At 43.7% G+C, this 143,647-nt stretch overlaps 4 protein-coding genes across 7 annotated transcripts in view; 2 read left to right on the top strand and 2 right to left on the bottom strand.

Annotated features, from left to right (window-relative positions):
- Positions 1-22,403: 22,403 nt before the first annotated feature.
- On the top strand, positions 22,404-33,884 carry RBM15 (RNA binding motif protein 15). Of its 2 annotated transcripts, none has more exons than XM_057500548.1 (2): positions 22,404-29,557; positions 32,764-33,884. In XM_057500548.1, the coding sequence occupies exons 1-2, from the start codon at positions 26,689-26,691 to the stop codon at positions 32,880-32,882; spliced, it is 2,988 nt and encodes a 995-aa protein (XP_057356531.1). In that variant the 5' UTR covers positions 22,404-26,688; the 3' UTR covers positions 32,883-33,884. The 2 variants fall into 2 exon arrangements, with proteins under 2 accessions (XP_057356531.1, XP_036772618.1); XM_036916723.2 differs by having other exon boundaries at positions 31,140-33,884.
- A 19,620-nt stretch (positions 33,885-53,504) lies between these two features.
- Positions 53,505-75,444, bottom strand: SLC16A4 (solute carrier family 16 member 4). 2 transcript variants are annotated; one of them, XM_057500549.1, is made up of 9 exons: positions 75,055-75,442; positions 74,429-74,706; positions 68,283-68,415; positions 67,485-67,628; positions 67,169-67,330; positions 65,307-65,825; positions 63,226-63,437; positions 62,055-62,148; positions 53,505-53,638 (listed from the first exon to the last, which is right to left on the bottom strand). In XM_057500549.1, exons 2-9 carry the CDS (start codon positions 74,513-74,515, stop codon positions 53,514-53,516), a joined length of 1,476 nt encoding a protein of 491 aa, XP_057356532.1. In that variant the 5' UTR covers positions 74,516-74,706; positions 75,055-75,442; the 3' UTR covers positions 53,505-53,513. The 2 variants fall into 2 exon arrangements, with proteins under 2 accessions (XP_057356532.1, XP_057356533.1); XM_057500550.1 differs by lacking the exon at positions 53,505-53,638 and adding an exon at positions 60,219-60,743 and having other exon boundaries at positions 75,055-75,444.
- An 11,832-nt stretch (positions 75,445-87,276) lies between these two features.
- On the bottom strand, positions 87,277-91,575 carry LAMTOR5 (late endosomal/lysosomal adaptor, MAPK and MTOR activator 5). The gene is made up of 4 exons (XM_036916726.2): positions 91,424-91,575; positions 90,098-90,159; positions 88,093-88,210; positions 87,277-87,436 (listed from the first exon to the last, which is right to left on the bottom strand). The coding sequence occupies exons 1-4, from the start codon at positions 91,456-91,458 to the stop codon at positions 87,376-87,378; spliced, it is 276 nt and encodes a 91-aa protein (XP_036772621.1). The 5' UTR covers positions 91,459-91,575; the 3' UTR covers positions 87,277-87,375.
- Positions 91,576-141,225: 49,650 nt separating this feature from the next.
- Positions 141,226-143,647, top strand: part of LOC118927981 (chymosin-like) — a 15,827-nt gene continuing 13,405 nt past the window's right edge. For both annotated transcript variants that reach the window (XM_036916728.2, XM_036916727.2), the window contains exons 1-2: positions 141,226-141,327; positions 143,623-143,647. The exon at positions 143,623-143,647 is cut by the window's right edge and continues 126 nt beyond it. In XM_036916728.2, coding sequence (XP_036772623.2) covers positions 141,266-141,327; positions 143,623-143,647 — 87 coding nt within the window. In that variant the 5' untranslated portion in view covers positions 141,226-141,265. The remainder of the gene's footprint in view (positions 141,328-143,622) is intronic.

Genomic DNA, 143,647 nt, shown 5'->3' with positions numbered 1-143,647 from the left:
ATCCACATATAAATCAAGTATAAAAACCAAATGAGTATTCATATTTGAACTGACTGTTTAGAGTTCATAATGCATGAGCAAAACCGAAAGTTTCTGTAATGACTGCCCTTGTACTGTTCACCATGTAACTTATTCACTATGTAAGAATTTGTTCTACATGTAAGAACTTGTTTGTTATGCCTCAGAAGATTGGAGACTGATGAAAATTAGGCTTGGGGTGGATTAATGATTGTGCATTGAGCATTGACTCCCCTATACAGAATTTTATTGTCGTTAACAACCATTTGATCAATAAATATGAGAGATGCCCTCTCAAAAAAAAAAAAAAAAAAAAAAAAAGGACAGACTTCCAATGGTAAAATAAATAAGTAACCGGGATGTAATGTATAGCATAAGGAATATAGTCAAGATATTGTAACAGATTGGTAGGGTGATAGCTGGAACCTAGAATTATGTATATAAATGTTCTACCACTGTGTTGTACACTTGAAACTAATGTAATGTAATACTGTGCGTCAACTACCCTTCAATAAAAAATAATTATTTAAAAAAAAAAAAAAAAAGTTACTGATAACCCACATACTACTTCTCCTGGGCCAGAACTATGCCTGTGCCGTGCAATATGCAGTTGCTAGCCACGTGTGGCAATTTGAATGTGCATTTATTAAAGTGGAATACAATTTTAAATTCAGTTCCTCGGGGAACTAGCCACACTTCAAGTGCTCATGGCCGCACGTGACCAGTGGTTCCCATCATGGACAGTGCTGGAGGAGAGCGCTAGCCTCACTGCAAAAAGTTATCTCGGATAGCTCTGCAGCCCCCAAAGCTGCGGTATCAGCATGAGCAGCAAGGGCCACAGAGCCACACCTCTTCTACCCTGGAGCTGTCCAGTGCCCACTTCCCTGTCCTGTAGTGCCCTCTCTGCCCTCCCAGTGCCTCCTCCCCAGACTCTCCCATTTTGGCCTGACCTTCCTGAGCAGGGCTACCCCCTCTCACCTGCTGACCCCTGCCCAGGCTGCCCGGTCCTTCTAGGCCTTGGCTCCCTGGCTCCCTTTCCACAAAGATGGGGCACAGGGGACTTGCATGTGGGGAATGCAGTATAGGTAGGCGTCCTGGGCTTCTTTCCTATACTGGTGACCTGGACCAGACCTATGGCTTCCTGTATCTGCCTTGTCAGAGCCCAGAGCTCACCCTGGGCAACCAGGCCCTCACCCTCTCTGCAGAGCATTCTCTAGGCCTGGGCAGCACCCCTTCCCCCAGGACCAGAGCTTCCCAGTTCTTCCAGTGCTCCAAGTTGACCCATAGCTGACTCTCCCTACCACATGTCTTACCCTCAGAGTCCCCTGCTCCTAAGGCTAAGGAAGGGGGCAACTAGTAAGGCTACCCCAAGGTGGGCTGTTGTCCCAAGTCCTATTCTGTCTCTTCAATCTGTTTATCTCTCGTGTGCCTCCTCCCAACCTTCTATCACCAAATGTCCTGTGTGATCTGGGGCATGTGGCAGATTCCTGAGAGATCACCAAATCCATTACATCTCCTTCCTGGGCACACAGCTAGGCTTCATTTTGCAGCCTCCCTTGCAAATTCAGCTCTGTCCCTGGGAATGAGTTCCAGCTAATGGTCTGTGAAGGAATGAATGGGCACAACTTCCAGGCTTGCCTACAAAGATGTCTCAGGCACAGTTTCCGTCTTCTTTCCCCATCAGCTGGCTGTTGGAACACGGGGCAACCTTGGGCTGAAGATGGCAAAGCCAGGGCCACCTGGGTCCCTGAGTAACTGCATACTGCAGAGCCCCACCCCACCCCCCAACCTGCGCTGGAGCAAGAGGGGCCATCTGTCCCTGGGGTCCCTCACATCTGGCTGAAAGTGCTCCTCTGGGCTCCAGCTCCTGCCTGAGGCTCTGTGGATGAGGGAACTTTAGCTTCACAGCCACTTCCCTCCCCACGTCACCTTTCAAGTTAGTCTGCAAATTGCTTTGGACAATCTCACTCAGGTCCCAAGGCCAGGAAGACCATTTCTGCCCCTGTAGGCTGGTTAATGACTTGGCTCCTGCCACTTGGCAAGCTTCTTCCCTCTCGCTGTGGAGAATCGAGCTGAGTGATGGTCAGAGGAAAAAGCAAGGACTCCAGCTGAGAGCAGCCTCCGGTTTCTGAATTATGAAAAGGAGCTCCTATGTTTAGCCTTCCTCCCTACCCTGACTTGTTGCAGGTAGAAGACCCCGTGTCAGCAAATTTTGATTTAAATTGCAGAAAGCCCCTGAATGATCTAACAAAGAGACCCAGTGCACTGCCAACAGAGGCCTTCCTCACACTGTCTTTGGCAACTTTCTGCTCCCCTATCCAGAGCTGAGAGCAGGCAGCAGTCCCACAGATTGTGTCCATGGGTCTCAGGTCCCTCTGCTTCCATTGCTGTCTGCTCCCTTTTGGGTGGGGTCTTGTGTGAAGCGAGAGCTCTACCTGAAGACTTCTCAGTTCAAAGTGCATTAGAAATTTCTTAAACTAGCTGAAGAGGCTCAGTCAAGTGGCCATCAAGCCATAAATGAACAGCTCCTGGATTATTCATTCATTTTGGCTTTCTGAGACACCTTTTGGATCCAGAAACTGCTCCTTCCACAGCTACCTTAGTTTGTGATGTCCTCCTGGCCACCCCCTGCCCTTTTCTTATTTTGGTTGGGTGGGCATGTGTCTCTCTTCTCCAGGCTTCTTCCTCTGCCCTCGACAGTCTCTGGGATGCTGCTCTTGGCTTCCTCATGCCTGTACAAGTCTTTCCCCCCTTCCTCAGCACCTCACACTCATTTTGTTGGCTGCTTTCCATTTCACTGAACTTTCCTTAAAATATCTCCTTCCTTTTTATCTATCTCTAGTCCACTGAGCCCTAAGACACAAACACAAACAAGTGTGGTCGCTGGCAGCATCCGTGTTTCTGCACGTCCCCCCAGCCACCTCTTCCTTTCCTTGTCACCACCATCCACCTCGTCAGGTGTTATAGTACATATCACTTTCTGAGTGTGTAATTTGTGTGAGGCACCATGTAAATAATTTGCCTGTATTTTTTCATGTCATCTTCACAGCACCCCATGATGGTAGATACTACTATCTTATTTTAGAGGTGAGGAAACTGAGGGAGGCCCAGAGAGGTTGAGTAACTTGCTCAGGGTCACACAGTCAGGGCAAGTAGGGATTCCAAACCAGGTCAGTCATGCTCTCTACTCATTCTGCCTAACACATACCTCAAGTCAACAAATATTTATCAAAAGCCTACAGCATGCAAAGCTCTGTGAGCAATAGTTGGAGAGGAAACAGAGAAATAAAGCAAGATTCTGTCCATGTCCTCAAAGAGCATTGCCTAGTGCCAGAGACAGATGTGTTAATAGAACATGGAAAATGTAAAGAGTAAATACAACCCAGTGCTCTGAACACTTAGGAGAAGGAGTAATGATTAGTGTGATGGACATGAAGCCTCATTCAGGAGGGTCTTGCTTATCTAAACAAAAATCAAAAGATAGAATGAGTGTATTTCATGGAAGAATTGTCCAGTCACTGCAGGAAGGTGGCAATTGTTGTGGAGCATCTTAGGTGGTTAGGCTTGGGCTCTGGGTCAGATTCTTGATCACTGTGACTTCGGGCAAGTAACCTAATATCTTGGAGTCTCAGTTTCTTTATCTGCAAAATGGTGAGATATATACTACCTGCTTCATAAGCATGTTGGGAGGCTTAATGGAGATAATACGGCACAAATAAAGGCTCAAGCATAGTAACTGGCACATTTTATGTGCTCAGTGATTATCAGTCCCAGAACTTTTCTTCTTGCCACAAAGTTCCCCAGTTCTACCCCATGAAGAATAGAATTTACTGAGTATCTTCTTGAAGTGAGGTGGCCACATGGGCTAACTCTTTCAATTCTCAGAACCAAGCAGTAAGTTTTGTTTGGCACGGTTGTTTTCATTATTTTAATGGACGAGGGAGCTCAGGCTCAGAGGATTCTGTGACTTGCTCAAGGACATCTGGTTACGGAGAGGCCTTCACCAGGACTCCAGTAGGCTCTGTCTGGCTCTGCAGGTCCATGGGTTTTCTTCTGTACAAGTCACCAGGAAGTCCTGGAGTGGAGTTGCCAAGTGGATGTGGAGACATCAAAATCCAGGGAGACCTCAGTGGACAACAGGTCCCAAGCTGAAGTATCTGTGGAAGGAGGAGGTCACCGGGCATTCTCATGGTGACCCTGAAATACTGAGTTCTTTTCCCACTCACAGCGGCAATAGGCAACCAAAGCAGCTGATTTTCTCTGGAAAGTCTGCATTTCTGGCAAAATCTTCCCAGTCTGCATAGGATGGGAGTTAAGGGAGGTGTTACCTATCCTTGTTACAAGAAAAAAGAGGACAGTGGGAGCTGGCATCTTACTGGCATGGACATAGGGTTTGATAATATTTGGATGTGGATTCATCCCAGTTCTAAGCCTTGGAAGCTGGGTAACCTGGGTGAGGCACTTCTGACCAGTTTTCAGTGCGCTTGTCTGCAGACCAGGATGATCATAATCAACACCAGCCTCTAATGACTGCAGAGAGCAGTCATGAGGAGCAACGAGTCAATGCATGGAGCACGCTGTACAGAGTCAGCTGTTGCCAGTAGTAGTTGCTGAATGAATGAAGTGAGGTGGGTGGATAGCTGCGATGGTTCACTGCTGGAGGGAGGAGAATTCGATCTATTTCCAGCCTGACAGAGGAGAGCAGCCAGCTCCAGGCCACCTCCTGGGCGTCCTTGGCGGCCCCTGAGATTGAGTCCTTCCTCCTTCTACTCCTCACATGTTGTGGTCCACACCACATACATTTTTCATGGATCATAGTGTCCTCCATGCCAGCCCCATCTGGCCCCTCTGATGACACCCCCACACCTACCACAGTGCCACACACAGAGGATGTGCTGAATCACTGTTTACTGACTGATTGAGGCAGTGGTGGGGGACCTGCTTTGGCCCTGGCTTGTTCGCTTTTGCAGAGCCTCCTCCTACCAACACTTCTCCCCCCACATGGAATCCAGGCTTTCAAACAGGAAACTCCCCCTGGGCCCCTGGCCATTGTTTCCTTTCAGGTCCTCACCATCTCCCAGGTGGCTGAGGTTGTGGATTTCAAAACAAGGTCACAGAATGTGAGCTCCAGGCTTCTGCCAGCCCTGCTGCACTTCCTTTCCTTCCCTGAAAAGTTTTGGCTGGAACCAGATGTAAATAGGCCAGAGTTCCTGTTGTCTGATCCTTCAAGCATCCAAACCAGCAAACCAGGGGCTTCCCTGGGGCTGCTTCTTTAGCTGGTGCGGTTGTGTGAGGCCTGGGCTGCATCCCAAGGAATGAGGGCCCAGCTCAGCGGCTAGGAATCCCAGGGGCTGCAGGGCTGCAGGAACCTTACAGATCACCAAGCTCAACCTCTCCATTGTGCAGACAAGGATACAAAGAGCCAAAGTCACCACAACTAGGATATGGTCACACTGCAATCTGGAGGCAGATGGACTGGGCCACAGCCCTGTTCTCCAGCCCAGGGCTGTTTCTACCACCCAATAGCTCCAGTGCCTCCGACTGGAAGTTTCCAAAGTCTGCTTCTACACCTTTCCTTTTGGGTGCTGCTGTTTGGCTTTCCCCAGGAAAAAGAAGGCTGCTTAGTTTATTCGTGCTTCCAATTGCAGGTTAAGAGGGACTGGAAAGAATGGTATCTATAAGGAAAATAGGACTGTTGTGTCCATTTTATAGATGAGAATGCTGAAGCTCAGGATCTGAGGTATCATGCGCAAGACCTCACAGCAGGGTTTCCAGACAATTCCAGACAGACAATGCTGGGATTCCACCTCAGAGAACTGGCTCTGTCACATTGTGCTGCCCAGTCCTCCTCAACCTCAGAAGCTCTGGCTGATCCTTGGAGCCCTAAAGGCCAGGCTGGGGCTGGAAGAACTGTCTGTCTCACACCTGAGGTGAAGCAGTGGCCAAAGGTGAAGCAGAGCAGATGTGGGCAAAGAAAAATACCTAGGGAGAGAGGGACACTCCTAGGTTTGGGCAGCTTGCTGCAGGGATCTGGCTCCTTTCTCCTAACAGTTACAGATGAAGATTCTAGAAGCAACTGAAAAGGGCAGGCACTATCTTTTCCCTGGCCCCACTGTTCTCTGAGCTGCAGCTTTTGAGGCTTTTAAAGAAATCAGTAAAACTGGGGGTTCACGTAAGTTCTCCAAGATTCCTTCCTTATTAACAACCAACAAGCACTGAGCACTGCACTGAGCCTCATTCAGCAGTGCCAGAGCCCATGCCCCTCTACTGGATGGAGGGAGCTTGCTTCCAGGCTCTAGGTGAGTGGAGAAAATGCAGGAAGAATGCACAAACGGGTCCTTGACTTTCAGGTTCAAGTAGCCCTTTTAACCATCACAGAGTCCATGGAGGAATTGGAGTTTCAGGAGTGTCTCCTTTCCAATTCCATCCTCCAGGTCTCCTCTCATTGCAGGTCTGCCCCACCTGTCCGATTCCTCAGCCCCCAAGGACCTGAAGAGACCACAGCTTGAAGGGGACAGAGCATGCTTTTCCCAGGCCCTCAGATCTCTGCTGTGAGGTACAGAGGAGTGTGGGGGAAGGCCTCCCTGCGGGCTCTTCCCTGGACATCATCCCTGCAGGAGGAGCTCACCCTGCCAGGACCAACAGCAGAGTGGGCATCCCCTCCTCACTGCCAGGCTGGAAAGACCTCTCTTCCTTGTTATCCCAGGCAGATGGTGCCCACCAGGATGAGAGGAGGTGGGAGGAGAAAGAATACTCAGGCACACTCACATCAGTCTTCCACTTCGTCTTTGTAATAGTGCCACCACTTACGTAAAAGGAAACTGAGGTCTGAGAAGGACTTGTCCAAGGTCTTATGATACACAGATGGCAAAACCAGTACACAAAGCAAATCTGACCTCAAACCTGCTCATAACCACGGAGTGATCAGGTCCAGCACCCACGGACTACATCTGGCTTGTTAGCCCTTCCCCCACCTACAAATGGAGGTTGCAACCCAGCTCTAAAGGGAGCCTCAAACTCCTTAGTGAGGTCTCAGGTTCTCTCTGAAGCAAACCGCACCCATCCCGGCCTTAGCAGGCTCTTCGTGCCACCTCATCTTGTCTAACACAAGGCCTGCGGTGTGTTCAGCTACATGAAACCCTGTGCGTGGATGATCCCCTGCCCCCACCAACCCCCTCCACCCCTCCCCACACCCTCCACCCGCATACCCATCCAGTCCTGAGCCATCTCGTGTTACCAATCTCCTCCTTTCAATTCTGCAAGTCCAAGGCCTAAGAGCTCCAATGGCCCAGTCACATAGCATCTGGGCCCTCCCAGCAAAGCCTGGGAGGCCCCATGTGCCCACCCCTTTTAGGATGTTTGCCGCTTGGCAGGACCGAATGACCCAGTTTCCCCAGCGGGGAGGCTTAGCAGGCAGGCTGTGTGGACTTTGGCATCTGTGTGTCTCTCCTGCCCTCTGCTGGCTGGCAGGCGGGAGGCTCGAGGGCGCTGGCAATGCCACTTTTCAGGGTCCACTGCGGGAAAATTGACTCTCAGCCCTGTAAATATTTGCTGAATTAAGTAACGGTAAGTGGATTGTGCACAGTTCTAGGCCCTGGGACCAAAAGCAGCCAAAGAGATGGGGACCGCCCTCGGCAAAGCAGTGAATTCGGTGGAGCCGAGCTTGGGCTTCCATCAGCGCCCCCCTTGTCAGTCCTTCTCCGCTCCTGCATGCCCCTCCCGTTCCCTCCTTCATGGCACACCGCCTTCCTAGATAAACTACAATTCCCCAGCCCCAGATCAAGTAGCTTCTCCCCTCTGCCTCATTACCACCCCCTCTACCATATCCCCATTGAGAGGTCTGCTCAACTAACTGCCTCTGGGGATAGGGCAGTCACTATCAGAGCAGCTGTCTCCACTTTCTGAGTGATATAACCAAAAGAATGGTCTTCCTTTCTTCCTCACACTAAACCTGCCCCTGGCCACTTCCACTCAGAGACCCAGCTGTTGCCTCTTGGGTGAGTCATTCAGTCTGACCTGTCCACCCTGTGACAGTATGTCAGTTCCTCAAAGACAGCAGCCACATCCCTGAGACTTCTTACTTTCTGAGACTTCTTTAATAGGACAGTCTCAAAAACCAAAAAGCCTGGGAATCAGACAATAAAGCTCCAGTGGTGGAATTCTAAAAGGCAGAGGTGCTTGCAGTCTGAAGACCTTCTGAAAGGCAACTATCTACCTACTCCTAGGAGAAGCCCTGAGCAACACATGGGATAATTCTCTAATTACTACTTGCACAGTATTTTAGATTTAGAACTTACAAAGCTTTGCTACAGACACTATCTCAGAGGAGTAAAATTATTTTCATGCCCATTTTAGGGCTGAGAAAAGAGAAAAAGGGAGGCCTATGAGAGAAAAAATACTGGGTACATGATCACAGAATAGGTAAGATACCTGGCACTCAGATCCACTCTTCAGATTCCAAGTCTATCATCCTTTCTACAAAAGCATTCATTGCTGCCTCTGCCTCTTGAGAATGTAAAATGACCAAAAAAAAGGCAGAAGAGTAGTACTGAGCATTTAATATATGCCAGACACTGTTCAAAGATATTTTAAGTTAACATTTAAAACAACCACATAAGATTTGTACAATTATTATCATTCCCATTTACTTTTCAAGTTGAGTAAGCTCAAAATCCAGCGTGCTGACTAACCATGAAGCCCAGCTCCAGAGCCAGCGCCTACTCACAGCACCACACCTCTCCATGCCTCAGCTTGGGCACGTGCCTTTGTTTCTCTTCTTGCCTCTCATTTTCTTGACTAATGAGAAAGTTCAAGGAGAGCTCTCCAGAGATGGTGGAGAGGAGCCCTTCCATCAGGGGCTGTGTGGTGTGTGAGGGCCCAGAGGCCCATTCAGATCCTGGCTCTGAGCTTTCCAGCTGAGTGCCTTAGGCACGCCAGGCAGCCTTGCTTCCCCTCGGTTTCATCACCTGTAAGGAGAGCTGACACTAGCCTCTGCCCTACTGGGTTCTGTGGGTCACGATGAACATTTCTGTTAAGTGCTTAGAGCAGTGAATTTTTATTATTAAATTGGAAATTTTGGCCATTTGAGGTGACTGGGGCAGAATATGGAGGGTGGGTAAAGCATATGGGGCATACAGGGAAAGAGTCCTAGAGCTGCACCAGGGGGAGGGAATGCTGGAGAACTTGACTGATGTTCAGTGGAACCTGATCTTCTCATGGAGTCACGGGTTCTCTGAATTACAAGCATCTTTCTGAAGCATCTAATCCAACCAGGCAGTAGAGAAGGCAGAAGTCTCTAGACACAGCCAGAGGCCTTGGAAGATCAGGAATTCTGTTTCCTGAGACCATGGAACAACTGCAATAAAATATATGACTCTTGGGAGGCTGGGCTTGGGAGAGGTTCTCTCTGGCCTCTTAAGGAAACCTGACAGCAAGGATATAGGGTCCAGAGGCCTTTACACCTGACCTCAATTTGGTTTCATAGTTTATGAATTCTTAGGAATGATACAAATCTGCAGCATGCAAATCTGTGTGAGTTCTAAGCTGATAGCTATACTGAGAATAAAGCCAACATTTTTGGATTCCCATGTACCAGGTTCAAGTCTGAACACTCACTTGTGTTAACTCATTTAAGTTCTACATCACTGCTTTGACATTGGTATTCACCCCACTTTATAGAGGAAATAACCACCCTGAGAGATTAAAACACTTGCCCATCATTATGCAGTGAGTGGTGATCCAAGTCAGAGCATGAGAACCAGGCCCTCTGACTCCAGAACAAGCATTCTTAACCACAATAGGAGCCAGTTATTACTCTCATTTCAAAAAATGATTGAAATGGTAGATTGAAAATTTTCTATTTTCTATGAGAATTTAATTGGATCTTTAGAGGTTTCAGAGAAGTAGTTTTCTCTTACAGCTTGTGGCAGCATTTTCTCACCACCCATCCTGCCTTCCTTCAGCAGTATCCAAGTGCCTGTGCCACATCAGGCATTGTGCTGGGCCCTTGGGGTGCTGTGCAGAGCAACACCGACTCAGTTGCTAACCCATGGAGTTTGCAGTCTGGTGAGGCAGAGAGATCCTGGACAAATAGTTATGCCAAAACAGAGTCCCACACCATGACAAGCCGTCTGAAGGGAAAGTCCCAGATGCTTTGAGAGTACATGATGCAGGCAGGTGACCTAGGCCAGTGGAGCGGAGGGTATGCAACAGGAGAGATTTTGCTCTAGATGTGTAAATGAAAGTTTTTTTTAAATAAAAGAACATCTTTGAGGTTATTTCTGAGCCAGTGTAAACAATGGACACAGACTCAAATTTCACCCAGGGAAAGAGGTTCAATACTTACTTCCTACCAGGAAGGTGTCACCAAGAAGGTTTCTGAGACTGCACAGGCCCTGAGTGGATGAAGAGGGGGGAGAAATGCTGCTCTGGTGTCCAGAGTCAGCCAGCAGGAGAGTATCCTCATGATCCCTGGGTCTTACAGGGCCCTGGCTCTCCATTTTAAAAATGACAGTTCATATCCATTTACAGTGTGCCCGAGCCTTTGGTAGCATAGTGTTATTTTTAGAAGCCCTGGCTATGGTCTCAGATTGATACTTGGAGTAAGGTATTTAATTCCCATAAGCCTCAGTTTCTATTCTGTAAAATCAGTGAATAATAGTATCTACTTCCAGCATTAATGTGAGAAGTAAATGAGATACCTACGAAGCACCTTAGACTCATGCTGGACATGAGGCAAGTGGTTAGCCAGTGTTAAATAGTATTATCCCAAGGCTTAAACTATGCAAATTTAGGATATTGGGATGAACCTGTATTTATCTCCAGACATAAGATGGAATTGAGTTTCTTTCAAAATAAACATATTACTTAAGTTGTGTCCACACCTTTGTTCCCTTCTTTTCTTCCTTTCCTATTTACCTTTCTGTTTCTACAAACATAATTCTATAAACCTTCAGGGAGAAAGGTCACACGATCGAAATTTCTTGATGTTTCTTACATGAAAGAAAGAGAATCAATATGGAAACTGAGTTCTCCTCAGCATTCCCCATGGTATTTATAAAATCTACCAGGAAGGAGAAACAGAACTCTAAATATAAAAACCACATGGAAACTTCCATTTAGGGAGCCCCAAAGTGCTTTATTTTTAATTTATTATTATGATTGTGGAGGGTACTGTTAAATTTCAGACACTGTTATGTAGCAGGAAAATCCCATGTGAATTTTGCCCGCAATCTCTCTGGGGTCCAAAGGAGGAGGCATCTGTCACTGTGAGTGGCCTTCGAGCCTAAACACACACCCAGGCAAACTCAGTGGTGGTTTCTGGCAGTGCACTTAGGGAATGCCTTCCCCTCTCCCCAAAGCAGTAATGAATCTACTGAGAAAGAGGATCCTATGGGGGATTCTCACCCAGGTGTGCCCTGGGTGTGAGAAAGCTATATCCAGGTGCCTGATCCTCTGAGGGCAGGAAAACAGCTTTGTGTCCACAGACCCCCAGAGAACACACTATCATTTCTGTCCCTCCCTCAACAATGGCTGGAATGCAGCCTCCCCGGGCAATGATTGGTCGCCATAATTACACTTGGCACTTGGGCAACACTTTACAGATACTAATTAGTTAAATGCACACGGCACCCTGTGAGACCCAGCAGGATCCCTGGCTCTGCCCTGAGGCCAGGAACAAGGGAGTGGGAGTCGGATCTCAGGCTCTCACCTGAGCCAGAGTGGTGCTGTTCTTCATGTTTCGTCCCTGCTCCTGACTTGGCACAGCAAGTTCTGGATGATGATAAGGGTTTCACCTTTCTTCTCCCCAAGAAACACAATGAGGTGATGGTTTCCTAACCATTCATTCTGCTGTAGTCATTGAAATTGCAAAGAGTGCACTCTGAGCAATCTCTGCTTTTGCCAGAGGCTCTGGCTAACGGATCACCAAGCAACTCTTGAGCTCCCACTATAAATACATAGGTACTTACCTCTGTGCTGGACATCCTGGCATAATCCATGTCTCTACTCCTACTCTCAAAGAGTGCCTAACATAGCTGGGATGGGTTCTAGGAAATAATCAGAGGGCAAGCCAGAATGGAAAGTGATATGGAATGGGGATTGCTGAAGGTCAAATGAAAGAAGGACTTGTAGTTGAGCCTGGGAGCACTGAGGAAAAGCTGCGCCTGTGTGGTATGGTTGAAGATGCAAGGGTACTGGTGAATGGGGGGACTCTGGGACAGGCTGCACATGGGCCCCTTCAGTGAAGGACTTGTTGGTCCAGCTCTGGGAGCCCTGCGAGTGGATACCGGCTGCCATCAGCCACTTCAGGGGTTTCCTGAACTTCAGAGAGCTGCCTCACCCAAGTGCATGCTCCTTCCCATGTGGCCGATCTAGTGACTGAACAATGCAGAAATGCAAAAGCCTGGCCTTCTCAGCCCATCTCAGGACAACTCTGAAGGTCACTAATCAGTGAGACATTCTAACGCCAGAGCTCCCCAGGGGGCTGGCAGGGGCTGCTTCTGGGTCTTACCTCAGCTCCACTTTTTCTTCTTCCTGATCCTAGCCCTTACTCTTTCCTTTCACATACATCAAACTCAAAGTCACTCCAGAACAAACACCCTTCATGCTAAGCCCTGTCTCAGAGCTCACTTTCTGAGGAACCCATTCTCAGGCTAGATAGAGGACTTCCATTAGATACCCACCCCAGAATGCTGAGTTGGAAAGTGGAATGTGGGATTTGGGAAATACTAACCAGGCTAGGGTATGTAAAATGGGTACCAGCAAGGGAGCAGATGGTGGTGAGAAGAACAGCTAGGAGGCCAAGAGGGGAGGAAGAGCCGGGCAGGGTGGTGGCAGGGATGAAGAAAACTCAAGAGCCAAAATGAAGGAGGAAGAAAAGACAGGACATGGTAGCAGGTTATTTCAGACAAAGAAAAGTCAAAGATAAGGTTTAGGCTATGTTGTCTTTTTTAAGTAATCACATTATCCAAATAAGATTATTGGGACTGAAGGTGGTTGTGATACAAATCCTGTTTTAGACTTGAGTTTGGGGTACCGGCAAGACTTTTAAGTGGAGGGCAGGATAAGAGGTTAGTTTGGGAGTTACATCTTCCAAATACAACAGTATTTGCCATCTCACATGCCCTTCAACACTGTGACCTAGCCACTATCCCCATCCAGAAGTGGAGTTAAATTCCCTTCCCCTTGAATCTGGACAGGCTTGTGACTGCTTCAAGTAATTGAGTACGGTGGAAGTTATATTGTGTAACTTCTGAGGCTAGGTCAGAAAAGGCCATGCAGCTTCTGCCTGGTTGTCTTTTAATGAAGCCAGATGCCATGTAAGAAGTCAGACTGTCCTCAGACTACTCTACCCAACAAGCCATGTGTTGCAGATGACAGCCAATGTCAACTGCTGGCCATGTGAATGGCTCATCTTGGATGCCCAGCCCTGATGAGACAACTTGAACACCAGCCAATATCTGACTGCAACAAGGGTGACTTCAAGTTTGGAATGCCCAGTGGAGCCCTTCTCAGATTCCTGATCCACAACTGTGTTAAGCTGCTAAGCACTGGGGTAATTTGTTATGGAGCAATAGCAAGGGGCCGGGAGTTATTAGCATAGGGGAGAATAGGACCTCATCATTGGGTCCTGCATAATAAGCTCTCATCCTGCAATCTTGTTCTGCCCCGCTGCATTCTGCCCCACTTTCCCTACCCCCCCTCACCATTCACCTTCCACATAACAACTAGGGATCCTGCTTAAGTATTTTCCAGATAATTTAATCAAACCACTTCCCTTCTTGAAAACCTTCTTTGATTCCAAGTGGCCTCAAAGGTTCCTCAAATTTCAGTGTACACTATGCAGTAGTATGGTAGTTAACTGTATGACCGTAGGGTGCCCAGACATTTGGTCAAACATTGTTCTGGATGTATGTGAGGGTGTTTCTGGATGAGATTAACATTTGAATCAGTAGACTCAGTAAAGCAGGTTGTCCCCCTAATGGGGATGAGTCTTACCAATCAATTAAAGATTGAAAAGCACAAAAAGGTTGAGTATAAGACAACTCCTCCTACCTGACCTGTTGAAGCAAAATGTTGGTCTTTTCCTGTCCTTAGACTGAAACTGAGAAATCGGTGCTTCCTAGATCTCAAGCTTGGTGGCTTTTGGACCAGAACTTACACATGGCTTTCCTGGTGCTCAGGCCCTCAGACTCGGACTGAAATATATACCATCATCAGCTCTTCTGGGTCTCCTGCTTGCTGACAGCAGATCTTGGGATGTATCTATATCTGTATCTATACCTATGTCTATATCTATATCTATGTCTATATCTGTGTCTATGTCTGTATTTATATCTACATCATCTGTATTTATAACCTCTATATCTATGTCTATCTGTATCCTATTGGTTCTGTTTCTCTGGAGAACCCTGAGACAGGTAGAGCCCAGGAATTTGCTTTTTAAAAAGAGATCCTCAGGTGATTTTGATTCTGAGACTGGTTAACAAACCCTAAAGTACAGTTTATGGTCCTTCACAACCCAGTATTCTGCTCCCCCTTTTATTAAACTACAAATCTCACCAGTACCCCCAAGAAAGCAATGGATTTTCTGCAGTACCTCTGTTTTTTCTATATGTATGCACCAGCTTTCCTAGTTCATGCTTTAATTTCTGTAATTTGTATTATGAAAACAATGATTTCACTCTCATTCTTGATATATAAGTGTATAAAATTGAATCTGCAAATTAATAATTTATGCAATGTGGTTGTAAATATGCATGTGCATAAAATTTATAAGTTAAACAGTAACAGCAGGAAAATATCTCTTTCAGATGAAACCTTATCCCCAACACCACTGCTTCAGCCCCCAGAGAATCTAAAACTGTGCCCCACTGAGTTGAAAAACACTACTTTAGCTTGTAGGTTTCTCTTTGAAGATCATGCTGTTCTCTCTGCTGGGGAGGATTTTTGTTCCTTTGACAAATATTTATTGAAGATTTGGCAAATACCAGGCACTGTACTGTGCACTGTATCTCCCCCTGTCAGAGAGAAACAATCGATTCTTTCTCTGAGGGCAAAGCCCCTAAGTCTGTTTTTCTCTCACAGCTTCATCATTCCATGATATGTTAGTTGTCGCCTTCACTAGACTGTGCAGCTCCTTAGGTCAGGGATTGCATCTTGTTCATCTTTGTATTTCAGTCACTGGCACAGTGCCCAAGATCCAGTAGGAACTCAATTAATGTTGATGAATGAGTTAATAAACGAATGATGATAGTCCAGTGTCTGGCACATCACAGATGATCAATAAATATTGGTTAAAATGGAATTGCATGAAAGTGCAGGTCACAGAAACAAGGGCAGAGAGAAATTCAAGGACGGTTGCTGAACACTGTCAAAAAGATACCAAAAGATCAGGGAGGGTGAACACTGGGGGCAAAAGGGAAACACTGGATTTGACAAAAAGGAAGTTAATGTTAAATCCTAAAATAAATAGCAATTGACAAAATGTCACAAAACCAACAAGTGAAGATCAGTTTTTACTTACCCTCAGAGTGGTAGTTGTACCTCTTTAAATCCAGTTACTGGATAAAATCCTTTGAACCATGCGGTTTATTATGCTGCAGTCTTCACTAACAAGCTAGTTAAAATGCCCATACATTAGCCATCAAAGCTTAGAAATCTGCCGCTTACACTTGAATTTTCCAACTGCAATTCACAGAACTTGTTCATGCTTGAGGCTCCATTTTTGAAACTTAAATCCTAGACTTGCCTAGATTACCAGGGCTGCTTAACTCCTGGGTAATTCCTCTTAGGAAACATTTAGAACTCTTCTTGTCACTTGCTACTTCCAGAAACAACTTGAGCATGGGCATCCAGGATGTCTTCCTTGAGTAGAAATGTCATGCCTTGGGGTATGAAATGTATGTCAGAGTGTGTCCTGGGGAACCCTGATTTATATTCTATAGTCAAAATAAGTTGGGGACTTCTTTAATTCAGGATTTGCTGGGCTTTCATATGCGAGGATGAGTGGGTATAGGGGTAGAAGCTTGGGTAATATGGCATGAAGTGTTTTTTAAACTCATTTTATTTTTTTTCTTAGAACCATTATATGGGATAATGAGAAATACTGCCATAGATTATGTTCATTTATTAACTCAACGAAAATTTTATGTGCCTATTATGTGCCCATGAGTGTGCTGAAAACTGTAGATAAAATGGTGAGTAACCAGACACAAAGGCCTGTCCTTATGAAGACTTAGGGACAGATAGGCCTGAATCAAACACACTAAATTGTAAATAAAATAATACAACAAATGCAAAATTGTAACAGGTTACAGGTTACAATTTTATGTTATAGGAGTGGTGGAGGAGAGACACATTATGGGGACAGGTGAGAGCCTCTAACAGAGAACTTCATTCTGGTCAGGGATGACCGCCCTGAGGAGGTGACCTAAGCTGATGCCTGAAGTATGAGTACGAGTTCCCATAGTGATGAGGGTGAAGAGACTTCACTCTGGGATGGAAGGGAGTTAAGTAAGTGTGTAGGACAGGAGAAAGGCCAGTTGGGGGTGGGGACCAAGATGAGGCTAGAATGATATTAAAGACCCTTATTTAGGGTTTTATAGGCCATGTTAGGCATTTGTCCTTCTCTGAGGAGCAAGAAGCCATCAGATTTGTGTTTTGGAAAGATCACTCAAGTTGCTGAGTGGATCTAGCTGGGCTGTTTAGAAGGCTATTGAAGTGCAGGATGATGGTAATTTGACCCATGATAACAGTGGTAAAAGAGATGCTGAAAATAATTCATTCTCATGGATCTAAATCAAGTCCCTGTTTTCCTATAAAGCAGCTGAGCCCACAAAGAGCTGGTTTCATAATAATACATAGACACCCACCCACTTCACTAGAAATCTCTTTGCACCTGAGGGATTGGTGAAGGGGGCTGTCTGCTCTTACCTCAGTTCATTCAAGCAAAGCATTGTATAGAAACATCTGTCCTACAATTAGAAATGCTCTCTGGATCATCTGTCACTGGGCTCCAAAGATGCCCTAGGGCTCTCTTTCTAGTCTAGCCCCCAACTGTAACCATGTTCTTTGGGCTGTCTTTTACCCCATGTGATTATAGGATTTCCCAATCTGAGAATTTCCAAACTGGGAGGGATCATAGAGATAATCATCAACTGTATCCAAGAATTCTTTCTACTATCTAACAATATCTCAGACAATAATCAATTTGTTCTATCCCCAATTACACTAATTACTAAGATTCCAGCTATAGATCTCTCATCCTGCCCCCAAGACTTTAGGGTCATTAGAAGCTTAAACACCATCTCACAACTCACCCATAATAATTCCTCCCATTCTCATAATTTATATACTATATTATTTCCTCACAATAGCTTCAATTTACAGAGAGGTTAAGTAATATGTCCAAAGTTGCACAGTAAGGAAATTTAGGGTCAGCACCTTTTACAAAATGCTACTTGGAACTTAACCAGAATTCTACATTGTGCATTCCTTATTGTCTGAAATTTTACAAAGAACACATATAACACCCCTGTCTACCTCAGTCCACACAGAGCACTCCTATCACTAAACTTTTGTACTTAACTTAAAAATTTTTACACTTTAATATTTTACTGATTTTAAGTGCACCTGATTTTTGTCCCCATTCAAGCAAATTATATCATGTTATACAATTTCTCCCTGTATTTTCACTGTGCTAGGCACATAGAACATGTTTAAAAAAGATTAACTAATTACAAGAATTTATGATTTTTAAAAATGTCCTGTAAATAATGTTTATGCTCTTGCTATATATACACAAACATTTGCAGAAGTTCATTTTTTCCACTAAATGATTTACAGGTGTATTGAGGGACTGGGTTTCCTCAAAGCTGGTCTCTTCTGGATAGCAGCAAGCTCACAGAGATGGCTGTGAGATCTCAGAAATTAATTGCATTTGTGTGAGAAACTTTAAGTACTAAACAGCCCAGGAAATATCTGAATTCACAATTTTTTGTCCAGTTGGAATTTCTGTCCAATTTCTGACAGAAGCATTTACATTCTATTGACCTTATAACACTAGATTTTACAGGTGAGTGCAAAATGTGGAAGATAAGAAGATGATACAGAATACACTATCCAGAGCTCTTTAAATCTGAATCTCCACCTGACTCAGCAAGAGGATTTTGTCTAATACCCAATAAGGAGCAGGAGATTAAGCTTTTACTGCCTCTAACTTTAGAAGCTTTGTCCAGTAATTGAGAGTCCCTGAATCCTCGTCTCCTTTGCAAGACACCTAATTTTTTCCCCTAAACTTCCTACAGCTAAATGAAATACTCTCTTCCAGTAGCTATAAACTACTGAGGTTAAAGCACCATTCTTAAAATAGGCAGATACTATATATTTTCCCATTACATTAGTGGTCTATGAATTATCTATACCATGTATTACAAAATTTTCCCCATCAAAGTATTGTACTTATTCACAACAATGAAGAGGAGAATGGATATTGGTTAGGCAACCAGCTGTGTCACCCATAATGTATACAATGACTTCAAATCAAATGCTTTTCCCAGACTAGAAAAAAAAATCTCCCAGCATACACATATTATTCTACTTAAATATTTGTAAAATACACTGTGTCTCTAAGCACTATTTCCTTACCTAAGAAAAGGGGATATAAGCCTTCCTGCCTTCTGGGGTGGTTGTGAGGGTGACAGGAGTTAATGTAAGGAAAATTTTAGTAGAAGGCCTGGTATGTAGTATATGCTCAAAAAAGCTGGCTTTTGTTTTTAAAATATTATCTATTGATGACTGGATTAAGCAATATGTTTTCTTTGTTCATATTTCTATCTGTGGGGAGGAAAAGCTGCCGCTGGAGGGGCCATGTCATTTCCAAAAACCAGGAATACGTGGGAAACAGTGGAAAGCATCCCATGGTGGCTGCAGGGGGACCTGTGTTCTATCCCACACCTTGCAAATTGATGTGCCAGCCTGAGAAATTCACAGAAAGTGAATTACAGGACTTTATGGGGGGTAGATTCTGTGTGGAGAAGCTAGGACTCCAGAACTGTGCTACTGCTTCTTGTCCTTGACTTCATTGTCTTCTTTAAAACAAAACAAAAACTAACACAGCCAGCAACAGCTATAATTAGCCTCTCTGAGTCTTATTTGCCTAATCTGCAATTAAAATAATCATATTTGCCCTACTTTATATGCTTACTTTGAGGATCAAATTGGATAATATAAGTGGAATCATGGAGTGATATTTTAATTGAATCCTACTAAGTACCTCAAGCTTTATATGTTTTGTGTCCTGTAATTCCCTCCCCAGGTAGTTGTGCAGGAGACTGCTGGTTGACCCAATGTCTATGCTCCCCTTTTTCCTTAGAAATAAGACCCTGGTTTTTGGCTGGGCTAAAGTAAATAAAAAAATACATTTCCCAGCCTTCCTTGCCACATTTTGGCCAATGAGCTAGAGGTGGAATTTTAGTGAGCTGCTTCCGGGTAGTGTCTTAAAAGTAGGAGGACATGACATTGTTCCTCCCTTCTTCCCTGCTGGTTGACTGGAATGCTTATTTTATGGCTGGAACTTGAAAAGCCATATGAGATTATGAGGCTGCTTAAGAATTGCAGGGCAAGAAAATAGAATGAATTGATCTACACCTTGGAAGTTTTCTGAACCATTTAGAGTAAGTTGGAGATATCATTTCCCTTTACCCTTTACTATCTCAGCATGTGTTTCTGAGATTGAAGGCATTGTCTTAATAACCACCACATAATGATTAAAATCAGGAAGTATGACATTGATACATTACTGTTAACTAACTCACAATACATATTCAAATTTCCTTAGTTGTCTTAGTATTTTTCTTTATAGCTTCTGCCCCAATTTAAGATATAATGTGGCACCATGCATTGGTATTATTGCCTTGTCTCTTTATTATTTTTTACTTTGGGAGAAATTCAACATCTGTTCATGATAAAAAATTTTATCAAACTAAGACTAAAGCAGATTTCCTTAACATAAAGTTAACAAAAAGCAAACACACAAAACATGTAATAAATATCATTCTAAATGAAGAAACATTAGAAGTATTCCCTTTAAAGTAAGGAATAACATAGTAGTGCTATCTATCTAATGTTGTGTCAAATATTATAGTTAGCACAACAAAGCCAGATAAATGTAAAATGATGAGGATTAGAAAGAAATAAATACTTTCATAATTTGTAGATGATATGATTGTCTCATAGAAAACTCAGTGACTACATGCTAAATTAATATAAATAACAGGACAGTTTAGAAGTATCTATATTTCAAATCACTGACAACTAATAGCACAACTTTTTTTTAAAAAAAGACACCATTAACAATAGCAACAAACCATAATTAAAGACATGCAAGAGAACTCACAAAGTTATAAAAATTTTGCTAAAGAAAATTAAATAAGACCCAATTAAATGGAAAGATATCTCTATTCATTGAAAGGAAGACTTAATTTCATAAAGATGTCACTTTTCCCTGAATTAACTCATAGATATAAGGAAACCCCAATCATAGACAGCTGTTTATGGAAACTGCTGAACTGATTTCAAAATCTAGTAAGGAAGAACAAAACTTTAGTATAGGTGAAAATACTGGTGGCAGGGTTGGAGTTAATGAAGGTGATTTCTTAGACAAGATATCAAAAGTGTTAACCCTAAAAGGTTGTTAAACTCAACCTTATTTAAATTAAGAACTTTTAAAAAAAATTTCAATTAAGTGAAAAGATTGCTGTATAAGAGATCTTTGATAAACTGATAGAAACCAATTTAGAAAACAGTTGGGCATTATCTTTTAAAACTGACTATTCAATATACCCTTTAATCCAGTAATTCCATTCCTAGGTACCCCCTACCCACAACCTCCCTATCCTATCCCAGAGAAATTTTTGCAGGTGGGCCTCAGGAGACATAAAAAGAATCTTTATAGTAGTACTGTTCATAATAGCACAAAAACAGAAAATGATCCATTTGCACATCAAAAGAAGAATGGATAAATAAATGGTGGTATATTCAATACAATGGAATATTTTACAGCAATGGAAATAAACTATAGCTAAATATGACAACATGGAAGAATTATAGTAACATTATGAATGAAAAATGCAAGTCTCAAGAGATTACAAATACTATATTGTTCAAATATAAATTTGTATAGAGTTAAAGAACAAGCAAAAATAAAATAATGTATTTTAAGCTGCATGTGTACACATACACACACACATATGTATGTTTCTGTAAGTGCCTTTAAAAAATTATGGATTTAAAGTTCTTAATACACAAATAAGTGCCAGATTCAGGATAGTAGCTACCTATGAGGGTAGGCAGTGGATAAGGGAGGAACATTTAAGGTTAAGTATAAATTATCAGTAACTTTCTATTTCTTGGATTGAGTGGTAGGTTCCTGGGTATTCACTATGTTCTTGATAAGTAAATGCAAAGGTTAAAGCCCCATGGATGGACCACTGATAATTGTGCATCATGAACTAAGGATCATGGTTAATCTAATTCCATATGCATTAAATTCAAAGAGAAAATATATTAGTAATAACATTCATGTAGTACTTACCATGTACCAGGTAAGTACCATGTACCAGGATTTGATCCCATTTAATCCTCCCAGTGAAGAGATACTATGATTATTCTCATGAAAAGACAAAAAAAATCAAGGCCCAGAGAAATTGACAGTTATTTTTCTGAGGTCCACAGAAGAGCTGGAACTTAATCCAGGCTGACTGATTCCAGAGTCCATGCTTTAGCTACTGTGCTATGTCTAATAAATGAAAAATAATTATATTAGGCCTATTCATGCAGAAGTTATAGCAGAGTACTTTCTGTAACAATGTTAAAGGATGAACCACATGCACAGCTCTGTAAGTATACTAAAAACCATTGAGCTGTACACTTTAAATGGATGAACTTTATGGTATGTAAATTGTATCTTAATAGAGCTGTTAAAAAAACTCCACAAACCACAAATAAGGGACTTTAAAATGCAAACTGGGCCCTAGCTGATTGTTTGCTATTTTTGGGGATTTAATACATGCCTCTGGGTAAAATGCACACTTTTCTGAGACCAAACAAAACAAATTTCACTGTCAGGAGACCACCCACTTTATGAAAGAAGATGAAATAGGAAATTTTAATCCATTATTGTTGGTGAGAAAGAAAATTTCAATTCCCAGTTTCAGGCCTTTTTGCATCTGCCAGGAAATCAAATAGCTCTCAGCTTCCAAGATAAATTTCATATTGCAATTATAATTGCCTGTGTGTGTACTGAGGATACACAAACAATAAAACCTAAGAAAGAGGGTAAAAGAAGGCATTTGGTTGAAAACACACTGATTTATTTTAATTGTATGGTTTTCTTCCATGCACATAACTTTTATTTTGCTTTTTCATTTTACATCTGAAGCTGATTTTAAAGGAGAATGAAAAAACACTTTATACAGAAAGCTAGTTGTAAGGCCTTGGCTGCTGGGCTGTGTCCTCTAATGCCTTTGAGTTGTACAGTTTCAAGTAGCCAACACTAATGCCATGATGAGCTATGGCAGCTTTCCCTCGATGCTATTTCTTGGTTTTTGACAAGGCACTAAAAGGAGAGATCAGCATACTGCTACGATGCTCAGGAAAACTGTTGGGAGCTGACCTGAGTGGGTCAGGAAGTATGAATCCGCAACACGGAGTAATGAATTTTACACCCTTAAGCACAAATCACATGGTTTGTTTTGCACTTTCCTTTCACACAACACTCAAAGGGGGGATCAGATATCACAGATCAATACATCTCATACCAGTCAAGACGGATGGTTCGGGTATGGGCTGTCCTATCAGGGTCTAGTCTTTCCAAAGGGGAAGCCGGTGCAGTAGAGACAGTCCAGCGGAGTGACGAATCCATGAGAGAGCAGGAGCACAGGGGAAATGAGGAGCAAGCCTTGGAACTTTACGTCTGTTGTCTAGTGTCAGAGACCTCTGGGATGAACTTGCACAGGCACTCTATGTCCAGTTCTTTATATAGTCCAGTGCATCCATCCAGGGGTCAGAGATAAGAGGAAACAGTACACACCTGATTTGGGCATTCACTGGCATGCCCTTTAAGGTGGGGTATGTCTAAGCACATATGGTGTTATCTGATTTGGGCATTCACAAGCATGCCTTTTAGAGTGGGGTATGTTTACAGAGGCAGTAGGTGTGAAAGCAGGCAAAACCTGACATAAGTAACTCCATTTTGGAAGCCTGCCATAAGCAACTCCATATTGGATGCTTATATCAGTAGCTAAACTGTTTTCATGACCTCTGAAAGACCTTCCTAACCCAGAACAGCTGACCTCACAATCTGGCCATAGATCATAAAGGGACCAAATTAAAGCTTGGACTGGACCTTAACTCCATCAACACCAGAAAAAGGGTTTAAAGTCCTGGCCTTCTAAACTATAGGTCATTTTTATGCTCTCTCAGTCCTCTCTAAACACGGGTGAACACAGGCTAATGTGTTCTCAGTAAGCAGCTTCATACTTTAAATAACACAAAGGAAGTGAAAACCAGTCACATGACTACAGTATGCTCAGCATGTCATTATTCAGTTCTGTTGAGAATACACACACAGCACACCTCACAGGCTATATTTTGGCTGTTACTGATAATGGAATCCAGGCCTTTTCTGTCTACCCATTAAATATACTAATCCTTTTGACACCAGACAGTCTATCAGGTCTCCCCTTAGGCAAGCCTTCCTGCTGCAGCCAGCTGTGGGCAGTTGCTTCCCTGAAGCTCTCTGGTATTTCAAATGGCAAAAGCCACAAAGCCTAGTACAGCTTAGGTCCTGCCGTACATACTGGTGCCAACTCCCTAAATTCTTTCCCTCAACTTTTGTGCTTTCTCAATCCTTAAACTATACTGATTTGATCATCATTTTTTTCTTTGATCAGTGAGTCACCTAAGCAGGTCAGTTTAAGCCAAAAATAGTCACTCTGGAACCTGGTTTATTTGGATTAGCTATTACATTGAGTAATCAATTTATTTAACTTCGATTTTGTATTTCATTAACCTTACAACAGATTAAAACCCCCAGCTATGTAAAGTTTTTTTTTGTGGTGCTTTTACAAACAATGTGTTAGTTGTTTTTTTCTCCACTATCCCTATTTTTATCTTTAATTATCATTTCCCACTAAAGGGAATCAGAACTCCTTGGAGAAATGGCTGATTCCAGGTCCTGGGTAGGAAATGTACCAGATTAGCCTGGAACAAAATAATGAAGAGGGGTATGTGGGAGAAGACAGTGTAAATGAAACAAGATTGACACAAGTCAGTATTTGTTGAAATTGGGTGTTGGGTACAGAGGGGTTCTTTATAGTATTCTACTTATGTATATTTTTATTTTTTGCCATAAAAAGTTTTTAAGGAAAGCTAAAAATAACTGGTATTTAAAAAAAATGAAACAGTAATAGCATGCACATGGTAAAACAAGTTTTCTAATAACACATAAACTTACACAATGAATAACTGAGTATCCTACCCAGACCCTCCTCAGCATAATCTTAGTAACTATTTCCCAAGTATTTTCAATGATTTCCATGAATATATAAAATATATATGTACATACATTTATTTTTTAAAACCACAAATGGTAGCATGCTATACACATTGTCTTATGCCTTACAAAGTTTTTAGTAGTTTTAATTCAATGAGTATGTTTACACACTACAATACCGTGTATTTTTATGCTTTTATATGTTGGGCTTCTTTCAAGTTCTTTGATCTAATCAAGACATAAAAGGCCCACATTTTCACTTTCCTCAAGATTATTTAGAAAAGGAAAAACGGCTAAACAAGCTAAACAGGTTGCAGTCCCTAATCATAAAAGTTTTCAAGTTTAGGGTATTAATGTCACCTTGAAAAATGTCATGATTAAAAACACCTCACATTCTCTACTACACATTGGACCTGGAGAGATGTAGTTGAGAGAATCAATACAAAAATCGTCCTCTCTGCAAGGATACTCAGGAACACTGCAGAAAGCCTAACCGCTGTGACGAACTCAGCACTGCTTCCCTTCACCTGACAGTGAGCAGCACGACAAAGGCTGTACCTGTTCTTGTCTCGATACCCCAGCAACCGGGCACGGGTGCTTTATGATCTTACACAATAAAGGTCTGCGGAGAGAATGAAAATTGGGTTTTGAAGCGGATGATGCTCGAAGGAGCCGAGACGGATTTAGAGTGACAGCAACGTGGCTGTACTACTGGGTTCAAATATAAACTAACTTTGCGTGTCCGGAAATACAAGAAATTACAGGAAAAAACGACATATCTGCATGGAGCGTAGATGTCACTTGATTAACACGGAAGAGCATTACATATTAAAAAACAATACAAAACAGTATCTGGACTAAAATCCACGTGAATTCGCAACATAAACCAGGAAGCCCACAGACTCGTCCCCCGTGGCCCAGGAGTTCCGGCCACGCCCGCGGGTGGCGAAGCTGGGAGTGTCTGTCACTCCCCTGGATTGCCCGGAATACTTGGGCGGGTACCGGGAGCGCCAAGGAGAGCCGGGCTTCCGAGCGCGGGCTGCGTCTTGGCTGTGCGGATTCCTTGTTGCAGGACCCTGAAGGGCCCTCGCCGGACCTCAGCACCGCCCCGGGCCGTCAGTGTGACCCGGGACTTTGTGAACTATGAACTCCTGGCCCTGCCTGCCCTGTGGGCCCCAAGGACCGAGGGCGGCGCTCTTGCGCGCGGGGTGGGGGCTGGGAAAATGGGGCTTTTTCATGTTGGTCACGCAGAGGCCAGAGGGTAAGATGGTGTCCGCTGGGGACCCCGGGACGGCTTCCTGAGGGATTCGTGAGCCTTGACAGTCGGAGGGCCTACCCAGCTCCTAGTACCGCAAAGGTAGTTAGTGGGAATCCCAGAAGTTTCCAGCTCCGAGAACCAAAGTACAGCCAAAGCACGCAGCGAGACTGAACAACTGCCTAAAGCGCGAGGAGACGGACCCAGCTCACAGTCACCATCTCGCGACGTCTTTGTGACGTCGCACTGCAAAAGCGTTTTTTACTTTCACCTTCAGTCGGCTTCCTCAGTATATGGGTCTACCCCTTTAAGCGAGTGATCGACAGTTATTGCGGCCTATCAACGTCCTCGTCAACATCCAATCAGATTTAAACTCCTTTCAGCCGCCGGAGGAGTTGGAAGAAGGGGTCGAGAGGGAGCGCTCTTACGCTCGCTCGCTCGCTCGCTCTCTTTCTCGCGAGATCTCCATGAGCCGGCCTTTCAGAAAAAAAACCGCCAGACCAGATGGCCCGACTTTCCAAATAGTGGGTTAAGGGACCGCGTCACAAACCAATGAAAGGGATGAGGGGTGGGATCACTGCTTTTACCGCGCAAGAAGTACCGTTACAGGGAGACTTTTTGTCCAATCAACGCCTCCAGACTTTGGGTCAGGTGACCACAGAATATGAGGGGCGGAGCTATAGCCGGGCGCGAGGAACCGTTGAGATGGACAACGAATATAACCAATGAGGTATCTGACTACGGCGCCGTGAACCCAATTACAGTGGATGGGCGGGCGCCTTCCCGGAGCGCGGGGAGATGAGAAGATAGACAAATAGTTTTCCCAATGAGACTGTAGAAGACAGGAGCTAACTGACCAATGAGGACTGCGGGGCGGGATCCGTTGCCGCGGCGGAGTCCAAGATGGCGGCGTGCGGCTCCGCTGTGTGAAACGCTCGCGGGGCGGCGGGTCAATCTGCTCCACGGAGACGACCTCCGACGGCCCGCAACAATGAAAGGAAAAGAGCGCTCCCCGGTCAAGCCTAAACGCTCCCGTGGTGGTGAGGACTCGACTTCCCGCGGGGAGCGGAGCAAGAAGTTAGGGGGCTCTGGTGGCAGCAATGGGAGCAGCAGCGGAAAGACCGACAGCGGTGGCGGGTCGCGGCGCAGCCTTCATCTGGACAAGTCCAGCAGCCGAGGCGGCAGCCGCGAGTATGATACTGGAGGGGGCAGCTCCAGTAGCCGCTTGCATAGTTACAGCTCCCCAAGCACCAAAAATTCCTCGGGCGGGGGCGAGTCGCGCAGCAGCTCCCGGGGTGGAGGCGGGGAGTCACGTTCCTCTGGGGCCGCCTCCTCAGCTCCTAGCGGCGGGGACGGCGTGGAATACAAGACACTTAAGATTAGCGAGTTGGGGTCCCAACTGAGTGACGAAGCGGTGGAGGACGGACTGTTTCACGAGTTCAAACGTTTCGGTGATGTAAGTGTCAAAATCAGTCATCTCTCGGGTTCTGGCAGCGGGGATGAGAGAGTAGCCTTTGTGAACTTCCGGCGGCCAGAGGACGCGCGGGCGGCCAAGCATGCCAGAGGCCGCCTAGTGCTCTATGACCGGCCCCTGAAGATAGAAGCTGTGTATGTGAGCCGGCGCCGCAGCCGCTCCCCTTTAGACAAAGATTCTTACCCTCCCTCAGCCAGCGTGGTTGGGGCCTCTGTAGGTAGTCACCGGCACCCCCCTGGAGGAGGAGGTGGTAGCCAGAGATCGCTTTCCCCTGGTGGCGCAGCCTTGGGATACAGAGACTACCGGTTGCAGCAGTTGGCCCTTGGCCGCCTGCCTCCTCCCCCTCCACCACCATTGCCCCGAGACCTGGAAAGGGATCGGGACTACACGTTCTACGAGAGAGTGCGCCCAGCATATAGTCTTGAGCCAAGGGTGGGAGCTGGAGCAGGTGCTGCTCCTTTCAGAGAAGTAGATGAGATCTCACCCGAGGATGATCAGCGAGCGAACAGGACGCTTTTCTTGGGCAATCTAGACATCACTGTGACAGAGAGTGATTTAAGAAGGGCCTTTGACCGCTTTGGAGTCATTACAGAAGTAGACATTAAGAGGCCTTCTCGGGGTCAGACCAGTACTTACGGCTTTCTCAAATTTGAGAACCTAGACATGTCTCACCGAGCCAAAATAGCAATGTCTGGTAAAATTATAATTCGGAATCCTATCAAAATTGGTTATGGTAAAGCTACACCCACTACCCGCCTCTGGGTAGGTGGTCTGGGACCCTGGGTACCTCTTGCTGCCTTGGCAAGAGAGTTTGACCGATTTGGCACCATACGCACCATAGACTACCGCAAAGGTGATACTTGGGCATATATCCAGTATGAGAGCCTGGATGCAGCTCATGCTGCCTGGACCCATATGCGGGGCTTCCCACTTGGTGGCCCAGATCGTCGCCTTAGAGTAGACTTCGCAGACACAGAACATCGTTACCAGCAGCAGTATCTGCAGCCTTTGCCGTTAACCCATTATGAACTGGTGACAGATGCTTTTGGACATCGGGCACCTGACCCTTTGCGAGGTGCTCGGGATAGAACACCACCCTTGTTATACAGAGATCGTGATAGGGACCTTTATTCTGACTCTGATTGGGTGCCACCTCCGCCTCCAGTCCGTGAACGCAGCACTCGGACTGCAGCTACTGCTCTGCCTGCTTATGAGCCACTGGATAGCTTGGATCGTAGGCGGGATGGCTGGTCCTTGGACCGAGACAGAGGTGAGCGAGATCTGCCCAGCAGCAGAGACCAACCTAGGAAGCGAAGGCTGCCTGAGGAGAGTGGGGGACGGCATCTGGATAGGTCCCCCGAGAGCGAGCGTCCACGAAAACGCCACTGCGCTCCTTCTCCTGACCGCAGTCCAGAATTGAGCAGTAGCCGGGATCGCTACAACAGCGACAATGATCGATCTTCCCGTCTTCTTATCTTGGAAAGGCCCTCTCCAGTCAGAGACAGACGAGGTAGTTTGGAGAAGAGCCAGAGTGACAAGCGAGACCGTAAAAATTCTGCATCAGCTGAACGGGATAGGAAACACCGGACAACTGCTCCCACTGAGGGAAAAAGCCCTCTGAAAAAAGACGACCGGTCTGATGGGAATGCACCCAGTACCAGCACTGCTTCCTCAAAGTTGAAGTCTCCTTCCCAGAAGCAGGATGGTGCGACAGCCCCTGCATCGTCGGCCTCTCCCAAACTCTGTTTGGCCTGGCAAGGCATGCTTCTGTTGAAGAACAGCAATTTTCCTTCCAACATGCATCTGTTGCAGGGTGACCTGCAAGTGGCTAGTAGTCTCCTTGTGGAGGGCTCAACAGGAGGCAAGGTGGCCCAGCTCAAGATCACTCAGCGGCTTCGTTTGGACCAGCCCAAGTTGGATGAAGTAACTCGACGCATCAAAGTGGCAGGGCCCAATGGTTATGCTGTTCTTCTGGCGGTGCCTGGAAGTTCTGACAGCAGGTCCTCCTCTTCTTCAGTCACATCAGACACTGCCACCTCTACTCAGAGGCCACTTAGGAACCTTGTGTCCTATTTAAAGCAAAAGCAGGCTGCAGGGGTGATAAGCCTCCCTGTGGGGGGCAACAAAGACAAGGAAAACACCGGGGTCCTTCATGCCTTCCCACCCTGTGAGTTCTCCCAGCAGTTCCTGGATTCCCCTGCCAAGGCACTGGCCAAATCTGAAGAAGATTACCTGGTTATGATCATTGTCCGTGGTGCGTCCTAAAGTCCATGTGTAACTTGTATTTTGGTTCTTGTTTTATGATGTGTAATGGGATACAGCATCAGATGACATTTTCTTTAATTAAAGTGTTTAGTTGTAGCTTTTTTCTTTTTGTATTTTTATAAACCTCTTTAAAATAGAAGTCAGGACAGTTTAGCTATTATTTCAAGTGAAAGGGATGCCCTGAAGGTAGCAGGCAGATGGAGTTACTTTAATTCGGAGTACCCCCTCTTAGAAGTATTTTTTTCTTCAGAATTTTTCGTTTTTAACCTTGAGCTTAAAAAAAAATCCTCGAAGTTACAAAACCAAAATTTTGGAAATTTGGAGAAAAGAGCCCACTAGATTATATAAAGCTGATAATATGCAACTAAAAGTGGCTTGGTTGGTATGTAGGTAAATAATTCCTGTACCAGAAATGTTACTTTGTGTAGCTGAAAGTTGATCAGGAATCTCAAAGAAAAGTATAAGCTGGTAAATTATATGACTATTTTAATTAGGTATTTGAGTATTTCTCTTAAAACACATGGTTTATTCCCAGAATTTGCTTTAGCATACACATTTTTATGATTAGTTCTTGAGTTCTGTATCCCGTATATGCACTTTTGGTTTGTAGCTGTAACTGTTCAGTAAAAATTGAGGAGTATGTTACAAACCATTTATGTCTTATGCTAGTATGCAAGAAGTGAGTAGGCGCTTTTAAAATCAGAATTCTTTGGTCAGTTATTGGTGTGTGGTGGTGTTTTTACCGACTTTTTCAGAGAGGTGTAGCAGGTACAGTTCTAATTTAATTGTGTATATTTCAAAACTTAAGTGTTTTTCATCAGAGATGAGTTTCTGTATCCATTCAGATTTCTGGTTTCAATAATAGAAAGAAGAGTTGTCTGCAGGCTCCTAAGTCATCTTATTTTTCAGTGGGCATTAATCCAGCCAAATCTGGATTGAAGAATTTTTTAATGTCTTTGTGAAATGCCTTTGACATGCTTTTCAAAAATTTTGCTTATATTTTTATTTTCCTATCTAAACAGTAGCAGCGACTACATTGTTGAAAATGTTTTGAATGTCTTTGAACTTTCATGTTCAATATTTTCACTGGTGTCCGACCACAGAGAATTGAAATGTCAGTGTAGGAAAACCCTTTCTCATTGTTTTATTTTCCTGGACACCTGGAATTAACATAAAATAATTTAACCCACCTTCCCAGTTTTTTTTCAAAGCTGAAGATTAAGTTGACTTCTGATTTTTTTTCTGCTTAACAGTAATAGATGGGTTTTTTTCTTGATTTTTCCTCTACCCCTCCACCAGCACCTCTAGTTTCTCAGGTCATTAGTAAGTCTGTTTTCAACCCTTGATTTTAAGTGCTGAGGACTTCAGCTAATGCCCTTGATATTTAATTATGATTAGAAACTTTAGGACCTTTTGGATCATGGTCATGTTTCTATTCTGTGAAAGTGACTTATTGAAAGCCTGGCAGAACCCAACTGTTTTCTTTCTGTTATCAAAGCTGGTAGTTTTGAAATAGCACCAATAATAACCCAGGGAAATGTCATGTAATGTTTTCTTTTCCGTTATGACAGGTGTCTAATGCATGTCAGCATGAAGTCCTCATCACTGCTGTGTCATCTTTTTTGGTTTCTACTGTGTATTTATAAATTTTCTTTTTAAGTTTGGAGGTTTTCATGTGTTTTGTTTTTAAACTGAAAAAACTAGCCATTTTGAGAGAAGGAAGGAAGGTACTCCACTATGAGCACAAAGATCCTTGGTGTGCATGTAGGGAAAATGCCTGAAATCCTACGGTTAAGATTTTTGTGGTTTTGCTTTTAAAAATCCGTGCTTGGCATGCTAATAGGGAGTAGACATTTGTTCGGAAACTAATGGAAGTCTGTAGTCTACATACATGGGGTCAAAGTGTAATTGTGGCTAGATACATTTTTCCAGTTTAAATAATCTCACTAACCATTAACTTTTTGGATATCTTGATAAGATGGCTGGACAAATGATTTTGCTCTTTTAGAGAGTGAAGTCCATAACATCTAATTTTACTGTAATTCAAAGTGTGTGTGATTTCCCTTTCTCTTTTCTTCTTTTTTTTTTTCCTTAAGTTAATGTGACAGCTTAATGAAGAGTAGTATGGATTTTGTTCCATGTTTGAATCTTTATCTGATACCGCAACTTTTGTTAGATCTGGGCAATTTATGCTTTAGTGTTTTTGAAACAATGGCTTGATACCATTTCTAAGTGTATGTATTATAAATAACTATTTATGTTCAGTTTGGTACTTACCTAGAGAGTGCCATCATTCAGATGAATCTTATTTGTGTTGCCCATTCTATTGTATAGGTTCATAATATTGGTAAACTAAACCTTCAGAATGGAATGAAAACAAAAGTCTAAAATTATCTGGTTCTAATTCTCATTAGCCAGAATTTCATAATCTCAGCATTTTGTAACAACCATTGTTCTTTTTTTCTTTCACTTAAAAAAAAATATTTGATTGATTTTTCTGAAACTCAGTTCAAGTGAATGGAAAAAAAATTTCATCAGTGTATCATTTAATGACTTATTAAGTATTACTGGTGAAAAACATCAAGCTAATTAAGACTTAGATCACAACTTCAAAGTTTATGGAAAAAATAAGCAGTCATTCAGCTCCTAGCCATTTTTTAAATATTATTTTGTCATTTGTAAGTGGGATTTCTATAAAGAGTTTTCCTCACAAAAAATTAAATCCTGGTTGTATACTTTGACTCTCAAGTGAGAGTATATAGTTTTCTCTTTAAGGATTACACCTTGAAATGTCTATTCTCTGACTGGTACAAGCTTTTGTCACATTTTGAAGGTATTATATTCTGGCCCTTAACTCGAATTAGATCATTTGAGGTATAGTAGTAAAAAGTAAGGTGTGTATATGTTGCCATCAGAGTCGAACACTGTTTAAATTTATTTAAAAACTTGATGTGCAGTTTTTCACTTTTTTGTTTTGTTTTAAAAAATTTTTAATATACTTTCCTTAAACAGTGAAATTGCTCGTAATGCATACAGCTTGAACTACAGTTTGGGTCCATATAGGAGCCATTACCAAAAACCCTGTGGTAACAGAATTAGAAAATCCTCTTGAGACAAGAGGGCCTTACTGACCTTTTATGTGAAAAAAATTTTTGGAGAGAATTTCTGGACATTTTTTTTCTGCCTCTGCCACAGTGTTTGGTTTTGAAATAGGAGTGAGGTCTGAGAACAAGAAGAGGAGAGAAGTGAAGCTGACCCTGTTAACATTCTGGTTTGTAGTGATGTCCCTAAAGGGAAATAATGATTTCAGGTAGCCACAGTGAACTGTCTAGCTTAATGAAGAGTTTTATATGTGTGATTTAAATGGAAATGGAAGTAAGAGTCCTAAATTGTTTTTTGGCTCTTTACCAATTATTTGTAAGAAAATAATAGCTGCTGTCTTTGCTGTTTTTGGTAACACAGATAAAGGTGGATTTTTAAATGGCTTTGTATCCTGGCCCCTATCAAAGTAATGGAGTAGTTCTGCATTGCCCCATATAAATTATAGAATGAAAATGGGGTAAAAGTTTGACGAAACACCTTTTTATAGTTTCATTTTTCTTAAGTTATATTTAAAATATATTGATCATAACTTGCATCTTTCCTGAAAATTTTTGACATGTTTTACTCAGTTACCTGAGTATAAAGGATTATTTTCAGTCCTATATCCTCACTTAATTGCAGTCTTTAAAAAAATCACCCTATTGTTCTACTTGTTGTCTATTTGTACAGTAAATTCATTTCAAGATTTGTGCCAGTGGGTATTATTGGTGCTTTTTGAAGTCAAGGTGAACTATCCAGGAAGGTCTTACTAACATGTTCATCTATAATGGCATAGGGGAAATATATATATTTTTAATACTGTAAACATTTGTACTGAATAACCTTTTTTTCCCCCTGCAAACAAAACTGGTGAACAGCGGATGAAGATACAGAATTCAAAGCTCTAATGGACCTTTTTGAAGAGAAGTTGTGGCTTATGTGGAGTTTACATGGGCCTCTTGATGGAAGAAAGCTAATCTGTTTAGTATTTGTGCATTTTACTAAAATGGCAGCTTAAAGTTGTGTATCTGCTATTGTGATGCCAATGCCGGTGTTTTAAGTGGAAAAAAAATGACCTCTTGCTTTGTGCTGTGTACACAAGATTTCTGGAAAAGTAAAGAAAAACCCTTTTTATGGCTCACACAGCTTAAAAGTAGCTGTCACTCAAACGTGCGCTCACAGTTGAGCTGCTTTTGTTTTATTCTAAATAAATTGTTTCTTTTGAGGAAAATGTTTTTCTGCCTGGAAGTGAATTGACGGCAAACCTTTGACCCCTTTGTTTGCAGCTGAGGGGGTACTTGCTGCTGCTCAGATCTTGTATGTCTTGAGCAAGAAGCAGGGAGACCATCATTTTGACTATCACGGTGTGTCAATTCAGAAGGATCACTAGTGTTACTGTGACCCCCTTTGTTTGCAGTGAAGGGGATCATTTGCTTCTCAGTCCTCAACTTGATGAGGAAATGGTGCTGTTTGCTGGCACACAAGAAGCCGGGGCAAGCACCGTAAGCCTCACCACAGTGCACGAGTCTGGGGCTTTGCTGGTTTGAAGAGCCGGAGTTGCTGAAATTTAAGTTTTGATTTATTTTGTTCACCCGTCACGTTTGGCCTTAGTTTCATTTTTAATTTGAAGAAAAGTTTGAAATTGCTTTATCTTGCACTTAACGTTTGCACCAAATTGCCAAAAGAAGGAGAAATGCTCCGTTTGCTTTTTAAATGTTAATGATGATGTTAATAAAGCCTTTCCTGACACATTTGAGGAGCTCCTCCATCTCCAGGGGCTTCTTACCAGTTATGCAGTGATGGGTTTAGTTCTGAATGGATGAAGAGTTCCTGAGAGCTAGCATTTGTAATTAGAACCGTTACTTGGTATCTGTGCCTTATTTGACCTGTGGTTCCACATGCCTTGGATGTGCATGCACCGTGACGGTTTCATAGGTACGAACGCACACTCAGGCCCAGTCACTTCGGTTGGTAGTACAGATTGTGAGGAAAAAAAATGGAGGCATCCTTAAAGAGGAAAAAAGTGTTTGCCTTTAGTTCCTGCATTATCCTGTACAGGGGCTCCTGAGCTTTGGAAGCTTTTCCCAGTACAGGAGAACAACTCCCGTTTGCAGCAGGAGACTTCAGTGCACGGTGACAACGCTGGAGTTCAAGAGGAAGCTAGCAGTGCTGCACCATTGGCTTCAGACACCACTGTTGTTTGCCAGTTTTAAACTTACCTAGTTGCAGACGAAGACCACCTTGAAATGCAGGCTTGTTGGGCTTGTTTTGAATTTTAACCTCGGATGGAAGAGCTCTAGTGCTGTCTGTCTCCATGCGGGATGATGATTACTTAGGCAACAGGTGATTATCAACAAAGGATGCCATGGTTATACGCTGCAAGGTGGTGTTCCAGTGGCAAACAGCGGTATAAACTCTTGTAAACAGGTAAGAGGGTTTTTAGAGGTTGAAAATGCATTGTAATTAATAGGGTGAGGGATTTTATGTTTTGGGTCTGTTTCTCTGATTGGAAGGGTTTAGGTACTGGGCTGCTATTAGCTTCCTCACTGAAAAGTGTTTACTTACAAAATTGCAGGCCGGAACTTTTGTTCTATTGGGTATTTTTTAAAATTTACTTCAATATTTGAAAAAGTTCTTTGAATGTGGGAGCCAAAGTATTAAAATCCTGGTTATGGATTTGGGACCTATATCTTTCATGTCCTTTAAAATTTTGACATTTTCCAATAGCTATGGCCTTCACTCCTAGGGGTGATTTAATGATGCTTGAAGAACTTATTGCTATAAAATGTTGCTCATTACAAACACTGATTTCCAAACCTCCAGGTATTTTATAGAATATAGCAAAGAAAAGTATATTCCCATCAGACTGGGTTAGATAATTTATGGTTTGTTGTTTTTCTTGTCCTACAAAGAGATTATTAATTATAAAATTCAGCCACTACAACTTTAGGGAAGTGAATAGGTAGTGTTGAGAAAAATCTAGCTTTTGTCTGCTTTTAACTATTTTCATCATCCAGTTAGTCCTACCAGCCTTCTGAGTGCTTCCAGCCCTCCTACACCATCCCCATTAGTCAAGTGTGAAGCTTGGAAACCTTAACACAAGCCATGTTTTTTAATACATAATACAATTTAGGTTTCTTTTCTTTGTTTTAAGTGGGTTTGGAATTTTTGAGTAGAATTTTTCTTTTTCATGAAATTCATGTTTTTCATCCCTTTCCAAAGGGAAAAGTGAAGTACGGTGGTTTTTCAGGTTCTCAGTGTCATTTACAAGAGTTTTTAAAATATGAGTTGGCCATCTAAAGCTTTACTGAGTGATCTCTCATCTTTATTTCTTTAAACATTTCAGACCTTGGAAATGTCAATTTTCAGTATAATTTCTTTCCCTGCATAGCCCACACTAAAAGTTTTTCCAACTAGTAAACAAATATTTTAAACCATAATGATTTGAGAACAATTATGTTACACTCTACATATTTCTTCCTGTTCCCTCTCTAATGTCTTAGGCTTCATCTCAAAAACAAGAAAAAAAGTTGCAAACAGGGCATTTGTTTGTTGGTATAGGAAACTATGTCATGCAAGATAGGTACACAGCATGACAATTTTGGAAATTACCCATAAACCCATTTTATTTCTAACTATGCCATGAAGGAAAAAATTAATTGGGTTGTGTTCTGGTTTTATAAGCTGGGAATGCCCTTCTGCATTATTTGTGTGGTTTCTCTGTGTGTGTCATATGATCTAAATTTAGGGTTCTGTTATAAAGGAAAAGATTCCAAGAACAACTTGAATTATGCTCATTTTGAAAAGCCTACTTGTTAGTGTTAAAATTGAAAATAGGGATTACTCTGACTTTAGTAAAACAACCTAGATTGTCAGTTGCCACTTTTGTAGTTTAAGTAACATTATTTTCAAGCTGTCTGAGGCACTGAATTTAGTGCTTATGGCTTATGGCATCTATTTTTCTTTTGCAGTGGGAATCTGATTATGGCTCTTCTCAACACTATCTCATCTCCCATTACCAATTTGTTTCTTTAAACTTCCTGGTTAGAAGACCTCTTTCTTTAATAACTTGAATTATAAACTAGTTTTAAATTCTTAGCAGAGTAATTTATTGAACAAAATTCCCTCAAACCTCAGACAAGGTAGTTCTTAGCAACCAAGAAGAGGTTTGACACTGAGGTAAAATTACTAATCATCTACCCAAATGCTGTAACATTAAATTTTCAGATAGGGTTTCTGTGTAATCATGTGAATGCTGGCTGTATATTAATAACTAAGGTGCTGAGCATATATAGATGAAAATATCAAATAGTTTCCACCCCCATCAGGAACTTGTACTGTAATTGGGGAAACTAGATATAAACAGGTAAATAGTTCAATTTATCAGGGGAAAAGTTAACTGTTTTAGATAGCTATAGGAGAGATGTCACAGTCCAGTATTTTATTAATTGCTAATTAATTTTATAGGTGATATATGAGTGCATTCATATGGGTATATGAGCAGGTTAGTTTAAGCTAGGATGAACAAATAAAGCCTTCTCAAAATTATTTGTTAGAGAAGAATGTGGAATGATGGAGGGAGGCCGGAATTGAGACACCAGGCAGACAGGCATGAATGGTACGTAGTGCAGCAGCTTTTTGATCGATGGAAGAGATGCAGGCTGAAGCATGGAAAACCTGCTTCAGGTGAAATAGTTGGGTCAGCAAAAATAATCCTGAAGGGCAAGCCAGTTTGAGGAAGGTGGGGAGTGAGGATGAATAATCAGTTTAGGCATATTGATAGAAAGCAGTAGTACTAACAGGAATCATTTAATAAATACCTACTTCAGGTCGAGCACACTGCCAAGTCGTGTTCACACATTGTCTCATGTTAAGTCTCACCACAGACCATAATCTGACAGCTAGTAATTGATAGAGCCAGGGTCCTTAGATGGTCTTTGTTCCAGTGAAGGTTCTCGGTTGCTGTACTGTCATACCGCACTACTATTTTCTAGACGCTGGGATTGGATTAAAATTGCAAACTTGAGAAAATGCCTGGGCAGTGGATTTCAAACTGTTTAGAGTGCATCAACATTTGTGGTTCTGGGGAAACATTCAGGCTTCACCAAGACATTCTGAGATTTGTTAAGGCCAGCATGGCCTCGGAGTCTTTATTCTTTATTCTGTCTCTGAAACTGAGAGGAGGAGCTTCCAGAAGATGAATGCAAAGCTGTTGCAGAGACAAGCAGAATAAAACTGCAAATGCCATGGAATTTATCACTTAAAATTGTCACTTAAATAACAGTTTTATAGTCATGTAATTATTTCTTCAAGGAATTCAGTCTAGCTTAGTATTTAATTTTGCCTTATAACAGTGTGAATGAGGGCCTCTTTGTTTAGTTTATGAAATGTTGAAGGGATACCAGGAAAAGTTTTCTGAATTGGCTAAGTGATACACAGCTGTAACTGATTGAGGTATCATTGAGTGTTCAAGTGTTAATCTAAATATAGTGTGACTATTGTCTAAAAGTTGAAAGTGATTCTAGGATTGAGTGTGTATATGTGTATGTACACATGTATGTTGTTTTCTGTGACTGAACCATCACCTGTATCTACTACTACTAACTAGATTACTATTAGGATTGAGACAGTATGGATTTATAAGCAAAGTTCGGTGTATCTTTGACTTGTACATGGTTGACATGTTTCCTATTTTGAATTTTCTATGTAGGGTTTGTCGGTTTGTCCTTGATTATTATAGCTAAATAATTAATTCTTCAAATATTAGGTACCTGTTACATATCCAGAATTATTCTAGATCTTTGAAGTACATTAGTGAATAAAGCAAGTTTTATCTGTCCTCATGAAGCTTACATTATGATGGTAGAAGGGAGTTTGTAAACTGTTAAGTTTGAGTCCTGTTAACCAGGACAAACAGTTTGGATTATATTCTAAATGCTGAATGCAGTGGAAGCTACTGGATATTTTAAGTAGGGTAATGATATGATTTGATCAAGATTTGACTACTTGTCTGAGTAAAGTAATATTTCCATCAAACTTCATTCAGTTATTCCCAATGTCTATAGATGTCTGGTATATGATAGGTACCCAAATATTTGAACAGTCAGTTAAGTAGCTACATAATCAAACAAAATGTATTATAAGGAATTCAAAATGGAAACTTGTTTTAGCCATTTACAAGTCAAAGATAGTATTTCCTTCAAAGAAATTAGCATTTCAGATTCTCTGTAAGATTGTGAATGTGTTCTTTTTCAGAAATCAGCAGTATTCTTTTACTTAAATACTGTAATTGAGATTTTATTTCTTCTTCAGGCTCATTGGCCACCCTGAGGTTTCCAAGCAGTATTCCTCCTAGTAACTCCTCGTTTCTCAACATATCGTATCTTATTCTTTCTGCTTTCAGCCAGCTGTCACCACCATTTCCAGTGTAGCCATGTACTTCTGCTAGAACACTGACCATGCTTTCTGTATCTAGTAACTTGCAGTTCTTCTAGTCGTATCAAGCCAAACTTCCATACCGAAAATCAGTGCAGAGGGTCTTTTTGTGGAAAGGCTCTCATTCTGTGCAGACCAGATGTGTATATGTATACTGTCTTTAAGTGCTGAATTTGTATCTGACCTTTCTCAGGTGACCAACAGATTTCCCTTTAGCCAGAAAAAAGACTTAATGAAAAACTTATACACATAAGCATGTTATTACATCTAGAACTATCATTACAGGCAAAATTAACACAGGTGCTATATACATATATATTTTTTATTACATATTTAAGACATGTTTGGAAAACTGGTATTCCATAAAATTTATATTTTAGCATATAGAAATTGTCAATAGTTTAACTTGCTCCCAAGATAAGCATCTAGTTTGTATATATCTTTTATATATAGAAACACTTCAGTAAACTAGACTCCTTATTTATTAGAATTTTTCTGCATTCCATAACAGAGGTCTCAAACCTGGCTTACACTTTAGAATCACCTGAGAATCTTTTTAATACCAATAGCTGGAACTGTCTCAGAGATTCATTTAAATTAAGCTAGTGGGACTCTGCCAAGGTCCTGGTAGTATGTTTAAGTGCACCAGGTGACTGTGATGTATAGTCAGGGTTGAGAACCACTGCTCTAGAGACAAATCTTAAATATAGAAACACACACATAATCAACCTCTTCAGGACTGTATGAATATCTAAAATGAAGAACTTTCAGATCAGAGTATAATTTGGATTCAGTACAGTTTATATATTGCTTAGTGTTCTAGAGTCCTTACTATTGCAAGTGTGGTCTTCAGACCAGCAGCACTGGTTATCTCCTGGAAGGAAGCTTGTCAGAGATGTGGAACTGCAGGGACTCACCCAGAATCATGAATGGAATGAGATCCCGTAGTGATTTGTATGTACTTTGAAGTTTGAGAAGCACTGCTTAAGATGTAGATAGGTAAATATTCTGTGTAAAAAAAATGGATAATTAGAATCTTACCCCTCATGCATAAGATCTCAGATTTGTGCATTTATCAGTGACGTTTACTCTAAAGCATTTAAAAAATACTTTCAATAAGAAAAGTAGGAACAAAAGAGCTCTTAGTGAGCTTCTGGTGACCAGAAAATTATTAGAGCTTTCTGTCACCATGATAGAAGGGGTTGCTTATTGCCTTTCTTGGTTGGTTCTTGCTTATTTTCTTATGCTTATATATTTTTATTCTCTCCTTCCTAATCTGTTCCAGTCCGCTCTTTTCATTGTGAGGTGTGGAACACATTTTTTTTTTGTTTACAGATACAGGTGAGGATATTCGAGACACTGTTCTCTTTTCTTTCTTTTTTTTTTTTTTAAGATCCCTATAGCAGACAGGTTGTGACCAAAGATTTTCAGAGATAGAGTCCTGTGCCTCTTGTAGATTTTCAGTAGGCAGGCATGGGACTTGTAAGCACTAATTCTTTACATTATAAGACTTTTATTTTGAGACTTCTGTTAGCCCTCAGAGTGTCCAAAAACCTGAAATTGTGTGAAAATTTGATGATCATGTGTATTTTTTTCCTGGGGAGTTTGGCTATCTTTTTTTTTAAATTTTGTTATCATTAATCTACAATTACATGAAGAACATTATGTTTACTAGGCTCTCCCCTACTCCAAGTCCCCCCTGCAAACCCCATTACAGTCACTGTCCGTCAGTGTAGTAAGATGTTGTAGAATCACTACTTATCTTCTCTGTGTTGCACAGCCCTCCACTTTCCCCCACCCCCCACATTATATATGCTAATCATAATACCCCCTTTCTTCCTCCCTGCCCTTATCCCTCCCTACCCTCCCATTCTCCCCAGTCTCTTTCTCTTTGGTAACTGTTAGTCCATTCTTGGGTTCTGTGATTCTGCTGCTGTTTTGTTCCTTCAGTTTTTCCTTTGTTCTTATACTCCACATATGAGTGAAATCATTTGGTATTTGTCTTTCTCCGCTTGGCTTATTTCACTGAGCATAATACCCTCTAGCTCCATCCACGTTGTTGCAAATTGTAGGATTTGTTTTCTTCTTATGGCTGAATAATATTCCATTGTGTATATGTACCACATCTTTATTCATCTACTGATGGACACTTAGGTTGCTTCCATTTATTGGCTATTGTAAATAGTGCTGCTATAAACATAGGGGTGCATCTGTCTTTTTCAAACTGGAGTGCTGCATTCTTAGGGTAAATTCCTAGAAGTGGAATTCCTGGGTCAAATGGTAAGTCTATTTTGAGCATTTTGAGGAACCTCCATACTGCTTTCCACAATGGTTGAACTAATTTACATTCCCACCAGCGGTGTAGGAGGGTTCCCCTTTCTCCACAACCTTGCCAACATTTGTTGTTGTTTGTCTTTTGGATGGTAGCCATCCTTACTGGTGTGAGGTGATATCTCATTGTGGTTTTAATTTGCATTTCTCTGATGACAGGCAATGTGGAGCATCTTTTCATGTGTCTGTTGGCCACCTGAATTTCTTCTTTAGAGAACTGTCTATTCAGCTCCTCTGCCCATTTTTTAATTGGATTATTTGCTTTTTGTTTGTTGAGGTGCGTGCGCTCTTTATATATTTTGGATGTCAAGCCTTTATCGGATCTGTCATTTACGAATATATTCTCCCATACTGTAGGGTACCTTTCTGTTCTATTGATGGTGTCCTTTGCTGTACAGAAGCTTTTCAGCTTGATATAGTCCCACTTGTTCATTTTTGTTTTTGTTTTCCTTGCCCAGGGAGATATATTCATGAAGAAGTCGCTCATGTTTATGTCCAAGAGATTTTTGCCTATGTTTTTTTCTAAGAGTTTTATGGTTTCATGACTTACATTCAGGTCTTTGATCCATTTTGAATTTACTTTTGTGTATGGGGTTACACAGTGATCCAGTTTCATTCTCTTACATGTAGCTGTCCAGTTTTGCCAGCACCATCTGTTGAACAGACTGTCATTTCCCCATTGTATGTCCATGGCTCCTTTATCGAATATTAATTGACCATATATGTTTGGGTTAATGTCTGGAGTCTCTAATCCGTTCCACTGGTCTGTGGCTCTGTTCTTGTGCCAGTATCAAATTGTCTTGATTACTATGGCTTTGTAGTAGAGCTTGAAGTTGGGGAGTGAGAGCCCCCCCAGTTTGTTCTTCTTTCTCAGGATTGCTTTGGCTATTGGGGGTCTTTGGTGTTTCCATATGAATTTTTGAACGATTTGTTCCAGTTCGTTGAAGAATGTTGTTGGCAATTTGATAGGGATTGCATTAAATCTGTATATTGCTTTGGGCAGGATGGCCATTTTGACTATATTAATTCTTCCTAGCCACGAGCATGGGATGAGTTTCCATTTGTTAGTGTCCCCTTTAATTTCTCTTAAGAGTGTCTTAATAGTTTTCAGGGTATAGGTCTTTCACTTCTTTGGTTAGGTTTATTCCTAGGTATTTTATTCTTTTTGATGCAATTGTGAATGGAATTGTTTTCCTGATTTCTCTTTCTATTAGTTCATTGTTAGTGTATAGGAAAGCCACAGATTTCTGTGTGTTAATTTTGTATCCTGCAACTTTGCTGTATTCCGATATCAGTTCTAGTAGTTTTAGAGTGGGGTCTTTAGGGTTTTTTATGTACAATATCATGTCATCTGCAAATAGTGACAGTTTAACTTCTTCTTTACCAATCTGGATTCCTTGTATTTCTTTGTTTTGTCTAATTGCCATGGCTAGGACCTCCAGTACTATGTTAAATAACAGTTGGGAGAGTGGGCATCCCTGTCTTGTTCCTGATCTCAGAGGAAAAGGTTTCAGCTTCTCGCTGCTCAGTATGATGTTGGCTGTGGGTTAATCATATATGGCCTTTATTATGTTGAGGTACTTGCCCTCTATTCCCATTTTGCTGAGAGTTTTTATCATGAATGGATGTTGAATTTTGTTGAATGCTTTTTCAGCATCTATGGAGATGATCATGTGGTTTTTGTCTTTCTTTTTGTTGATGTGGTGGATTATGTTGATGAATTTTCGAATGTTGTACCATCCTTGCATCCCTGGGATGAATCCCACTTGGTCATGGTGTATGATCCTTTTGATATATTTTTGAATTTGGTTTGCTAATATTTTATTGAGTATTTTTGCATCTATGTTCATCAAGGATATTGGTCTGTAATTTTCTTTTTTGGTGGGGTCTTTGCCTGGTTTTGGCATTAGGGTGATGTTGGCTTCATAGAGTGAGTTTGGGAGTATTCCCTCCTCTTCTATTTTTTGGAAAACTTTAAGGAGAATGGGTATTATGTCTTCTCTGTATGTCTGATAAAATTCTGAGGTAAATCCATCTGGCCCGGGGTTTTTTTTCTTGGGTAGTTTTTTGATTAACACTTCAATTTCTTCGCTGGTAATTGGTTTGTTTAGATTTTGTGTTTCTAGCTTGGTCAGTCTTGGAAGGTTGTATTTTTCTAGGAAGTTGTCCATTTCTTCTAGGTTTTCCAGCTTCTTAGCACATAGGTTTTCATAGTAGTCTCTAATAATTCTTTGTATTTCTGTTGGGTCCTTCGTGATGTTTCCTTTCTCATTTCTGATTTTGTTGGTGTGTGTTGATTCTCTTTTTCTCTTAATAAGTCTGGCTAGAGGCTTATCTATTTTGTTTATTTTCTCGAAGAACCAGCTCTTGGTTTCATTGATTTTTTTCTATTGTTTTATTCTTCTCAATTTTGTTTATTTATTCTCTGATCTTTATTATGTCCCTCCTTCTGCTGACTTTAGGCCTCATTTTTTCTTCTTTTTCCAGTTTTGATAATTGTGATGTTAGACTATTCATTTGGGATTGTTCTTCCTTCTTAAAATATTCCTGGATTGCTATATACTTTCCTCTTAAAAGACTGCTTTCGCTGCGTCCCACAGAAGTTGTGGCTTTGTGTTGTTGTTGTCACTTATTTCCATATATTGCTGGATCTCTATTTTAATTTGGTCGTTGATCCATTGACTATTTAGAAGCGTGTTGTTAAGCCTCCATGTGTTTGTGAGACTTTTTGCTTTCTTTGTACAATTTATTTCTAGTTTTATACCTTTGTGGCTGAAAAGTTGGTTGGTAGAATTTCAATCTTTTGGAATTTACTGAGGCTCTTTTTGTGGCCTAGTATGTGGTCTTTTCTGGAGAATGTTCCATGTGCACTTGAGAAGAATGTGTATCCTGTTGCTTTTGGGTGTAGAGTTCTATAGATGTCTATTAGGTCCATCTGTTCTAGTGTGTTGTTCAGTGCCTCTGTGTCCTTACTTATTTTCTGCCTGGTGGATCTGTCCTTTGGAGTGAATGGTGTGTTGAAGTCTCCTAAAATGAATGCTTTGCATTCTATTTCCTCCTTTAGTTCTGTTAGTATTTGTTTCACATATGCTAGTGCTCCTGTGTTGGGTGCATATATATTTATAATGGTTATATCCTCTTGTTGGACTGAGCCCTTTATCATTATGTAATGTCCTTCTTTATCTCTTGTTACTTTCTTTGTTTTGAAGTCTATTTTGTCTGATACTAGTATTGCAACACCTGCTTTTTTCTCCCTATTGTTTGCATGAAATATCTTTTTCCATCCCTTGACTTTTAGTCTGTGCATGTGTTTGGGTTTGAGGTGAGTCTCTTGTAAGCAGCATATAGATGGGTCTTGTTTTTTTATCCATTCGTGACTCTAAGTCTTTTGATTGGTGCATTCAGTCCATTTACATTTAGGGTGATTATCGATAGGTATGTACTTGTTGCCATTTCAAGGCCTTAGATTCGTGGTTACCAAAGGTTCCAGGTTACTTTCCTTATTATCTAAGAGTCTAACTTAACTCACTTAGTATACTGTTACAAACACAATCTAAAGGTTCTTTTCTATTTCTCCTTTTTCTTCCTCCTTCATTCTTTATATATTAGGTATCAAATTCTGTACTTTTTGTCTATCCCTTGATTGACTTTGGGGATAGTCAATTTAATTTTGCATTTGCCTCTCAATCAGCTGCTCCACCCTCCCTACTGTGATTTTACTACCTCTGGTGACAGGTATCCAACCCTAGGAACACTTCCATCTATAGCAGTCCCTCCAAAATGGACTGCAGAGATGGTTTGTGTGAGGTCAACTCTCTCAGCTTTTGCTTATCTGGAAATTGTTTAATCCCTCCTTCAAATTTAAATGATAATCTTGCCGGATAAAGTAATCTTGGTTCCAGGCCCTTCTGCTTCATGGCATTAAATACATCATGCCACTCCCTTCTGGCCTGTAACATTTCTGCTGAGAAGTCTGATGTTAGCCTGATGGGCTTTCCTTTGTATGTGATCTTATTTCTGCCTTTGGCTGCTTTTAACAGTCTGTCCTTATCCTTGATCTTTCCCATTTTAATTACTATGTGTCTTGGTTTTGTCTTCCTTGGGTCCCTTGTGTTGGGAGATCTGTTGATCTCCATGGCCTGAGAGACTATGTCCTTCCCCAGATTGGGGAAGTTTTCAGCAGCTACCTCCTCAAAGACACTTTCTATCCCTTTTTCTCTTTTTTCTTCTTCTGGTATCCCTATAATGCGAATATTGTTCTGCTTGGATTGGTCACACAGTTCTCTCAATATTCTTTCATTCTTAGAGATCCTTTTTTCTCTCTGTACCTCAGCTTCTTGGTATTCCTCTTCTCTAGTTTCTGTTTCATTTATTATCTCCTCCACCGTATCCAACCTGCTTTTTTTTTTTTTAATACCCTCCATTGTGCTCTTCAATGATTGGATCTCCGACCTGAATTCATTCCTGAGTTCTTGGATTTCTTTCCATACCTCCATTAGAATGTTGATGATTTTTATTTTGAACTCCGTTTCAGGAAGAGTCACAAGGTCCATATCATTTAAATCTTTCCTGGGAGTTGTATTAATAATTTTACTCTGCACCAGGTTCCTTTGGCATTTCTTGTTTGTATATGGCGCCCTCTAGTGTCCAGAAGCTCTATTCTGGAGCTGCTTAGGCCCTGAAGCAATGTTGTGGGTTGCAGGGGAGCTATACTGGTGCCTTGGGGGAGGAAAGAGCTGTTTCCCGCCTCCCGGCCGCTGTGCCTGTGTCCACTGCCTGAGCCAGTGGGCCGGTCACACAGGTATGTTTTTGTCTCAGAGCAGCCGGATATGGATCCCTGCTTTCCACAAGCAGCCGGAATCCCAGTCTCCCCAGGAACTCTGCCTGTATTAACTTTCCAACCCGGTAGTCATGTGAGTCTCATGAAAACACCATGAAATGTAGGTTTGTGCTCCCAGAGCAGATCTCTGGAGCTAGGTATTCAGCAGTCCCAGGCCTCCACTCCCTCCCTGCTCCGTTTGTCTTCCTCCCCTCGGTGAGCTGGGGTGGGGGAGGGGCTCGGGTCCTGCGGAGCCACAGCTCTGGTACTTACTCCGTTTGGTGAGGTCTGCTCTTTTCTCCAGGTGTGTGCAGTCTGACGGTGTCGTCTTTCCTGGTGCTCTCTCAGGATCAGTTGGGCCAATTAAATTTTCTAATTGTATCCAGTTTTAGGAGGAAGCCTCTGTCTCTCCTCTCATGCCGCCATCTTTAATCCTCTCTCGAGACACTGTTTTCTGATAGGAGCCCCATAATTTAGAAAATTTGGTAGAGGTAGATTTAGGGTTTCTGACGGGGAGTTAGCTATGGACATGATTGAGGAGTGGATCCTAAATTGCTCTTGTTTTTTTAAGTGTAATATGATGGTAACTTCATCAGTAAACTGATTTTCTTCATGTAGCAATAAGAATCAAGAATCTAATTCATATTAGAATTCACAGTACAAGTAAAATAATAAAGATTAAGACTCATACATTAAAGGAAATTGTCCAATATGAATGTTTAGAAAAATGCTCTAAATTATAATATATCAATTTAGATACAGGAATGATACTTTTAATATCATTAAAACTTTTATTATGAAAAGATTCTAAAGTACACTCACCAAGTGACCGTGTCAATATCAAATGAAAAATTGCAGCCAGATTATTCTCACATTCCATAATTTTTAAATTCGCATATGTGTTTTGGAGGAATTTTTCATCAAGCACAGCAATGTCAGTGTCTCTAGAAAACTTTTCTAGGGTTCTTTTGGGATTTACACATTTCTCCTGAGACCCGAGAGGTTTGTTTTTAGTAGAGACTTAACTATATCATTTTATTTCTCCTGAAAAATTTCATTTGTGAAGATTACCCTCTGCAGTGTTATAACCTTACTGAAAATTCATTCCAGAAAAGGAAAGAATTATGTGAACTTTAAGATTAAGTGGCTGAAAATACTTTATTTCTCCGATATGTGAGTGGTTTTTTTCCTTTTATGTGTTGGTTTAAAGGTATTTTGAATTTTCAAAAACACCTTTTCTTTTTTCTGCACCTTAAGTTCAGAGATGTCTAAAGCCCTGATTTAAAAAAATTGTAACATATGGTGTTGTATCTACCTCCTCTACTTTTTTAATAGCCAGGTTTAAAGGGGGGAGTATTTCTAGTACAGCAATTGGTTAAATGTTTTTTTTCTTCCTGGGTTTCTTTTTAGGATCTACTGACAATCAAAAACTTATAGCTGACTTTGGGATATGGCTTTATTACTCAGCAACTAAAAGATGAGTTCTAATTGGCAGACTTCTGGCATTGACACTTGCTCTCCTGTTTCTGTAGTAACTGGGTTGGAAGTCAGAGCTGCACAAAGGGAAAGGGTAAGTTTCTTTTTAACTCCATATTTATGAACCCATGTCTTACTAACTGTAGCATGGTGTCAGTTTTCACATAAGGACATACATCAGTGAATTGAAACTCAGATATGAACCACTTGAGTGGAAACTGACATCAAGTCATTTAAATGTTATTGGAGGGTTTAAATATGGATTTTTTTTTCTTGTGACTCTGACTTCACATTCTTGATGCAATGTACCCAACATAATATTTCTCCCAGTTATTTCTAATTTGGGGGTCATAAAATTGGCTTTTATCCTCTTGAGTCTTACTCTATTGTACTTTTCTGGTAAGTGAAAATTATAATATAAAATAAGTACAGAGGACATTTTTAAAGTCTGCATGAATTGCAAGTCTTCTTTTGAGTAAAATCTGATTCTTTCCATTATAAAACAAGTACCCTACTACTGACAGGTTTTTTAGCCTCTCTCTTCTCTTAGCCAAGCAGAATGAGATCGTCTGTTGGATACATCTAGTCTGTTTGTTCTCATCTAGGCAGACACCCATTATTCATAGAACCTAAGACACCTGCCATTTGGTGAGTCATCTTACTGTTCTGGCTTCAGAGACCTGTTAAACAGCTGGGGCATTTAGGCTTGAAATTGTTGAAGTGTGATGTACAGGTTGGTGGTATATGTAAATAATTATACTAAACTCTGACGAGCTTTGAGATCCTGGAAGGAAGACAGTATTGGCTCTTGCTTGTTAAAACTGATCTATCTCATTTCCTTGATCCTGACATGCTGCTCTTAAAAAAGAGGCTCCTTTCCCTTCTAAAAGAACATTAATGTTGGTTGATACCAACCAGAGTGGAGCATCTTGGCTTTATTTCAGTTCGAATTGTCAGTTTTTGTAAAAATCGTAAAAGAAGTGCAAGTTTGAAGTTGTTCAGTAGAGAAAATGAATTCCTTTTTCTTAAATTTCACTTCCAAGTTTCTGGTCATTTAATGCCTGAAAGTGGATTCTCATTAACAATCTGTGCCTCCCTTCTGAACTACTAATATGTATCCTGTTAGTTTCTGTTTGCTGTCTGGGGCTTGAATGAGGTAAAATTAGAATTGCATTTGTGATTTTTTAAAAACTGAAAGCCACATGTCCCAGGAACTCCCTCATTTCCAGCCAAACCCAGACAGTTGGTCATCCTATTTTAGTTTATTCTCTGCATCCCTAAAAAGGCTTCATTACGTTGTTAATAATAATTATTTTGGATAGAAGGAGATTTCACAATATACTAGCTTCTGTCAGAATGTTACCAAGAATTAGGCTCTTTTTTTGAAAAATGATTGTCTTACTTGTCTCAGTGATCCTGGGTATTGCCAGCTTACCTCTCACAGAAATGAAACATGAATTTTAAACTAATTTATTTAAAAGTTGATTCCAAGGACTTTTATTATGTGTATGTTAAGACTATAGGTGATAAATGTGAGGCATTGGGTAGATACTTGTAGCAAATGAATAGCCAAGTGAGGCAAATATGTGGATAAAAAGCCTTATACAAGCTAGTTCTGGCTTAAGAGAAGCACTTAAGGTTTTTAAAAAATATTGGGCTTTGATTTATTTTGAGGTCTTTAGGTCTTTTATATTGAAGTCTCCCCTCTTTAGGTCTTTTATATTGAGGTTTTTTGTATTATGTGTCTCTTAAAAATAATTAAATATGAATGCATGGTGTATTTTTTCTCATGGAAAAAGCAGATTTTACAGTCAGGCAAGTTTATTTACTAAGGAGCTAGTTTTTTGCAAGTGTAGCATTATATAAATCTTCCTAGAAAATTTGAAAAAAATCACAATTATCATTTTTGTCCATTTAAGTGTAATTGTTGCTTTCATTAAATTTTAAACCTCTAGAGAATCATTACAGAAGAAAAGCCAGAGACCATGATCTAATCAACAGTAGTAATTAGGTTTCAGAATTGGCCCTATAGAGGACTACCTTAATAACTTTAGGCACAAATAACTTGGTCTTAATTTGTTCTGTTCCTTGTGTATAAAATTGGAATAACAGTACCTATCCACTTTCCTCACAGGGTTGACATGATGATAATGAGATAAGGGGAAAGAAGTTTAAGATAAACTTAGTATAAGAGTTTTAATACAGAAATAGTATTTAATTATCTATATAGAAGATGAGATTAGTGGGAAAGAAGTTTAAGAAGTTAAACTTACTATAAGAGTTTTAATATCAGAAATAGTATTTAATTTTCTATTTATAGAAAATTCCTTCTGTACAGTAATGTGTTGGCATTTTCTTAGAGTAAGAGCAGCAAGAAATGGTATCTTAACAGTTTTAAATATAACCCAATAAGTAGCTGAGAAGAAACTATACTGAACTTCTTTATTCAAATTATCATAGCTTTACTATTTAAATAAAAGATACGTATTTCAAGGCTTATAATTTATAAACATGTCAACTAGTATTTCAGTACTAAATAATTACAAGTGGCCTATGTTCAGGCATTACCTTCTTTGGTCAGGTTCAGTGAATATATAAAGACCTAAAAATGTTAAGTACCTTAACAACTATATTGTTACTGCATTGTAAAAGCAGATATGTTTTGTGGCTTTAATTTGTTCCTTTGTTCTGGCTCCTAGGTACTTTGTGTTCTCCTTTTAATTTCAATCTAGAAAGTAAGACTTTATGCCAATTTGAGTTAGAGCAAATTTATTGTAAGATGAGTGCTTTCAGTTAAATTAGCTTCATAATCTTGTGGTATTGCCAAGAAGCCAGGGTGATCTAGAATGAAAGTGTAGGTTTTATGTAAGTCTGTGTTTAAATTGTGACCCTTCTACTTAATGGGGTGTTTAATATATTTGACTTCAAGTTTATTCATTTGTAAAATGGGTATCATAGTATCTGCTTCTAAAGGTTGTGAAAATTAAATGCAGTAATATATAAAATGTGCCCACATCAGTGACTAGTGTATATTAGATGTTGAAATAAAGCTTTTCACCACCCTACTGCTCCAAACATACATGTTTGTATATGCTAAGTCTAATATTTGTTTCTTCTTGGTCCCATACGGATCTCTTTGAAGGAGAGAAAAATCAGTGCACTGTTTTCCTTTTCTTGAAACCCTATATATAATATCTGCAATAGTATTTCAAGACTATAGATTCTTAGAACTGTGTTAATATTATGTGATATTGTCCAAGAAAAGTAATAAATGAGCAGGATCATTAAGTAATTGTTAATACAGTGAGTACACCAGTTACAAACGTCTTTAGCTTCCTATAGTCTAAAGGGTACAGACTTTGTTCATCCACACCATCCAGGTCAGGAGGGCCTATTAACATTGAGTAGGATGAAGAACTGCTCTGTTGCATAAGATTCATAAAAACCTATCTAAAATCAAAATTCGACTGGGGAGTTCTTTAGCGGGTCCTATTTAAAATGTACAGTTTACTTTCATAGAAGGAAGGAATCTGGTTTCCAGAAGTAGTTAGAAAAAGTCTCTTTTGAAAACAGTTACTGCTCCAAAGGGAAAGGGGAATGGGTGAGAATGGTTCCTAGCAAATCATTGATTTCTTTTATCTTCTGTTTTGATATAGAAAGCAGAAGAAAGGAAATAGCAGCTACTGTGTATCAGGGCTATTTTGCTTGGTACAGTATATTTTTATTTAATCCTCAGTATATATCTTTGAGGTAGGTTGGGACTATTACTCTCATTTTACAGAGGGTAGGAAATTGGGACTCAGAAGTTGACTAACTTATGAGGTCATACAGTAACAAGTGGCACAACTGGGATTTATTAACTTTTTGCTGTTTGTGTGTGTGAGGAGGGTGGTATTTCTGTTTCTTTCATATTGTCATAGGTCTAAAATATAAAAATGTTAGACATTTACATCTAAATGTAAAACCTGTACATTTTAAATAGGACCAACTACTGTTTTCAAATAGCAGATTAGAACCCAGATTAATTTGGTTTCAGTGTTTATGCTGGGCCTCGTGGAATAATACAAAGATGAATAAAGATCTTTTTGATCTTGCTGACTAATGGGAAAGATGTACATTTAAGATCATGTAGTACTCTGTTGAGTTGGATGAAATTCCACATAAGAGAGTGACCTGCTGCTGGGGAAGGCTTTCCAAAAGAGATGGTTTTTGTGTAGATCAGACTGTGAAGGGTGAGACTGTCTCCTGGAGAGTAACAAGACTTTAGGATTGTAGCTGGTGGCAAAGTTTGCACAGAGGCATACTTAGGGAGTGATTCGGCAGTCTGAAGCTAAAACCAGGCTTTCAGTTTAAGATTTTTCTCTGCAGGGAACCAATGGATATTTGAAAGCAGAGAGCTTTTAAGGAGCATTCTTAAAGAGAGCCTAAGGGAGGTTGGCATAGCAGAGAACTCTAGGTATTTTTTTCCTCTTAAAATTACCTAAATACTGAAGGGCTCTCTATTCACATGTAATTGCTTAGTCTAAATGACATTATTAATTAGTTAACATTATTCCATATTTAAGGGACATCTTTTAGTTTATCTCCCATTAAAAGCCACCCATTTGACTTTTGAATAAAACTTGTTCTAAAGACATCTAGATATTTGGCCTGACTATTTTAGATAATCAGAAACATCGAAAAAATAGTTATTTGGATGGGCAGGAATGTTACTCAAATTATCTTAAAGTTTATTTTTAAGTAATTCTCTCTTTTTTTTTTAACATAGTATTACATGTTTATCAGAAAATTTAAGAAACAAAATAATGTATACAAAGTTTATCTCTAACCAGTAAGCAAAGATAAACTTTTTTGGGGGTATACCATTCCAGTTAGTAAACAAAGTTTAAATAGTCATTCAGATTTCGGAGTTCTAGTCAACCCGTGGCTGTATTTAATGCAAGCATACCTCATTTTATTGTACTTTGCTTTATTGTGCTTTGTGGATATCGCATTTTTTACAAACTCTGAAGGGTTGGGGCAACCCTGGGCCAAGCAAGTCTATTGGTGCCATTTTCCCAACAATATTGGCTCACTTTGTGTCTCTGTCACATTTTGGTAATTCTCACAATATTGCTTATTTTCCCATTATTTCTATACCTGTTAGGGTGATCTATGATCAGTGGTGATGACTTGTTGAAGCCTTAGATGTTAGCATTTTTAGCAATAAATTTTTTTAAATTAAGGTATATATATTATTTTTTTAGATATAATACTATTACACACTTCATAGGCTACAGTATATAGTGTAAACGTAACTTTTACTTGCACTGAGAAACCAAAAAGTTGATTAGACTCTTTATTGTGATACTCGCTTTATTGTGGTTGTCTGAAACTACACCTGAGATATCTCCAGGGTGTGCCTGTACTTCTTCTCTCAGTTAAGAATAATGTTTTTCCCATCTTCACATATTTTATTAACTGAATTACCATAGCACAATTGAAAGTTTGGTTATTTTTTATTACAGTACACTCTGATTTTCATTTAATATCTAAGGTAGCGGCTTCAGTTGATTGAAAATTTAGCCTGTTTAATAAAATATTAACGAACAGCTTAATTTAGGTTACTGCTACTCTTTTCTTACTACCCTTTAGACATCTCTCAGAATGTCAAAGCAAAAAAAGAACCTTAAAGTCTATCTGGTTGACCTTCTCATTTTACAAATGAGGAAATTTTTCCTTCAAGCTTTTGTTCCCAGTGACTTATTAGTTTAAATTTTCTTTTGTTAAGCTCTCACTTGATTGTAGTCCTCTTTCTTTCCAGTCAGACTCTGTTTTTCCATCTTTCAGCCAGTGGTACAAAGAAAAGGGACATTGAAGAGAGGAGATAACATGTGCCACAGAAGTAGAAGGAGCCAGTGTATGTCTGGGTACAATCATGTAACCAGCCTGGAGGGAAGGAATGATTTCAGTTAATGAAACAAACCTTTCCATTCATAATTCTCAGACATGAACTGTTCCTTGAAGGAGGAGCCTCCTGTACTTACCAGTATGTGTTGTGACCCATTAGAAAGTTAGTCAAGCTGATTGCCTGTCTTATTTTCTAGTGATGAAGTTAAGTCAGTTCCACCTGAATTAGGGACTTAAACCTGTGGGAAAAAGTGAGCATTGACCAGAACCCATCCCCAATCTTAAAATGGAAGTTGGAGAAAATCAGGGACACATAGCCATTTCATTTTATGATGAATCTTACTAGAAGGTCCAGTGTTCTTAAAAATAAAGTAATTGTGAATTACTACTGTTTTCCAAAGAAAAAAGTGAGAAAACTGATTATTTCTACCTTCAGTGAACAAACATTTAAGTACTTATTATGTTCCCAGCAGCATGCTCGGTGTTGAGGATACCTAATAAGCTAAAACAGACATGGTTCTTGCCCTCACACTATCAGTTCAGTAGGGAGTTAAGTAGTAGCCACATAAATTACACATGTGATAAAGGATGTAAAGGGAAGGTTCAGGAGGTGGAGAGCACATGGAAAGGAACAGACTACTTAGTCATGTGGGTTAAATGATGACTGTAATTTCCACAGAAACCAAAATGTTCTTTTTTTTTTTACCAAAATGTTCTTTTAAAGCAAGAATGGCAGGGTCCACAAAATCATTTGGCTAATGGCACATATTAGAACTTCTTAGATAAAATGCTTTTTTATAAACTGAGTGTGTGGTGGCAAAGAATATTTGTTCAAGGCACCAGCATTTAAACATTGTTGCAAAAGTGAACCCAGTGAAAAAGGCAAATAACATCTTAGTATTATTATGAAAATAGTTTTAACCTCATAAACTCCCTAAAACGGTAACTACTAGGGATCCACTGACCACATTTTGAGAACTTCTTTTCTAGAGGAGTGTATGCAAATTATGTTTGTAGATGCAAACTTAAATTATGGCTTTTAATTCTGAAAAACCTTAAAAAGTTAAAGCTGTTATCCTGATCATTTATTCAAAAAATTTTGATGCTGTATGCAAACACAGTTCTGGGTTATACCCATAAAGTGGGGATATACCCATAAATGAAATAGGTGAAAATGTCAGCCTTCATGGAGCTTACATTGTGTCTTTGGTTTTCATTTATGTCTGGAACATGATTTCTCACTGGCTATGGAATATACCCTTTTTTTTTTTTTTTGGTCTGTTTGTGTATGTCTTTATCTTTTGTCATCTTTGTTCTCTTATTGGCTCTGATGTTTAGTTTTTGTGTTTGTTTCATTAGCTGTATATTTCCTGTTCTTGATGTAATCAATGAGTGGAATGTTTTACAGCCTTTTAAACTCAGCTGACTTAGTTGACTTTTAAAAACTTACTGACTGCTTGTTGGATTAGTGACCTCAAAAATGTTTCTTACAGTTAGCAAAAGAGTGGAGTGAAACTGGTGAGGACAAGTCTTTGTATTATGTTGATTGTGACTGACCTTTAGATATCTAAGAAATGGGTGGCCAGTCTCTTAGGTCTTTTAGAAATTTCTAAAAAGGAGGGAACATGGAAAGCAGCAGCACCCCTCTGTATCTCCTGTCATCCCTGCCTTAATCCCACAAGTACAGCAAATGTAGCAGTATATACACAACCTGTGAATTACACGGCAGGAATAGTGAAATGAATACTCTCGGAAAAGACTAGTAGTTCTTGGACAAGGAGGTAGGTGGTGCTGCTAAAAGGTCAGAAGAGCACAGCTAAGAATAGTAAAAATGGGTTGTTGGTTTCTTTTTTAAATAAATCCCAGAGAGATTAAAACAGTTTAAGAGAAAACTGGTAATAAGCCTTTCATTTCATATACATATACACATTTAAAGTCATACTGTCATTTCTGAAACATCTAAGATTAAAATATACTTAAAAACTTTTTTTCACCAGGGCAGGAAATCATTTTGTATAATCTAGAACTGTTTGATGTATTTCCATGCAAAATATAATGAAATAATTTGTTTCAAATCTGTTTCTCCCATTCATACTTGATAATTAAGATATAGTATATTTTTAAATTATATTTCTAAGGTCCAGTTGCCATTCAGTAGGATAATGTGCAGTTGACTATTTAATTTTAGGATGCTATTTATAATAGCAAATATGAGGTGAAATGTAGGATGCAGGACTATATCGTTGTTCAGTGGAAGTATTAGCTGTCATAACCAAGCTTAGATTTAAGAGGCTGCCTGGTAAGTTAAATTCAGATCTTCATTGGTATTGAAACATCTACTCTATTTGGTTGGAATAATTAGCCTTTTCCCACCACTAAAGTAAAAAACAACAACAAAAAACCTGTATATTTGGTTTGATTCCTGTACTTTCTTTTGGTAACAGTATGAAAAAGCTGTATACAAATACACTTTCAACCCTAACCAGTTTATAAAGCTTTTAAATACATATTTTTAAAATAAATTATTCTTGGGTAGTTCAAAATCCACTGTAGTCCAACAGTTTTAAATAGAAATACACAGCTACATTGATATTGAAAAGACTGGGTTCCCTTTTGGTCACAGCAAAAGCAATGGCAGGCAGAGGAGACAACATACCAGCCACAATCCAGGAAGGTGTGTGTGCTTCTGAGTGTCCACTCCATGCTGAGTATATGTAGCCAGTACTCTGAGGAGTACAATGGCAACTGGTGTGGACTTCTAAGCTGAAGTCCCCTGTATTTCCTCAGCATGTTCAGACTGCCTGCATCAGACTCACCTAAGATGCATGTTAATTGTGCAAGTTCATTGGCTTCCCTCAAGCAGACTTCATTCAGCCTGGGTGGCACCCAGTTGATTCTTATGCCCAATAAAATTATTGTCCAAATTATTTCCTTATATCTATGGCTATAATTTTGTTTTGGGCAGGAATGTCTAGTAATGTTTCCTGTGATAATTTAAAGAAGATGGGGCTCAGCTTTTATAAACAGTTTAGCAAACCAGACAATCAACAAAAAAGGAGTTAGAATCATCTTTCAAGTTTGATACTTTAAAATACAGAACCCTAAATTGATTTTTTAATGTCAACATTAAACTATTCTACATCATTTTATGGGTTAAGCCATATATGTTTAAAAATAAGTTTAGCAATCTGTCTAAAAAGTGTTCATGCATCATAGCTCTAATATCTCAGGACTTGATTGTTGAATTATTAATCTTTTTTATTAGGATTATTACTATACATTTGCTGTTTGTCATTAAACTTGGTTATTAAAACTTGAAATATACCGAAAGGCCCTTAATTCCCAAGTTCCTTGATGCTAGTTCAAATTAGTGATTGAGATTTCTGTAGGTGACCAGCTGGTGTTGAACCAGAACTTCTAGCTGTAGGGCTGCAGCATAGCGGCAGACTTCCAGGGTGTACAGAGACAATGATCTCTCATCCATGGGGTTAACTGGGGCTGCTGGCTGGCTGTTAGCAGTCTTATCATATTACTTGGGGTGTGCTGTTACAGATATTGTCTATATGTGTCATGTTGGGAAAAATCTTGGGAAACATGGTTTAGGAGATTTAAGCCTCAGTGCCTTTTAAGACAGGAACTCCTCAAGGCCCCATATAGAAATTTACAGTAAGACTGGGAGTGCTTTAAGGTTGGCACTATGCTATGAGGTTAAAGGATTGTGGTCTGTGTTAAGTTTTAAAGATTGATTCCTTGCGCAAGAGAAGGACTGCCCCCTTCCCCTTTTTAAGCTGTTGTAGAGAGCTAATTGGAATTTATTTTTTATGTTTTTGAAGGGATTTGTTGATCTTAGGAATACTGAATCAACGTAAAATTCTATGCAGCTTTGTTGTTTATGAGAAAAATTTAAAAAACAATAAACCCAACTGGATGAATGAATGATTCACATTATTTTCTTCTGCCTCTTGGGAGTATACTATTTTCCTCAGGATTTAGAGAACAGAGAACTTTACCTTCTCACTTGTCCCCACTTAACACCAATCTCCAGAATGGATTTATAGCAGTTAAAAGGTTGAGTTGTTTTGTTTGTCTGCTTTCCAAATAAAATTTTAGGCCATAGAGAAATTCTCAACTGATAGGCCAAGATGACTGATAAAACTGTAGAGGGCATTGTTGATAAAAGGTAGAGTGAGGACTGGGTGGAATATTTAATATTGTGTCTGAAATGAGAATAGAACAGAGATAGAAAATGACATCATTTCATGAGGAGATGAACTTATCTATGTTAGCAGGACAGAGAAAAGCTCAGATGGATGGATTTCCGTTTTAGCCATTGTCTTTTCCTTATGAAACACAGATAAAGGAGTTAGTGCAAAATTACCAGTTGTACTCAATATAGAATACAGAAATACAGACATGGTATTTCTGATGAGGTGTGAGGTTGATAAATAATAGCAAGAAGATGTACTTCTCTTTTAAGGGACTAGTTAACTTTAACTTACTCTGAAGTGTAATCAACTTCAGATATTTGGCATTAGAAGTGACTTTCCTTGAGATTATTGAAAAAAATCACTTCTGTGAAATACCTGCTTGACTGAGTGGAGCTTCAGTATATTTTAAAGTCCTTTTTGTTACACCACAGCTCAGAATGTCTTTATTTAAAAAAAAAATAGAAACATAGGTTAGAGTGGCTTAAAGACATTTTCAATTAATGAATTAGAAGAAGAATGCATATTCTAGTACTTCTCTGTTTAGAGGTTCTAGACTGTTTGCCTTGGTGCTAAGTCATGGCCATGTATGTGGCAAGGGCGAGTGCTCTACCATAACCCAGTGAGAGCTGTGGAATTTCAGTAAGAGATTAGCTTGTGTCTTCTCTGTGTCCCATATAGCAGCTAGCAGAATGCTGTGCTAATAAGTTGCTTGGTAATTACTGAGTGAATACTGAGTTATAATCAAATAACTGCTGTGTTTTAAGGAATTTTTTTAGAAGATATTTGTGATTAATTTAAATATATAAAATATGTATTAGCATGACATATACATTCATCAGTTGGGAATGGAAGGGAATGTGGAGGAGAGGGGAATTGCATTCAGTTGTAATTTATAGGCAGCTTAATTGGCCGTTGGTGATTTTATTCTTAAATAAAACTGAATCTTTAGCATTTTGTGCTCTGTCAGATGCCTAGGATACAGATAAGGAGTTTCGTATAAGTAGTTCACATATTACTTGTATGTTAGAGAATATGAGTATATACTTGCTTTGTTTGTCCAAGGCACTATTTTTGTATTTATTTTGCTCTCTGCAGGTTCACTTTCATTAACGGGGGTCTACTAGAAATATAATGTTTTAAAATATCAGTACTTAACATTTTTTCACAACCTTCCAAAGCTTCTATCTCAGTATCAATGTATAGTTCTGGGTGCCATCTACCTGAAAAAAACAGCAGTTGGGTTTGGATGATTAATGACATTTGGCCCACACTTAGGCCCATTGACCACCCTAGGTCAGGAAACCTAGAACAGCTCTTAACACTGACATAAGCTGAAGCAGGCCATACTACTAACTAAACTGAATTTGTCACTGAGTATTGGAAAGAAATAGGACAGGCTGTGGGGTGGAGTGAGTAGGGTGGTGGTTTGTGGAGGAAGTGTGTATGTATATATGGGGGGTGTTGACTTTCACTCAATTCAAGCCCTGTCAGTTTCAGCAGGGATCTGATAAAATATTTTGTTGCTACTGTATTTCTTATCATATTCACTTGAAAAAAAGTTTATAATTTTCTTGCCCATATGCTCTATTTACATTTTTAAAAGAGAAAAGTGGCTTTTAAAAATTCAGTTTTACGTGATTTTTTATAAATCTTTGGGTTTCCTTTGATTTTTTTTTTTTCTTTCCTTGAATTATGAAAATATGCTGTATAGGACTAACTTGTTTTTCTTTTTCATTTCCATACAGGAAGGAGAGAAAAATTGTTCATGTAATCAATGTTACCATTATTAATTAGTGTTGGCTGAGGATTATTATGAAAAGTTTTACCTTTACTAGATTCCTAATTTAAAATGCTTGTAACCTTTTTTAGGAATTTCAGCTTTTGCAATTTGGTAACAACAGATCTAGGTAAGTAAAAAATGAGAATTCCATACAGTTCTGAAGATCTTGGTTTGGTTGAGAATTTAATACCTTATAATCAGTAAGCCTTTCGATTTAATTAAAGCTAAAGGCAACAGTATAACCGCCCAAACCTGTTGAGAACTGAGTGAATCTGTAAATCAACATTTCTGATGTTCCTTTGGTAGTTGCTGCTGGAGTCAGAAGTGAGGAACAAATCTGAGGCTTTTGTAAAATCCTCTTTTGTTTCCCAGAGAAATGACTTACAGGAGCAAGAGCTTCCCTGAAGCATTCCCCTTTCACAAGATGCTTAGGACAGTGTTACAGTCAGTGAGAGATCTTGGTGTAGAGAAGGAAATTTAGATGAACTTTGCATTAATTTATCATAATCTTGTTTATGATACTGTGAGTGACTCCCAGACTAAAAATCTATACATAAACCTTCAGCAAGAGCCTTATCATTTCCTTTGACTTTTTTGTAGAACTTAGAAAATTAATGACTGCCTAAATAATATTCTCAGAACTAGTGGGTAAAATTTCTTTAATGAGCTGTCTTTATCCTCACATATAATGCTAGGGTATTGTGAACATTGATTCATAAAAGCCTTGTAAATTTTCTTGACTCATTGACAGTAAGAAATGTATTTTTACATCACATATATTTTATATAACATAGGTGTGTGTATAAAGTAAAAATTTCACAATAAAGTGATGCACACTGTTTTCTAATCTGCTTTGTTGTAGTCTATTCTTTTTCATTAAAAAAAGTAAGATCATGATTCAAGAAGTGGTTTCAAGACCCACATACCCATCTGTAACGTTTCCTTTCAAGTGATAGTCCTCACAAAACTTGCCTTGTCTAATCTTTACTGAACTTTTTAAACATTTCAAGATGTATATAAAAACATATAAAACAGAATCTCTAAACATGTAGTTTTATTAGTTTTATAATTTGCATAAAATATTCTTTGCCCTGGTGTTTGTTACCTTTGTATTCTTTTGACCTGATAGGCTTGAAAAGTTCTGTCACTGGGTCAGCTGGTGAAAAAGAATCAAGATTGAAAAAATGCATCAGCAAACTGTTTGAGCTCTGTTTTCTGTATCTTTGGGCACTAGCTATAGAGTAGTTCTGCTAGGCATCTCTCGTATTTGGTTTCTTTTTACCAGTCCCTGTATAACAGTTCTGATATTGACTTTAAAACCTAGCCTGCTTTCCAGGTATGAAATATAGGCTGAGTTACACCACATGGGAAGATGTGTGTTCATAAATGCAAATAAGAAATTGGTTGTATATTTGTATAAATTTTTCCTTTAGAATAGTATACCTACACTGTATCTCAGATAGTATTACCCTTTTTCTTCCAGTAATAATTTTTGTTAGTAAGTTTTTATATGTTTGATATTTGCCTTTCCTAAGTCTTAAATTTATAGAAGTGCAAACCTAAATAACATCAGAAAAGTTAGTTTTTAAAAAATGATAATGGGGCAAGATCATATCATTTTTCTGTCTCACTTAAGGACTGAAGGAAGCAAAAGTTTAAGTTTTAGGGTGAATTCCTTTCTGTGGATGATTGGAAATGCTGTAATAATTTGTCTATTCAAATATATTGAGAACCTGTAGTGTATGTGAGACACTAAAGTTTATTCCATAGAAATATTTCTGTGAGAGTAGTCTTTTAATAGTCTTGGATTAAATGCTCAGCAAGCACAAAATTAGGTAAAAAGTGAACATAAAACAATGTTTCAGTCTTAAAGCCAACTTAACTACTGAGAACTCCCTAAATTTTTACTGTGCTTGTATGTAATGTTTGCCAGGGGCCCGACATACCTTCTCCACAGAGATTCTGGCCTGTAGGCCAAGTCTCCTCCCACCTTTGGGACAGATAGAATATGAACAGTCTCCCTCCCTCTTTGAAAATAAGACATGTTGGGAAGCCCTGGACAGCTGAATGGAAGATCTGAACAGCAAAGCGGTCTGGCTTGCAGCTTTCAAGCTCTATAATGACTCCTATTTAGATAAAAGGTGCTAATGATTTTTGTTTTAAAGCTACTGTAGGTCCTCAGGAATTCATAAAACTTTGGATTGTCTCCCCAGACAAGTAGATGTACATACAAGCCCTGCTCTAAATCTCCCATCAGAATATAAGAATCTGTCTAGTGCGTATCTGTTGAGTTAACCCTTAGATTCTGCTGGATTGGTGAGGGAGTGTGAAGAGTTGGTATAGGAACAGCTTCTTTGTCATCAGTTTCATTTATCCTGATATTGTCATTACATGTTACCATTAATCATTGATCAGCATTTTCTTGCATTGCTATTGAAATTTGTTCAGAATGTGGCGAAGCTGTTACCTGCTATAGGTGGTCCAGAAAGGACAGCCATCCCAGCAAAGAAACTAGCAAGTCCCAAAAACCTGTGTATGCTAGAATTCTCAGACAGATCAACCTGTAGGGATTAGAATTCAGTATTAGCCATAATGAGGGTGAAATTCTTTATAGAGACCTATGCCTACAAACAGACAAATAACTGTTTATGTCATCTCACACTGTAAACAGCTAATTTCTGAGGTGATTTGGATGTGCTTTTTGCCCTCATGAAAAAGCCAAGGCAAATAGGGAACAGTAATTGCACTAGGCAGGCAGTGTTTTCATTTTATTAGTAAGGAACATTGGATTTTCTTTCTGTTCTTTGTTTCTGTTTTCTGTTCAGGGTTACTTTTTTTTCCCTAAACCCTCACTGCTATTCTCTATTAGGAATGGTATTTACAGTCTGAGCTGGCAGTGGTATTTGTATCCTCTTATGTCTGAGCACCAGCCATTGATTGGTTCTTAAGAAATCAGATATTATATGATGAGTTGATTTCAGCCTTTGAAAGTTTGATTTTTGCCTAAGCCTCATATTATATCCTGCAGCACTTAACGCTAATTTTGATAATCAAGCCAGAAGTTTCCCAGGGGTTTTATTCCAAAACACTGGGGACCTATTTCTAACCACCCATGGAACACCTGGGGTCCCAAGAAGAACTCAGAAATATTTGTGTATGTATTTCAGTTCCATTTGGGTCTGGGACTTTAAGTCAATGTGGAGTAAAAGTGGAAAGGAGTTAAAAAAATGTTCCTATTAAGGTACACAAAACTTTTCTCAATAAGAGAGAAGCCACACTGATCAGGAAGCCCCCTTTTCCCTCAGGGAAATCTTCAAGATTGTGTCTTAGAAGGAACCAAAGAAATTTCTGGAGCTGAAGGGAAGAAGTGAACACAGCCTAATTTGAGAGACAGATATGCAAAATGGAAACCTGCTCATCCCTTTTTGCTTTCATTTCTTCCCTGTCCCATGTGGATGGTTCTCTCATCATCCTTGCCCAGCAAAGTAAGATGAGTAACTGGACAGGATATAGCTACAGGGTTTCTGAGGCCTTGGGTATGATTTTTTTAAATTATAAAATTAATATAAAATATGCATTCTCTTGGGGAGGTGATTACTAATATTTAATAGTTTAATAATGTTAATGTGTCTACTCACCAGTACAGGAAGTATCATTGCCAAATAACCACCAGAGAACATGGCAAAGAAGATGATGTAGGTCATGAGTAGTGGAAATGTGGTGGCTAAAGGAGCAAGCAGGTTAGTGAGGCCGCAGAGGATGAGGTAAGACTTGTGGTAATGATACTTCTTGATCCAGTTTTGATCAGCAACCCATCCACAGATAATCTGACTGGCTGTCTCAATGATACCTGGAATAATATTGAAAAATTTTTAGGAAATCCTGATTCCATTTTTCTAGCTCCTTTAAAAAATATAAATGTGTAAGGTATCCTTTCCTAAGAATTATGACTTCATCCTGAGGCTGAGACTTATAAGGAAAAAATGGTTTTGTTTGTCTATCAATAGATTCTAACATTTGCTTACCTATTCCCAACATAGCTAATAAAATACCAAAAAGCTTCCTCCGGAGTTGGGTTGGAGACTCATGAGGTATTTTCTGACTGTGTTTGGAAAACATACCACCAAACTAGACTCAAGAGGCTTTCCTTAAAGAGATCTTGCAGGTCAGGGAGTAGACCCTTATGGTCAGTGTCCTGGTTAAGTCCTGTAGTGGAATACTGGAGTATAAATAATAAAGTCTTATATTGGAAAAGAAAATAGGTATTGGAACTTTTTCTTATAATTGTACATGAAGTTTTGGTAACTTAAGTTCTACACAAGGTTGTTATGCTGAACTTGAAAATATGTAGGAAGTCTGGAAACGGGAGATCATTTTGAACATTGGAACTGTGGTGTAACTTGAATAAGATTTAAAGAACCACACTGGTCACTCAGTTTCAGAACAGAACATTTTTACCCTTTATCCCATTATAAGCTAATGGAGCCTTTAAATACTAAGTGATTTTCACCAATGGTGTATAGCATGAACTGCTGTTTTGTACTTAAGATGCTTTCTATGGTTCAACAAATTGCTCCACCCCCTCAAAAAAAAAATAAAAGCATACTACCATTCTATATATGCTTACAGCTATTTCCTAGGATACATACTGAATTTGTTACATTCTTTGGTCCTGTTCTGTAGCCCTAACCTGATCTAAATTGATGCTACCAGACATATTAATGAAAAGGTCAATTTAGCTATGTATCTTTTTCTTGTGTACACAGTTTTATTTGACTTTGCATTTGGAAATAGGGTACAGTTAGTTTTATAATGGCTTGACAAATAGTCTTTTCAAGAAATTAACAAGAGAAAAGTTAATATTGAGCTACTGAGAATTTCCAGATAATAAGAGCAACTGGTTTTATTTCATCCCTCTTTATTTTTTTAGGCTCCCTATTTCATCAGTTGGGAGAACCCATGTCTTTTTTTCCACACATTTTTAGAAATGCTCAACTAAAATTGTTTTTATTTTCAACTTATATTCTAATTTACTTTAAATATTAGCCAGTTCAATAGTGACTAGATTTAACAAGCATATCTGAATTTGAGTAGAAAAAATACCTAGCTACAAATATTGAACATTGAATATGTACGATGGCCAGACACTATTCTAAACTTTATGTGCATTACTTCTCTAATCCTGGCCTCATGAGGGTTGGTACTAACATCCCTACGTTACATATATAGAAATAGAGGCACAGAGAACATAAATAACTTGCTCCAGGTCACATAGCTAGGAAATGCAGAGCAAAAACTTGAACCTGAGAAGTCTAACTCCAGAACCAACCCTTTCAACCACTGCACTATGTTGTCTACCTGGGATTTTTCTGCTTCCTGGAGTGTTGCCACTGAGCACCAGCTTTTTAAACTTCAGTATTTATCCAACTGGTTAGTGTCCGCTGTGTCATACAGACACTGACATATGAAAATGAATAAGACTTGGTTTGGGGCCCACTGTCTGGTAGAAAACCTGTGTGCAAGGTGCAGTGACAGAGATCTGTGGAGGGAAATGCCTGGTGTTGCCACCAGCCTCAAAAACTTGATTTTTCTGAGCCTATCCACAACTCCTTTAAAAAAAAAAGTTTTTTCTGTTTTCTGATAAAATTTAATAAATTTTTGCAAAATTAAGTTCATTTTTTCTTTTGAGTGAGGGGGTGAAGTAAATAGGCTTTCTCACCAGCTACAGAAATGAGGTACGAGGCATCCATCATGTCAATCCCCAGTGTTTTGGCTCTGGCTACCAAGTGAAATGTGGGGATGAAATAGGCCAACTGACTAAGGAGAAAAGACCAGGTAAATATGTAGAAGAAGGGGTTCTTAAAAAGAGAAATATCAAAGAGTTCTTGTTTACAGCTCCACGAAATTGCCTTTTTCTTGTGACTTTCTTCATCAGTTACTAGGAACAGTCTGTTCCTGTTAGGCCCATTGTTGAACTCTTCGTTTTGATTTTGTGAGACTGCTAAACTTGTACCGGGTTGTCCAGCCTTCTGCATAACAGTGTCCCTGACGGTGGACTCTTGTATCTCATTGTAGTGTGATGTTTCTGTGACACACACTGCCTCTGGACCACCTGCAGACAAGCTGCTGCCTTTATCTTTAATACCCAAATTGCTCTTGCTTTTGATATGGATGGGTCTTAAGAGCATACTGGAGGGCACCAAATTCAATGTGATGGCTCCACATAATATAAAGGCACCTAAATAGGGAGAGAGAAATTGGGAAGTTAAGTTAAAAATTACCCTGCTCATTTCATAATGCTCTCTGTTCTTAGGCTCAGAAGAGGCTGCACCACTAAATATTTGGTCATAGTGCCATTAATTTCTGAAAACACTTAATTTGTCTTTGAATTTAATTGAAGGTATCTAAATCTGTTGACTTAATTTTTAGCTGTACATACTACCGTATCCTTGTGAAACAGGGTGTTTGGAGGTGAAAACCAGACATTGCACCAGTAGGTAGCTTGGAAGAAGAGAATGGTATTTGTGCTAAAGGAAAAAAGAATGTCTTTTGAGGGAAGATAAATACTTCAAATGTTAGAAAAATAGTGTGTTAAGGAGAGATTTTAAATACCTTAAGTGAGTTGAGATTTAGGTACAGAAAATACAGAATTAGATTATGGGAATCAACCAGAAACTTCCTTAAAAGAGGATAGCCTTTCCTCTCATGACATTTTTAATATTCTTGAAAGAAGACAGATGCCAGCGTCTGAAGCTGAGTATTTACTTGATTTCAACATGACCTGACCAAAGCTGTGACTTGGTTGTAGTGCTTCTATAGAAGATAGAATTGGCTAGAGGTGCTGCTATCCTGTTTTATAGTTGTCAGTTGGTCCTGTTCACCATGTGACTACTGGTAGTTTTTTCTTAAGAAAGAAAACATTCTCAGCAGAACTCCTCTGTAGATAGAAATAGGCTTATATGTTCATATATATATATGTACATATCCATGTATATACATGTATATTTTCAAGTAATTTAAGATTGTTTTAATCCAAGTGTTTTATCTCTGGTACAAAGAAAATTGTGGAGTGAATGGTTTTTCTTCATTTGTGAAAATTTATAGTAGACAGTGTAAAAGATTAAGGAACATAATTCTCTCCTCCCTTCCTCCACCACATCCCAATTTTTTTGCGTCTATTTTAATGAGTCTGATGGAGGAGGCATATTTTAAATGTGGATTTTTTTTAAGGGAAAATTTGTAAAGAGAATGCTTTGGTGATGGAAAAGGAGGAGGGGGAATCCTTGTTTCCCCATATTGTCTTCCCTGAAAAGTGTCTTCCTGTCCTCAGAATGCCCTCCGTCCCTTCAGACATGAACCCTGTTGTGAACTCTTGAGTTGCCTATGTGGGTTGGCAAATCCTGCACATAGTTCATGATCTCTTCTGCTATGTATTCTCCAAGGAGGAGGAGCATGTTTACTTTAGAAATCATGCTCCATTTCCTCCCTGGCTCAAAAAGTCTTTACTTCCATTCATCAAAGGGAGAGAGCTGAACGTAATATCCTGTAGAGTTGATAGTTCAGAAACTTAGAATGACTCACCTGTCCAGTCATAGAGGTCTATCAGGACTTTTGTAAAAGGTGCTAACAGAAATGTCAGCCCCATCCCAGAACGGGCAATAGCTGTAGAAAGAGCTAATCGTTTTTTGAAGTATTTGGTAGTCATCACAGCAGCTGATTGGTACAGTAAAGCAGAACCCAAGCCTAAAAAGAAAAACATTTTGGAGTCACTTAAATGAAGTGACTTGATACCGGATAACATATTCTCCTGGACCCCAAATAATACAACTAGGTCTTTTGGACCCATGGACAGTAAAAGGGAAGATGCCTTGTTCCATTTTTTTTACAGTGGACTTACCAGGTAAAAATCCCATAGTCACACAAAGAAAGGGAATGCTTGTAGCCCAGCTGCTGATCAGGTATCCACCAGTAACAAGGAAAGCTCCAAGAATGGAGGCCATTTTTTCACCAAGTAAGTCACAAATAATGGCAACCAGAGGACCTTGAGAAAAGAAAGGCCAATGCTAGGTAAATGTGGAGTATTTTGTATCTTTCAAAAAGGTGTATAGCATTTCTTAATACTCCTAGTCCCACATTAATTTGCCTTTTGGAAGAAAAGGTGTTTTTTTTTTTTTTTAAGAGAATTGTATATAAGCAGGTTTGGAGGAGAGGCTTACTGAAAATGCTTTTAGAATACCTCCACAAAATGCGATTGCATCTAGCGACCTATGACAAGAATGAGGTTTGGTCATTAATCTACTCCACCATGTTACATGCTCCAAATGGAAATACAGGAAGAGGATCTTGTTTTATATTTTATTTTGAGTATGCTTCAGATAACCTCGTGGTCTGATTTCCAAGTGAGAGATTGGCTGACTGAACCAATATTAGGTACTGTGGAAAGAAACAAGGCATGAAAAACTGAATCATGAATTAAATAGCTGGATTCTTCAACCTTGTGTGAACCCTAGTTTTTCCAATTTTACCATGTCAGGTGGAGGCTGAATACTGCAAGTCCTTCCTTTTCTCAGCTTTATGTATGAATAAATGAACCTGAGTTTTAGTAATGCTTCAGTCTTGAGTGACTGACAGTCTTCTTGGAATTGCCATTTGTGGTCCTTCTCTTTGGACAGTAAGCTTATTGCTGACCTCATACCTGCAAAAAAACGAAGTGATGACATAATAGATCCAATCCAACCAATTTGCTCTGAGGTGCCTTTAAATTCTTCTTGAAAAACCACGAAGAAAATTGCAAAAGTCTTGGTCATCCCCATCACAAACACATTTACCTAAATCAAAGCAGACCAGAGTCCAAGTCAGGTGGTGAGTGAGCCATTACAGAGGAGGTTATAGGTGCTCTCAACTACTATTCCCCCATCTCCCACTTTAGTGGTTCCTCCTTACACATTTTATGTTACGGGGCAGTCATCCTCTTAGAGCGACTAAGCAGTTTACATCAAATCATCCCATTTAATTATCATTACAAGACTATGGCGTAGGTGTGTCAATCTCTAGTACAAACTAGAGATCAGGAAATTGAGGTGTTACTGTGAGGTGTGGGGAAGCATGCTGTTAAAAAGAAAATGGGGGCAGGGAGCTGGATCAATCAGAATTTCTAGGGGCTTATCTTGGAGTGAGTCCTTTTATAATGTCTCAAGTGGGCTCTGGGACAGGACTGAAACCCACTGACCTTGGTCCAGAGCATGGGATGAAATAAAGTAATACAGCTTTATCTGCTTAAACAAAGTTGGGAGGTTACAAGTTAAGGGAAGGAGGCAGAAAAGATTCAAAGGGGATCTTGTCCTTGGCTTTTTTGATCTACACAGCATAAGACTCAGACCCAGTTATTAGGGACAAGTGATATATGCTTACTGCTGCTATGCCCAGACATCAAAGACAGACCAGAGAGGAAAGGTTCTGAGTTGGAAGGCCTATAGCTAGCCAAATTCAGGGGGCTAAGAATGCAGAGCTCAGCACCCTGTAGACCAGCACAGAGAACCCATGCCCACATTAAAAGAGGAAGGAAATTTTACAGAATGATCCCTCCTTGTGTTCCTTGCTCAAGAGAGGATGCAGTCATCACTGTGTATTTCAAACTGAGAAGTTGCTCAAGATGGGGATGCTGGAGCTGAGATTTGAACTGAGATAGACTGACTCCAGACTACTACTGTTGGAATAGCAACTGTTAAAGATGGCTAATTCCAGTTACCTCTGTGAGAGAAGTGTGTTGATCCAAAAGATGAATTCCATCTGGCAATTCTTAAATTAGCTTTGCTTTAACTCTGAGCTGAGTACCCTCCCTTAATATGTAAGTTGGGTGACCACATAATTTATTGAAATTGTAACATTTTTGAGAGCCAAAAGAAATGCTATTAACCTATGCCAACACAGGAAGGGTAAACCAGGAAGTGTCACGGTTGGGTCACATGCTCCATACTTTTGGCGCACTTGGCCCTCCTGTGCGTGCACCCATCCTCCCCTCTACTTGCAAGAGCGCTCCTTTTGAAGCCAGTGTCTTTCTGTGGAGTACTCAGTGGTTTCTTGGACTCCCAAGTAGCCTGGGGCCAGTGAAAAGCAGGGTCAGGAAGGGTAATGAAAGGAAGCCGCCTAGCCAGACTCTGCACTCATCTCGAAGCCCAGGAGCCACATGTGTTGTCTCCAGGGGCTTGCCAGCTTCCCCTTTCCTTTTCTCAGTGGCCTTTATATTTCAAGGCCACTTTCTTCACTTTCAACCTAGGTTGCCTTTCACTGATTCCACTTTCCCTTTCCACACACTAAGTATTTTCCCTCTGTGGTTCTGCACTCATTTCATTTTATACTTGCTCCATAGACAGTCATTCACTCTCAAGGTTTTAGTTACCATCCAGCCACTCCTGGTATAGTAGTTAATGAGCACTATTGTGTAGTCAGCCTGCCTTGGTCTGAATCCTGGCTCCACTTTCTAAGGGTGTGACCTTCGGCAAACCATGTCACAGAAATTAAGTTCCCCTTTTGTAAAATAATGAAGTAAATGTTTAATAAAAGAAAAAAAGTCCTACCTAGCTGATAGGACTATGAAGATTGAGAAAATCCTGGTAAAGTACTTAATACTTAGTGCTAATACTCAAACCGTTAACTAGGATTTTGTTATCTTGTGTAATCATTCTGATTTCCCAAAAGCTTCAGATTCATTTATATAACTGTCTACTGTATCTTTCTAACTCAGGTCAGTTCATCCAAAACGAAATTCATCTTTCCCTTATCCCACACCTACTTGTCATTTCTCTTTCGATTGGTACCATTACCCACTCACCCATGTCACCCTCCTTCCTCTTGGGTACCTCCTTCCCTCAGTCCCCAGCTGCTAAATAATTAACACCTTCCCCCTTCACTGTTAGACTCTTATTACAAATTAGTATTTCTTGTCTGGAGTAAGGGATCAGTAGTGGTGCTCTGAGATTGCAAAAGTTGGGGTGTGGTGAGGAGTTGGTCCCATAATTTATTTCTCTCATTGTGACTTGATAGAAGCTACAAAACTCCTTACTTAGAGTGAACAGTGCTATGGATCCAGGGCTATATATTCAAAAGTGAAAAAGACATTTTATTAGGCCCTCATTCAGATAATTTGTTAATCATACTGTTCCTCAAAGGTACTTCTATCAGAAAATGAGACAAGAGAACCTGGGCAAACCTCAGATGACCCAGACTCATTTCTCTCAGTTTGAAATACACAGAATGGTGATTGTATCCTCTCATGAGCAAGGAACACAATAAGGAGGCATCATTCTGTAAAGTTTCCTTTTTTTAATGTGGGCATGGGTTCTCTGTGCTGGTCTACAGGGTGCTGAGCTCTGCATTCTTAGCCGCCTGAATTTGGCCAGCTACAGGCCTTCCAACTCAGAACCTTTCCTCTCTGGTCCCTCTTCGATGTCTGGGCATAGCAGCAGTGAGCGTGTATGACTTGTCTCTAATAACTGGGTCTGAGTCTTCTGCTGGGTAGATCAAGAAAGCCAAGGACAAGATCCCCTTTGCATCTTTTCTGCCTCCTTCTCTTAACTTGTAATCTTCCAACTTGTTTAAGCAGATAAAGCTATATTGTTTTATTTCATCCCATGCTTTGAACCAAGGTCAGTGGGTTTCAGTCCTGTCCCTGAGCCTACTTCAGACATTGTAAAATGGACTCACTTCAAGATAAAAGCCCTATAAAAATTCTCCTGTGATTGATCCAGACCCCCCACCTCCCATTTTCTTTTTCTTTTTAAAAGCATGCCTCCCCCACCCCACAGTAAGAGCACCCTCATCAATTACTCTGATTAGAATATTGCTTTGGGAAAGGAGGCTGGATCAGCCACAGTGGTCCTTTTGGAAACAGCTTCAGGCTTTGTCAAATTATGGTTTAATTGTTGTTAAACAACAAATAACTTCCTTCTACCCTAGGTCCCTCTCAAGTATCACTATAGCTCTTTCTAACCTTCACAGACAAACTTAAAAAAAAAGAATAGTCTGGTTATTTCCACTTTCTGTTATCCCACCACTCCACTGTACCAGCTCTGTTCAAGGTTATCCAAGACATCCTTGTTGCTAAGCTAATAGCCTGTGGTCATTCTGTGGTATCTCGCCTCTCTGCAGCATCTGCTCGTCACTTGCTCCTTCCGGACATTTCTGCCTTTGCCTCTGGGATGCTGCGTTTCTGGAGTGCAGCTTCTCTGACTGACTGCTCAGTTTCCTCTGTGGGCTGCTCTCCACCTGTAGACACTGATTTTCCTAGGTTCTATCCTAGTTGCTCTTCTCCCTCTTCCTGGTGATTTTACCCATCCTGAGCCATAGTTCAAACCACCATGTATGCTGATGACTCACGAATTTCAGTATGCAAGGTCTGTGCTCCAGAGGCAAATACACTGTGCTGAGCCCATCATTGGTTAAGTCGCAAAGTCCCTCAGACTGTTCAAAATTAAACCAACCAAGCCATCTTGGGATTTTCTCCCTTTCTTCCTATGTCCTCCCACTCAGTGAATGGCATACGTCATCCTCCTTGGGGCCCAAGCCAGCAGCCCGGAAATTCCTTGCCTTTCCCCTGACATTGATTTACTCTCCAAGTCTTATACTTCTACCTCCTAATGTCATTTAGGTCTATTTTTCTTTTCATCCACATCGTTATTGCCTTCATTTAGGGCCTTATATTCTCACCTGGATTATTGTAGTTGGTCTCCCAGCTTCCAGGCCTATCCCCTACCTGCATTATCCAGCCTGCAGCCAGGACTATTTTCCTGAAATGCAAATCTGTTTCCATCACTCCCCTGCTTAATTTTTTTCATTAGTTCCTCATAGCCTCAAGATACGAGCTTGTCATGTCACACAAGGCTCCTGCACATCCCACCGATTTTGTCATTTATCAGCTTCCTTCTTGTTTGTTCATAAGTGTGTCCGTCAGTCAGTTCATCCATCCGTCCATCCATCCATCCATCCGTCCATCCATCCTACCTCCATCAGTGGGTAATTACTGAGTGCCTACTATGGTCTGGGCTGTTTACTAGGGGCCAGGCTTACAGTGGTGAGCAAACAGACATGGTCCCTGCCCTCATGGAACATTCAGCCCAGTGAGACAGACTGAATGCAGAAAACAATCATGCAATACATGGTTTTAAAGTTTAGTAAGTTAGTTTGAATGAGTCCATTTTTTTAAAGTGGGGAACTCCTGTAGAGCATTTTGTTATTGGATCTTCCACTCACCTTTTCACAGGAGCTCATTTATTATAGGAACATATACTTGTAACTCATGCAGATGCAAAAGCATCGTCATCTAAGCGAGTGTCTACATTACCACTACAGGTGATTATTAGCCTGAGTTAGTTGTTAACACTTTGAGGACCTAATATATTTTTTGTGCTTCTATAGAAAGCATCACATTCAAAGCAAGTAGGACATTGTTGACTAATCTGATTTTTAGGCAGTTTTTTTTACCAGCAACTAAATTTGTCAAATAACTTCCTATCCTCAGAGGGTAATGGGGAAATGCATGGGGGGGCTATTGGAAGGAAAACTGGGAGAACAAGGTCCTCCCCCAAAATGGCAGTTCTGCAGTGCCTGTGGCTGAGGGAGGCAGCCCAGCCATGTGAGGGGCTCTAAATTAGGAGATCCTTAGTTACTGGATTAGTAACATTTCTGGGAGAGCAAAGAGATTCCACATTCTTTGGTCATGGAGCTAATTAATGTTCAACAAATAGCCCTCAGGTTAGGAATCTAGTATTACATAAATCCTGCCTGGGGACCTCTGCCCCTGCTTTCGCCTTCTCTATCACTAGGAAGAAGGCATGTTTTCCTGTTGTCCCATTTAGAGAGTTCTTAGTTATCCACACTGTGGACTATGGGGCTGTGAGCAGTTGCCAGAACCTGCATTCTCCTCCCTGTGAGCTCACTGTGAGGCTGAACAGGGGGTGAGGATCAGGAGGGAAAGGGTGTCTTTGTGGAATACATCTCAAATTTAAAGCAACTTATTCAGGAACTCTTAAGAGGAATTGTGGAGCTGGTATCAACTCTGTGCAGGGTTGGTTGGGGGTATAGCTGTGAGGGGATTCACCAGTATTCTAGAGTTACAATGCTGATTCAGATCACCATTGTCTCACATAACAACCCCAAATGTTTCTGAGAGGATGAGGGAAAGAAAGTAAAAATAGTATGCCTAGTCCAGTTGCTTATGGAAGGAGAAAAATTAGGTTCCAGTTTCAGAATCTACATCCTTCTCTCTCTAGACATACCAGAAATATACATTGTGTCTAGTTCGGCATACCTTATGGTTAGTGGGGATGTTGGGAAGTGGACAACAGGCAGAACAGGAAATGTCTCCATCTTCCGTGAGAGGAGGAGGTTGCTGCCTGCAGTGCTCCGTGCGTGCTGGGCTGAGCTGGGGAACCCACCCCAGAAGCACTTTCAGCACTTGTGAGGGCTACAGCTGGGATGATTAAATGTATGATTTTCCCTAAATTCTGACTGCCATGCCACCAGGGTGGAGCTGCTGATGGTGACTGGAGCGAATGGTAGGTTGAAGGGATGGTAGGGAGGAGGAGGAGACTGGATGGGACTGCTTCTGCTTTCACTCAAGGGAACAGCTTCAACTTTCTCAAGGCTTTAGTATAGACCAGTGACCTTAGCATTTACAAATTCAGGACACAGTGAGCTTAGCACTGACAGCAGTTCTTGGCCTTGCTCTGCACCTCTGTTCCATTCAAATGCCAACAATTTTATATGTGGTCTTGCAAGGCTGTTCTGAGCCTCTCTCCAGAGAGCCATCTTCCAGGCAGAGGAAAGGGGAAAGTAATTGCTTACCAGAAAGAAGTGAAGTACAATCATCCATCCCCAGCCTCCATCTGGGTTTTCAGTATAAGGTCGGGCCTTCCCTGCCCACTTCAGCATGATGCTTTGTCTGTTTTAAGTGCAGAAAATCTCTGATAAATTCAAGACATAGTTGATACAGTTGATGAGAAACTGATCTAACTTTTTTGTTTTTGGTATCATTAATCTACAATTACATGAGGAACATTATGTTTACTAGACTCACCCCATCACCAAGTCCCCTCCACATACCCCATTACAGTCACTGTGACCTAAACTTTTTTTTTTTTTTTTTGTAGATAATTATTTTTTATTGAAGGGTAGTTGACATACAGGATTACATTACATTAGTTTCAGGTGTACAACATAGTGATTCAACATTTATATACATGACAATTCTAGGTACCAGCTATCACCATACCAAGCTGTTACAATATCTTGACTATATTCATTACATCCCGGTCACTTATTATTTTACCATTGGAAGTGTGTACTTTTTTTTTTTTTTTGTGAGGGCATCTCTCATATTTATTGACCAAATGGTTGTTAACAACAATAAAATTCTGTATAGGGGAGTAGTCAATGCTCAATGCACAATCATTAATCCACCCCAATGTGACCTAAACTTTTAAAGTTTATTTTTCTCTGTGATATAAAACCACTTGTATTATAATTTTTTTTAGCCCACCCCTTTAAAAATAGATGATTCCCTCTCATTTCCAAATTTGTGTGTAGACTGACTTCAACCTTAAAAATGCAAGTAGGGCTTTGTACCATCTTTAGGGATTTTGCTGGGGCCCCTGCTGTGTGGCTTCACCTGGCAAGTCCACATGGCTTTGACAGTAGAGTATGCCCTTAGTTACATGTAACATCTTCCTGGCCATAATGTTCCCTTACCTCTGCTTATTCCATGATCATGATGGAGGCAGAACCCTGGGAGAGGTGAGGAAAAGCTAAGAAAGCTGTGATTTGAGGGACATCAAGGCCCCCATAGAGATCTCTCTTCTGCCCATTTGAATAGCATCTGAAAGACGACCACTCAGCCCATTTCAGGCAGGAATTGCAGAGAAGTTCTGCAAAGCCTGACCTCACTGACTGGGGTGGCTGCTCCTGGTCCTGTCCTCAGTGGCTTCCCCCCAGGTCTGCAAGCCAAATCTTAGGGAACGTTCTGCATCACAGCTGGTACTTTGGGGGGGCTCTTAACTATGGAGAAATAATAAAGGGAGAGAGAGCCTCAGGTTTAGGAATACCTCTTAACAAAGTACTTCTTACAATGAAAATAGTCTAAGGGATTAAGTGGGACATGACAACAAAATGCAATGACTTTCTGAATGGATCCCAGACCAGAAAAAAAGCTCTAAAGGACTTTGGGAGGTCAATTGGGGAAATTTGAATATGGACTGTATAGTAGACACCGTTAAATCTCTTGGGTGTGATGGTGGTCTTGTGATTCTGCAAGAGAATATTCTTGTTAGGAGATATGTGCTAAAAAGTATTCAGAAAAGCATCATAGAATCACATATATATATGTATATATATATATTCATACACACATAAAAAAATAGCAAAAAGGAAATGTAAATGTTCTAAGGATGAGATACAGCATTCTTGATCTCTGACTGCCAGGTTCACAAGCAGGCTGTTTCATACTGGACAGGAGAACCCACCAAGGCGTGTGGACTGGTTGTCTGGTGAGCAGTCTGTCAGGGAGAGATGCTGGTTGTTCAAAACATAATAGAAAACCAACCCCAACACACACACTCTTTTTTACCTTTTCTACCTTTGATGTGTTCAGCAAAGGAGTCTTCCACAGGTGATGCAGTTTGGGAGGAAAAAAAAATTATATAATTTTCTTGAATGTTCTTCTTTTCCTAAGGCATTTCATTTTACTGCATTGTGAAAATAAGCAAGCGTTCTAAGAGTCCAAGAGGTTACAGCCAATTTAGACACTCCTGCCAGTGGACTTTACTTCCTGAGGGGAGGGGGAGACTGTGATTTGACATCCTCCTGGGCCCTACCTCTTCAACCCTGACTTGGAAAGTGGAATTTTTCACCATAAGCTCAAAAGCAAGCAGTACAGTAAATTAAGAAGAAAATCCTCTTTAACTACTGTCAAATTAAGTAAACAAGGAGGCCATTACAGTGAGGTGGCTCTTAAGCCATGGTGGCTTGTGTAAGAAAACTAAAGTCTAAGTATAAAAACGTCGCAGGGTGACCAAATCAAAACCTAAAGACAACAGTCACAAACAGGTAGGCTTTAAACTACAGCCTATCAATAATTTCCTTGCTTTGCTTCTGCCTTTTCTCTTTAAAAGTTTCTCCCTGAGCTCCCATGGAGCAATCATAATCACTTCCTAATCTGCTGCCAGATTTGAATTGATCTTTGCTCAAATAAACTTAAAATTTTAATATGCCTCAGTTTATCTTCTCATGGTTCTGGTGTCAGAAGAGGGAAAAAAGGAAGGAGATCCCCAATGACCCCCAAGAGCAAAGACAACCAGGTGTAGGTAACTGCTGAACCCACTGAGCTTGCTGCTTTCTTGCTGCCTCTGAAGGTCATGGGGGAGAGAGGAGTCCCCTTGGATCCTAGCTCTGCAGCTTTTACATTATGAACTGCCGGACTTTATTTGAGCATTTCTTTTTCTGGACTGGGTCCAGAAAGCAGCTGGAGTTGGACTGGGTCTGGAATCAGTCTGGGTCTTGTGCAAGGCCTCAGTGTTTAAAAATTTTTTAAGGTTGAATGAGCAGGTTAACCTTACCAACGATAATCTTAAATTACAGTGGTTTCAATGGAGAATTTTTAGCCTAGATAAGCTTATCCATTTATGAGGTGCCCTAGAGACAAAGGGTCTCAGCTAAGCACTCACACAAAGGGTGGAGGGGAAATTATATTTCCTCATTTATAGTTTCTAGTGACTAGGATGAAGCCTGCTGGGACACCCCACTTACTCTAGAGCCTGCAGGCAGGGTCCTGGGGAAACTGGCAGAAGACAGCAAGGGTGAGAATTGTTAACCAAAGTCAGCTCTCTTGGATGTTTATCTGTGGTGTGTGGTTGAGAGAGGAAGGTAAAATTTCATATTGTCCCTTCCTTTCCAAATTCACACTGGCAGGAGAAAAACACTTGTAAGAATTAGATCTTTGAATTGTGGCTCGTGAATTTGTGTTCAGATGCCCATTGGTTTTTGATCCTATCACTCCCCAGCTACTACTTTCTCATTTGTCTCATTTTATGTCCTGAGAACTTGGCTTTCTGCCTGTTGGGGCACACAGGTTGTTAGTTCTTGCAAGTGCAGGTAGTTCAGCTGTCAAGTTGGGGGCCCCAAAATATAGCTGGATAGAAATGTGGGTGGCACCCCATTTGTAGCTAGTATCCTACCAGTTGTTGCTAGCTCTCAGGGAAGTTGTCTGAGTCTCCCTCCCTCCTTCCCTCCTTTCCTTCCTCCCTTCCCAGTGACTCTGAATCTTTGGGGAAGGGGTAATATCTCATGTACCCTCTTTGGGGATAACTATTGCATCCATGGTTAAGCCATAAAATGCTTATTGGTTTTGGCTTTCAGTCATTTGTCAAGGATACCTTAAGTTTAAATGGAAAAAAAAAAAGAAAAAAAGGCTGTTCAAAACAGACACATGTATTTATTGTTTGTCCCAGTTAAAACCTATTAATAAGATATTTGAATCAATTTTTTCAGTGCTCTCTATGGTCATAAATTGGCCAATTTGGAAGCTGATAGAGCCTTATAGGAACTTTTTAAAGAGGTTTTTTTCACTAAGCTAAAATTAAGCTATATAACAAGAAAAACATTTCAAAGGCACTATGGAAGGATTTACTAAATCACAAAGACACACAGTTCTAAGACTAGAACATAGAAATCTTTTGATTTTTATCTTCATTGGAAATCCCCCTGATGTAAAGAAGCAAATTGAAGATAATATAGTTGGATGGGAGGGTCAACCTCCCGATATCATTCAGGTTGCAACCCAATTCTTTGAGGAATTAAAAAACAACTGTACTTATATTACAAATCTTGTCTTTATAAGAACAGAAATATGGCTCTAGAAACATTCAAAGTCCACCTCTCCTTTTTTTTTTTACCAATCCCCAAACCTCCTTTATTCATCTCAAAAGGCTTGCAGATATTATAAAACATCTGAATATGGGGGATAAAAGTCATTGGTGGAATTTATATCCTTTCTCTTTGCCTTTGAGATATAAATGTTCAGCCAGTGTCCTCTGAGAATCCAGGGCCATTTCTTTAAGATGCAAACTTCAAGGAGGTAATTCTTATGAGAGGGACACAAGAAAAAGAGAAGGGGGCTATTTGGAAGCTAGGTGAAAGTAATACTAAAATTAAATTATATTCATTGAATATCCAGATCATTCCAATAAGATAAAATACTAGGATATTAGTTACTGAAGAGAAGTTTTTTTACTTTTGGCTTCTTATTACAGAGAACTAAAGATATAACATCTTTTCTGCCTCACTGAGAAACTTACTATTAGGAAGAATATACTTACAGAAATTATGAACATATTTATGAATTTGCTAGTCTACAGAAATGCTACTGTAACAGTTCACAATTACTTCTTTTTTTTTCATTAGAAATTAAGGATTCTAAGGGTTAAGAATTCTAGTCAATATATGTGATTAAAACTATTTAGAAATATAAGGGTGTAAGGAAACAACTGTGTATGAAAAGTAGGTAAGGAAAGTAGAATGTGTGTTTTGATTAAGGAATGGTGTGAAGGACATTTTTTAAAAAGTCATTTTGTCATATACAGACTGTTTATTTTATTCTGATACTTTTGCAAAAGTACTTCATCTTCTGAGAGATTCATGGAAAGGACACTGACAAGTACTCTAGAATGCAGGTTTCTAATAATTTTAAGATCATAAAACTGCACTGGGTAAGAATTTCCAGAAGTAATTTAAAAAGTGTATTGCAACAGAACCAGAATTAATAACATTGGTTTAAATGAACTGGTGAGGATGATTATAATTTTTTTTTACAACTTTTTCTTTGAAACATTTCTGGTTCCTTAATGTTTTATTTTCCAGATGTAATGAAACATTTTTTCTCTTAAGTTATTTATGACTTAAAGCAATTTGGTATAGTTTTATAAACAGAATTGAAACATATACTTTTTCTCCCTACCTGATCCCTCCAGAATTTGGAAATTATTGTGTATACTTATTTTCATGGCAATATAGTCATTTGTCGTAAGTAGCAGAAGGAGATGTGGTCCCATCCCAGGGCAAACAAACCAAGGAAACCTATGAAGCCAAAATCAGTCAAAGGGAAAAAAAAAGTGGGAAAACCCATTTATTGTTTACAAGAAGTTGTCCACTCCTGCTCACCCGTGTCTCTCCCTGTCTTGGCTGGACTAAGGGGAGAACTGCTTCCCTCCACCCCTTGTAACACCTCTTGATCTGGAGATGGACTAAGGCCAGGAGAGAGTTTCTGAAAATATTGCAGTTTTACCCACAGCCCACCCCGCCAGAAATCTCACCTCACCATCTACTTTTCCCATCTTCCACAGTGGACCCTGTGTGAGAAAACTGGAGCACTGTAACCAGACTAATAACATACAGTAACAGCAATAAAAGGTTGATTATCCTCAAGCCAGATGATCCAGCTATGTTCAAAGTCTATTCAGATTAAGTTCATAGCTTACCCATTCATTCCAAAGGAGGCCAGCAACTGAACTGGTAGGGAGCTCTGTGCATGCTCAGTAAGCAGCCAGGGGGAGAGTCCAAGCTGCAATGACTGTAGAAGAAAATAAACTTAAGGGCGTTAAGATACATGTTTTAATGACACCAGCATAGGCAAATCTTGTCCGTCAGGTACAATGCATGTAACAGAGTAGTCCTGTGATAGGACAGTGGCAGGAATGGGATCTTGTCCTGCTCTAGTATACCAGACCTTCACACCCCTCCCTGTAGGAGTTACTGATGGGTCAATATGTAGGGCTATGGGAGGTACACGGACTGGCCATAAAGACAAAACAAAATTTCCATATAAGGACCTCTTACTTCCCAGCTGTTTTTGGTACACTACCTTGATCTTTGGGGGTCTTTTTGCTGTTACTCCAAGAACACATAGGAGGCCAGCTTCCAGGCCTTGTCCCCAAGGTGCCAGAAAGGCCATCCATTGCTGGTCCACATGTTGAAATGTCCAGAGCCATGTCCACTCAACAGTCTTCAGGGTTTAATGCAGTTGGGCTGGCAGCAAGATGCTGCTCTGCTGGCCGTATCTTGGCTTCAGTAACTCCTCTTTGCTTTCCACATACAGTTGTATAGGACAGGCAGCAAGGTGTGTTAGCATATCCACAGGGCTCAAGGCTCCTTTTTGGGGCTTCTCATTCAAGCGCCATAGCACTGTCCATAAGTGAACTGAACAGCCCCAAAACTATTGGTGTCCAACTTCAGGCCAGATTTCAACAAACCATCGCACTTTCTTATCATTCCTGTCCCACTAGGGTTATATGGTATGTGAAACTTCCACTTTATTCCTAATTGCTGGACCCATTCTTGTAACGCAATTCCAATGAAGTGGGTGCCTTGATCACTCTCAATCACCTTCAGCTGGCCATATGCTGCAGAGAGACACTCAAGGCCCCTCTTGGTGGTTTGCTGATCTGAATGAACAACGTGCAGGAAAAGCAACCAACAGGCCAGTATCTGTCCACAAGTCATGGCACACTGATATCCATTTGATACGGGCAGAGGCCCAATATAGTCTGTCACCTGAAGAGGGGTATTGGCCCCTTTACTATTGGCCCATGTTGCTGCGGTACTTGGTTCAAGTCTCTCTTAGGGCACACAAGGCACTCCTGGGCTCTGCTGACTTCAAAGGTCAACAGCAAGCCCTACCGACCGTCTATAGCCTACATTGTCTTTTGCCTCGCATGGAACAAACGCTGATGTAACCATTGGGCTACATTGGAGGCAGCTTTCCTTCTAGCCAGCGCACCTGGGCCAGTGTGCCTGCCTTATCATTCCCTGGGGATGCCAAAGGCTAAATGGCCAGTCACATGGTATACACTAACAACTTCAGTCTGACCAGAGGCCTGTAGTTCTTGCCGCAACTCTTGCCCTGAAAAGGGCCGTTGACCAGCCATCCAATTGGCATAGTACCATGCCAGTAACCACAGGGTCAAGCCCTGATAGAAAGCCCAGCTGTCAATGCAGACAGTTACAGGCAAGGGCCCCTGGGTGATCATGAGCCATACTGCCCACAACTGAGCCCATTGACTGTTCTTCCCCTCTCCATCCTCCATCCATATTGTCTCAGTCTTAGGATGGAAAGCACAGCCCTCCACTTTGGGGGTGGCCCATGACTGGAGCCATCTCTATACCAAGCATCTTAAGGTATAGAGGCTTCTCCCTCCCAATAAGTGCTCTTGGCTACCAATGGCTCAAAAACAAGTTCTTCCCACTTTCTTCTGGTATACGTCACTGACCCCAATGGGATAGAAGGGCACTGTGCTGCTGTAAGAATGCACCCCATTTGGCCAGTGTAGGCCTCTGCCACACCTCTCCGTGGCTTTGGGTCCAGTCTTCCACCCACCCTGCAATGTGATAGGTGGTTATTACCTTGGTCGGAGCTGTTCCAGTGATGGGCTCCATGGCCAGCAAGATGTGCTACACAGCAGCCAGTTGCTTCTCTGTCAAGGAACTGCTCCTTTCCATAATTCCGACCAGAATCCAATAGGTTGGCAGGTCCTTTCAAGCCACTGCCAGAGGCCCTATCCATAACCTCATCCTTAGTTACATGAACATCTAACTCACAGGGCCTTGATGGGTCCATTATACTCAAGGCCTGTATGGCCTTGCTGCTTAGCAGCAGTAAAACCAGCTGCACATGTTTCATCCCAGTCCCACCTGATGCCCTTTCATACCAACTAGTATAAGGCCTTCAGAATTTGTGCCAAGTGCAGGATAAACACTCTCCAGTACCCCAAAAGACCCAAAAACTCAAGACTGCCACAGTAGGGGTAGGGAAAGCCTGGACCTTGTCTATGACTGCTTCAAGAATGACTTTAGTTTTACGCGACCAGACAACCCCCAAGAATTTTACAGACAAACCGGGTCCCTGAACCTTGGTGCTGTTCACAGCCCATCCTTTCTCCTGTAGATGTAGCGGTCTAGGAACTGCCCCTTCTAAATCCACAAGAGAATCAGATGTGAGCATGATATCATCAATGTAGTAATACAGCCACACCGTTTGTGGTTTCTTCCACGTGGCCAAGTCCTGGACCACAAGGACTTGTAGTCCCACCAAGACAACTGGTGGAACTGTGGAGATATCCCTGTGGAAGGAAGTGAGTGTCCACTGTCAGCCTTCCCACATGAAGACAAACTGTTCTGACTTTCCTGTGCTATTTTGATAGAGAAGAAAGCTTTAGCAAGGTCCACAACATAATGATACATCCCTAGTTCATGACTTAGTGGGTCCAAAAGGGCTGCTATAGAGGGGACAGCAGCATGCAAAGGGGATGTGACCTTATTCGATTCCCTGTAGTCCACAGTCATACACCAGGGGCTGTCCAGCTTTTTCACTGGCCATACCGGGGAATTAAAAGGACTATGAGTGGGCTTTATGATGCCTACCTTCTCCAACTCCTTTTGAGTTTCTCAAATTTCCTTGTGCCCCCCCCCCCACCAGGCAATTTATACTGCTTAGTATTTGTCACCTGCCGAGGTACAGGCAAAGCTACAGGTGGGTGTTAGCATGTCCCCTCAGTACTGCCTTTCCACATGTACCCTCAGTCTGAACTCACCTGCAGTGGTCTGTAACCATATGTCCTGCAGGATATATACTCCCAAAATATATTCAGGAATGTGAGAAATGTACACACTATACTTTATACTTGTTTGGGGCTAAACCCTATCTCCAGTGGGATTTGGGCTTTCTTCACTCTAATTGCCTTACCGCCATTGCCATCTACCCTAGCAGGGGTCCCAGGAAAATGCTCAGGGTTGCCATAAGCCAGAGAACATTCAGCTCCTGTGCCAGGACACGTACATTCACAGGCGACTAAAGAATTGCTAATTCTGTATGTGGCTTCTGGTCCCTGCCACATCCCCCAAGATGGGGGCCTTGACCTTCCCCTCAGTTGAACCATGACAATCGTCCCCTGAGGGTGAGGGTCTCTGGCAGAGCCAGAGTACTGTACCCAGGAAGTCTTGCAGGGACACAGGCCATACATGGGTCTTTTCCTCTGGCTTCCATATCCTGGACCTCAGTGGCTGGTGCTGCTGCTCTGGCTTTTATTGGTGCCACAGTTACAACAAGATCCTATTGGGCTGCCCATCAAGTTTTTCTTTCACTACCCCGGCCTTTATCAAATCAACCCACATCTGGGTCCCTAAGACCTCACGGGACCCTTTGCACCTCTCCTTTCAGTCAAAGCCCATACTTCCTCCCAGGTTCTTATTGTTTCAACCTCCCCCAGATCTGTTAAAATACAAATAGCCTCACTTATGGATTGCCCTATGTGGGGGCAAGAATAGTCACTAGGGACCCAAAGAGAGATGGGGGAGCTGTATGGAGCACCAGATTTCTCATTCCTATGGTGAACAACTCATCAAGGCCCTGGGGGTCCATATTATAGATGATGTTTTTCATGCCCAGCTCCCATAACACCTGCTGGAGCTCTGCATACATTTTCCAGCTAGTGGGTAAGTATGATAAATCACCCTGATTAGGTCAAGCTGCCCTGATGACTGCTGTCAGCCAGTCCAGAAGCACCTGATTCCCTGAGCAGCAACCGCTGCCAGAGAGAAGGGTGAGTCATCAGGAAAGCCAGTCTATTCATTTCAGAACTGCATATAACAATGTTTCCCACCCCCACCTCCGAGAGATGCAAAAACCATGTAGGCAGAGGTTCCAATGGCTTCTGCCAATACTGGACGCTCACGTCCACCAGCTCATCCTGGGTATAGGGGCGGAGCATGTAGTGCCCCACAACCTGGGGTGGGGGCGGCTCCTCCACCTGAGGAGTCCGCAGTTGTTGCATTTTTACTTTTTTAATTACAAGCGTATGGGCCTTCAATGCAAGAGAGGCTTGTGCCTCCAGTGGTGGCCTTGGCAAGAGATCAGCCCTTGACCAACCCCCTCATCTTCTCCTGACATCTCCTCTACCATCTCCAGGGCTGAAGGTACCACTCTTTTCTCCCCCTCCCCCATGGCCTCTGGCAACACGGATTCCCCGGCTGCCTCCTCCCTTGCTGCTAACTTATTTTCCAGGGGCATGACCTGTCTTCTCAATAACTCTTTCTTTCTTAAGGGCATCCTGTAGGTTATGACCCAGTGCCTCCAAGCGATGCCGAAGTCTCTCCCCCCAATAACCCTCTCTCCCTCAATAACACTTTTCGCTATCTCGACAAAAAAGAGATCCTACAATTCCAGGTGCTACATAGCCATTCAGGGCCTCTAAGCAGTCTTCTATTTGATGTAGGACTAATTCTGCAGCTTCTGGTATCCCCGCCCTTCCCCAGTTCTGGGAAAGGCCCCACCCCTCTAGGAGGTGCTTTACCCTAGACCAGTTCCCCACTAGGGGCTGTCCAATAGGAAGCCCCACATATAGGGGGTTCCCGAGTGAAGCTGCACCCTCTACCACTGCAGGCACTGGGGCCTCCCCACCATCCCTAGAGGCAGCCCGCCCAAGGGTTGCACCCATGTAGACAAATTTTGGGTTCAGAGGTCCTACTGACTACCACCAGATGTAACTGTGGGGAAAATCCTGGAGCAAAATATCTTTGAAACCGAAATCAGTCAAAGGGAGAAATAAAGTGGGAGAAACCCATTTATTTCTTACAAGCAGTCATCCTGCATCTCTCTCTCCACCTGGCTGCAGAAGAAGAGAGCTCCATTCAATCTCTCTGGTCCAGATAGGCCCTCACTTGCCCTTGTAATTACCTATTAATATGGAGACGGACTACTTCTCTCCACCCTTTGGAAACACCTATTGATATGGAGATGCACTAAAGCCAGGTGAGAGATTCTGGAAATACTGCAGTTTTATCCACATGTGGCACAAGGGGTAGGTAGACAGAGGCTGAATCATGCATGGCTTGGAAGACCATCTAAGAACTTTGTATTTTGTTCTAAATGCAATGGGAGGTCCCTGAAGGGAGATAAAGCACCGTGACTGCTACATAGTGAGCACGCAGTAAGTATTATAGAGCATTACCGCCAGGATGTCCTGTCAGAAACTCATTTTCAACATGTCTAAAATCAAACCCAACCATCTTTGCTTAGTAATACTTTCCTGAGTTGACTGCTTCTAAGTGTACCTAGTTCTTCCTGTCATCTAGACTAGATAATTATTTTTAATTCATTGCTTTTGTTCCCTTTCTTTCAATTTGTCTCTCATATTTGATCCTTAACTTAATTATTTTGCCGAACCTATTTCTTTCTCTCTAAAATGGGCCTAATACCTCATGAGGCTTAAATGAGCTATAAATGCATGCAAATTGATATACGTCGCAAAAACTCACTAGAGATTGACTCTCATTACTTTGGACTAGGAAGTGGAGATACATACATAAGAGGAAGCTCTTCTTGAAAAAAAATGAGCTCAGTCTATCTCAGATTAATCTTAAAGCTGAATTTTGACTCTCATTTATTCCAAAACCCATTCTGCTAACAGGATCTAAGGCCTACGATTCTTAAAAAGCAGATATTCAAGTTCCTTGAGGTAGATGCCTTACCCTTCAGCTTTTTCACCTCCTTCCTCATAGACCAAACTAAAGCATTTAGTGTTACATAAATATTCCTTTTGGTTTACCATATCTTTGCCACTGCCACCCCCTCTTCTTGGAAAAGGCACAGTTCACACAATAAAACTCTCTCTACTAGTTATATACTTTCCTATCTGGCAAACATTTATTCAGAGCCTACTATGTGCTCAGACTGTTTTAGGTGCTTGGAATACATCTGTAAATAAGAAAAAGCTCCTGTCCTTAAAGGGACTATGCTAGTGAGGAAGACAGACAATAAAACACACACACACACACACATACATATACTACATGTCAGGTACTGGTTTAAGTATGGTGAAAAACAACATACATGCATACTCTTCTATCAAAGCTCAAAGGCTGAAGCCATGTATAATTCAAAATATTTGTATTCTGTTATAGTACCTCATATATATAGATGCTTTATATTTTTGAATAAATAATCTGGAGAATTTTTGATACTGTCAAATATTAAACTGCTAAAGACCAACAGGAGCTGTATACAAATTCAACAAAATGAGGTCTTCTGTGCCTGTTGTACGCTATTGTTGAGAACTTTAAAGGTGGAAGAGAAGATAACATCCTTATTCTGTAATCCCTTAGCCTACGCTACACAAATGCCAAATGGAGCAAACAAGAGCACCTCCCATATAGAATAGCTGGTGAGAATTAAATGAGTTCCTGGCATATAGTAAATACTTAATGATGTTAGCTATTATGTTGTTATTATGGGGTAGGAGTATGCATATTTGTCTTAAATATCCATGGACACTTCTGTGAGGATGTATGTATTTCAGGAAGCTTCTGCAAGATGAGAGAGTAATTTGGAGCAAAGATCTTTAAAAAAAAATTACAATGTGATAACTGAAAAAAATGAACATCACCAAGAGTTTAAAAAATCCCAAGAAGATCCAAGCATTCCTCCAACCAGATTTATTGAACATAACAAAATTCTGCATACAAAATGGCCTGGACCTGCTGCTTCAAAACATGATCCTCACTTCCTAATATTTTCATATGTCAGTCCATGGTGTGTCAAAAAGCAGCGTGCGTACTCTAATATTAATAGAGAAGTGCCCGATGCACACAAGATGAATGGCTGACCTACTGCAACTTTAATAATACTATAAGATAATTACATAGGTAGGCTTGAGTCCCTGTGAAGGGCTGCTGGAGAAAACTGAGAGGAAATGTCATGAGGCCATTTTGTGCACTGCCACTGTGATACCATCATGTTTCTGGATCATGATGTTCCTAAAAGGCAAAGCAGAAGATGTTACAAAAAATGTTACAAATGGGAGTCAATGTTTAAAAAGATGCTTTAGTTGAGGATATACGTAAAGAAATATTCAACCTTTTTCTATATATAAAAGCAATATATAAATACAAGAAAACATTGTGGAAATACAGAAAAGTATAAAATATAAAAATAGAATAAAACCTATAATCCTACTTCTCAGAGACAACCACTATTAACATTTTCCTGTTTTTTAAAAAAATTGCATGTATACTATATGTATTTTCTCTTTTTACAAAACTAATAATACTGTGTAAAATTTTGTATTCTGATTTTGTCACTTACTATTATTTTGAGGACCCTCACTTTTATTGAGAAATAAAAGTATTTCTATTATTACAGAAATAGTTTCTGTTCTTTGGTTTCTTTTTTTTTTAATAGACTGGTAATTCAAGACACCTCTTACACTTCATGTCAGTGACACAATGTTACTGTTTCTGAAAGCCCATTAGCTTCAGAGATCAATCTATCTGCTCCTGTAGTCCAAAGAGTGGAGAACCTCCAAGTACTTTGAATGAGGAATCACTGATAAACACATGGGAGGCTCAGTCAAGTTTCCCAGAGATTTTTATGAACAAAAATGAAAGGAAGAGAACTGCTGACATCTACTTACCCATTATCTGATTCTAGACACACCACAGGAATATCAGTGGGGTCTGAGGTTAGCTTAGCTGCTTGCTGAGCCAGGACAGATATCACCCCAGCATGCTCGTCGGACAGGGTCCCGCGGCCTGAAAGAGATGATACCACATTGCCTGACTGTCCAAAAATGAGTAGAGAGCTACACAAGTTACCTTTCATAGAATTACTCACAAAAAGAAGGGTCCGTTCATGGTCTCTTACATTAGGTACTGACACGAAGTGACTTTTCCCTGATACTCAGCTGGTTAAGTCAGTGAGAAAGCCAGATAACAGTTCTTAAATCAATAAAGCTGTAACAATTTCCAAAGTCCCATCACCATCTCTAAGGAAGCTGTAATTTAAGTAATTCTGAAAGTCATAAATCTATTTTACAGGGACCTTGCTGAAACCAACAAGAAATTCAGAGGTGAGATTAACAAAAAGCCGTCAGAGAGGGCAAGAGACTTGTTGAAAGTAATTAATTCCTCATGGGAAACCTGACTTTCTTTTACTGAGCTCAACCTCAAAGGATATAAAAGTTTTTACTCAGGAGTTCAGCTATTAAGATCACCTTGACAGCATATGTGAATATTCTGTGAGCAGTTATTTCCACTAGAATAAGCTGTCTTGTTTTCAGATATCAACAGATTTGGCTTTTTTATTAATGATTCTTTTAGTCTATAGATAACAACTAAATCTTGGGTGTCAGGTACAAAAAAGTTAATTACTAAATTTACAACATATTTCTGTAGATACAGTTAACATTAGCCAACCTGCCTCAAACGAAATCAGGTCACAGACATGCCACCATGGCAGTCAATGGATTTACTATTGTCATATAAAAACCCTGACCAGACAGACGCAGTACAGTGTTTGGGCCTTGAAGGTTTCTTGAAGAAACTCATTAAGTTTTTGACTTCACACTTGAATTTCAGCCTTTCCATTAGTGAGCCTGCAAGCATCTCAAATAAATCTGCTTTTTTCTCACAAGTAAATGGTTTTGTGTAAAGCTTGGATTACACAAATTACCTCTTTTAGTTACCCTCCTAGCAAAAACTTAAGAGCTTTAAAAATTCCTGCAGTAAAGAGGAGTAAGGAGTCCTGGGTTTACTAGTTTGGACATTAATTAGCTGAAAGCTTTAGTTATTTACCTTTCAGGGTTTACTTCCTCATCTATAATTGTTACCACTTATTGAGCATTATACCTGGATTCTGTGCTGTTTTGTACATTATTATATAATATTGTGACTAAGAGGTTTTGGAGCCAGACTCAAATCCTAGCTCAACCACTTACTAGCTGTCTGAGCTTAAGCAAATTACCTTCTGTGCCTCAATTTATCTGCCTCACAGGGTTATACATGTTATGAGGATTAAATAACAGTATATGTAAAGCGCTTAGAATGCTGCCTGACACATAGTATGAGCTCAATAAATGCAATTTATTGTCATAACCCAGTAAAAAGAAACTAAGGCTCAAAAAGGCTGTTTTTAGTCCAAATTCATGCTACTAGCAAATGGAAGGGCAAGGGGGTTAACCTCAAGTGTGTCCAATTGTGAAGCCCTGTTTTACTGTTTACTCACTTGTTAAAGGTAGGTGGACTGAAAATAGCACCACTCATCTTGCAGGGTGAGTGTGAAAATTAGAGATAATGTTTACAAAGCCTAGCAGTCCCAGCATGTGGCATCCATTCAATAAATGGTAACTGCTGTCATTACCTGAAGTCCTTTATGGCTCAATTTAGAACGATTCAAATACGATTGTAGTAGAAACAACTGTATAGTGCTAGAACCACAAGGAACATTTCTACCTTTTTCAATACCAACTGAAAAGTTTCAATTTTTTAAGCTTGTTATTTGAAGATATTTCTACTCTCACAAAAGTACCCAGAAAGTGGCAAGGTAAAAGGAAATAAAAACTAGACAATAACAGCACTCTAGGCTCCTAGTCAACATCAAATTGAGCACAATCCACCAAATGGTTGATGTGAGATACTTACAGCCCAGATTAAGTCCCTGTGAATCTGTGCAAAGGACTCCAACAATGGATGGGTTCTTCATTCTAATTCCAGGAACACCCGAAAAATGAAGCAGATGATGTGAGAAAATAAATTTAAAAGACTGTAAAAACACATATTGGCTATTAACAGGGATTGTTGCAAATGCTTTTAATCAGTGTTTCTCAATCTTTTTTCATTGTTGTCTCCCAAACCCTAAGAAAAATTAAATTATACTTAACTAAATTAATAGTTAAATTACCAGTTTCTCTCTGATGAGAAGAAAACATTGTATCAGCTACTGTTGAGCTTTGGGGAGCCACAAACATTGCCATATCTAGGATTTTGCCGCCCTCACTAAAAATGCAAGTTTTAGCATACTAACTCATTTAAAACAACTGTTGAAAACTCTTAAATAACACGGGTTGCCGCCTGGATAGTTAGTGGGAAACTGAGGGGCATCGTTGTGAATGAGGTGTGTTCCTGTATGTGTCGGCCTCCTCCTCCTCGTCTCCAACCCGCAGACAAAGGAAGTGACACGATGAGATATCGAAGACCTGAGTAGGCCGGCCAGGGGACACAAGGCATACCAACTCAAGAGTGGTGCTGAGAGGGCACCTCTCGTATTTATTAGTCACACAAATACATCCAAGGACAGTTGGTGATCTCATGCATACAACCATTGGCTCGTTGTGATCTCAGTGCACAACTCCCTCCGCATCGTTCCCCAGAACAACACAATAGGGGAGATAAACTATGTTGCGGAAACTGGCCTTGGCCAAGATACGATGTTCCTAAGGCACGTATCACTAACTGCAAGGAGAACAAGCAAGCCTTTGAGCCCACATGAATGCCTTCTTATATTTTTCCAACTTTGGATTTTACGTAGACATTACTCATTGGAATATTTAAGGAGTATCTTTCGTCTTCTTAAGCACCAAGTAACTGTTACACACAGAAAGAACTACGTTTTTTTTATTACGTTTACATTGCAGGGCTCGACTTTGCACACCTGGTACTTCCTTCCCCCAAATTAACCCCCATTTCCTAAAACTCTTGAAAAACGGCCCTGCACACAGACAAATGCAACATGCCCGGTGATTTGGGGCGTGGCTTGGGCCAAGGAGATTCGTTCCGGGAAGGAGCGTTCGGAACCCGACGCGATTTTAATTCCGGGTCACTGCCTGCTGCCCCAGGAAGGGGCTCATCGCCTCACCCTGGGGGGTAGCACGGTGTCCTTTAGACGCCCGCCTGGCACTCGCGTTCTTTGTTCCGCTGAAGTGCCCCCGCCGCGACTACTGGACAGGCCGAAGAGGTCGCCCTACTCACGTGTCCTCCAAGTGCTGCTCTAGGGTTGCCTCCATCCCGCCCGCCGTCCGCTCAGCCCAGGACTCCACAGCTTACCGCGTCCTTCTCTCGAAAGGGACCTGAGCACTTCTCCGTCACATGACACTAGCGGAGCGCAGATCCGGACGGCGCCTCCAAAGGGACAAACTTCGTGGCGCAACCTACGCGTTGTGTCCAGGAAGGCATCACGCCGCCCCGCCTCCCCGAGCCGGGTGTGGGATTCTGCTGGCTGCGCGGTGACAGGCGAGGTTACCCGAGCCGGGCTCCTCTTCGGAACCAGGCGGCGCGAGCTGTTCCCCCCAGCAGTAAGGTCTGCACCCAGGCCTCAGGGCCTCGGTTCCTGGCCAATCACTTTGTCTCGGATGTAAATCACTGGATTCCGTTTCGACCGACTTGGAAATATCAGGCCAGATCTTGAAGTTTTAAAATAATGCGCCCGTCAGGCAGTGTCTCATCCAGGCGGTGGGACAGAGGCAGAGAAGAGAAGAGACACCGGACCCTGGGATAGGGGCCCACAGGCTTGTAGGGGAAAAGACTTGCATACAGGGACCAGAGGAAGAGGTGGAACAAGGTTAAAAACCCCAAGCTATGTAGTATGGAAAAGTGTCGGGACTCTAACGTTAAAGATACTGGTTCTGCCTTGCTAGGGCTCAGGAAAGTTCGGGAAAGAGGATGTCACTTGAGAAGACTGGGTAGGACTACCTAAAAGTAACTTAAAAAAATTAATTACAAAAAAACAGTTATAAAAATAAGGAAAGAAAGCTACCTGTAGCTTTCAACATCCAGAGATGACTGTTAATCCCTTGGAGAATATCCTCTCAGCCAATTGTTTTTGCCAATGTATGCTTTTAATGTTTTTTTTTTTTAAAGCGAATTGACACACATACTGGATATACAATTCTGTAACTGACCTTTTCCACAGAATTAAGCATAATTGTCTTTCCATGTCAGTAAGTGTTCATTTACATCCTTTGTAGGAGTTACAAAATATTCCATGTTATTGCTACACCTTAATTGATTTAACCAACCCCTTATTAATGTGCAGTTAGGTTGCTTATAGATTTTATTTTCTTTTAATTTTTTTGCTATTACAAATGCTGGGTGAATATCCTTGCAGTTAAATATAGTTTAAAAATTTCTTTATAATAAGTTACTAGAATGGAAATGCTGGGTCAAAGGATAGGACAGTTTTTAAACTTTTGCTACACAGTTACAAATTGCCCCCCAGAGAGGTGGTACCAATTTAGGCTCATATTGGTAGCATTTTTATGAAAATGAGAGTATGTCCATAGCTCTTCCATCCCCCATAAGCCTCTACCCACTCACTGTGCTTACGTCTTTCTAACATCACTCCTGGATTTATATTTTCTCCAACCGCTCACCTCCAGCTTTTACTCACGGTCCTCCTGATGTGGTGTCCAGCTTCAGGGCTTTTCTAGGTTTGAATTCAGAGTCCCTCTTCAGCCCCTAGATGGGATAGTGATACTTAAACTTTGCTGAAAATTCCAGTCTTGAATCCTTTAATTCAGGAGTTTTGAACCCCTTAGAGAATGTTAACTCTCTAGGGCAGGGGCCCAATCCCTGCGCTTTTATGATAACTTAGGGGTAACACAATATGGGACTCTTAATTCTAGAATAAGCTGTTTAAAACTACCATTAAGAGAGTATTAGGAAATACAAGGAGCCAGCTTGCTTCCTGCTAACGTTCCTGCCAGAGGCAGCTCGCCTCGGCTGCACCGCCCCCTTGTGGTCCCATGCAGTTGTAAAGCTTTGTTGGGCTTGGGCTTCTCAGCTCTGACTTTTTGATTTACCCGGCGGCACAGAGCAATACCAATGTAAGTGAGCCACGTCTGTAGTTTTAAGTGGTCTGGTAGCCACACTAAGAAAATAAAATGGGTGGAATTAATTATAATAATATATTTTAGTTATCCAAATAATATGTCCAAAGATGGTAATTTCGACATGTAATGAAATTAAAAAATAGTGAGATATTTTTCTCCCCATCCCCCACCCCCACCCCCACCCCCACCCCCAGTCTTCGAAATCCCGTGTATATTTTTCACTGAAAGCACATTTCAGTTCAGACTGGACATATTTCAAGTGCTCATATAGCCACGTGCAGTTAGTGGCTACCATATCAACTAATACAGCTCCAGGGTATCTCTGATTATCTCAAAGCCAGATTAGTGATTAAAGAACCTCAGAAGTGCAGGTAATCACTTTTTAAACTTGCAAGGAAGGCCTCTCAAGGGAAAATAAGCAAGTAGGAAGAAAAGGACAGCTGGCCCCCACACCCTTGCCAGTTGGAGGTGGGAATGCAGGCTGATCCACACCACCCCCTTCCTCTGGCCTGTTGCTGTTTTGCCCTGTGCTAGTAAGGCAGAGGGAGCAGGGTAGCTTGTATAAGCTGGGGAAGTGTTGGGGGCTGGTGTGATGGTTGGAGGTGTCTGACCCCTAAATGTTTTCTTCTTTCTTCAGTTTGGGTATTTGATGATTCTTTATTCTCAGTTTTGAGAGAGAACGATTCCTGGGGTGACAGGAAGTCCCATGACACCCATATTATACTAGTTTTCTCATTGCATTGTAATTTTTTGTGTTTACTTATCAAATGAAGAATGTCTTCTCCATTTCTGCATCCTGAATGTTGCAGAGCACAGTGAGAATTCAAAAAATATTTATTGAAGAATCTTGATGGGTCTTTTGAGAAATGATTCTGTATAAAGAACATTTAAGTCCTGAACTTTAACCACCTTTATCCACTTCTTTCTACCCTCCTCCAAAAACAAGCTCTTGGAAAATGAAAATCCCAGGAGGGTGCAGCAGAGAATGCCCATGCCCACATGTCCTGAACTGGGAAGTCAGAGCAGGGTTGGGGGATTCCGACCTTGTCTGTCATCTCACTGCTGTTGGCCCCAGAGACCCTAACCTCTGTTCCGTGACCTATCAGGAGCAGAATCCTCCTGGGGGTCCTTTTAAGAAGTGCAGCCTTGTAGAGGGGTCTAGCTTCCCTGGGTGCAGAAGGCTCTACTACTCCAGGGCCAGCCCCCTTGAATATTCCTTCAAGTGCGAAGGTCATGGGCCTACAATGGAATGAGTCTGAAGCCTGGCGGGGAAGGTCCCTCACATGCCACTAGGGAGCACCATAGCCATGGAAAACCCTGCCCAGTCTGGAGGATCCTAGGTGAGGGAACAGGATCCAGTCTACAGAGCCAGTAAGGTAGCACTGGGCAAGGTCGGTGCCTCAGGGTCAGACAGAGGTAGAAATGAATCCTGCCACTGCCTGTGCATGTGACCTCTGAGCCTCAGGGGCCCATCTGTGATGTAGGAGTACCATTACTTGCCTCATCAGGTTGTGGGAAGATTATACGAGATACTTTATGTAAGAGAGGCTGTTGTGTTGTACGAGTCAATAGATAAGCTTGGCTAAACCTCAGTAAGTAGTCTCATTTATTTCCTGCAGTTGCTTACAGTCTAGGCAAGGACACACATTAGAAGATAGTGAACGGTTCAGTGAAGATAACAGCCAAATGTACCCCATACATGCAGCAATCTAGGGTTTGTGTGAGAGTGAGACCACAGGCCTGGACTGATGTATCTGCTCTATAAAGCTGTGTTAGATGAGATAATTAGACATATTATATTTGTGTGGTATAAAAATTATACAATACAGTGAGAAAAAAATCACCTGAAATCCTAGCCCTAACCCTACTGACATGAATGTGCATGAGCTAAATAGAATGGGATAGGATTTGGATAAGGTGGAGGTGATGAAAGACATGTCGTAAGATTCACAAGGGCCTTCCCAGCAAAGGCATCTCACTCCATGCAAGCTACACTGCGGGGCGGGCTTTGCTTGGTATACCCCTGCCTTCTGATAGCAGACACCACCTTAGAGCTGATCCACAGCCTAACTCCTAATAATAACAGCAGTTCACGTACATGGAATGACAGCTATGTGCCAGGCATTTCACAAGCCTTAAAAAGTCCTCATAAACATTTTTGAAGTAGCTACTGTCACTATTCCCATGAGGCTCAAAAGATCCATACTTGCTCAAGATCATTCTGCTTTTAGGCGGTAGGGCCAAAGGTGTTGATAGTTGCTGCACTGCCCCAACTTCCTTCACTTCATCTATATCACAATTTTAGAAAAATGAGGGGGCTTTGAAAGCCTAGTACAGATCTCTTATTCTCTAGAAAGAAATCTGAGTCTCAGAGAGGGGAACTGGCTAATTTGGAACTTGTACTTTGGATCCTTAACCCCCTACCTTGAGTTCTAGCCTAATTGTGCTGCTGGAGTCTGTTTTAGAGCTTTAGGTAAACAAACTTAAGAGACATTCATTGTTATGGGTTGAATTGTGTCCCCAAAATTCATATGTTGAAGTCCTACTCTCCAGAATTTCAGAATGTGACCTTATTTGGAAACAGGACCTGTATAGTGGTAATCAAATTAAAGTGAGGTCATTAGGGTGGGCCCTAATCCAGTACAACTGGTGTCCTTATAAAAAGGGGAAGTTTGAACACAGAGACACTCATAGGGGAAAGACTGTGAACAGAGGAAGAAGATGACTGTCTTGGCTTGCAAGGCCTGGAGATCCTTCCCTCACAGTCCTCAGAAGGAACCGACTCTACCCATGCCTTGATTTTGGATAGCTAGCCTTCAGAACTGTGAGACAGTATATTTCTGTTGCTTAAGCTGTTCAGTTTGTGGTATTTGTTATGACAGCCCCTGGAAACCAGTACGTTCATATAGCTGTAAAGTCTACAAGTGATATCACACACATTTGGCAACCCTTGAATTGGCAGAATTCTATCCTTTTGACAAAAAGAGCATATAATCTTGTCAGCTTGCTCCCAACCTTGATAGTTACTTTATTCATGTTGGATATTGGCCAACAGTGGTCACATCACCCATTTGACTGTGACCTTCTTGAGTCTCTTTTATATCCCTGAGCCTGGCCTATAGAAGGTGCTTAGTAATTAATTAATCAAATGCTCAATAAACGTGTGTAGAGGGAATGAGTGGGAGAGTGGCTCCTGGCTGTTCTAATCCAAGCCTCTCCACACAATGAGTTGGTCAGGGAGAAGGGTGTGGGCTGTCAATGGGTGGAAGTTGAAATTGGGAATTGTCTCCTAAAATTCAGCTAAGCCCCAATTCTGGAAGACAGAGGAAATATATTTTAGATGATTGAGGGTGGGCTGAAGAAGTGCTAGCTCAGGAAGCTATTTTCTTGCTGCTGTATTAATTCTGTTGCTGAGGATAAATGAGATGCAGACTTCCATATCCAAGTGTTCATTAGATGCCCAGTTAATGCAGCCAAGACAAATGGAAATGAAGCCCTTATGAATAATAAAAAAAGATCAACCCAGCATAAAATATTGTAGATCAGAGAAAAGAAAATTTAGAAGAGCTGATAAAATATCATATCCTTAATTACACTGTTTGCATCACATATCAAATCAGGCTTAATGCCAAGATTTATTGGCTTTGGAATGGTGTGAATAAGTGCCTGTAAACGAATAGAAAAGAAATTACCTGTATTACAGTGTATTGGTGGTGAAGCCCATGCACTGGTGCTTTTAGAGAAATGCAGCCCTTTAGCTGCTTTTGCTGTACATCACTGTCTACCCGACATGCATCCCCTCAGCCCCAGGTGGGTTTCAGAGAGCATGCTTGTGGGGTAACAATATGTTCCATTGTCAGTAATTTCTGCCATTGTCCTGGAAAAGCCCTTGTTGGACAGTGACATATCTTTGTGTCTGTTTCACCATCTGTGAACATAGTAAGGTACTGCTGGTCCTTACACTGGAGCAGAGAATGTTCTGAAGACAAGATGACTTACCTGGTTCTGCCCATCCCACCATGGACAGCGGAGTAAAAAGCTTTCTTACCACTACCTTCTATCCTGGAATCCATATTTACCTTCAACAGAGTATCTACTGTCAAAACATTTAATCACCCTCTTGTAAGACCTTGGACAAGTCCTCTAATGCCTGACATCTCAGTTTTATTCCACTACCAGTGAAGATAAGAAAGCATCCACCTCACAGTGGTGGTGTGAGAATTCTATGAGCCAATGAATGTAAAGTCACTAGCTGGGCAATGATAACTGCTGTCTTTGCTAGGACCTCAAGAAACTATAGCTGGGGCAAATTTGAACTAGACTATCCTTCAGGGTTCTTAGTTGCAAGCTGACTCTTTTGGAAGTAGGAAAGGAAGTTTTAAAATGATTGAAGCCCCAGGGATTGGGAGGGCTGGAAAGTTCAGTCTCAGTTTCCATCAATAAAACCTACAACCCCTCAAGGAAGATGCCCCTGCCCCTGGCCTGACTGCACCTACAGCAGTCGGCAGCACCAATAGCATCAATGCCCTTCTGTGTCAGAAACCTTACCCTATAGCCGCTGCACCCCTGGAGCCAGACCCCTCTACTGCTGCCCTTGCCAGCAAAGGGGAATTTTTCCAGGACTTCTGAATCAAAGTCCTGTGTAAGTAAATTGTAAGCAATGAAGCCTGGATCACACACTAGGCTTTTGCAAAGGAGGATAAGTTCTATTTTTTATAACTGTTTTGGAGGTGCCCCTAACATAGCAAAGGCATTCACATGGGGCTGGGCAGCAAGAGAACATTTCAAGTGTCTCCTACAGGGGACTTCTTGCTTTGCATGAGGGAGAGCTCTTAGGTTAGCACCCACAGCCCTGAGCAGATTTACTGGGGAGAATGGTCCACTTCCTGGCAAAGAGGAGGAGGGTTCTTTCTGCCTTTTCTTCTACATGAGCCCCGTATGTTTGCAAAGATTTCGAGAGCATTGGTCATTTTGCTTTATGCTTCTAGATATAAGGGCCATAAAAGGATCTCGGAGTCTGTGTGTCTGCAAACTTCATGCTGTGGCCTCACAGTAGATCCATAGTTGCATTTCTTTATCCATTTCTCACTCTTAAATTCATGGATTCTACACTGGGAACAATAGTCAGGCAGAGCTTCCTCACTCAAGGGGCTTGTGTTCTATGGAGAAAATAAGCTAGAGATAATGAAAGTAACCCAAGTTCTGTTTTGGGTAAGAGAAACTTTCTAGGCCAGTGATCATTACCAGTAATAGCCTGCCTGTTGGGCTATGCCTGGAGCCTGGGGCCAGCTCTGCCATTTCCAGGCACCAGATTCTGAGAAGAGGACTCAGTGGGGGTAGAGCTGTCCCTTCCCATGCCTGTCAGGGACAGAGCTGCTTCAGAGAGGAGGAGACAAAAGAGGGGGGCAGGAAGATGAACAGAGAAACACCAAACCGTCAGGGTTAAGGACTTCTCAGAACAGGTGTGTGTTGTCTTCACCCCCCATGGTCCCTAGAAAAGCATCTGGCACACAGAAAATGTTCAATAAATGTCTGTTCTATTAAGAGAGGGAATCCCCTTTGGAAATCTCGTGAGAAAAGCCCTACATTTGTACATTATTCTAGCTACCAAAGAACCGTAGAAATAGGGGCAATTGTAAGTGTCAATCACTGTGAAGGTGGTGGGCAGTATTCCTAACTTACTTGACTGTTAGGAATTTCATCTCTCTACACTTCAGTTTTAATATTTTAAAACTTTGGTCAGTTTCTCACCTAAGCACATTGCATTTACTTTTGTACTTAAAGATAAAAAACTGACATTTACAAAGCACATCTAGTCATACACATCTCATTTTAATCCTACAGTCATTCCGTGAGGGATCTCTGTCTCCATTTGTGGATGAAGTTAAACTGAGGCCTGGAGAGATGAACTAATTTCCTAAGGTCATGGAACCTGGAAGTGTCCATGGCCTTGAGACTCCGAGACTGGGGCTGGCCAGTCTCTAATGTGTGGATCCCAGATGAATCAGCCCCTCTTCAACTGTTTATCAACCAGTTTAGATAACATGGGGGTGTGAATCAGCCCCACAAAGTGGCCAAAAGTTTCTTTCTCTGCATCTCCTCTCCCAGCAGTGGGAGGAACTTATCCATGTGAGCCTTTAGATACCACACAGTTAACCAACTGTCACATTAATTCTGGGTCATCAGCATTTTCTCCCAGGAGAAAGTCAGAGGCAAGAGACTAATGTCTCATTGATCTTTTCAGTTGCCAAAGGGGAAGTAAGATGGATCCAGTCCCATCTGTCAAGGTGGAGAAGAGCTGATCTGAAAGCAGCATGGATTATTTTAAGGAGATAACAGTTTATCACTCTCTGGACAGTGAATATGAAATTTAGGATTAATCTCCTTTGTGACTTGGTAGAAATATGGATCAGCAAAGAGAATATCTAGGAAGATGAGCAGCAAATTCTCTGACCTTTTTCCCACTTGTCCTTTCCCTAAGACTTTATGTTTTTATGTACACACAACCAAAGAAACAGGACAAAATCCACCCCCTGGTCCCCAAGAAATAGTTAACATTTGTTGAGGGTTGATTTTTGCCAGGTGCTTATTGAGTGTTTTATATTTACTATCCAGCAGATCTGGGAGGTGTTACTATTAGCACTGTTTTACAGGTGCGGAAACTGAGGCTTAGAGAGATTGAGCAGCTTTCCCAGAGTTACTCAGCTGGTGCAGGGTGGAATCAGAGGCAGGCTGGCTGCCCCCGAGCCTGCCCTCCACCACGCACAGTATGTGCAGATTACTCAGCCTGAAAAGTAGCCCAGAGAGCTCGGCTGCAAGACCGCTCTGCCATCCTTCCACTCCCTCAGTCATTCCCTGGCCAGCCCCTTAGGGAGTCCTGCTGACCCCAAGGGGAGATACCCTTCATGAGTTGTAGAGGCTGAGGGGCAGGGGTGCTGGGAGGCCTCAGTCAGAGGTCTGGGGAGCTGGAGGGGGCAAGCTGAGACTTTGGGTCCCAAAAGCATGCGGGGTCAGACTCTGGTGAGGCGCTTGCTGGTTACTGCTGTGCATCAATCTCCATGGAGGGGAGAGGAGGTCAGCTATAGTCTCTTGAAGGTCAGAAACTGGGATGGCCAGAACGTCCAGCCACAGTGAAGGCTGCCGTGGCCACCTGCACTGAGAGCCAGAGAAAATGCCATGGCCATGGGTTAGGAAAGCCTGGGGACCACGACAGTGTGATCGGAGAAAGTCAAGAAGGAATGTGCTCACCTGAGATCCTTAGAAAACACAGGTCTCAGTGTTAAATTTTTACCCTTTGCCTCAACCAGGATCAGAAACACCTTCCAGAGTGGAGTCCCAGCCCTGGCTGGGGACACTCGCTGCCAAAGCAAACATCACTTGAGGTCTGCAGTTCTTATCCTCTGTGGCCAGAAGTCGGTTTCCTAATCAACACCACATTGGCTCTGACAGAGGTGGCTGCTCTGTCTTGGGCTTGTTTGCCATTTATCCCTGTGATCGATGGTGGCAACATTTGGAGTCTGTCAGGGAGATAGTTCATGGACGCCACATGCAGTGGGATTGAGGCAGCCAGGGAATATGATTCCCCAGTTAAGGCAGAATCGGAGATGAATCTGAAGTGAAAGAAAGGCCCAAGGTGGAGGCTGGGTCTTGGGAGGTGCTGCCCTGACCTGGAGCTGGAGTGAGGACCTGCTGAGAACAGCAGATGGGAGAGGCAGCTTTCTCCTGGGTTTTCTCATGCGAAAGTCTCACATCTGTGTTAGCCAGCAGACTTGGCTGGCTGTAAGACACACAAGAAAGGAAGCAAATAGGAAGGAAAGCATTGCCCTACTGTTCCTAAGGTCTTTAATGTCTACCTCAAACCTACTCGTACTTAACAAAAACCCACCCACTAATCATAAGGCTGATCTCAAAAGTGAAAGGTTTTGAATCCTCCAACTGGAAGTGATCTTCACCCTGACACCCATAGTACTTTGTAGGCTACTGTCAAAGCATAATGTTCACACATTTAAAAACATGGCTCTCATAAAATATGGAATGGGCTGGTGTCAAAGATTCAGTAACTCATGAATGAGGGAACCAGTAAGATGGCGAAGCTGGTTCAAAGAGCATTTTGAAGAACTGGGTATTTATACGTACTTGAAAGGAAATGTTTGAGTAAAATTTTTAGGTTGAAAATAAAACTTGTTGCCTTCACGTATATGGTCAAATCATTTTTGACAAGAGTGCCAAGACCATTTAATGGGGGTAAGATAGTCTTTTCAACAAACGATGTGGGAAAATTGAATATCCACATGCAAAAGAATGAAGTTGGATTCTCACCTTAACACCATCTACAAAAACTAATTCAAAGTGGGTCAAAGAACTATATGTAAAAGCTAAAACTATAAAACTCTTAGAAGAAAACAAAGGAAATGCTTCATGACATTGGCAATGATTTCTTGGATGTGATACCAAAGCCATAGGAAACAAAAAAAAAATAGGTAAATTGAACCACATTGAAATTAAAAACTTCTGGGCATGAAAGGACACAATCAACAGAGTGAAAACACAGCCCACATGGAATGGGAGAAAACATTTGCAAATCATGTATCTGATAAGGAGTTAAGATCAAGAATATGTGAAAGAACTCCTACAACTCAGCAACAAGCAAACCAAACAACCTGGTTTAAAAAGTGGGCAAAGGATTTGAACAGACATTTCTCCAAAGAAGAACTATAAATGACTGATAAGCATATTAAAAGATGCTCAACATTACTGATTGTGAGGGAAATGCAAATTGAAACCACAATGCAAATCAAAACCAGAAAACCTCACATCCATCAGAGTAAAAACAAAAACAAAAAATAACAAGTGTTGACACGGATCTGGAAAAATTGGAACACTTGTGCACTGTTGCGGGATTATACAGTGGTACAGTTGTGGTGGAAAGCAGTACAGTGGTTCCTCAAAAGATCAAACAGGATTAGTATATGATCTAGCAATCCACTTCTGGATATATATCTGCAAGAACTGAGAGCAGGGTCTCAAGAGATGTTTGTACAGCTATGTTCATAGCAGCCTTATTCACAATAGCCAAAAGGTGGAAACAACCCAAGTGCCCATCAATGGATGAATGGATAAACAAAATGTTGTATGTACATATAAGGGAATATCATTCAGCCCTAAAAAGAGAAGAAATTCTGACACATGCTACAATATGAATGAACCTTAAGGGCATTATGCTAAGTGAAATAAACCAGTCACACAGACAATTAGTGTACCTAGTGTAGTCAAATTCATAGAGACAGAAAGTAGAGTGTGGTTGCCAGGGGCTGGGGAGTGGAGAATGGGGGTGATTGTTTAGTGGGTGTAGAGTTTCAACTTTTCAAGATGAGATGAGTTCTGAAGGTGGATGGTGGGGATAGTTGCACAACAATGTGAATGTACTTAATGACATTGAACTGTATGCTTAAAAACATAAATATGGTAAAATTTTGTTATATGTATTTACCAAATATTGCTTATTTAAAAAATAAAACTGTTGATGTCCTACAGGGCACTAAAAAAAACAATCTTTGGTGTTATCTTTTCTATAGAAATTATTTATATCTTTACTGGACATGATCTTCAAGTTAATATATAACTTCAGAGTCTGAGCCCTTAATTAATGGTACATAGCCAAGTCAAAGAGAGAGACATTCCCTCAGTAATTAAATAATCTGTGGGTAGACTTGTGAAACAGTGACCACATAATGCTGAAGGGCATGCTATCCTCTCATGGCCTTATTTCCAAGTTTTGGATTATTAGTATTATTTTTTAACAACACAGTCATTTACATTCTTGTTTTCCCCACCAGTCTCTTGAGGGCAGGGGCTCTGTCTTACTCATCTTTGCTCCCTCACATTGCTCTAGTATGTTGAACAGAACTGAAGAAAGAGCAATGCGGTAGAGCAAGCTGGGAATAGCAGACCTGCATATTCACTGTGTCTGTGATCATGACCAGGCTTGTGGTTTCCGGGGCCTTGATCTTCTCACCTATCAAATGATGACATTGCACCTAGGTTGTGGGCACTGTGCTGGGCACTGGGGATGCTGTCTATTCCTGGGGTTTCCTTCCAGCTCTAAAATGCTTGGATTTGAGTTTGGTCTCATCATCCATACAAGAAAGGAACTACTCAGTGCAAACACGTAGATGAACCACATAATGAATAAATGAAAGAGCCTCTTTTAGGTGCACAAGATACACAGAAGCATTTTTTTCTTGCTTTGTTGCAAGAGCCCCCTTTGATGCTATGTGATGTTTGTGGCCCTGGTTCCTGGGCTGGGAGGTGGATGAGGATGTGTTGCTTTGTGGCTTTGCTGGAGAGGGAATAGCTGTTGTTCACTGGTGGCAGGAGCACCTCCTCCCAGAAGCCAGGGGCCCTGGGTCAGCAGGCCCCAGAGGGAAGGTACCCGGCTCCAAGTCTGCCTTTGAGAAAGGAGCAAATTACTGTTTTATTATGTATTCATGAAACTCTCATTGCTGTTTCCAATTATTGTCTTGACAAACTCTGGCTGTTCCTCTTGTTTATCTTAGGTCAGGAGGACTCTGGGTGATCCATTAAGAAGGTGAGATTATGTGCCCAGTTGGGAGATCTGGGGAGTTCTTGAGTGCTTTAGAATGAGATTTACATGGTGGAATGGAGCTGACATTGCTCCTTTGGGCAGGTGCTACTGGGCCATGGTGGATGTTGCCACTATTTTTCCCATGGTGTGCGATATCCCCACAGGCCTTTGGAGCCATCCTTAGCCCCATCCTGATGTCCTCATGTCCCTGTGCCACTGCCATGGATGCCCAGCTACTTTACTTGGCTGTGGGTCTCACCAACTTGGGGGCATATTCATATATACACCCCCCTTTCTGTCTGGCCAGCTTGGCCCCCAACTTGCAAGCGCTTACCCAGTGTTTTAGAAAGAAAGTGTCTGCTGGCTGTGTTTAGAGACTGTGCCCGACTCCAGAGTGTCAGCTTAGCCATGGCCATGATGGGGCTAGAGTCTTGCTGATGGGAGTCCCAAAGGTCTCTGGCGTTTGGTCCTCCTCATGCCTGGGTTGGAGGTGCTGCTGGGCATTGGGATAAGTGTGGGTGCCTCCCAGCTGTACCATTTCCTGGGTTCTCCCCAGGCCTCATGTCCTCTTCAGACCCTCAGTTTCAGCAGAGGAAGCCATTCTCTTCCTAGCACCACAGCCATCTTTAGCTGGATGCTAAGCACCCTGCAGTGAAAACAGTAACAGCCACCATAAACACAATAGGCCTGCCCTCTCTGTCTAAGCACATACTCTTACATGATTTAGGGACAAGAAGGCCCAGGGAAGATAAATAATTTGTCCAAGGATATCAGTTAAATGGGTAGAATGAGATCTGAGCATAGTTCTAAATCATCCTAATCTTCATGTTCTTTTATATTTTTCCCTTTCCCACCCATTTATAATTATTTTAAAGTAACATTTACTTTGTTTTCTGTTACAAAAGGAACACATGCTCCAACAGAAAACAAATGTTTGAAGACAAAAAAAACCACGAAGACAAATAATTTCCAGGATAAAGTACATTTTCATTCTTTCCTTTCAGTATTTTTCTCTCTGTATGTGCAAGCACATACAACACCCATCCCCACACATGCAAAATGGAATTGTTATACATTCTTTTTTGTTTCCAGCTTTTCCCACTTAGCAATATAATGTCCACATTTCCCCACATCAATAAATGTTCTTCAGTCCCAGGCTCATTAACTTACTCACCCAAGACATGTTCTGTACCAACTTAGTTTTCTTCTGTGTCCAGTAATATGCCTTTTTTTTCCATGCTGTACCCCAGGGGGACACTGAAGGTCTTCCCAGCAGTTAGAGCTGGTTTGTACTCAAATGACTCACTTTGAAAGTGACGCATACCTCTTTGGTCTGTGACTCTGCCAAACTCTACTCAGGATGGGCCTGTTACCTAGTTCAAAGCCCATCTTAGAGAGACCACCCATCCATGACAGAGTACCCTTCCCAGAAGGATGCTCCCACAGGCAGTGTGGCTGTTTCCACTTCCACAATTGATTTAGAATCAAAAGGATGTATGGAGAGGATGAGGCACATCTTTACTAGGATAGCTGACCTCTTGCAGCCATTCCAGTCACTGTTTCCTGAATGGAATCAGTTTTTGGGCTTTGGGAAACAATCTTCAAAGTGACATTACAAGGGCATGGTGGGAACCACTGACCTTGAGACTTTGAGCACTGAAGGTGCTAGGTCTTATTTTGCTCAGAGCTGAAAAGAACCACTTTGAGAGGGTAAACATTAACTGAGGAAAATAAAGAGCATTTTGTTGTTTGGGGGGAATGAGCCTATAGTAATCGTCTTGGCTCATGTGTGTGTGTCACATAGTCTCTGCCCAGGAGGCAGAGAAAGGACTAGCATCCAAGAAGTAGGGTTTCCAGGGCTCATTTCTGGCCTCTTTGCCAAGAACAAAACAAAACAAAACAAAACAAAACCCCCCAAAAAAACCCACTTTATTTCATGAACCACTAGGAATGGGGACTCACTGATAAGCCATAACCCTATTTTCAATACCAATGATCCATAGTCCCCAAAGGAAGAAATGTGATTCCAACTGGGTGATCTGAACCAGGAGGCTAAAGGCATTGCTAGAAATCATTTCTGTGATAAGAGGCAAAACCATAACAGGGAATCCCACAGGGAGTTGCAACTCACTTGATCCTGAGCCATGGTTATCTCATAGATATTTTCTAGTATAAATAGATTATTTCTGAATAGAGTCCCTGGTTAGAAAATACATGGCATGAGTGTCAGTATTTTCCCAACCTGTCCTTGTGGCAGACATCACCAATCAATGCTGGCACCCTTTCCCACAGAGCCCAGAGTTGGCTTCCGACTCAGTCTCAACTCATTTCTCTAGGCAGCCATTATAATCAGTCAGCATTGACGTGTGGAATGAAACCCTTTGCCTTTCCTGCATTAGTTTATAATCATAGGCAGGAATTGTATATCAAGTTCTCATTGGAAAGAATAGTTTAGAAGGCTCTCAGGTTTTTCGTTTTGTCCCCATAAGAATGAGGGCAGGTGGTGGCTGATGGGGGTGGAAGTTAGTGAGGAATTTGGGTTAAGGATAGCCAAGGAGTCTTTTCCTGATCCTACCATTTTTTGACTTAAGACTAGATGGGTCTCTATTTACATTGCCCTGGCAGCTCTGTTCCTGCTTGGTCCTAATTCAGCCCTGGGACTCTTCCCACCTCTAGGCAGGGCAGCTTGAAGTAGGGGCAGGGGGTGCCCTTTGTCCAGAGGTCAGATGAGGGGCAGAGCTCTGCCTCTGGTGCCACACAGCTGGTCCATGTCCTCAGGTCATGTAGCGACCCCTGGCCAACCTCAGGAAAAGACACATTCAGTTGCTAAATCTTACGTGGGGGAAAAAGGGAAGTAGCAAATGTTCCTGTGCTGAAGAATGTTCCCAGTTTTAATGAAATATTTCAAATGCATAAAAGAGCATGAGTTAAAGAATAATATTACAACAATCACCCATATACTCTCTCTGCAGGTTCAGAGATGGAAGGATTATTCTTTAATGAAAAGAGAGTGATGTAGATCCTGAACTGGGCCAGGGGCTCCCAGGGCCTCTCCAGGAGGATGCAGCTGACTTATTTCAGTGGGAAATTGGCCAGCTCTGATTTATCACCCAATGTGAAGCTTCAGCTGTTTATTCCTATAGCAGCTTCTGTTTATTGCCTTGTTCAGTCAACACCAGATGGAAATAATATCCACTTCAGGTCGGTGAAGCCCAGGTTGACCAGGTGCTTGAGGAGGCAAATCCTGCAACTGTTTGCCCTGATGCTCCATCAGCACCACATTCAGACCATCCTGAGTATGTTTTTCCCAAGCGTTTACATGGCTTACCCTGTGTAAGGAATTGTGGAGCTCAGTGCCTCTGCTGAACAACTATTTGCTTTCTCGTGGCAGCTCACAGGCCACAGTCCTCTGGTAAATCTTTTGTTTTTTTAATAATAGCAGAGCACAGAGGGAGCAGGAGGGCTGTGTCAGCCTTGTGTTTATATTAGCTTTAACAGGTGTCAGATTCCCAGCATGAGAAGGTGAACTGGCTGCGTGTTTCTGAGAGGTAAATGGGACTGGACTATCTTGCAGAGGTCTAGTGCACACCCTGCCCTCACCAGGGACCTGGGCTCTGCTCCACAGCTTGGTGGGATGGGACCTTGCCACCATTTGCAAGTACAAAGGCTGCACTCAAAGAAGCTTTTCATGCTAATTATTATTATAATGACCGACCATCCAGATGACATGTACTAAATATCCCTCTGTGGTAGTCCACTCAAAGCACACCTGACTATGCTCTTCTCCTGCTCAAAGCCCTTCAGGGGCCCCCGTCACTTTGGACTTGGTTAAAAGTCCGTTTGGGCACTCAGGTCTTCCATGAGCTCCTGCCTGCTTACTGACCTGATCTGGTCTCACTCCTTGCACTATATTTTTGCTTTAAACACTGAACTAGGTTTGTCTTTGCTTATCACAACCCTCCTCACACCCCAGAAATCAGGCTCTGCTCATTCCCAGAATACTATTCAACTCCCCTGCCTCCCAACCTGCCTAGCCCCTTGTAGGGATGATGGAAGTTTCATGGCCAGGATCCTCAGCTGATCCTAATCTACCCATTGTGTACATGCCATGATGTAATACTTAGCCTACTGCACAGGCACGTGCTTGGATACCTGTTGGTGATAAGTCATTATTGCCTGTGTTGCTGTAAAAAGAGCTCAGCCAGGTGCTAAGGCAAAGAAAAGCAGGAGAGCAGAGCCTGGGTGGAGACAGAGTCTGGAACGGAGGCAGCGCCTGGGGCAGAGGCTGAGTGGGGGGCAGAGACAGAGGCTTGCTGCTAACAGACTGCCCCAGAGGTAGTGGGATTCTAGCTCTCCACCTACTGCCATGAGAATAAAGCTTGGTATAAGCCCCTTGTTACCTACAGTGTTCCTTTGTCGTTTTATGGGCTCCCCGAATCCAGAGTGAACTTGCCCATAGCTGAAACCCCCTTCGGCCAGGAGGTACACCCCTCCACCTACTCACAGCATTCTCTGCTGAAAGGCCATAAGAGCTCCATTAGGGGGACTGTCATACTTTTCCAGGTGACTGTTTTTCCAACACAGAGACTGAGCCTCTTGTCTGGAGCATGGTAATCCTCAAGAAGTGTCCATCAAGGGGATGCAGGGTCTCATGGCCAGTACTCAGTACCTCCTTTACCCCAGGCTGTGTTCTACCCACTGTTGGAGCCCACTAACCAATCCCCACTTCTCAGGACAGCTTCTATAATATTGTTGATTCACTCAACCAACAAGGACTGAGCATGTGTTGGCCTAGATGGGCTGAGGGGGCAGATGTGCTCACACTTTGATGGGAGGCCTGTGGAAACAGTGACAAGAAACTCCTGAGAGAAGAGAATGAAAGTGCAGGAGGAGCCAGAGGAGGCTGCTGCTGACATTCTCCAGTGGCCCTTCCCCAGCATCCTTCCTCAGCCTCCCCAGGTGTCCCAGTATCTCTGTCCCTGCTATGCATTCTCTAGGAAATGGAGCCACCCCAAGGTATCTACCTGTCCACTGATGACTCCCAAGTATTCAGCCCCAGCCTCTCTATAAGCGTCAGAGTGGTTAAGTAACCTGGCCATGGCCACACAGTAAGGAGCAGTGAAGAAGGGGCTTTCTCTGGCATGGTGCCTCACTTCCCCAAATCTCCTCTTTTCTGAGAGTGCACATTTGCTCCTCAAGTCCACTCCCCACCTTCTCTGCTCCTGGAGGCTGACCTGTGGGACTGGCATTGTTTGGCTCCTGTGTTGACTGGCCTCCAGTTGGGTTTGGCTAATGGGGAGCTCTCAGAAGCCTGGAGGAAGTGAAACAAGGCATTTCTCCTGCTGGTATGCTCCCGGTAATGCCACTGGGGCGGCTGTCCCTTGGCTGAAAGGGAACAAATCCTCTCAAGAGATTTCCTCTACCAGACTCTCTCCTTCTGTCCAGGTGACCGTTCTCTCCCTTGTCTTCTGGCTTGGAAGTGGCAGAAGCCGGGGCATGCTGCTGTTTCTAGCCCTGGGTTCCTGCATTAGCCCTTGTATTTACCCTGCATCTGCCCACACCTTTGTGAAAACCCCTCCATGCATTATCCTCATCTGAGTGGGTCCCCTGTCTCCAGTTGAGACCCTGACAAATGTATGTTCCTTTTCCTGCATGCCCCGATTGTCAATAGCATCGACATCTACACGGTTCTCCCCAGCCTCCCTCTGCTGCTACTCTTCCTTCTCCCTCATCTGGCTGCAGGTCCCCCAGGCTTCCAGAGCCTGTCCCTTCGGCCCCACCCCACTTCTGCTGCCTCAGGCTGGACGCTCTTCAATCTCATCCCATCTGTTGACATAGCCTCCCAGTGTCCCTGGACTGGACCCCACTTATCCATCCCCCCCTTGCTGAAGGTCTCCTTATACACTATGGATTCCTTCAAATGGTTCTTCATCACCCACAAGGAGAAACCTAAATTTATTAGCTCAGCAGACCAGAATCCAGCCTCACTGCCTGCTTCTCAGCATTTCCCATCTCTATCTGTTTATTGCTCCCTAGTGCCCTGGGCTCTGCCTGTCTTTCTGGCTTCAGAAACACTGCTTATTCTGGCCCAGGTGTCTCCATGTCTGCTGGGTGAACACCCCTCTCCTTTCAGCTCCAGCATCCCCTCCTCCATGAAGCATTCTCTTTCATCCACCATAGGACTGGTGCCTCTATGACAGCCTCTGTATCCTGGAATGAATCACCTGTTTGCCCACCAACTTTCCCAACTGATGTTGAGCAGGAGTTGAATCTAAGAGCTGATTGCCAAGCTTATGTCCTTTCTACTCCTTTGTGCCCTACTCCCCACAAGGATTTCTTCTTCATGGGGTTATTGGGGGTGGTGCCTGACACATAGTAGGTGCTCAATAAATACTGTCATGAGTAGTGATCAGGCTGGGAGCCCCCTGCTTCATGTCCCATTTTTTATGTATTCCCTGGTTCCTCTGGTTTCCTGCCTCCCAAACCTAGAGTATGTTTCTGGTGGTTACAGATTGTTGAGGCTCCAGTTAGAGATGAGGATTGGAACTGGGCTCGCTGTCAGAAAGCCTGGCTTGTCAGGTCAGAAAATTAAAATGTTAATGATAGACAGTACTTCTGGCATGTGTGTGTTTCAGCGGGGGGATTTCATCAGCACGTTGAGGTGGTGCTGTCCATCCGGGCAGGAAGATGGATCTTGCCCCCCAGTGGTCTTGCCTATCTGCTGGCCTCATTCAGCTCTATCTCCAAACACCCACTTTCTTTGGAAATCTCACATAGACCCTCCCCAACCCTATAACATATTATGCTTTCTTTCTTTCTGAAATAGTGTGCCTTAATTCCATGCCTCTGCTTGCCTATCCCTGAGAGATCTTGGCTACATAAAAGAATTCATTTATTTCCCAAACACCTGGCAAAATTTCATTTCAACAAAGTGCCTCCCCCCCCACAGTTTTGTTAAATTGTGGTGGAATTTCATTTTTAAGGGAAATGTACTGACCCCTGGACTTTCCTCTCCCAAGGACCTGCTATGACCCACACAAGGGGGAAGAAATCTCTCCCAACTGCTTGTGGAGGGGGTTCCAGCCCACTACGAATTCCTTTGTTCTGGGCTTCTGACGTTTAACAATTGCCCTCCTTGCCCTCCAACATGGGGGCATCTTCCCACTTGGCTGGGAGTAATCAGAGTGCAGGAGGCTAAAGTCATCCGATTGTCTCCGAGCCCTTCCTGCCCTGCCATTAGCAAGGCAGCACCAGGGCTGTTTATGGCCATGCCACTTCAAAGACATTGCCAGACTCCCTTAGAGGGATGGCTTTGACATTTATAGGGAGACAATGAATTAATGAACCAGAGAGGTTTCCGGTGCCTGGGGTGTCCTCTTATGGGACAAAGGAATCAATCCCAGGGAGGAATGTCCAGAAATTCATTGGAAATATTCAGCCAAGGGCACATACTAACCCTATGCTTCATTTTGGTGTGATCTCATGCCTAGATGGGCAGAGGGCTCTGTGCATATCCTTGGAGTGGAGGCCCTAGTGATGTGGCCTCAGACCACAGAGCCCCTCAAATGGGGCTCCAGCTCAGCAGGAGTGGCTGGGGGCCTGGGCTCTCCTTTCTGGAACTGCCTCTGGGTTCTGGAGGGAACATTCAAGACCAGTCTTCCAGCGGTCTTCCCACAAATCCGAACACAGTTCCTTTGAGAAACTGAGCTCACATGAAATTCCAATAGATACAGCAGCTGGAGGTGGTGCTGTGCTGTGAGAACAGCCAGGAGCCTGCTGGACCTCACCACTGAGGGAGGCTCTTCTCCCTCCCAGGACAGTCCCTGAAGCTCAGGGTCTGAAAAACCCATATTTTGTAGAGGAAGAAAATGAAGTCCTAAGATGTTGAGTAACATCTGGGCTCGGGGTCCCCAGCACAGAGCCTGAGGCAAGGCTTGGTTGCTGGTAGTTTATCTGGAGGTGATTCAGGAAATTGGAGGAAGCAGTGGGGAAAGGGAGGAAGAGAAAGAGGGAATGCCAATAAAGGATGTGTTTTCTAGGTCGGAGTCTGGATTTTTCTAGGGCCTAGGCTGGAGCATTTATCTACTGGCTCCTGTCTCCCTGGTTGATGGGTCCCCTGGAGTGGGGTGGGGTGAACTTCCTGCACTTGCACACTGAGCTCCTGTAGTGCAGAGAAGATCCAGGGCCTTCAAGCGGGAAGGATGGCCTTCTGTAGGCAGACCCTGTCAGCACAGGTAGATCTGAGTTCACGTGGAACTTCCCACTCCATCTGCCCCTGCAGTCAGGGATGAATCCAGGGGACATGATGTCATGGGGCCTGAGTTGCAGCTTCTACAAGGGCCTTACTCAGGGTCTAGAAAGACACTGATCTGGACTAGGTGTCTAGGGCTCCACAGAGCAAAAATAACATAAGAGATTTATGCAAATGTTTGTGGATATATATGACCTTACATAGACATAAAATCACAGTCATATTCACACACATACATCCTCATTCATTTGACTCTTAGCATTTGAAAGGATTGTGGAAATAAACAAAGACCACATGAGAAATGCACAGGCTATTTTCAGGGCTTGCTACAGCAAAGGAGTCAGCCACCGTCGCTTGTGTCTTGGCAGATACTCAAGGTGGGCAGAGAAGTATGAAGCTCTCCAGTGGGAAGGCTAAAGCTGTGCCCTGAATGGAGGCTGTTAAATGGGGAAGCTGGAAGCTGGGTACCTAGAAGAGGGCATCCTATGTGATTGGTCAGGGGTACTTTATTTTTCTGGTTGCTCCAAGATGTTAAGTAAGGACAAAAATTAGGGAAGCTGTCAGTTATTGATTTAGGTCTGACTACTTGTGCCTGATTGTTCACAGGGGCTATTGTTTGGCTTCCTAATCATTACTAGAGATAGCAATCTGACTTCTGACAAGCCTGACTTCTAGTGGGCGGGCTTTTGGGGCCAGTTCTATAGAAAAGGGGCTGGTTTCCTGGGCTGGTTGCTGCAGGCTGTGGGTCAGAGCTCTCTTCTGATAAATGGTCTGGCCTTTGTCCATTTGTGTATTCAGTCTCTTAGAATCTTAAAAGCTTCCAAAGGCTAGAATCACCTCTATAGCCTCCCTGGCAGATGGCAAGCCAGAGGGCCTCTTTTTAAACATATCTAGCAACAAGGAGCACACTGCCTCCATGCAGCTCCTTCCTTTATCTGCCGGGGTAGTATACAAAAGATAAAATCCTTTTTCCAAATTCCACCTTTTAGCCCTACTTTTGCCTTATGACACCCCAGAGCAAGTGTGCTCCCCTTTCCCTCCCCACAGCCTTTCTCAAACATAAGAGGCAGTGTGCATGGCAGTTAGGAGCAGGCATTTGAAGTCAGATTCAGGGTCAGCCTCTAGCTCTGTGATTGCCTTCTGTTTGACCTTGGGTGGTTATTTCCATTTCCTCAGCTGTAAATGGGGTAATAATATCTTCCCAGGATTGTTGTGGAAACTAAATCTGATAATGCAGGTGGACTGCTCCAAATAGATCGTCATAACTGCAGATTGCCCTCATCATCCTGCTTTTCAGCCTAAGCTTTAAAGCTCCTTCAGCTCTTCCTCATGTGTTTGGCTACCATTTCAAGACCTGCCCTAAAGCAGCCCACTTACTCTGGCTGAAAACGTGCCTGCGGTGAGGCAGTGTGATAATGCAGGTTTGGGGACCCTGCCATCTAGGGATAGAGGTCTGGAAGCTGAGGGGTGGCAGGGTGGTGGAAGAGAGGACAGCCTGTGGGCTGTCTGGGTAAGAAGATGGTCAGGAGATTAGCAGGCTGGACCCCTGGGTGGGACCTGAGGACTGGTGAGGTAGGTGGGGTAGGAAGTTGTCCTATCAACCTGTTAACCTAACCTTCAGACTCAACCTCCCAAACCCACAGTTTGGGAGCACGGCCTAAGAGGTAAGAGCTCCCAGGCTTTCTTCTGGGTTGGGCCTTATGGGAAAAGCTCCACCAGGTCTGTGAAGCATGCCTCTAGGCTTGAGCTGCCCATCAGTCCTTTCCTTTCTGTGCCCCAGAGTCCCTCAAATATGAACCTCCCTGGAGATCCCCACCCAGGGTCGGGGAAGGGGGCTGGCTGCAGAGTAGAAGCAAGCCTGGCTTTTGGGGCAGGCAGAAGATGCCCGGGAGTGAGAGAGGGGAAGGGGATGGGGTGGGAATGATGAGTGATGTGTGAGGACACAGTGGAGTTCATGAAGATCCCCCTGTGCCTCTTCTTCAGTCCTCACTGGCTGCTCAGCGAGCCTGGCAGTTCCTAAGTGAGCCTCCATCCTGGGCCTGATGTGTCCTGGGCACTGAGGACACCGCCATGATGCAGTCCTGCCTGGCTGCCTCTCCTTCCTAGCACTCTGCCAAACCCACAGGAATTGTCTTCAATGAGTCCCACCCCCAAGACCTGACAAGACAGTTCTGTTACTTTCCTTTGCAATTTCAGAGCTAAATGATGAAGACTCCCATGGCGCTGAGGACCTCTGTCCCACTAGATGAAGACATCCCAGTTCACAGAGTGTGTCAGCACACCCTCTCTCCTTTGGGCCACTCAAGTCCACGTGTGGTGAGGAGCAGGGATCCCAGCTAAGTTAAGTGGCAGAGCCAGGACTCAATATCAGCTTCTGTTCTTCATTCTAGCATGATTCTCTCCTTCCTCTGTTATAGCTGGGTCAAGAGATTGGGTCTGCCGCTGCCTAGCTGTGTGACTGAAGGCAGTTCTATAACCTCTCTGGACTCAGCAGCTTCTCTGCGGAGTGGAGGGGAGGGAGAGAACACTTTGCCTTGGGGCTAACGCTTGAGAGTGGAATGCAAAGTGCTCTCCTGGCGGTGGCTGCTGGGGATGTGCAAAGAAAGCCCTTTCTCTCCTGTGGCTGCCTTCTTCCTTGGCCAACCCAAACCTATCAAAACTCTGGGTAGGGGCATGAATACCCCTACAATGCCTGGCACTCTAAGTCCTTATCTTGACCCTAAGAATCGTGACGGGTCTTAGTTAAAATACCCAGATGCCACAGGCCCACAGATTTCCACAGGGAAAAGTGTGTTCCAGTATTTCCTAGAAGAGGTTGAGAAACAAACATCTGCTGCCCATTCCGGGGGGTCTTCAAGAAACCAAGATACATGGGAACTAGTCATCCTGCTCTGCCCTTGGGTAGTGAAGCTGGCAGACTGGCTGCTGGGTTCCGGCCCCTGGGTTGACTTGTGCTGGAACACTGGGACTCCTGTTTGCTTCCTGGGCAGAGGGTGGGGCAGCGTCTCTATTCAAGGGAGGCCTTCTTTGTAGCGAGGGCTCGTGAAAGACACAGGTTTTGATGTGCCACTGGCTGGCCAGGGCCTGGCCCCCCTGGTCCCCTGTCTGGTAGCCTTCATGATGGGATCCCTGCTGTAGGGGATGAGGAAGGAGGGGGAGGAAGACAGATACCCTTTGTATGCCTGTGCTGCTTGCCGATGGCTGCCTAACAAGCTGACGCAAACTTGGTGGCTTAAAACAACAGAAATGTATTTTCTCACAGGTCTGGGATCCAGATGTTGGAAATCAAGGTGTTGGCAGGGCCATGCTCTCTCAGAGGCTCTAGGGGAGAACCTTCCCTGCCCCTCGCAGCTCCTGGTAGCTCCTAGCATTCCTTGGCTTGTGGTGCCATAACTCCAATCTGTCTCCGTCTTCACACAGACTTCTCCTCTTTGCTCCTTTTTTAAGGACACTTGCCATTGGATTTAGGACCTACCAGATAATCCCAGATGATCTCATGTCACAACCCTTAACTTAATTACATCTGCAAAGACCTTTTTATCAAACAAGAAAACATTCATAACCTGGAATTGGATGGGGACAGGTATTTTGGTGACCACCTTTCAGCCCACTGTAGTGTCTAAGCACTCGGCTTACAGTCATGACATGCAATTTTCACAATATACCTAGGGGGAGGATTTCCTCATTTTTCAGAAGAGAATACTGAGGTTCAGAGAGGTGTGGCAACCTGTCCAAATTTGTACCACCAGAAAGTGGCTGGACTAGGATGGAAACCTTGGGCCTCACCACCCAGTCAACAGGGAAGGGGACCAGCATGGGAACAGTACAAAGGACAACAGGGACTGGCCTGGCGAGGAACTCTGAGTAGTTTTGTGTTGCTGGAAAGGTGGTGTGTACAGGTGGGGATGACGGGAGATGGAGCTGGAAGGATTGTGGGGCCAGTTCCTTCCAGCCCTTGGATGCTAGGCTGAGGAGTGGGGCTTGATCCTGAGGACAGTGGGGGGTGCTTGGAGAGCTTTTGATCTTGCGTGGCAGATGGGTTGAAGTGGGGTGAGCCTGGAGCTTGGAGGCCAGTCAGGAAGATGCTCAAAGCACTGGTGAGGACAGGAAGGGAGGGAAGAATTCGAGATCTAGGGGAGGTCCAAGTGATAGGACTAAATGACTCACAAAAGCAGGGAAATTCAGGAATCTAGGAAGCTCCCAGGTTTGGCTACTGAGCATTTTGTGGCTGGACACACAGGCGGAAGAATGGACAGCAGGCGACCATGCTTTGCAGCTGCCCAAGAGCTTTGCACTCTTTCCCTGTGTTCAGTCCATGTCAGGTACTACCCAGCGCCCCACAGGTGAGAGAAGATGCTCTGCTGGCAGACAGCCCATGTGCGCCTGCAGGAACGCAGCAGCGTGAGGAAAGCGGCTGCATGTGGGGCCTGGGTCAGCAGCACACCTGGCTTTGGGCAGCACTTCCCTCGTTGGATAATTCTTTGCTGCGGCTCTGGGCATTGTTCTCGGATGCTCAGCTCTTTGCTCATTCTGAGGACACCAAACAGTTCAATGCGCAACTGCATCTCACTAGTTACTAAATTCCCTTTGTGCTTAAGCCAGCCAGCCAGAATTCTGTTATTTGCAACTGAGAACCCTAAGCAATACAGGTGGGCTTGGGGGTGAGAGTGAAAAAGTGACCCTAGAGGGCATGGGCGGATGAGTGAGGTACCAGTGGGGTGTTGCTGTGTGACATCCAAGGGGCTATTGGGTGGCCTGGTGCAAGGACACAGATTTGGGACCATAGCATTTAGGTGGCCATGGAATTCATTTGGGTGGGTGTTAAGGGCCAGGAGACTTGAATGTGGGACCCCAGAGGACAGCCTTGTTTAGGGGATGGAAAGGAACAGAGGAACTTCTGGAGAGGATTGGGAAATGGGGAGGACCTAAAGAAAACAGTGTCGGAAAGTAAGAGAGGAGATTGAAAGAAAGTGTGCTGTCTGTGCCGAAAGTCGTGGAGGTGCAAATGAGAAAAGGGTTGAAAACATCACATTGTATGGGCATCTAGAAGGATGAGGGCAGCTCAGGGAAGGCGTTTCCCTGGTGTGGTGGGAACAGAAGTGAAACTAGAGTGGGCTGGGGAGGGAACAGGATGAGAGGAATGTAGTCTGTCTTTCTGGAAACTTATGTGGTAGGAAGAGGAGGAATAAGGTGTAGGCTGAAGGAGAGAAGCAGGTTGAGAGAGCGGTGAACGTACACCTGGATGGCGTGGGGGTTGCTGTAGGTTGTCAGGTCTGGGATGTTGGGGTGTCGATTCTTAGGCACTTGATGTTTCCTGGTGCTCTTGTAATGGGGTCTCTTTTTAACTGCATCCTTGAGATGTCGATGAAGAGGTCTCGCAGTCACTGGAAACCCAGTCAGACAGCTGGAACCCAAGTTACTTGAGTGGAGACTGAAGTTTTAAGGACTGATGGGAACCTGGATCTTCCACAGCCCAAGGGGTTCTGAGGATGAGGTAGAGGTGGACATGTATTGCATGCAGCTTAGGGAGACTCAGAGCCCAGGGTGGAGTCTACCTGCACCCCTTTAGGAGCCAGTTTTCCTGTGACCCCTCTATGTGGACATAGCGCCTGCTCAGTCCTGTTTCCTGTCTGTCCCAAGGCCACAGTCTCCTGCCTGCTCTGGCTGCTGTTCCCTTCCCCTTCCCACCGCCACCCTCCTCCTGCTCCTCCTCCTCCTCAAGCGCTTCTCAGATGTGCCCGGGGTAAGGCGCTCTCTTCCTGCCAACCTGGAGCCTCCCTACACCTCCCTGCACTGGGTCTCTTTTCTCTCCTCCTCCCTCTGCCTCAGAAGTTCTTAGCTATTTTTCTACCAGGGACTCCTTTGAAGTCCTTGACTTCTGCTCAGAATTATGTTTTTATATGTTTAAAATAAGATAGGTGAGGTTATAAAGACAATCAGTTATACTGAAGTACAGTCATCAAAATTTATATTAAAAACAAATGTGTGATGTGGTAATATATATCTGCTTCTTTATTAACACATCGAATGGCACAGTCAGGCCTAAAACTTACCATGATTGCAGTGTGGAGAGGAGTGGGGATATTGTGAGGTATTTGCAATAACAGTGTTATGGTGTCAGAAGATCCACATTTCCCTTGGTTACAAGGACACAGATACTGTTAATACTTCTTGTAGGTGGCCTACAGTTGTAAGAAAATGCTAAAATTCAAGAATAAGTCAGTGAAAATAAAGCACAATTCTTTTCTTTGCCCAGGTTCATGGATCCTCTGAGTTCCGTTCATGATCTCCTGGGGGCCGTGATGCCAGGTTTAGAAGCCCTGTTCGGATGCTGGGCTTTCCATTGTTTGACTGTTGATTTCTCTCCTGATACAATTCTTAGATGAGTGTGAGTCAACTCTTGGTTGGTTCATTATTGCAAGGAACCAGTAATAAAGTGATCACATTCTGTCACACACAGGCAGGAGCAGTGAGCCCTCTGGGCATGCACCTCTTTCTAGTTCATGAAACAGTGACCTCGGGGTAGAGCCAGGAGGGGTCTCACACACCCTCAGAGTCAAATTTATTCTACCGATGGAAGTGAACATCTTAGGGGACAATGCCAGGTCGGGGCTGTCTGGGCCCACAAGAGGGGCCTTTGCTCACCACACACACACACACACACACACATGCTGACATTGGTATCAATGAAAGCAGAGAGGCAGGAGCCTGGCACAAAGCCTCCTCATACACACGCTGGGCAGCTGGCTGCGTCCCGCCACCTGCCTCACTCCCTGTGGGCCCAGGGGGTCCGGGAAAGGTTGGGCCCACACACCTCATAGCTTTCTCTCCCTCCAGGGGTGTAAGGCCCTTGCCGCACTGGGCACCTCTTGTCCCTCTCACCACTCATGTCACCTCTGACTTCTTTTGTCTCTGAGGTTCCTGCCTGCTTAGCTCAGAGACTTCTTCTCCTTCCCACTCTCGTCTTCTGTGTTACATCTCTCACCAAAAAGTAACCCTAATCTGGCTAAAACAAGTTAAGGATACTGCTGAAATCTGCCTGCACACAGGAGACCTTTAAGTTCTAGAGAGAAAACAGACCCCAAACCATGAAGGTCCTGGCAGGACAGTCAGTGAATGTGTGCATAATGCAGTTAATGTGTGAAGAACCCTGAAGCAGTCACCATCTATCCCTTGCCTTCCTTTAACTAACCTGGCTTTTCCTCAAGCATCAACATTCAAAATAGATAAAGCTTTCAGTTAATGTTATTGGTTTGACTTGCAATAGTATTTCTTGCTGCCGTTCTTCAACAGCTGTGTGGGATAATTAGTTTTGTGTGTTGCAGGGAATGGGGGGTTGGGGGAGGAATGGGAGGTTAACCCCAGCATCGGCCATTATCTCACATTGTCTTAAAGGAGGCGACCCGTCTGAGGTGGGGCTGTCCAGGCAGGGCACCCAGAGCCCACAGGACTGCTTCTGGGAGCAGCCCCACATGCCTGGCACAATGCTGTCTTCCCCTCCGCTGAGTTCCTGCCAGGCTGGGGTGGTCTGTGCTTCTCCTGTGTATGTGGCTCAGGGTCACAGTGCACAAGTGCACCATACAGACTCATTATTTTCATTCTCACCTTGCAGGAGATTTTACATTAAGGCAGACTGGCCTATCTTTTTATGATAAAGATTGCCAATAGTTAACAAACATGGCTATGTGCCAGGCATTGTAATAAGCACACACATGTACCATATCACTTAATTCTCTGCATGCAGCCTGAGAGATCGTTTATACTTTCAGAGTGGAAATCACACCCTACCCTCCCCCACCCCAAACCCTCCGAGGGCTCCCGTTATACCTGCAATCAGGCCCTACCACAGCCTGCAGGGCAGAAGGCTCCTGGCCCCAACCGCATACCCTCCCTTCCCCTCCCCCATTCTGCACGCTCCTTGCAGCTCCTGGACTTGGCAAGGAAGACCCTGCCATGGGGCCGTTCACTGTTCTTCCCTCTAGGCCCTGCCCTTCACTGTCTCAGGCCCCCACAAGTGTCTTTTCAGACAGACCCTCACCCCACCCATTCCCAACTCTGTCATCTTCTTTGCTGTCCTTTTTAAATAAAACTCAGCACCGCTAGCCATTTTATTATAAATCTAGTAGTTTGTCTATTACCTGTCTCACCCCCTAGAATCAAAGTTACATGAGAGCAGGGACCTTGTTTTGCTCACTGCTATATTTCCAGCAACAACGACAGTGCTTTCAATGTCGTGATCACAAGTACATATGTGGCCGATGAATAAACAAATGGATGAATACTCCCCAAACCTCATGTCTAAGTGCTACTATTATCCCCATGTTATAGATGAGAAAACCGAGGTTTTGGAGAGATTGGCAATATTCGTGGGGTCATGAAGCTAATGAGCCATCTGGGATCAGAGGTCAAAATGTCTGCCTCTGGGGTCCAGCTTTTACCTACTGTACTAGTCCATCTCTCTGCACTCATAAATGCCTGTCAACATTTCTATGGGGGAACCCTATTCCCTTGAGACACTCTAAGAGAAAGTCATATCATGGGTGAGTCCATTTGGAAAATAATACAAATTGCATTACTTAGCTTGTTGTTTCAAATACATGGTAGCATATGAAAGGCCCTGGAAGAAAAGCCAGCAGCAAAAAGAGTAGTTGAACTTAGTGTTGTAATTGGTGTTTCCTGAAGCTTTGACTATAGAAATCTTTATTTATTTATTCGTGTGTGTGCACCTCTCTGGAGGTCTGGGACCAGGGGCTTTCCATGCCCCGAGCAGGAGGGGCTGTGCCCAAAGCCAACTTCCCACAGACTGGCAGCTGAGCCCCCTGTGTTTCTTGCCCACCCTCAGGCTCACCCGAGGAACAGGAAGGCAGCAGCTGACTCCTGGCACATTTTAGCTGCACCACAGCTCAAGCCCATGTCTCTACAGGGACCTGTGTGCTGGCTTATCTTCTGCCCTTTGGTTCCTGTACCAGGTGACACTTGCTTCCTCCTGAGCCCTTTGGAGAGGAATTCTTTATGTGTGTCTCTCAGGAGTACCAACCCCACAAGCCTGACCTTATTTTCTCACTGTCTCCTGTCTCCCCGTTGGAATTTTCTAGAGGACCAGGGACACTGTCCTACCCACTCGTGTCCTCTCAGGCACCAGCTCTGCATTGAGCAAAGGTAAATGCCCAGATAATTCTTGTTGGCTTGAGTGTGAGGGAGCCGATGACCCTGCATGTTGCATGGTTTGGTGCAGGGCGGGATAAATGGCCATGTATGAGTCCCTTAATTCATTACCAGAACCTTCCCCCTGCCCCAAGCAGAATACAGGGATGTTCCAGAAGCAGACTGGGCTGTGGAGTGAATAACAGACTGGATCACTGTGCTCCTGACAGTTGGGCAACTGTCAAAGCCTCTGATGTGTTCATTTTTATTAATTTTGATGTCATTAAGGGTTCAGGTCTCATCTTCAACTCTGAGATAATTGGAATACACCATGGGGAAGGGGAAAGCAGAGCCAGGTGTCCACAGGCAGCCTGGATGGGACGTGTAGCTCCAGAGGAGGGAGGGGGCCGGAGAGCCAGGCCTTCCCAGCTGGTGGAGGAGGCTGCTCGGGAGGAAGCGAGAGGCAGTGGAGCCCGGCAGTGTTTTGCCTTCACTCTGGGTGACCATGGGAAGGGCCATGCCAGTCTCAATCACGCTTGTCCTGGTGACTGTCTGACGTGCTGTGATCACAGGGTAAGTCCTCTAACATTCTCTCCTGGGCTTCGGGAGGATGTCAGGGTCTGCATGGGAGGTGGCCAGGAGCCACGCAGGTGGCAGAGCAAAGGGGCCGGGCAGCACATTGGATTTCCACCTGATTTTCACTTTACTAAATGGGATCTGCTTTTGAGAAGCTGTGTGTAAATCAAATCCTGTTTTCAATGCATTTGGAGAACAGAAAATTTTGAAATTTAGGCCTTTGGTAAAATGAAGATTCCTATTGTGTAGTAAGGAGTTCCTTTATAAAGCGGATTAGCACCCCATAATTTATCTTTTGTGTAAATTTTGGTTTTCATATACAGTCTGGTCCACATGTCAACTTTAATTTACACAGCATATTGACTTTATTAAAGGCGGTGACCTTATTAGCTTTTACTGAGTACATTTAACCTCTGCTTTCTCTACTCTTAAGACAGGTTCCTTTGAAACTCTTTCTTTTCCTTACTATTTATGTGTTTTCACTGTGTGCAGTTCTGATAGGAATATGGGCAACCCCAGCATTTGGCTGAGTTTACCCCAAAGAAGGCAGATAATAAGGGGAAATCTGGTCTCGTGGCGGAGGTTTAGCACACAGGCGCCGTCCATCTTAGCGTTCCCAACGCTCAGCTGTGGTTCTCTGCTATAAGTTTGGCTTTACCTGGAGCCACCGGTGAATGGGGCACATGTGTTATGACAGTGGGACCATTATTATAACAGAAAGTAATACTTTACATGAGAGCTTTCCAGATAGAAGCCACTAGAAAAAAAGAAGGAAATTCACTTTTATTTCAGTCTCCTTCAAATTTTTACATAGAGGATGGATAGAAAAATGCCAAACAATCCCTGGAATCAGGTTGTGGATAAAATGAAGGTTCCTGTGGCCAGAATTCTCACCTGGCCCTGGTTGGCTAGCTAACTACACACATGTGGGAAATGCATCATTATTGACTCTATATAAAGAGCTCTTCCTAGTGCTCTGGGCGACATGGTGGCACAGCTGTAGGGCTGCAGGAGAGCAGAGCAGAGGCTGGAGTGGTGGCAGCGCCGAGGACAGAGGCCCAGAGGACGGCTGTGAGGACAGAGGGGCTCAGAGGCAGAGACCGGCTTGCTGTGTGCAGACTTGCTCTTGAGTGGATGGGATTCTAGTGACTGACCTGCCACCTGGAAATAAAGTTAGGTATAACCCTTTCACCCCAAGAACGTTCTACTGTCATTTTTTTGGTCACACTGAATCCATGCTGAACTTCCTGGGGCTGAAACCCATTGTCAAGACACAGGTTAGTTTTAATGTTCACAGGAAAGAAGACTTCTTTTTTTCCCTTTTTAAAGGAAAAAAAGACCGAGTTTCAAAGAACAAATATTAAAGGCAAGTCAATGCTTTTGAGAACCAGAGAGAATTAAAGCTAATGAATGTAAACCACTGAAGGCTGTCCTCCTATTGTGTTGCTTGATGAAGGGAAGAGGGGGTGGGGGCATGGAGGATGCGGCAGGGTGAGGGGGGTAAGAACAAAGGAGAGAGGTCACGGTTACCCAGCCAAGATGGATGGGGGCATCGAGTTGCCACCAATGCCCAGGTCACCTCACATGTGAGCTCCAGCATCTGGCCCAGGGGTGGCGAGAGGCAGATCTGAGAGGTGGGAGAATATCTTCCTAGGAAACCCCTCAAGTGGACCTTTCTGTGAGAGAGAAATGTAGGGTGGGAGAAAATGCAGGACAGATGTGACAAGGAGTGGTTAGACTGGGTGCTGAGGGAAAGTCAGGCCCTCCAGCCCCCAACCCTCTCTGAGTTCTGCTGCTGCCCTGAGGCTGACCCTCGGGAAGAGGCTGGGGACATTCCACCCTCCCCTGCTCCCCCTGGACTGTGACAGTCCACAGAAATGCCCCACCTCTGTGGGAGGAGTCAGGTGAGGTCTCCTGAGCTTTCAGAGGCTGGTTGTGTGTGACCCGTGCCCTGGCTGGGCTGGAGACCGGCATGGCCGGGTGACTGTTGCACCTCCTCTGGGTGACAAGGAGACCCGGCATTCCCCACTTTCCCTCCTGGGGCTGAGCAAGTGGGGGCCTCCCAGTTCCTGCCAGGTGACACACAGATGGCCAGGGTCCTCCATGGCCTTCCGGAGAAGAGTGAACCAGAACCCAGCTCCAAATGTCAGCTCAGAAAAGCCACTTCTCTGGAAGCAGAAAGGTTTGGCCGCTTCTCCACCCGGGCCCTACTTGGGTCTGGAGTAGTTCAGAGTTCTGTTTTGCCCAGCTCAGGCTTTTGTTTAAGGCGGGCTTGTGTGGCCTCTACAAATGACACCTTCCAGAAGCCAGGCAGGGCCACTTGGACCTGCTCTGGGAGCCCAGCCCAGAGGGGTCTGTCCCTATCCGGGGATCAGAGAGGCCAGCGGAGAAGCACTGGCCCCTCAGACGCGTGGCTGGGCTTTGGGTGAGGGCCAAGGAGTGGGCCTGTGTGGGGAGGGGAGGCACCACCCTGGACGCTGGGTTGGGGCTGGAAACCCGCACTGACCGCCTAGGGGTTGGGGCCACCCGGGCCCCTTTCCTGGCTAGGAATTCGAATGCATTCAATTCCCCCAGCATCCGCAGACCACTTGCCAGTGAAGAAAATCTGCCTCCCAGCCTCTAGGCTTGTCAGAAAGGGAGGACGGCTCCCTGCTGAGTGGCCACAGGAGCCAGAGGTTCCTCACACCCAAGTGTGGTGTCCCGCTGAGCCCTGAACACCCCGCTGTGAGGAAGGCCGGGCCCCAGGCGTCCTGTGAGGCTGAGCACCCCTGCCAGCCCTGTCCCCTCCTTGCTCTCCCCTCCACACAGGGTTTTCTGAGTCCCTGCACTTTCTTGTTTCTCTTGAGTGGCACTAGTGGGTACCAGTGGCCCCTATGTTGTCCCCTGCAGCCCTGTGAGTGGACATTCAGTGCAGGCTGTGCACCTGTTGCGACGTCAGCGTGTGGCTGCCCAGGTGTTGGGTGTGCACCCTGCTGGGGCGGGAGGGGAGAGGTGGCACCCCGGTGGCCACAGGGTACACAGCCCCGGACAGAGAGGGCTGGACATCCATTTCTGATTCCAGCTGCAGGAAGATCTCACTGGGGGCAGGCGCTGCCCCCTTGCTGTTGGCAGTGGCGTGGGGGCCACTCACACGGCCTGTTAGACCTGGGGGCTGGGGCCCAGCTCCTACCTGCTGGTGGCCCTGGGCAATTGGTGTGATCGCTCTGGGCCTCAGTCGCCTGATGTATACCGTGAGGGGAGTAAACTGATTACCCTAAAGTCTCGTCTGGGTCTGATAAAATGCTGGCCAGGGCAGTGCTGACCAAAGGCCTGGCTTGGGAGGCCCACCTCCCTTGGGTGAAGGAGTCATCCATGTCCTCCTCTCTCCAGATCCCCTTCTTCAGAAGGCACCAGCACCACCCCTGCCCCTGCCTGCCCAGCCTGCTGTATGGCAGGTGCTGCTACTCCGTGGAAGTGAAGGACAGCAAACTTAGGAGCTGGCCTGTCCTCAGGACATCCACTGGGCCTTCCTGAGAGCAGCCTGGGTGGTCTCTTATGGAGTGTCATTTCTGCCACGTGGCCCAGCCTCCCCTTACCCTTCCCATGCCCCAAACTGCCTACCTGGATCCCTCCTTTCTGGCACATATATGCACGCGCACACACACCACATGGTCACATGGTCCACCAGGCTGGCCTGAGGGTGTCCCAGCCCGTGCAGAGGGCCTGGAGACAGCCCCGTTCTCTTCGTTGCAGGAGGTTGCGGGTAACAGGAAGGGTACCCTTCTCCCCTGGCACCTGCCCCTGCCCCTTCCACTCTATAGAGGTGACCTGTCCTCTGCCCTGGGCCTGGCCTTCCTCCCTCCCCACACCTGCCTTCTGTTTGGAGCACAGTCTTTTGGATTGTGTGGAGTCCCAGGTCCTGGCCGCTGAAAATCAACCCAGGAGTTATTCATCTTCCTTTGACTAACTCCTCATTTTTAGCCACATGTTCAAGGTCAGCCCTTCCCAGAGGGCAGTGAACTGTGACCTTGTGTTAGGGGTGGGGAGCAAGGAGTTCAGTCAGTCCCCAGATGGCTCCTGTCCTGGCCAGCCTGCCTCCTGCCCCCAGCCCAGAAGTGCAAGCCCTCCAAGACCCTCCTACATACTTTACTAGGTGACCAGTGAGCACTCCAGTTGCCACCACCTCCCCAGAAAACCCAAATGGGGGTGGTTGGGTCTAATCAGCTGTTGACACTTTGGGAGGTAATTAGGGAGTTGTTTAAACTGCTCTTTTCCAAGGATGAGCCCCTTGAGGATGGCTGGCCTCCACCCAGCTGGCGGAGGGCCGGAGGAGGGAGGGGAGGGAGCAGGGGCACTGATTTAGATGCAGAGAGGCAGTACCACCAGGCTGCACAGGCCCACACCCAGGAAGGCACCATCTCTAGAGAGCAGGGACCTCCTGAAGGTTGAAGCCATTTGCCTGGTCTCTGCGTCACTAGCCCCCACTCACATCTGAAACGCCAGCCCCTAAGCACTCCACATTCAGACCCTGCCCGAGGCTCACCCAGGGTGCACGCTGACAGGCCAGTTGCAGAAGAAACACATGAACAAGGGGTGAGTGGCCATGTGTTCCTGCTAAACCTGCATGTGGCCTGGGGGTGGGGGGCGGGCAGGACCAGACTGCGCCAAGTTGGGGAGGGATGTGACTAGTGTTCCTCCTTCCAGCCCCAGTAGTTTTTGGAGAAAGTGGATTCAGAGTCTCTGTATGAAGGGTGAGTGGCAGCTCAGTGGCCTCTGGGCAGAGAAGGTGCAGCTCAGACAGCTGGAGGCAGTAAAGGGGCCCTAAGATGGTATCTGGGCGGGAAGACTCCCCTGGTGAGATCAGGATGGGCTGCAACTCCTGCTTATGCAAGTTAGTCCCTTTTGCTTAGTGTCAAATACTTGATACCACCAGACCACCACGTGTGGGACAAGGAAGTGCCTCGCTGGTGAGGCCCTGAGCCTGTCTGAACCCAGGGCTGGGACCGTCCCCTATGTGCCAGGCTACTGACCCTGTGGCCCCTTCTCGCCTCAGTTCCTGACCTACAAAAGTGAAAAATGTAAGATGCAAGTACATTGCATCCTATTGTTTCTCAGAAGTCTCCAAAAGGCTGTGTTTTCTGAGGCCTAGGGTCCTGCCCTTGGCCCCCTCAGAGCCCTGCTCAGGGGGTGCTCAGGACAGGCTTTTCTCCAGGACCAACCAGGCCAGGCCTGGGCCCCACACAGTCACCCTGTTTGTGGCTCCTTTGACAGACGTAGTTGCCTAGTTGGCTGACTTGCACCCCTTCCTGCAGCCCAGGAGTCTCCTCCCATTCCAGGTTCAGGTTCCAGCCCACATCCAGGACCCCAACCTGCCCCTTCTTGTCCTTCGGTTGCCCAGGTACCACCAGCTGCTGCCCGGGTCATGCTCTCACGTGGGGCCTTTCCCGGGCGTGCTGTGCCCTCTGTAGGCAGAGCCATTCTTGAAAAAGCAATGGCCACATGCCTCAGCATGGCACAGGGGAGGTGATCGCGTGGGCACAGGGGTGCCAGTGGCATGGTGCGCACTGACACGCACACGTGGCTGCCCCCTTCATCCCCATCTGGGAGCTGGTCAGTCAGCAGACCTGCAATGGCCGGAACCACCCATTTATTCTAACTGGACTGATTCTCATTTCTTATATCAGACTTTCAAGAAATGTGTAATTGGTCTCTGCCCCAGTTCACTGCTTTTTTTCCCCAAGACTGAAGAGCAGAGAGGGGAGGCTGGGGAGGCTAAGAAAAGTATATTTGTGAGAATTCTTTGTATTCAGCAACATATTCTTCACAAATATAGTTACACAAAGAATTTACTTATAGAAACAATATATCCATAGTAAGAATGTGTTCTAGAAGAATTATATTAAATTAGGAGTAGGTGAAACTAAACGACCCTTCAGGATGTGGGCCCTTTCTGTGACGGCCTGACCTGTCCTACGGTGCCCAGACCCTCTCCCCCTAACTGTGGAGTGTGGCGCCATCTAGTGGCCACAATGGGGATGGCAAGAAGCGCTGAGGTGGCAAAGATGGAGCGGGCAGAACGCGGCACCCAGCTGAAAGCAGATAGGGACCAATCCCTAGACCCAAGTGTTCGGTTCAGTCAGAGGTTTAGAGGGACAATGTTTCCACCTGAGGAAAGCGATGTGACCCCGTAAGGAGCACAGCAGAAATGCTTGCCCCTTTGGGTCCCATTCTACCCTAAGTACTTCTTTCTGTGAAGCAGCTGTCTTGCTGTGAGCTGCCTCCTCCATGGCCTCTCCAGGATTAGCAAAGTGGAGGTGGTGGGGGGTCAGGGTGAGACGATGGGACGCCCCCACCCCATCTGTGTGGCCCAAGGCAAGTGCAGGAGGAGCTGCCTCTTTCCCAAATCTCCCTTTGCTCTGCTGGTTGGCTCTGCTGGTGCTGCCCCCGAACCTGTGTCCAAGTGTGAAGCTCAAGGTCAATCTAGAGCTTTCTCTCTGCTACTGCCCCTTTTTGAACTCAGTCAGCTTGTCTCCAAGCTCTGTTTCTTTTACCTCCTAAACAAACAGCTCTCAACCATGGTGGTGTCTAAGCAATCTGCCCATCATGGTCTGTGGCAACTCCTTCCAACCTATTCTCTCTGTTTACAGTTTTCCCCTTAAAATCCACCCCTGCAAGTCTACCAGTCATCTTTCTAGGCAGAACATTTACCAGGCTGATTTCCCATTGAAAATTCCCCAGTGGCTCTTTGCACCAAAGGAGAAAGCCCAGCCCTTGGCAGGGAGTGAAAAGCCCCTGTGATCCTGCCCTGCCCACCCTTTCTCTGCCACTCCTGCCCTCAGAACTGTTTACAGTCTGTGGAAGATGCTTCTTGTACCTGTGCCTGGGTTGTCCCGTCTGGGGAATGCTCTGCTCCTCTATTATCTGGAAACTTCAACACACCCTTCAAGATCAACTCAAAGGCCCCCACCTGCATCCATCAACACAAAAACACCTGGGACACACCCAGGAACCAAGCTGGCACTTGTTCTTAGCATCCATGCCTAGGTCAGCCTGCACCTGTGAGAGGAGGAAGGGCAGTGTCTGAGTCTGAGTCTAAGTCCTGCCAGGGCTGAATGGTGGGGGCTGGGGCTGGAGGCCTCACCTGGGGGCAGACCCGGTTCCAGGCTGTCCTCTCAGAGGCTTCACTTCCCCAGGCCCTGGGATTCCATCCCAGCAAGGCGCCAGACCCTGGCCTTACCCTGCCCTCATCCAGTTCCACCAGTTTCTCCTTCTTCATTTCAGAAGCAGCTCACGGTTTTAAAAGTTGCTTGAGCATGGATCACATTGCTCTTTTCAGCCCAGCCAGAACCTTGGCAGACTGACCCCTGGATGCTCAGAGCCCAGGGACCAAGGGAGACCCAGGCCTGTAGGTGGAGGTGGGGGTGGAGAGGAGCAGAGGAAGAAGAACCTCTGGGCCCAGTCCTCTGCCGGCTGCCTGCAGCCTCCCTCAGTGTCACAGCCCGTGGGCAGCAGATTCCTTCACTCACCAGGGCCCAAGGGCACCCAGCGATGGGGCTGACTTTTCGGTTTGGGGATCAAGCTGCTGCTTCTCAACACAGACCAAACCCAGGCCTGCGCCAGGTGTACTGAGCACTTGGCAAAGGATGTCGCTGGGCTGCCTGCTATGTGCAGCGGCCTCTGTCCGGACCCTCAGTCACAGAAGGCCATGCCCTCCTGCTCGCAGCACTGCAGTCTGTCACTCACAGCAGCGAGGAGCTGGGGGAAGAGGCAGAAGTGTTCAGGCTGGCCTGCCTGGCCCAGACACTCCCCAGTGTTTGGGGTGGGGAGGCTGGTCCTGGGAAGCTGGCCTTCAGGAGCCATGCCTGGGTACACGCTGTGACCGAGAAGGTGGCGAGGCACGTTGGCAGATCTCAAGGGAGGGCCCAGAGAAGGCTGAGAAGTTCTGTCAGCTGAGGTGGAACAGAGTTACATCTAGTTTACTAGCTACGGGCTTCCTTTATTACACATGAACAGAAGACTATAAGCTGCTCAAGTATGGAGACTCCGTTTTTTTCCTGTGTCTGGTGTGTGGCATATAGCAGCGCTCAATAAACATTCATTGATGGAGATTAGGAAGATCAGGAGGAGGGAAGGAGGGAAGGCAGGCAGGCAGGAGGGAAGGCAGGAGCAGTAGTATTTTTTCCTAGGAGGAGACAGGCTGTGAAGGGCTCGGGGTCTCTGGGACCTGGGGTTCTCTAATTTCTCGCTGTCATGGCCCTTCCATAGTCCCCACACCCAGTGCTCACCCATGGTCCCCGTCCAGTTTCTTTATTATTGGAAGGAGGGCCTCTGGGGTCCTGGAGATTAGAGAACTGGAAAACAAAGCCCGCAACAGCGCCAAGAGAGCAGGATGGGCTTCAGAAGGTGGGGCAGGAGGAGAAAGTACAGAAATGCCCTGTGCTTATGAGCAAGATGAACTTAAATTATGTAAACTGCATGTAGTTTTGTTAGATGGACTTTGTAGTGGTGTAAACAAAGACGGAAAAGGGCCTCCCAGTCTAAGAGAACGGTCCTTGAAGGTGGGGTGGAGGAAATGGGCCACAGCGAAGGGACAGGGCCCAGTGTTGGGATGGAGCTGGTGCTGAGCCCCGGGGCTGGAGGGCAGCTGCGCCCGGGGCCCTCCGCAGAGAGGCTGGAGGACCGGACACAGACGAGCAGAGGGCGGAGAACCCACCTGGGAGGTCTCCTGAGGGCGTGAAATGCCAGAAGATTAACTGGGAGTCTGATGCAAAGCCGGGCTCTCCCTGAATATGTAACAGTGAACAAGAGATAGTGTCAATGAAACGTATTTGGCCGGCAAACAAAGCAAGCATGTGCACACTGATTTGTTCTCTCCTCCCCACTTCTCCAGTCTGAGGGTCCCCACTTCTCCAGTCTGAGGGACCTGGCCACCAGGCTCCAGGGAGCAACGCACAGAGGCGAGACCCAAGGAGGTGCAGGAAGTGCCTTCAGCCAAAGAGGAAGGTCAGCTCAGTGAAGGCCCCAGGGCTGGGGACTTGCCTCAGAGTTGAGTTTGCATAGCAAACACACTGTTTCACTTAGACTGTTTATCTAGGGTGGCTTTGGTTGGAAGGGGTTTGAGGTGGGACCCAGACCCTCAAGACCCCAAGGGCAACACTTGGCATTCTTACTCCTTCCAAACCCTGACAGTGCCAATCCTTGGGTTCGAGAAATTGCTACTTGAAAATTTGCCCTGTGTCATCTCTCAGACCAGCTTAAGAATCAACCTGGAGGATTTTCCTGGACTGTACCAAAAAATCAGATCTTACTAGAAGGGGACGGAAGCACAAGGTGACACTGGGGACCTGCTGTCTGTTGGGGTTTCTTCAGGGACACCCTTTCTAATGGGGAATTAGAAAGGAAAGGGAAGACCATCTTTACACAAATAGTTTTTCTCCATCAACTCGTAAATGGATAAATAAATATGCTATATACATGTAGTGGAATATTATTCAGTCATAAAAAGAAGTGAAGTATGGCTACATGACACGATGTGGACAAACCTTGAAAGTATTATGCTAAGTGAAAGAAGAAAGGGCACAGCAGGACTGGGGCATTCTGAACTGCCAAAGCATTTGGCACCTCTTAATGTTAATTTAACATTTATTTTGTGGGAGTGGGGGTACCAAATACAGCATTTGTAATAGGTAGCTTTCTAACCCAGACAACTTCCTGAATGGTAAACTGAGCTGCTTACAATTTAGGTAATAAACGACATCCCTCATTAGCAGTATACACACTATGTGGGGCACTGTGCAGCTTGGGGCTTCAGTTTATTGTGAGTGCCTCTTAAAATGAGTGTCAGTTGGCTGTGCGCAGAGCCAGGGACGCTCTGGGAACAACACTGCCCCACACCTTAGGCCTCGCTTGTGCACTGCAAAAATGTCTCCTAGACGCAGGATGTCCGTCTCCTTCAAAGAATGTGCTAATTTTTTTCCACTGGGGCGGCACTGCCGACGTCGGAGCAGAAAAGTTCTGTGTTGTAACTGGGTTATTTATTCCAGGGATGTTTCCTGCCTCTTTCTGAACCGTACCCTTGGCAGCTGAGCCTGGGTAGGAATAAGGTTGCGATATGTATGATTCACTCCTTGTTCCTGTGCTGGTCAGGGGGTCTTTCCCAGACTCAGGAGCCCAGAGCCGTAGAATCACTGAGGAGAACAGCTTTTAGGTATTGTCATCCCTAAAAATTAAACAACAAAGGCAATCAAGCAGCAAATGGGTTTATTTGGGAACAGTAGAGGGATTAACTCAGGACATGCAAACTGTGTTGAGCCACAGGCTAGTCTGGGACAAAGGAGGAGAGGGTCCTTGTACAGAGGCAAGGAGGAAGTTGGGAGGGCTTGTTTCACCCAAAAGTTCATCGGAGGAAAATGAGAGTTTGAGGTGGTGGTAGCTTCTCACTGGCTGCAGGCAAGGGCAGCTTGCTGCTACTGGGCTGAGAGGAAATCTTCCTTCTTCCCGGCTCTGCATGCTGGGGAAGGTGGAAGTGTGTGAGAGCTCCGCCTCAGGGCTTCCTGACTCCAGCTTCAAGAAGGTTTTCTTTATTAATTTTCAGACTGGGGAAGACTCGGCTTCCCCCTCAGCCCTCCTGAGGTAACTTTTGACTTCTGCAAGCCTCCACTGAGGCCTTCCATTCAAAGCTGATAAAGAGAGGGCCCAGGGGGAGCCTGTGGCCAGCCACACGAGAGAACAGTGCTTGGGCCCCTAGAAGACCTCTTGGGCCAGGCCACTGGACGGATACAACTGATGGCCCTCTGTCTCCTAACCTGTCTCAGCCTCTGCCTACTTGGAAGGCTCTGCTGGGGCAGGTGGAAGCACGGATCCTAGGGACATTTGTGTCACTTAAATATTAGTACAACTTGGAGGGAAAACATGGTTGTGGCTCTTAAAAGGGATCAGAGCTTCAGACAGCCTTGCCCTGTATGAGGCAGGAGGAAACTCCTGGCCTCGTGGGGACAGAGGGGCCTTTGTTTTGGGGCTGAAGATTAGTGAAGAAGATTAACTGGGTTTACACAGAGAAAAACACTGATGAGTAAGAAGCTGTGGGCACAGTTCTGACAGAGACAAGGCCTAGAGAGAAGTCTATGAAATTCTGCACAAAACTAAGCCCCAAAGATGAGGAAAACAAATATGTTGCATGACAGCTCAGCATTTTCTTGTCATTTTGCATTTTACTCAGTTGGCGTCTCTCATGGACTTAGCCACAAAGGTACCTTGTTGTTTCCTGGCAGGCAGGTAGCGCAGTGGTGGTTAATAGCCCAGGCTGTATGGGTTTGAACCCTGGCCAGGCTACTTACTAGCCAGGGACTTTGGGCAAGTTACTAAACCTCTGTACCTCAGTTTCCCCAACTGTAAAATGACAATAGTAATAATAATAGTACTTACCTCTTAGGGTTGCTGTGACCTGGTGCATGCAAAGTGCTCAGGACTGGCCAAGCACACAGAAGCACTGAGGAAAAGTTTTACATCCTCTTGTTTGCCTAGGAAGACATCTGGGACAGTCAGCACTGGGATTGCTCTGCCCAGGGCCTCTGTCTTTTGGAGCCGGCTCACTAAGCTCACGAAACTCACTGGCACCTCCTCAGTGGGCAAACTAATAAAGCTGTCAGGAAGGACCAAGAATGAACTTTCTCGTGGATGTGCTTCAACTCCCCAGAATTTGAACGTGGTAAGAAGAAATTGCAGTTTGTCCAGATTGTGTTCTGTTAATATCATGAAGTTTTGAAATACAGGTTTATGAAGGCAAAGCTCAGGAAGAACTCTGGTTGGGAACATAGATATGAAATCTTATCTACATGCTTCTTAATATCTTGCTTAAACACATGAGTCACAGTTTCAAAGTGAAATGGAATATTTGCTCACTATGGGCTATGACCTTAACACTGGGCTCTTCAATTTTGTTTCTCACAAAAGCATGAGGAGAGCGGGCTCCGACTTCTATCCTGGCTCTTCTCAGAGTGTGTTCAGATGAAGGCTGCCAATGCAGGAGTGTCCCTCGAGAACCATCACTGTGGCTGGTGGCTGCCCCTCAGGGGCGTTCAGGGCTAGGAAATGGTATTCGCCCCAGAGACTTGCAGTTCCCAAACGTTAATGCACATGGAAGAACCGAAGGAGGATGTTAGAAATGCTGATTCCTGGGTTACCTCCAGAGACGCAGATTCAGTGGGGCCTTTCACAGGCTCCCTTTCCTGCTATGACACTGCAGACGGTCCCTTCACCTCCACCCCGGGAGGAACACTGCCCTGTCACCCTTGCCTTTGGAGGAAATAATTTAATGTACAATGAAAATTCTACTTTTCTTTCCAAGGGAGAGAGAGGCTAGTTGCCATTAGGAAAAGCTCCGGCCCAGCTACAGTGTGGTCTACACGCTGAAACGAGGACTAAGGAGATGGGGAAAGTGGGGAGAAAGGGGCGTGGGGGTGTGCCCAGTCTACCTTCATCCAGAGCTAGGTTTCAAAGGTGGTATCACTGTCCCTGCGCAAACCTCCATCACCAAAGTGGCAAAGCGGGATGAGGAATACAAAGAGGGGTGACCATGGGGAGAAAAGGAGGCCCTCTAAGGGGCTGTAATTTCCGCTCCCTTGAAGGCCAACAGTGGGCCAGCACCTGGATGCTAGAAAGCCCTGCAGGTGAGGAGGCGGCCCTGGCTGCCCCAAGGGCCCAGCCAGGCGGCAAACATGAGTCCTACATGTGTTCCCCAGCCCCCATCTGGGGTCCAGCTGGAAAAGGGAGAGACAGGGACCTGAATGCCAGATGGGACACTGGGGGTCTGAGCTGTGTCAGGGACTCAGCCGATGGAAAATGGGCCCAGGCCCCTCGCTGACAGTGGCTGGAGTGGGGCTAGGGGGAAGGTATCTTAGTAAGTAACCCCACACTTCCTCTCAGGGCCCAGGGAAGGAACTGAACATGCGAGAGCCTACTCTGTCAGGCAAGCCATAGCCCATGTCATTAGCTTCAAGCAGGGACAATGAGAAGGGGTCCGGGTGCAGGCCCAGGGATGGGCAACCAGCACGTTCTGGGGAACTAAGCACTGGGAGGGTTGGGCCAAGCAGGGCTGCGGAGCCCCCGCTGGAGAGAGGAGGGAGCAAAGGCACCTTCTTCCTCGGTGCAGTCTCGGGTGGGTAAGATGGGCCTCTAGGGCCCTACCCAGAAGGGGCAGCTGTCAAGGACAAGTGGTGCATGCTCCGTGGTCTGGTCTCTGGATATTCATTTCCTTCCTTCCTGTAGGGCATGGGTGCCTCTGATCATGGGAAAGGCTGCCTGTGGCCACTGCACCCCCTGACAGCCTGCACCCTCCTAGGAGCCGTGGATGCGGGGAGACTCTGGGAGACAGCCTAACTACAAAGTGTGTGGACTCGGGGGGCTTTGCTGGGTTGCGCCCTTGGGGAGCTGGGGACGATCAGAAATGGGGCCACGTGCTGCTCCCAGAATCTCTAGCCCTCCTTCTCAGATGCTGCCCTTCCCACCCCCACCTGCCTCATCCCTTCCACGAGGTGCTCTGTCCTTTGCCTGCCCTTCTATCTGGTGGTCCAGCCCCTCCCGGGGGCACAGGAACCAAAGGCTCAGACCCCCTGCTCAGCCCCCTGAGGCGCCGGGCAGCTCTGGGAGTCCGGTCACACCTTGGTACATGGGGACCATAATTCCTGCCCCCTCAGGGCTGTCCTGAGGAGTGCCCTGCGGAGTGCTTCCCCAGCCTTCCCCGGGGCTGGGCATTACCCCAGGGTGCTTGTTAGGTATCCGGAGCCTTGTGCCTCATCCCAGAGCCATCGGATCTGAATTGCTAGCGAGGAGGCCTGGGTAGCTGGAGTTTTAGCAGCTTGAGAACCATTGGAAAGGGATTAAACCAAGAGACCGCAGGGACTCACTTCCTTGGTTTGAATCCTGACTGTGCACCTCTTACTGGCTGGATGACCCTGGGGAAGCAGCTTCTCTAACCTCAATTTCCTCCTGGGTAAAACAATGCTCCCACTAGAACTTACCTCACAAGGGTGTGATGGGGACTAGATGAGATGGTGCCAGCCCTGTGCCAGGCATATAGTGAACACACAGTAAGTGTGAATTGCTCATTACCCAAGCTCTGTGCAGACTGAAAGTGCTCTGTAGGCTGACAGACAAATTTCTCTTTTGTTCATGTAAAGTGGGTTCTGCCTCTCTTCAGTAAGCAATGGTGTCTGCTCCAATCCGTCTGCAAAGGGCAAGTATAGAAACTGGACCATGACCTTAACGATGGAATGATACAGCCCTTGCCCACTCCGGCCCCTGATGGATCCTGAAATGGGCCGGGTGGGATGAGGCTGACCTCCCCACCTCCAGGAGGCAGCAGTTCAGAGCACCTCCTTGCTCATGCTTTTCTATTACCCTCCCTCCCACTCCACAATTGCTGTCTTTTTTTGCAGAACATTTTAAACACTACCCCAAATAGACCCACCCAGGACTTGACTGCATGCTGCAGCCCTCTGCATTCTGTAAGCCACCCTATGGAGTCAGTCTATTCAGTTCAAAGTGAAGATTTCTAACTTGGGCTGTTTATAATTCCTGCGATAGACAGGGTGTTAATTTCTAAGCAGTCACACCAGATGTCGACTTGGAAGTTGAAAGGGAGACAAGCGTTATTAGAAATTAATTTTCTAGTGATTAATATTTGATATTTTTAACACACACTCAACTCAGAAGAAAAAAATCCTCTTTAATTAATGTGGCTGGGTGTTGCGCTGTCTTCCCATTGACAAGGTTGCCAAAAATCTTTGGGTGTAGCTTCAGGCAAAGATCTGACAGAAGAAAACAAGTGATGATTAGAGGAGAGAAGAATAATAGAAAGACTTGCATTCATCGAGGGTCTGCTGCCTACCAGGCACCTTACATTGCCTCACTGATCATCACAAAAGGCCTATGTTGTGGAAGATGCTTACAGATGCGGACAGTGAGGCCAGGACGAGTGCCCGCTACAAAACACAGGGCAAAGCTAGGGTGTGTGGCTCACAGGGGTACTCAGGGACTGAGGGTCTGTGACAGGCATGGCTAAGGCTCCTCCAGTGCTGATAACCCTGTGACTCAGACCCTGACCTTTTCACAGTGATAAAGGTTCCTGGGGAGCCAGGTCTGGGAGGGGCTGACTGTCCAGATACAAGATGTGACATGTGAAGTTGTCTGTCTTTTAGATCATGAGTTTTAAAGAGATATATATTACATTTATATTTGGTTTACAAGAGTGTATTTATTTTTATTTATAAGTAAACTTTAATTGTTTTATGGGAAAATATCCATAACATGAAAGTTATCATTTTAATCATTTTTAAGTGTACTGTTCAACAGCAAAGTACATTCACATTACTGTACAACCACCACCACCATCCATCTCCAGAACTCCTTTCATCTTGTAAAACTGGGACTCTGTACCCATTAAACAGTAACTCCCTGTCCCTGCCCCTCCCTCCAGACACTGGCAGCCATCACTCTGCTTCGCGTCTCTGTGGATTTGACTATGCTAGGTTCCCCATACATGTGAGACTATACAATATTCGACCTTTTGTGACTGGCTTATTTTAGTTGGCATAACTTCCTCAAGGTCCATTCAAATTGTAGTATGTGTCAAAATTTTCTTCCTTAAGGCTGAATAATATTCCATTGAATGCATATACCACATTTTGTTTATCCATCCATCCATCTGTGGATGGGAAGTTGGGCTGCTTCCACCTTCTGGCTATTGAGAATAATGCTGCTATGAGCATGGACGGATCAATATCTTTTTGAGGTCTTTCTTTCAATTTTTCTACCCAGAAGTGGAATTTCTGGATCATATGGAAATTCTGTTTAATTTTTTGAGGAATCACCATGCTGTTCCCTGTAATGGCTGCACCGTTTTACATTCCCACCAGCGATATACAAGGGTTCCAATTTCTCCGCATCATTGCCAGCATTTGTTATTTTGTTTTTTTTTGATAGCGGCCATCCTTATGGGTGTGAGGTGATATCTCATCGTGGTTTGATTTGTATTTCCCTAATGATTAGTAATGTTGAGCACCTTTCATATGTTTGTGGGTCATTTATGTATCTTCTTTGGAGAAATGTCATTTTGTAAAAAAATAGGCTACTTGCTTCCAGTGCATGTTGTTTAGTTGTAGGAATTCTTTATGTATTTTGTTAAGCCCTTGTCAGATATTCGATTTGCAAATGTTTTCTCCCATTCTGTAGGCTGCATTTTCACTTTGTTGGTAGTGTCCTTTGATGCACAGAAGTTTTTGGTTTTGATGTGGTCTAATATATCTGTTTTTTTCCTTTTGTTGCCTATGTTTTTGAGAGAAATCATTTCCAAATCCAATGTCATCAAGCTTGTGAAGTGGAAATTTGGGGGCAAGTCTTCCTCCTCAACTATTTAGTGATTCCTTAAAACTGTCTTTGTAAAACAAAGTATTCATGTCTCCAGCTGGGTGACACAGTAATTCTGTCCCACTGTCCTGCAGTGGCCTCATGTTCTCCATGTCACCTTCAGCACCCCATGTTAGCGCTGCCTCGTCCGGTCATGACGTGTGGGTGCCCAGTGGAGGTGGAGGCACAGCTGGGAGGGGCTTATTTTCTACTAGAGAATCTCCCCATCATATTTTTCCTCTCTCCCATTCTGCTTTTCCTCCTCCTCTCATCTCCCTACTTAAAAAACAGCCCGAAATGAGGGTTAGGACCCAGCTCCCTGCTGCGCTTCCAGCAGGCTCAGGGGAATGTCCTTCCCCTGGGCAGGGCCCCGGGGGGCCCGAGTGGCTGGCTCTGTGTTGGTTTCCATCCTCTTTCTTCTGGACATGCTGGATGGCATGTGTCAAACGTATAAATTTGGAATTTATTTGGAGACATCTTAGGATTAATCTCAGTCTTTGAAATACTTTTATTTAGAAATAATCTCAGGCTTTTAGAAAGAGCACAGAGAATTCCTACATACTTTCATCCAGGAAACCCAAACCCTGTGTCTCTCATTCTCTTTCTCTCTCGTTCTCTCTATATTTTATAATCTGTTAGAAAGTAGGTTGTGGAGACAATACTCCTCTACTTCAGTATGTCCCGAAAATCAAGGATATTTTCTTATACTTACTAAAATTAAAATCAGTACACATATCAAAGCCAGAAAACTGACATCAATCCAATACTTACTACTTAAATTTTTGACCAAGTCCACTTCCTCAATTATGTAGTGAGTCTGTAAAACTGTATTCATAAAGCAAAGCATGATCTTAAGACGTGTGTCACAGTGATCTAGGGGCCCGAGTCTGCCAACAGTCTGGGGTCCGGCATCAGGGCGGGGGTCGCCTCCACGCCCCCCTCGCCTCCTGCTCTTCTCTCCCATTCAGGAAGCTGGAACCTGCTTCCCAGTCGCTGCTGCCCGTCACTGATAATGTGCTCTCCCGGGTGTAGGGCAGGATCCTCACCCTGTCCTTCTCCCAGTTCCATGATGCATTGAGCAGAGGGTTCCAGGGCTCAGGTCACTAGATGCAGAACAAATAGAGGTGCAGGTTTGGAGCCTGGGAGCTGTTCTCTCCCCAAAGCTCTGCTGACCATGGCTGGTGGGCAGGCCGGTGTGTCACTCTGGGGGATCACTTCCGAGGCAGGAGGGGGAAGGGTGGGGGCTGTTATACATGTGCAGGGCAGCCTTCTGGTGCGTCAGGTCTCTACCCTCCCGAGGGTTGTTGCTGTTCTTCTGTCCTACATTAAAGACCCTGGGTCCCCTTGATCTTCAGCCTGAGGCTTGTCGGGAGTGGACATGATTCAGCCATCTTTGCTGAACTGCAGAATTTTGGTGCTGGGAGGGTCATGTGGTCAAATGGAGAGAATGTACAGTCAAGAATTAAATAGTTTAAATCCTAGGTCCATTTGCTATTATCTGAGTGACTTGGAGAATTAGTTATGCTTTTTATGTTTCTGTTTGCTAATCTGTAAAATGGGGTATTTTAAAATAGTAAATGCAAGGTATCTGACACTAAGTAAGCATACAATACGTGGTATAGGCTTTTAAAGTGGCTGAATAATATTTTGAGGGACTGATTTATGATTTTTAAAAATCCTTTCATTTTCTTCTTTTTCTTCCTCAGGATAGGGCAAGCCAGCTCCACCCTTCTTTCCCTCGGGAAAGGTGTGGGCGGAGCAGAAAGCAGAAGTGACCTGCAAGATGTCCAGGCTGGGATGTTTTTGCCTGCAGTCTAAGATCATAGGAGAATGTGAGGCCCCTTAGAGGACTTAGAAGGAAAAGAAGGGGAAGCAGGTAGGTCCTGAGTGGTGGGGGCTTGGATCCTCCTCCCTGGTGGCAGCCGACTGCATGCCCACCTCTTCTGCTGCCCAGCCTGCCCTCCTGCTCCAGTTCCACCCACCAGGCCTGCCTCACTGCGTAGATGTCTGTGTAGGGGGCAGGGTGTCAGCGCTGTGGCCTCCTGTGCACCTGTGGTCCCGAAGCTCCTGCCTTACCCTGACTTGATCCCGATTTTGTAGCTTATGGCCTCCCCTCGCCTCTGGGATGTGACCTTCTCCACCACTCTCACGCCAAGTCTTTGTTTCCCTTCTTGCCATCATTCTCTCCAAGGCTGCAGGTCTGGGATCCTACCTGTACCCTGGGCCCTCTCCTCATCACAAACACCTGCCTGTATGCCTCCCAGGAGCTCTTCCTAGACTTACGTGTGGGACTCAGGTACCAAGTCTTGGCTTGATCTGTTCCCTAAGCCTGACTGTCTTGTGCTTTCTTCCCCCATCCACTGTGTGTGTGGCACATGCTGCATCCCCAGCTCACCCTCCCCATCCTCCCAATTGCTCACGGGATTTGCCATCTACCCCCTCACCTTCCCAACATTCTTCTCATGGAGCCCAGGGCCACAGCCCTGGGGGTGCAGGGGGCTTGGGCCTGCCATCCCTCTTAGACCCAGGTGACAGGTTGGACATGTGCTCTCGGCCTCAGATGCCCCTTCAGGAGGAGACTGAGTACCAACGGGGAAACAGCCGGGAGACTCCAGGCCAGGGCAGGCTGCTGGTTCCCCAGGAAGGGGGGCAGCCAGGGCAGGAGTGGGGTCCACTGGGAATAGGCCTTTTTACAGACCATAAGGTAGAACACAAGACAGGTTTCCGGTGGTGGCCCCACTTATGTTAACTCAGAAAGTCCTGCTGGAGAGGGGAACTCTGATCAGGGAGGCCTGTCTGGCATTTCCTGGCCTGAAGATCAGGTATGTGTACCCTTTGACTTTGAACTCCCTGGAGTGGTGGAATTTATGGCCCTTATCACAGTGCACTGGGTACCCTGGGAGCAATCTTAATGTGTTTGTGGAGTGGCCTGAGTCAGGGGCTACCTCTGCAGCCTGGGCTTCCAGCCAGAGGGAACTGCTTACCCTCTATATAGGCTGGGGGAATGTATACCGGCTCCAGCAGTGGCCAGCCTACGGCCCAGGATGCGGTGTTTTGTGGCGCTACTTGCAGTATTAGCTCTCTCCCAGGGCAGTGGGACCACCAGGTGGGTGTCAGGCCCCAGGGGAGGGGAGGGCATGGCATGCATCTGATCTGGGCGGGTCTCTCCCTGGCCTTCCAGCCATGGGTTCCCCTGGGGAGTCTTTGGAGGAGATGCCGCAGGGTCCCAAGATAAGTGCTCCATCTGTTTTCTCTTTGCATTTGGGACCTTTTCCTCTAAGGGGGCCCCTGCACTTCAGGGTGTGGTGAACTACAACAGAGGGGCAAGTGGGCAGCCTGGGAGACTGAGGGTGCGGCTTCTGGAATCATGCTATTTGATATCGAGCTCCACCACTCTCCTAACTCTCTGTGGTCGGTTTCCTCATCTACTGTAAAATTAGGATACAGAAGTATCAATCTTCTAGGGTTGTCATGAGGAGGATATGAGTTAACATCTGTAAATTGCTTTGAGCAAGGGGTAGTACATGTAAGCGTTATCTGCATTTGTCAAAGTTCTCTGTTGTCTCCATGCCTTTGTGGGTGAAGTTCCCAGGTTCTCCAAAATTAATAACCAATATTGATTGAGCTGCTTTCTACCAGGTGCTACACATTTAACTAGGTCTTCACAAATTCTCTTGGATTAGTTAGAGACTATTATTTGCATTTTACAGATGAGGAAACTGTTGTTCAGGGAGGGTCCCTGAACTGCCCAAGGCCACGTGGTCGGTAGTGGAGGAGCTAGGACATGGTCTCAGGGGGGCTTGCACTCTTGCCATGACATCACACTGCCTCCTGTTCCCAAGTTTGAGCCCTGTCAAGCTCCAAGCCCAGGGAAACCTGAACCCATCCCTGGGAAGCCGTATCCCTGAAAAGGAGTCAGGGTACCTTTGACCAGCCTGGGCTCCTTGTAGTGGTCCTGAAAAGTGAAGTTTTTCCAAGTGCCAGGCATCGGTGGCCTCAGCAAGGGACTGGAGTCAACACTGGATGGGAGGTTTCCGCGGAGGGCTGCCCTCCTGTTCTCCGCGTGGGGAGCAGACTGCCTCTGAAGCTCTGGCTGCCCTCTGAGGGAGGCTCTCTGGCGCCTTGTGCTGCCATGGGACCGCTCAGCAGCTCACAGCCCCACCGTGAGAGTCACCAGGAGGAATGAGCAACTGGATCCTGAGCTGAGCAAGTGGGGAGCTCTGGGGGCCTAGACGGGAAAGGGCAGCTATGGGCTTGGTCCCTGGAGCCCCGCCCAGCCTCCTTCCTTTGGGCTGAAGTCCTTTCCTACCATCAAAGAGAAAGGCCAAGAAATGTCTCAAGGACTTTTCATTTATGTCAAGTCCAGTCTGAAGTCACACATGAGGGTGGGAGGCACCTGAGGAGAGACCGTAATTCACATGTGAGCCAGTTCCACATGGGACCCATTTGGAATGTGAACAACATGAGAAAACCTTTTTCTTTTTCGGTCTTAAAACTACAGCCGTTTTACTACTTTCAAATACTTTCACACCTGTGGTCTCCAGTGGTCCTTAAATCAGCCTGAGGCCACGTGACGCTAAGTGCTGGGAGGGGTGCTGGGCCCCTCAGCTCCATTCCTTCAACCTGCAGGAGGAGCAGCAGGAGCCAGAGGGGTGAAGCCACGCAGCTGGTCAAAGGTGGGGACTGGCTGGGAAGGGAGGAGTTAACCTGGTTTGCCACGAATGAGCTGCAGCTCGGGGGCTTCTGGGGCTCAGTGGAGGGCCACAGGGGGCAGAGCCGGTCTTGGCTCAGAGCCCTGTTCCTGTTGATTTGCCTCCATCATCCAAAACCTGAACTCTGTCAGAGCTCCCTGGAGACCACACTCTGTCTGAAATCCCTTGAAGAATTTCCACCCACTTTCAGCTACTCAGGGCTTGCAAGGGGTGGGGGCATTGTCATAACATTTACCACAGTGTAGGGGGCACCATTTTCCTCTCTAGACATTGCTCTGGACAATAGAGACTGTGCCCTTTTCACTATTGTGTCCCCTGTGCCCCATACAGTATCCGGCACATAGTAGGTACACAGCAAGAATTTGGAGACTGAATGAATGACAATGTGCTTAAGTCTCTCAAATCTCAGAGCTGCAAAACTTACTAGTGGGTTATAAAATAGATCTATTGAATCTTCACAGTGTTAAAAAAAGAAAAAGAAATAGGAAATTATATAAGAGTGCACTGCATTTCGTAAGGGCAAGCATTGATTTGTGAGCTGATGTAAAATAGAATTTTTACTTGGGGTCATAATTTTTAAAAAGTGGTGGAGTGGCTTACAGAGCCCAGAGGCTCTGGGCACTTTTCAGAGGCTGGGCAGTCCTGGGGAGATGCCCACTCTTGTCCTTAATTCCTCCACATCTCCTCAGAATCCCTCTGCACAAAAGCAAGTCG

This window comes from Manis pentadactyla, chromosome 4 (genome assembly GCF_030020395.1).
Source record: "Manis pentadactyla isolate mManPen7 chromosome 4, mManPen7.hap1, whole genome shotgun sequence".
Taxonomy (NCBI): Eukaryota; Metazoa; Chordata; class Mammalia; order Pholidota; family Manidae; genus Manis; species Manis pentadactyla.
Note: the sequence above shows the minus strand (reverse complement) of the source record. Positions and strands in the feature narration are given on the sequence as shown.

Excerpts from the sequence above, each read along its gene's own strand:
- RBM15 (XM_057500548.1), top strand. The coding sequence starts at position 26,689 with ATGAGGACTGCGGGGCGGGATCCGTTGCCGCGGCGGAGTCCAAGATGG. Across the intron at positions 29,558-32,763 it reads GGTTATGATCATTGTCCGTG|TGTTTGGTTTTGAAATAGGA; the intron begins GTGCGTCCTAAA and ends CCTCTGCCACAG.
- SLC16A4 (XM_057500549.1), bottom strand. The coding sequence starts at position 74,515 with ATGCTGAAGTGGGCAGGGAAGGCCCGACCTTATACTGAAAACCCAGAT. Across the intron at positions 68,416-74,428 it reads TTGTACTTCACTTCTTTCTG|GTAAATGTGTTTGTGATGGG; the intron begins GTAAGCAATTAC and ends GCTTTGATTTAG. Across the intron at positions 63,438-65,306 it reads GTACCTCATTTCTGTAGCTG|GTATCATTGAGACAGCCAGT; the intron begins GTGAGAAAGCCT and ends ATATTATTCCAG.
- LAMTOR5 (XM_036916726.2), bottom strand. The coding sequence starts at position 91,458 with ATGGAGGCAACCCTAGAGCAGCACTTGGAGGACAC. Across the intron at positions 90,160-91,423 it reads GAGCAGCACTTGGAGGACAC|AATGAAGAACCCATCCATTG; the intron begins GTGAGTAGGGCG and ends TCCTGGAATTAG. Across the intron at positions 87,437-88,092 it reads TGTCTAGAATCAGATAATGG|GAACATCATGATCCAGAAAC; the intron begins GTAAGTAGATGT and ends TTTGCCTTTTAG.